This window comes from Ostrinia nubilalis, chromosome 21 (genome assembly GCF_963855985.1).
Source record: "Ostrinia nubilalis chromosome 21, ilOstNubi1.1, whole genome shotgun sequence".
In the NCBI taxonomy this organism is placed as follows: Eukaryota; Metazoa; Arthropoda; class Insecta; order Lepidoptera; family Crambidae; genus Ostrinia; species Ostrinia nubilalis.
This window is the reverse complement of record NC_087108.1, coordinates 13,693,903-13,817,154: the sequence shown is the minus strand read 5'-3', so window position 1 is coordinate 13,817,154 and position 123,252 is coordinate 13,693,903. Positions and strand designations below refer to the sequence as shown.

At 39.8% G+C, this 123,252-nt stretch overlaps 4 protein-coding genes and 1 long non-coding RNA gene across 9 annotated transcripts; 2 read left to right on the top strand and 3 right to left on the bottom strand.

Annotated features, from left to right (window-relative positions):
- Positions 1–24,421: 24,421 nt before the first annotated feature.
- LOC135082503 (luciferin 4-monooxygenase-like) lies at positions 24,422–44,286 on the bottom strand. Its single transcript, XM_063977301.1, has 12 exons — positions 44,096–44,286; positions 43,822–44,026; positions 43,534–43,714; positions 43,202–43,321; positions 42,484–42,658; positions 42,263–42,397; positions 41,206–41,337; positions 40,759–40,836; positions 39,932–40,078; positions 39,700–39,856; positions 39,209–39,623; positions 24,422–24,798 (listed from the first exon to the last, which is right to left on the bottom strand). The coding sequence occupies exons 1-11, from the start codon at positions 44,270–44,272 to the stop codon at positions 39,481–39,483; spliced, it is 1,650 nt and encodes a 549-aa protein (XP_063833371.1). The 5' UTR covers positions 44,273–44,286; the 3' UTR covers positions 24,422–24,798; positions 39,209–39,480.
- On the bottom strand, positions 24,917–30,160 carry LOC135082139 (luciferin 4-monooxygenase-like). The gene is made up of 11 exons (XM_063976889.1): positions 29,984–30,160; positions 29,710–29,914; positions 29,418–29,598; positions 29,085–29,204; positions 27,676–27,850; positions 27,454–27,588; positions 27,225–27,356; positions 26,865–26,942; positions 25,737–25,883; positions 25,499–25,655; positions 24,917–25,422 (listed from the first exon to the last, which is right to left on the bottom strand). The coding sequence occupies exons 1-11, from the start codon at positions 30,158–30,160 to the stop codon at positions 25,283–25,285; spliced, it is 1,647 nt and encodes a 548-aa protein (XP_063832959.1). The 3' UTR covers positions 24,917–25,282.
- Positions 44,287–54,428: 10,142 nt separating the features above from the next.
- LOC135082552 (uncharacterized) lies at positions 54,429–69,255 on the top strand. Its single transcript, XM_063977351.1, has 11 exons — positions 54,429–54,502; positions 54,572–54,776; positions 54,887–55,067; positions 55,279–55,398; positions 55,740–55,914; positions 56,002–56,136; positions 56,253–56,384; positions 67,334–67,411; positions 68,395–68,541; positions 68,623–68,779; positions 68,856–69,255. The coding sequence occupies exons 1-11, from the start codon at positions 54,473–54,475 to the stop codon at positions 68,996–68,998; spliced, it is 1,503 nt and encodes a 500-aa protein (XP_063833421.1). The 5' UTR covers positions 54,429–54,472; the 3' UTR covers positions 68,999–69,255.
- Positions 57,034–65,641, bottom strand: LOC135082549 (uncharacterized). The gene is made up of 2 exons (XR_010259412.1): positions 64,807–65,641; positions 57,034–57,624 (listed from the first exon to the last, which is right to left on the bottom strand). It is a non-coding gene; the product is annotated as an uncharacterized LOC135082549 (long non-coding RNA).
- An 869-nt stretch (positions 69,256–70,124) lies between the features above and the next one.
- LOC135082136 (uncharacterized) lies at positions 70,125–77,513 on the top strand. Of its 5 annotated transcripts, none has more exons than XM_063976887.1 (6): positions 70,125–70,369; positions 70,439–70,643; positions 70,751–70,931; positions 71,026–71,124; positions 76,899–77,076; positions 77,153–77,513. In XM_063976887.1, coding segments are annotated over exons 1-5 (516 nt in total). In that variant the 5' UTR covers positions 70,125–70,339; the 3' UTR covers positions 76,900–77,076; positions 77,153–77,513. The 5 variants fall into 5 exon arrangements, with proteins under 5 accessions (XP_063832957.1, XP_063832956.1, XP_063832958.1 ...); XM_063976886.1 differs by having other exon boundaries at positions 71,021–71,124; XM_063976888.1 differs by lacking the exon at positions 71,026–71,124.
- Positions 77,514–123,252: the final 45,739 nt, after the last annotated feature.

Here is a 123,252-nt window from a genome sequence, read left to right as displayed (position 1 = left end):
CTAACCTAACCTAACCTAACCTAACCTAACCTAACCTAACCTAACCTAACCTAACCTAACCTAACCTAACCTAACCTAACCTAACCTAACCTAACCTAACCTAACCTAACCTAACCTAACCTAACCTAACCTAACCTAACCTAACCTAACCTAACCTAACCTAACCTAACCTAACCTAACCTAACCTAACCTAACCTAACCTAACCTAACCTAACCTAACCTAACCTAACCTAACCTAACCTAACCTAACCTAACCTAACCTAACCTAACCTAACCTAACCTAACCTAACCTAACCCAACTCAAATTTCTAGAAAATAATAGCCTACCTATAGGTTATATACATCATTTTGAGCGCCATATTTTTGCCTACACCCCCGTAACATTTTGAGACCCCTAGCACCCTTCCCGGCGATTTTATTCAATTTTTTAGATTTTTAATATTGACTTAGAATTTTTTCATACAAAATTTTTTAACTTGGTAATTTTTGGTCGGATTTTCAAAATTTTTTCGCTTTAATAGGTTCACCCTTTTCGGTTTAGCACTCCCGTGACGTTCGATTGACATCGTTTCATACTAAATTCCGCTTTTTTGGTGGTCTTTAGTGTTTCTTTTGGGATCTGAGACGGTTTTTGGGCGTCATTTTCAAAATTTTCTAGGGCCACCCCCGGCGTTTTTCAGCTTTTTGGATTCGTCTCGGCGAGCCCTATCCATAGACACCTCATTTGTTGCGATCGGAGGTCAAAAACTTTAAAAAACAGCCCGCCCACCCACCCTTTTCTCTTTTACTAGGTTAACTTTTTAGTTTGGGCCAAAAATTATTATTTCGGTTTTCGGTTGTTTTGAGTAGGGTCGACACTTAGAAACATTTTGACGCTATTTGAGTATAGTTTGTAAGTATATTTAGGTCTTTTTGACAAATAATTCAATTTTATACATTTTTAAACACTCATTGTGACCGCTCCTGACTGCGAAGTTGTAGCTCCCGGTATCTGAAAAGTAAATTAACGTATAGTATATAATAGGAAGACAACTTAGTAACTTACCGGGTGCTGCGACGGCTGCATACTGTGCTCGGGAACCTGAAACAAAAAAAGGACATTTTAATAAATATTTATTATTTTACATTTTATATACAACTTTTACAAACTTTTATTTTAACTTGTGTTTTACTCCACGCGGTCATATAGACCTAAATTATTTTATTTTTATATTTTATTGTAACTGACACGTACCTCTGACCATAATATGTTTGGGTTTAGAACTCCAGCAAAAAGGGTCAGTGACGCAAACCAGCAAAAGTCTCCGGATTCCCCGCCTATCAGAAGACCGGGGAAAGTGAGACGCAGCGTCGGGGAGTGGGAGGCGGGGAAAGCTGGGCTTTCCTCCGCTTCTGACTCGACACCGCCGCGGGCCGAACTTCCGAAAGCCCCCAAGAAACCCGCGCCAGTGCGCCGGGCTTCAGTGGAGGCGGCTTCGGCGAGCTCACCCAAAGTTCCCACTGCCACTAAGGATCGGACAGCCGATGCCAGAGCCTCCCTTCAGAAGGCGAAGATGAGCCTTAATACCGCACGTAATCTGAGGGGCGACATTAAGACCACCGTAATTGAGGCTCTGGATCGGCTGTACCAACTCGTCAAGGAGTCTGAGATTGATCGGAAGGGGAAGGCTCCCAGCAAGAGCATGGTTGAGCCTGAACCCGAGATAGAGAAGGAAAAGGATAGGGGAGAGGAAAGGAGACTCGACGAGGATGGGATAGTGGCAGAAATCCGGGAAAACCGGAGACTTTTGCTGGAAAATAGCATGAAAATGGACAATCTGAAGGAGGAGATGGAAAAACAGCGGAGTTCCTTGGAGAAGACGACCTACGCCAGCGTGGCGGCTTCCGTGCCCAACCAGCAGCGTCAACAGATCCGGTCGGCCCTCCACTCCGTCGTCGTCTCATCGAAGGATGGGACGGAGACTGGGGAGGAGGTGCTGCGGAAGGTCAGGGAAGCCGTCAACGCCAAGGAGGGCTGGGTGCGTGTTGAACGCATACGGAAAGCGAAACACGCGAAAATTATTATGGGATGTGGAAGTGAAGAGGAGAGGAGAAAAGTGAAGGAGAGGATCGAGGGTACGGGTGGCCTTCTCATCGCGGAGGACATGAAAAACAAAGACCCGCTCCTGGTGCTGAAGGACGTCTTATTGCTAAATAGTGATGAGGACGTCCTGAAGGCACTGAGGAAGCAGAACGGGAGTGTCTTTCGTGACCTCCGCGAGGGGGAGGACCGGATCCAGATCCGTTACAAAAAGAAAGCCAGGAACCCGCATACACAACATATAGTGATGAGCGTTTCCCCGACCATCTGGCAGCGAGCGACTGAAGCGGGAACCGTGCACATCGACCTGCAGAGCATCAGAGTGGCCGACCAGTCACCTCTCGTGCAGTGCACCAGGTGTCTGGGCTACGGCCACAGCAAGAGATTCTGCACGGAGTCCGCGGATGTCTGCAGCCACTGTGGGGGGGCACACGTCAGCACCGACTGCGCCGAGAAGCTCGCTGGCGGGGCACCGTCGTGCCGGAACTGCCAGCGGGCCAAAGCGGAGCATGTCCAGCACAATGCTTTTAGCAGTGACTGCCCAGTGCGCAGGCGGTGGGACGCGTTGGCCAGGTCCACAGTGGCCTATTGCTAAGGTGGTCATGGGGAGTAAGATCCAGCTCACGAAAAATGAGTCTCACATACTCCTTGTCATCGGTGTTAGGCGGTTAGGAATTTTAATGACGTCACATCAAAATTTTGAGTTTCAAAACTCCATTCTTACTTTTTTGGCAGACAAAAACAAAATTCAAAATTTAATTTCGAAATTAAAACTAAAATTGCAAAATGGAGTCAATTTGATGTTCAAATTGAACCTTTTGAAAACCATAGCAGACAACCACGGCAAAAACTCCCAAGAACTAAGTAAAATGTTGACACAGTATTATGAAAATACAGTAGAACAACATTTTAGGCAATAAAAAGTCTGAATTTGGAAATAACAATTTTAATCTCGAAAAATAACATTCGGCACAAATTTCAAGAAAAATTTAATACAAATGTAAACAAAATTAAGAACATCATTTTTAGATAAAGTAGAACAAAAAATTTAGAGTTAAAATAAAAAAGCAAATTGGCACAAAACATGAAAAATGAAAATAGTAAATATAACATAGAAATTTGGTAAATGTTTCAAAAGTTAACAACAAACAGTAAAATAAAACAAGCAAAAACTCAAAAACAACTAACTTTAAAACCCTAAAACCCATAGCAAATAAATGAACAAAATTAATACGAAAGGCTCTGATATGAAATCGTCAGAGGTATAAAAAAAAAAAAAAAAAAAAAAAAAAAAAAAAAAAAAAAAAAAAAACCTAACCTAACCTAACCTAACCTAACCTAACCTAACCTAACCTAACCTAACCTAACCTAACCTAACCTAACCTAACCTAACCTAACCTAACCTAACCTAACCTAACCTAACCTAACCTAACCTAACCTAACCTAACCTAACCTTTTTTTTTTTTTTGCGCAGGAAAATACTTTGCGTATACCCGCCGCCTCGAGGGAAGCGACGGGTTATGTGGGACTCCCTTGTCGGATGGCAGCAATAGCGGCTGCCACCCGACAAGTATACCCACTAAAAACCTGCGGTGCACCCTCTGCGTTTTATTGGCACGACATGGGGCGCTTATCGATTCCACCACGCCGTGCCAACGCATCGCCCAGCCTTGCCGGGCCTCCGCGCTAAAGAGGGGGTCTACCGGTACACTGGTAGACCCCCCCAGACAGGGTGAGACCGTGCAATGTGGGTGATGGGCCCCCCGGCCTAACACCCACTGGTCTCACCTAGGGAGGCGGAAGGAGGCGAGCGAATCTCCTCCTTCTTCCTCCCGGCCGTCTGCGCCGGAGCGCGTGGGCTTCGGGATCCTCTTCCCGAGCCCGTTCCGCGGTCTCCTTCTGCGTCATCACCTCTTCGCAGAAGGAGACCATGGCGTCCCACGCGCTCTCGCCCAGGAGCATCGCAACTACGACGCTGGGGAGCGCGAGGTCCGGACCGATCATCGCAGTCAGAATGCGGCGCTGCGGGACCCAAGCCGGGCACGCCTCAAGGGTGTGCTGGGCCGTGTCCTCCGCAGCGCCGCACTCGTGACATACGGGGCTGGGCTCCCTACCTATCAGATGCAGGTACCAACCGAAACATCCGTGTCCGGTCAGCACCTGCACCAGGCGATAAGTAAGGGAGCCGTGCCTCCGATGAACCCACTGATCCAGGACTGGGCGGATCGCCTCTATGGTTCTTACGCCATAGCGGGGACCCACCAGCTCCAGCTCCCAGCGCCGCAGAAGCTCCTCCCGAGCAAGATCACGGACGCGCTCCACCTCTTCGAAGGCCGGACGCTCCCCCGCTTGCCGCCTTGACGTTCGGTACCTATAGACCGCGTCAAGAACCTCGGCCTCAAGCTCCCAGGGGGGGAGTCCGGCCAGCACACAAGCCGCACCGTGTGAAACGGTGCGGTAGCCTCTAATAGCCCGCAACGCTATGGTTCGTTGCGGGCGCCGCAGGGCGGCACGGTTCTCCCGATCGAGGGAACCGACCCAGATTGGGGCTCCGTATAGGGCCATGCTTCGTATAACCCCAGCGTAAAGTTTGCGACAGCTTACGCTGGGGCCCCTTACGTTAGGCAGCAGCCTACCCAGGGCCGCTGCCGCTCCCACCAGTTTAGGAGCCAGTCCCTCAAAGTGGGAGTGGAATGTCCACCGCCCATCCAACACGATGCCCAGATATTTCATCTGGGCACCGATCGTCACCCGGACGCCCTCGATTGTGAGGTGGGCACCCGGGGGTGGCCCGCGCCGTGGCCCATGGAACATTAGGGCCTCGGTTTTCTGAGGGGCTACTTTTAGACCTAAGCCCCTGATGCGGGCCACAACCATCTCGGTGGCCGCCTCCACCCGCAAGTACAGCTCCGGCAGAGCCCTTCCTGTGGCTACGACCAGTGTATCGTCCGCATAGCAGAGCAGGCTCGTCCCTCTGAGGAGCCTGCACCGCAGCACACTGTCGTAGCCGATATTCCAGAGAGTCGGCCCGAGGGCCGATCCCTGGGGGACTCCGCAGGAGATCGCATGCCGAACCAGTTCGCCGTTCCCGTCCACGTAAGACACCTCCCGGTCCCGCAGATAGTCCGCCAGCAGCCTGATGAGATAGGCCGGCACTCCGTGGTGGTGGAGCGCCGACACTATCACATCAAAGGGCAGGCTATTAAAGGCGTTGGCGATGTCCAAAGACACCGCCACTGCCCTCTCTCCGCGGGACACGGCCTCCTCCGTTGTTGACTTCAAGGCGGACAAGGCATCGAGAGTAGAGCGTCCCGCCCTGAAGCCAAACTGTCGGTCCGATAGGTTTGGGCCAACGTCTTCGAGGTGCCTGGTGAGGCGGGAAACCAGGACCCTTTCGAGTACCTTCCCCGCCTCATCAAGCAACACGATGGGTCTGTAGGCGGACGGGGAGTCGGCTGGGCGACCCTCCTTGTGCAGCAGGCACAGGCGGCCCTCTTTCCAAGGCTTCGGGAACTGTCCGGTTCTAAGGCTTATGTCGAACAGTTCCCGAAGCTTACCCTCATTCTCCTCAACCCGCATGGCCAGGCGGAGGACTTTGCCAGGGATCCCGTCGGGGCCCGGGGCTCTCCTTTTGCCATGGAGCCGGTCCAGCGCGGCACCCACTTCCACCTCCGACACAGGTTGAAACGGAGGCTCCTGTCGACTAACCCTGGGCTCTGGGAGGGCTGGGTCAGATGAGTTCCCTTGTTCGGGGAACAGGCTCTCTATAACCTGTCGGAGAAGGGCCGGCTCCATGGTTTCCGTGACGGGCGCTGTTTGGCTGCGAAGTTTGTTACGCGCAGCACGGTATGGGCGCCCCCACGGATCCGCGTCAAGCTCCTCCAGCATGGAGTTATGAGCCTCCGCCTTGGCCTCCAAGATGGCGATCCGGAGGACTCTTCTAGACTCCTTGAACGCATCGTAGAGTCGGCCTTCTTCCTCCGGGTTGCGGGTTGCGCGGCGGCGGTGGCGAGTGTACGCCCTCCTAGCTGCATTGCTGGTGGCCCGGAGTTCCGCTATCTCTTGGGTCCACCAGTAAACTTGCTGTCGGTTCGGCACACAGCGGACTCTCGGCATAGCCGCGTCGCAGACCGCCACCAGCGCTGCGCGGAGTTCGGCGGCACCGGTGTCTGCATCCGGTGGGGGAGCTCTCCCTTTTGAGCACCAGGCCTGGACAATAGCGGCTTCCTCGGCTTTTTCCCTATCCAGCCTGGTGATGGCCCACCTGGGATAGGGCGAGCTATCGGATCGACGGGGAGCGTTGGGGCTCGAGGAGGGGGAGATTTCAAATCGGATATACAAGTGGTCCGAGAGAGTCTCCTCCTCCATTACCCGCCAATTGACTACACGGCGTGCCGTCGCAGGGGTAGCGAAAGAAACATCCACCCTTGAGTTGCCCTGCGGCCGCACGCACGTGTAATCTGTCCCCGTATTAAGGACCGACAGCCCGACCTCCGTTGCCCAGTCCTCGAGGGCCCTGCCTCGGACGTCGGTGGTGTTCCCGCCCCAAGCCTGCGATTTGGCGTTCAGGTCGCCCATAAGGACAACCTGATGCGGCGCAAGCCTTTGGACTACCGGCCCCAGGGTGTGCAGGAATGCCTCAAAGTCCGACAGAGGTCGGTTGGGCGAGAAGTACACACCGACGATTCCGTACTCCCCCCAAACAGCCGAGACAAACCCGGGGCCACGCTCCCGCGGTATGAGGGGTTTGGCAGCGGGTCCTGTGCGGCAGACGATGGCCACGTGACCCCCGGAATCTCCTGCCCAGTGGGGTTGAGGGGAAACCCAGTAGGGTTCTGCGGCAACCGCAACGTCAATGTTCCACGCTGCTAGGGATTGCAGAAAGAGATCCTGCGCCCCAGCAGCGTGGTTAAGGTTCCCCTGGAGGAAGCAGATTTGGCGACTACCCATCGAGCATGTCTGCCTCCTCGCACTGCTCATGGTGCTCCTCTACCAGGGGGGCCAGAACCCCTGCGGCTGTCTTCCCTCTTGATTGTGGGGGGTTGCAATTCCTACCCCCCATGTGATGGCTGGCATCGCGGCCGGCTTCAGCGCAAACAGCGCAGCGCGCGTCCTTTGCCGAACATTCGGCGGCCTTGTGCCCCGGATTTCCACACCGGAAGCACAGGCCACTGCGGTCAGCCGAAGAAGGGCACAGCTGTCGGGTGTGTCCAAGCCCCATGCACTTAAAACAGCGCATCGGGCGAGCCTCCAAGATTTGGACACGGGCCGAGGACCACCCAATCAGGAAGCGGCCGGCCTCCGACAGTGCCTTGGCCGCAACAACCGGGCAGCTGAGTGTGGCTATTCCCTCTCCACGGGAGCTGCGCCGGATCTCCCCCACTCTGACAGCTTCCAGAGAACAACCCGTCTTGTTGGCCACTGCTTCGGCGACCTCCTCCCTGGTGACGGACTCGTCCAGGCCAGAGATGCGCACGCCCGCGCGCTTCTCAGGTCTGGTGACAGTCACATCGCCACCAAGAACCGTCTTCAGTTTCTCCGCCAGCTTGTCGGCCTTTTCTCTGGACTCAGCGCCAGGAACCTCGATAAGACGAGCTCCGGTCGCCGAGTCAGTGACCTTTATGCTGGGGATACCCAGCTCGGACAGGTCCACTGCAGCCTTAGCTTTGGTGAGCACCTCCTTGTAGGTAGACCCCCTCTTGGCCGCCTCTGGCTGCAGCGTCACCACGATGGCCGCGCTGCGGGGAGGGGTCAGTTTCACCCGCTTGGGCTTCGGTTTCGGCGCCGTTGAAGCCGTTCTGGGCGCAGGGACCGGTTGGGAAGCGGCGGCAGTCCTGGGTTTCCCCTTCTTCCCCTTTCGCGTCACGGTGGCCCATGTTTCGGCTGGAGGAGCCGATGAGGGCGCCGTCTGTACCTCTTGGCTGGAAGCCACTGGTTCCGGCTGGGAAGGGGGTTGCGGCCTTGTCGGGCGCGTCTTCTTTGGCCCGGGGGCTGGCCTTGGCGCTGGAGTTGGGCCCTCCGTAGAGGCCGGGGGAGTTCTTCTATCGGCCGCGAGCGGGGGGCGGAGGGTCTTCTGGGGCGGCAGACGGCTCTCCAGATCCCCCAGTCTGGCGTCGATGAGTTTAGCCGCCGAGTCGACGGCCCTCTGGCATGCCATTTGCAGCAGCTCCTCAATTGACTGGGCGCATAGTGCGCCCTGTGGAAGGGGGTCCCTCACTGGAGCTTGCGGCTTCATCTCCTCCTCGCCAGCTGACGGGGCCGCCGGCGGGGGTGTCGCCCGTTTGTTGGCATTCTTGCCTACGTTGGCAGTGAGTTCCGCCATATCACGCCTAAGGGCGCGGATCTCTCCATGGAGGCCCTCGACCTCTCGCCTCAGGTTGGCGTTGTCGACTCTCAGCCGGCGGTTTTCCTCGGTCTCTGAGCGGGCTGCGAGCTGGTCGAGAATGCCCGCTAAGTTGTCCGCCGACCTGTTGAGGGCTCCTTTCAGGGGGCCCTGTAGCCGTCCAGAGATCTGGGAGACGCGGGCGATCTCGGAGACAAACAGTCCCCCGCGGGCCCTCAGCTGTTCCAGATCCAGCCGCTCGTAATCGACCCTGGACTTGGGGTCTTCGAGGTCCGGCGAGGTTGAGCCACCCGCCCGGCTTCCTTCGCGGCGGATCAGGCTGGCCTTGGCCCTCTTGTCCAGGTCGACATTGAAATCGAGCTCCTCCAGCTCTTCTACTCTCCGGTAGTAGTCCTGGGCCCGCTGGGCACTGCCGGCTTTCTTGCCACGGCGTGCAGTGCTAAATTTGGGGGCCGGGGCCGTCTCCTCTTCTGACAGGGAAGAGTTATCGGTGCTAGTTCGAGCACTCCCCTGCCGACGCCGGCGCTTCCGCGCCGATTTCTCCCTCTCCTTCTCCTTCTCAGAGTCCGTCTGGGATTTGCCTTGGTCGTTGGTTTCGGCGTGTGCCAACGGGGCACAGGCCTCCACCTCCTTTTCGTCAGTATCCGTTCCGTTATGCGAGTTCGAGTCCGTGTTGTGGTTGCTTGAGTCGTCGTGACGCGGCCGAGACCGCGGAATAGTGTTGGCCCCCCCGTATACACAGGGCCGACCGCCTTGTGAGCGGCCACGGGATTCCCCAGCATGGCTGGGACCCGCCCGGGTAGTTTTTACCGTTTTACCACTATTCATTTTTTCCACTGCTTGCGGGCGCAGCTGCCCCACCTTACTCCCGGGAGGGGTAACGGCCGATGATACTCCACCGACCGTGTCGAGCTGTTAACACCCGACACTGCTCCTCGGCCCCCCCCAGACCTTGGCATTTGAGGGTTTTATAGACTTTTCCTTGTCTTGACCCCGACTTCCGTAGCCGGGGCCCCCGGCCCCCCTCCGTTGGGGGGTTACGGGTTGCCCGACAGGTCCGCCGAGTTGACGCAACCTGCCGCGCCGGTGAGAAGTCAGCCGCCCGCGTGACAGAACACGCGGCCGTTGCCCGGGGTGCACCACGGGGAGGTCCCTCACCACCGCACCCCAACCTAACCTAACCTAACCTAACCTAACCTAACCTAACCTAACCTAACAAAAACCGGTTAGGTTTCAAAAAACCGGTAACTGAAAATTCCTGAAAAATTACGGTTAGGTTCCTGAGGACATTCTGAAAACCGGTTAGGTTCGTTTCAGAACCTAACTTGATGAAACCTAACAAAAACCGGTTAGGTTTCAAAAAACCGGTAACTGAAAATTCCTGAAAAATTACGGTTAGGTTCCTGAGGACATTCTGAAAACCGGTTAGGTTCGTTTCAGAACCTAACTTGATGAAACCTAACAAAAACCGGTTAGGTTTCAAAAAACCGGTAACTGAAAATTCCTGAAAAATTACGGTTAGGTTCCTGAGGACATTCTGAAAACCGGTTAGGTTCGTTTCAGAACCTAACTTGATGAAACCTAACAAAAACCGGTTAGGTTTCAAAAAACCGGTAACTGAAAATTCCTAAAAAAATTACGGTTAGGTTCCTGAGGACATTCTGAAAACCGGTTAGGTTCGTTTCAGAACCTAACTTGATGAAACCTAACAAAAACCGGTTAGGTTTCAAAAAACCGGTAACTGAAAATTCCTGAAAAATTACGGTTAGGTTCCTGAGGACATTCTGAAAACCGGTTAGGTTCGTTTCAGAACCTAACTTGATGAAACCTAACAAAAACCGGTTAGGTTTCAAAAAACCGGTAACTGAAAATTCCTGAAAAATTACGGTTAGGTTCCTGAGGACATTCTGAAAACCGGTTAGGTTCGTTTCAGAACCTAACTTGATGAAACCTAACAAAAACCGGTTAGGTTTCAAAAAACCGGTAACTGAAAATTCCTGAAAAATTACGGTTAGGTTCCTGAGGACATTCTGAAAACCGGTTAGGTTCGTTTCAGAACCTAACTTGATGAAACCTAACAAAAACCGGTTAGGTTTCAAAAAACCGGTAACTGAAAATTCCTGAAAAATTACGGTTAGGTTCCTGAGGACATTCTGAAAACCGGTTAGGTTCGTTTCAGAACCTAACTTGATGAAACCTAACAAAAACCGGTTAGGTTTCAAAAAACCGGTAACTGAAAATTCCTGAAAAATTACGGTTAGGTTCCTGAGGACATTCTGAAAACCGGTTAGGTTCGTTTCAGAACCTAACTTGATGAAACCTAACAAAAACCGGTTAGGTTTCAAAAAACCGGTAACTGAAAATTCCTAAAAAAATTACGGTTAGGTTCCTGAGGACATTCTGAAAACCGGTTAGGTTCGTTTCAGAACCTAACTTGATGAAACCTAACAAAAACCGGTTAGGTTTCAAAAAACCGGTAACTGAAAATTCCTGAAAAATTACGGTTAGGTTCCTGAGGACATTCTGAAAACCGGTTAGGTTCGTTTCAGAACCTAACTTGATGAAACCTAACAAAAACCGGTTAGGTTTCAAAAAACCGGTAACTGAAAATTCCTGAAAAATTACGGTTAGGTTCCTGAGGACATTCTGAAAACCGGTTGGGTTCGTTTCAGAACCTAACTTGATGAAACCTAACAAAAACCGGTTAGGTTTCAAAAAACCGGTAACTGAAAATTCCTGAAAAATTACGGTTAGGTTCCTGAGGACATTCTGAAAACCGGTTAGGTTCGTTTCAGAACCTAACTTGATGAAACCTAACAAAAACCGGTTAGGTTTCAAAAAACCGGTAACTGAAAATTCCTAAAAAAATTACGGTTAGGTTCCTGAGGACATTCTGAAAACCGGTTAGGTTCGTTTCAGAACCTAACTTGATGAAACCTAACAAAAACCGGTTAGGTTTCAAAAAACCGGTAACTGAAAATTCCTGAAAAATTACGGTTAGGTTCCTGAGGACATTCTGAAAACCGGTTAGGTTCGTTTCAGAACCTAACTTGATGAAACCTAACAAAAACCGGTTAGGTTTCAAAAAACCGGTAACTGAAAATTCCTGAAAAATTACGGTTAGGTTCCTGAGGACATTCTGAAAACCGGTTGGGTTCGTTTCAGAACCTAACTTGATGAAACCTAACAAAAACCGGTTAGGTTTCAAAAAACCGGTAACTGAAAATTCCTGAAAAATTACGGTTAGGTTCCTGAGGACATTCTGAAAACCGGTTAGGTTCGTTTCAGAACCTAACTTGATGAAACCTAACAAAAACCGGTTAGGTTTCAAAAAACCGGTAACTGAAAATTCCTAAAAAAATTACGGTTAGGTTCCTGAGGACATTCTGAAAACCGGTTAGGTTCGTTTCAGAACCTAACTTGATGAAACCTAACAAAAACCGGTTAGGTTTCAAAAAACCGGTAACTGAAAATTCCTGAAAAATTACGGTTAGGTTCCTGAGGACATTCTGAAAACCGGTTAGGTTCGTTTCAGAACCTAACTTGATGAAACCTAACAAAAACCGGTTAGGTTTCAAAAAACCGGTAACTGAAAATTCCTGAAAAATTACGGTTAGGTTCCTGAGGACATTCTGAAAACCGGTTAGGTTCGTTTCAGAACCTAACTTGATGAAACCTAACAAAAACCGGTTAGGTTTCAAAAAACCGGTAACTGAAAATTCCTAAAAAAATTACGGTTAGGTTCCTGAGGACATTCTGAAAACCGGTTAGGTTCGTTTCAGAACCTAACTTGATGAAACCTAACAAAAACCGGTTAGGTTTCAAAAAACCGGTAACTGAAAATTCCTGAAAAATTACGGTTAGGTTCCTGAGGACATTCTGAAAACCGGTTAGGTTCGTTTCAGAACCTAACTTGATGAAACCTAACAAAAACCGGTTAGGTTTCAAAAAACCGGTAACTGAAAATTCCTGAAAAATTACGGTTAGGTTCCTGAGGACATTCTGAAAACCGGTTAGGTTCGTTTCAGAACCTAACTTGATGAAACCTAACAAAAACCGGTTAGGTTTCAAAAAACCGGTAACTGAAAATTCCTGAAAAATTACGGTTAGGTTCCTGAGGACATTCTGAAAACCGGTTAGGTTCGTTTCAGAACCTAACTTGATGAAACCTAACAAAAACCGGTTAGGTTTCAAAAAACCGGTAACTGAAAATTCCTGAAAAATTACGGTTAGGTTCCTGAGGACATTCTGAAAACCGGTTAGGTTCGTTTCAGAACCTAACTTGATGAAACCTAACAAAAACCGGTTAGGTTTCAAAAAACCGGTAACTGAAAATTCCTGAAAAATTACGGTTAGGTTCCTGAGGACATTCTGAAAACCGGTTAGGTTCGTTTCAGAACCTAACTTGATGAAACCTAACAAAAACCGGTTAGGTTTCAAAAAACCGGTAACTGAAAATTCCTAAAAAAATTACGGTTAGGTTCCTGAGGACATTCTGAAAACCGGTTAGGTTCGTTTCAGAACCTAACTTGATGAAACCTAACAAAAACCGGTTAGGTTTCAAAAAACCGGTAACTGAAAATTCCTGAAAAATTACGGTTAGGTTCCTGAGGACATTCTGAAAACCGGTTAGGTTCGTTTCAGAACCTAACTTGATGAAACCTAACAAAAACCGGTTAGGTTTCAAAAAACCGGTAACTGAAAATTCCTGAAAAATTACGGTTAGGTTCCTGAGGACATTCTGAAAACCGGTTGGGTTCGTTTCAGAACCTAACTTGATGAAACCTAACAAAAACCGGTTAGGTTTCAAAAAACCGGTAACTGAAAATTCCTGAAAAATTACGGTTAGGTTCCTGAGGACATTCTGAAAACCGGTTAGGTTCGTTTCAGAACCTAACTTGATGAAACCTAACAAAAACCGGTTAGGTTTCAAAAAACCGGTAACTGAAAATTCCTAAAAAAATTACGGTTAGGTTCCTGAGGACATTCTGAAAACCGGTTAGGTTCGTTTCAGAACCTAACTTGATGAAACCTAACAAAAACCGGTTAGGTTTCAAAAAACCGGTAACTGAAAATTCCTGAAAAATTACGGTTAGGTTCCTGAGGACATTCTGAAAACCGGTTAGGTTCGTTTCAGAACCTAACTTGATGAAACCTAACAAAAACCGGTTAGGTTTCAAAAAACCGGTAACTGAAAATTCCTGAAAAATTACGGTTAGGTTCCTGAGGACATTCTGAAAACCGGTTGGGTTCGTTTCAGAACCTAACTTGATGAAACCTAACAAAAACCGGTTAGGTTTCAAAAAACCGGTAACTGAAAATTCCTGAAAAATTACGGTTAGGTTCCTGAGGACATTCTGAAAACCGGTTAGGTTCGTTTCAGAACCTAACTTGATGAAACCTAACAAAAACCGGTTAGGTTTCAAAAAACCGGTAACTGAAAATTCCTAAAAAAATTACGGTTAGGTTCCTGAGGACATTCTGAAAACCGGTTAGGTTCGTTTCAGAACCTAACTTGATGAAACCTAACAAAAACCGGTTAGGTTTCAAAAAACCGGTAACTGAAAATTCCTGAAAAATTACGGTTAGGTTCCTGAGGACATTCTGAAAACCGGTTAGGTTCGTTTCAGAACCTAACTTGATGAAACCTAACAAAAACCGGTTAGGTTTCAAAAAACCGGTAACTGAAAATTCCTAAAAAAATTACGGTTAGGTTCCTGAGGACATTCTGAAAACCGGTTAGGTTCGTTTCAGAACCTAACTTGATGAAACCTAACAAAAACCGGTTAGGTTTCAAAAAACCGGTAACTGAAAATTCCTGAAAAATTACGGTTAGGTTCCTGAGGACATTCTGAAAACCGGTTAGGTTCGTTTCAGAACCTAACTTGATGAAACCTAACAAAAACCGGTTAGGTTTCAAAAAACCGGTAACTGAAAATTCCTGAAAAATTACGGTTAGGTTCCTGAGGACATTCTGAAAACCGGTTAGGTTCGTTTCAGAACCTAACTTGATGAAACCTAACAAAAACCGGTTAGGTTTCAAAAAACCGGTAACTGAAAATTCCTGAAAAATTACGGTTAGGTTCCTGAGGACATTCTGAAAACCGGTTAGGTTCGTTTCAGAACCTAACTTGATGAAACCTAACAAAAACCGGTTAGGTTTCAAAAAACCGGTAACTGAAAATTCCTAAAAAAATTACGGTTAGGTTCCTGAGGACATTCTGAAAACCGGTTAGGTTCGTTTCAGAACCTAACTTGATGAAACCTAACAAAAACCGGTTAGGTTTCAAAAAACCGGTAACTGAAAATTCCTGAAAAATTACGGTTAGGTTCCTGAGGACATTCTGAAAACCGGTTAGGTTCGTTTCAGAACCTAACTTGATGAAACCTAACAAAAACCGGTTAGGTTTCAAAAAACCGGTAACTGAAAATTCCTGAAAAATTACGGTTAGGTTCCTGAGGACATTCTGAAAACCGGTTAGGTTCGTTTCAGAACCTAACTTGATGAAACCTAACAAAAACCGGTTAGGTTTCAAAAAACCGGTAACTGAAAATTCCTGAAAAATTACGGTTAGGTTCCTGAGGACATTCTGAAAACCGGTTAGGTTCGTTTCAGAACCTAACTTGATGAAACCTAACAAAAACCGGTTAGGTTTCAAAAAACCGGTAACTGAAAATTCCTAAAAAAATTACGGTTAGGTTCCTGAGGACATTCTGAAAACCGGTTAGGTTCGTTTCAGAACCTAACTTGATGAAACCTAACAAAAACCGGTTAGGTTTCAAAAAACCGGTAACTGAAAATTCCTGAAAAATTACGGTTAGGTTCCTGAGGACATTCTGAAAACCGGTTAGGTTCGTTTCAGAACCTAACTTGATGAAACCTAACAAAAACCGGTTAGGTTTCAAAAAACCGGTAACTGAAAATTCCTGAAAAATTACGGTTAGGTTCCTGAGGACATTCTGAAAACCGGTTAGGTTCGTTTCAGAACCTAACTTGATGAAACCTAACAAAAACCGGTTAGGTTTCAAAAAACCGGTAACTGAAAATTCCTGAAAAATTACGGTTAGGTTCCTGAGGACATTCTGAAAACCGGTTAGGTTCGTTTCAGAACCTAACTTGATGAAACCTAACAAAAACCGGTTAGGTTTCAAAAAACCGGTAACTGAAAATTCCTGAAAAATTACGGTTAGGTTCCTGAGGACATTCTGAAAACCGGTTAGGTTCGTTTCAGAACCTAACTTGATGAAACCTAACAAAAACCGGTTAGGTTTCAAAAAACCGGTAACTGAAAATTCCTAAAAAAATTACGGTTAGGTTCCTGAGGACATTCTGAAAACCGGTTAGGTTCGTTTCAGAACCTAACTTGATGAAACCTAACAAAAACCGGTTAGGTTTCAAAAAACCGGTAACTGAAAATTCCTGAAAAATTACGGTTAGGTTCCTGAGGACATTCTGAAAACCGGTTAGGTTCGTTTCAGAACCTAACTTGATGAAACCTAACAAAAACCGGTTAGGTTTCAAAAAACCGGTAACTGAAAATTCCTGAAAAATTACGGTTAGGTTCCTGAGGACATTCTGAAAACCGGTTGGGTTCGTTTCAGAACCTAACTTGATGAAACCTAACAAAAACCGGTTAGGTTTCAAAAAACCGGTAACTGAAAATTCCTGAAAAATTACGGTTAGGTTCCTGAGGACATTCTGAAAACCGGTTAGGTTCGTTTCAGAACCTAACTTGATGAAACCTAACAAAAACCGGTTAGGTTTCAAAAAACCGGTAACTGAAAATTCCTGAAAAATTACGGTTAGGTTCCTGAGGACATTCTGAAAACCGGTTAGGTTCGTTTCAGAACCTAACTTGATGAAACCTAACAAAAACCGGTTAGGTTTCAAAAAACCGGTAACTGAAAATTCCTGAAAAATTACGGTTAGGTTCCTGAGGACATTCTGAAAACCGGTTAGGTTCGTTTCAGAACCTAACTTGATGAAACCTAACAAAAACCGGTTAGGTTTCAAAAAACCGGTAACTGAAAATTCCTGAAAAATTACGGTTAGGTTCCTGAGGACATTCTGAAAACCGGTTAGGTTCGTTTCAGAACCTAACTTGATGAAACCTAACAAAAACCGGTTAGGTTTCAAAAAACCGGTAACTGAAAATTCCTGAAAAATTACGGTTAGGTTCCTGAGGACATTCTGAAAACCGGTTAGGTTCGTTTCAGAACCTAACTTGATGAAACCTAACAAAAACCGGTTAGGTTTCAAAAAACCGGTAACTGAAAATTCCTGAAAAATTACGGTTAGGTTCCTGAGGACATTCTGAAAACCGGTTAGGTTCGTTTCAGAACCTAACTTGATGAAACCTAACAAAAACCGGTTAGGTTTCAAAAAACCGGTAACTGAAAATTCCTAAAAAAATTACGGTTAGGTTCCTGAGGACATTCTGAAAACCGGTTAGGTTCGTTTCAGAACCTAACTTGATGAAACCTAACAAAAACCGGTTAGGTTTCAAAAAACCGGTAACTGAAAATTCCTGAAAAATTACGGTTAGGTTCCTGAGGACATTCTGAAAACCGGTTAGGTTCGTTTCAGAACCTAACTTGATGAAACCTAACAAAAACCGGTTAGGTTTCAAAAAACCGGTAACTGAAAATTCCTGAAAAATTACGGTTAGGTTCCTGAGGACATTCTGAAAACCGGTTAGGTTCGTTTCAGAACCTAACTTGATGAAACCTAACAAAAACCGGTTAGGTTTCAAAAAACCGGTAACTGAAAATTCCTGAAAAATTACGGTTAGGTTCCTGAGGACATTCTGAAAACCGGTTAGGTTCGTTTCAGAACCTAACTTGATGAAACCTAACAAAAACCGGTTAGGTTTCAAAAAACCGGTAACTGAAAATTCCTGAAAAATTACGGTTAGGTTCCTGAGGACATTCTGAAAACCGGTTAGGTTCGTTTCAGAACCTAACTTGATGAAACCTAACAAAAACCGGTTAGGTTTCAAAAAACCGGTAACTGAAAATTCCTGAAAAATTACGGTTAGGTTCCTGAGGACATTCTGAAAACCGGTTAGGTTCGTTTCAGAACCTAACTTAAAAATATTTAAAAATATTTTTGGAATCGGTTTTTGGGCGTTAACTTCAAAATTTTCTATGGTCACCCCCAATGTTTACCGGCTTATTTTTTTTTATTTTTTTATAGAATTTTTTTTCTTCTAATTACTTATTGTAAAGAAAACGTAATAACTTTTAACCTAAGCGGTATATCCTGATAAAATAAAAACAGTAATAATGCTAAATAACAGGCGATACTGAAAAAATACATAAAATACCCAGAAAATGCCAATAAATAATAAAAAAGGAGACTTTTTGAAAAAAAAACTGCTTAAAAATTCGTATTTTTTTGGTTATTTGATAAATTTCTCAAAAAAATGCCCCTACAACAGGTGGTTTTTATTACTTTGTATTATTCTCTATCGTATTATCTTTGTAAAACCAAAAATCGCATGTCTCTATCCCTATCACAACATTTGCTATGATCGTTTGAACAAAGGCCTGCCACAACATTATTCTCCGCTACAGGTAGAGACAATTTTAATTTTAACTAAAATGCTTATTTTACTTCGAAAACTTTTGTTTTTATTTGAAATGTAACTTGTCTTTATCAAAATTACAAATCTAGAGCCATTTTCAGTTTCGTTGTTAACGAAGTGTTGAATGGCGCGCCCGGAGAGGCTTAGTTCAAACAATCATTGCAAACGTTGTGATAGGGATAGAGACATGCAATTTTTAGTTTTACGAAGGTAATACGATAGAGAATAATACAAAGTAATAAAAACCACCAGTTATAGGGGCATTTTTTGGAGAAATATATCAAATAACCAAAAAAACACGAATTTTTATGCAGATTTTTTTCAAAAAGTATAATTTTTTATTATTTTTTGGCTTTTTTTGTGTATTTTATGTAATTTTTTAGAATCTCCTGTTATTTAGCATTATTAATGTTTTTATTTTATCAGGATATACCGCTTAGTTTAAAAGTTATTACGTTTTCTTTACAATAAGTAATTGGAAGAAAAAAAATTCGATAAAAAATTAAAAAAAAAATTCAAAAATTTTTTGACCTCTTTTTTGTCGATAAAAATAGGTCTAGTTTCATCTATTTTCATATGTACAGTTTAACGTGACTCACACTGTATAAAAACTACCAACGTAAATTGTTTTGAACGCGATCTAGTAGGTAGTTTTTTTTTAATACCTCGTAAATCGTAAACCATTCATCGGCAATATTTGATAGAGTCGCGGCCAAATAAACGGAAAGGTTGCGCATTCCGTAGCAAAGATAAAGGTAACAAGTGAACAGTAATTGACTTCGAACAAAGAGCCGTTGTCAGTAAAAGCTTTCAGTGCTGAATAGAGCCGTCGCGACGAACCCCTGGCGGCCAACGGCCGGGCTTAGTCCCGCTCGGCCTACCAGAATACTCTGGAAAACTCTCATTCAGCTAAGATAACAATAATTTTCATTTTAATTTCACCATGAATTTTAACAAAAAGACACAATGTTTACTATATTTAATAAATAGTTACACCCTTCGTACAAGCGTGATAAATAAAGAGGTTATCTCAGAGTGGGTCGAGCATAATTAATTATGATTATGTATAGTTTGCCTCGTGCGTGCTAGTGAGCCTGCTGCGTTCCTCTTCGCGCGATGAGGTAGCTTGCGAGATGGGGAGTGCAACAGACAACAATAAACCTCCATTCCGTGGCACCGAGAATAGCTTTTTCATCTGTTCTTGTGTAGTCTGAAAAACATATCGATTCCTAAGAGATGTAAGAAGTCTTAGCTAAGCCCCAGAAACAAATTAAAAAAAAACGTTTCATGCACATTGCACATAAAAGCGTCGCTGTTATTTATTATCGCTTACGAGTATCGTGCGTGATAAAGTGTAACTGAAACTACGATCTAGAGCTTTCTTTACGATATCTAATAGTACTTAACACTTTACCCTCAAATGTAAGTTATTTACATAAATTATAATGTGTAAATGCTTCTTCTTCTTCTTCTCAGTCGGTACACTCTTGTCAGAGTGGTCGTGGTCATCATTTTGAATCACGATTCAGAGTGATGTTCCTCGTAATACGGCGCCATTCCTCGCGGACTGCAGCTTTCCGGGTACTTTCGCTAACCGAGCACTTAGTTGCGGCCTTGATCTGGTCCGTCCATCTCATTGGTGATCTACCACGTGGTCTGGTGCCCTCAACTTTTGGGTGCGTGACAGTTTATATAAGTTTATATGATATAAATTCATGTCAATAACGTTCATATTGTATAATAAACGTATGTTATAATAACACTTGATATAATTTTTTAACATATAATGTTTACTTCAAAATCATTTCTAATAATATCATTTCAGATACTAATCACAACGCATAAAGACATTTGATATAAAACCTTACTTAATCTAAGACTCATTTGATGTAATTTTGTTTAATATAAATATTATTTCACATAACCATTACTTGTAATAAATATTATTTGTTATACTCTTTACTTGATATAATTTCTGATAGATATAACTTTAAGTATGTTCTTTTTTAGCTTGACTTATAAATGACTTTAGTGACAAAAACGAATCGCCGTAAAACCGACTCCACGTAGTCTTGTCTGCCCTACCCCTAGAGTGTAATTTAGAAGCGCGAAGGCACGGAGGGGCGAGGCGGCCCGCTGGCTGAGGAGCAGGTGGCTGGAAGCGAGGCGCCGCGGCGAAGACGCGGTGTCGAGCGAAAGCCATCTGCGACGATTAGCACGCGAGGGATCGCCAGAGCCCCGCAGTGCCGGAGCCGTGACAGAAGTCTCAAGTTTTTAGTCAAATTTGCATGCTGCATGCCTGCTTGCTTGTTTGCTTGCTTGCTTGCTTGCTTGCCTGCCTGCTTGCTTGCTTGCTTGCTAGCTTGCTTGCCTGCTTGCTTGCCTGCATGCTAGCTTGCTTGCTAGCTTGCTTGCTTGCTCGCTTGCTTGCTTGCTGCATGCAATGCTTATTATAATAAATTAACTTTATATAAAATTATTATTGTTATATGATTTAAGTTTTATAGGAAAAGAATTTTATCTCATTTGATTGTTCGACATTTTATTTTTATATGATTTGAATGTTATTTGTTTTAAATAGTATACATTGTAAGTTTTATAGAAAATATTCATTATATCAAACCATTTTATATCAGTTAATAGTTATTTGTCTTAAAATTATTCGTTTTAAAAATATATTATTCGTTTATTATAGTAAATAATTATTATATTAAACGATTGTATATAATTTGATGTTATATCCTTTAAGTATCTATATTATATAAAGCTCGATTACCACTGACTGACTCACTGACTGATCAGGGGTATTTTTGGGGTATTTAAAGGGGAGATGGGTAAAATTTTTGGTGTTTGTTTTAAACTAGATTTTTCGACTGCCAGCTTTACTAGATTTTTTGAACCAAAAAACAAAATGGCGGCACTTTTTGAAACACCAACTTTTTTGTTTTCAGTCCTGAATTTTTTCTTTTTTGGGAGTTTGTTGGGGTTGCCAAGATGTGTTAAAAAATTTGAGAAAAAAACGGAAAAACAAAATGGCCGCGCCGCCATCTTGGATTGAAAATGCGATTTCGAGGTGTTTTTAGGGAGGTGTCACTCCGAGATGCGCAATTGTTTTTGAAAATTTCTTTTGGGTGTTTGTGACATGTATAGTCTTCTTTAGAGCCACATGCACAGATTATCAAAAAACAAGATGGCGGCTGAGCTGTCGGCCATTTTGTTGCGATCAAAAAATTCCCAAAGTTTGACACGAATTTTCCGGTAGATGGCGACATCGGAGTGGGGTACAATGTTCCGGGCGATTGTTGGTCTGTTATTCGAGTGTTGCCATGAATCGGAAAAAACTACCATTTTGGAAGAAAATTTTCCACCATGGCCCCGGATAGTAGAAAATGGAAATTTCCAGAAATTCCATAAACTTGGAATGCAGTCTGGTGACATTTGGGGACCCGAATGACATTTCACCATTTTTATCAAAAAAGTCTGGCAACACTGAAAGTTATGGGGAAAAGTTTTTTTTGCGACATGGGTGTCTTTAAAGTTAGTGACAGACAGAAAGAATTATGGCAGAAAAAAAATAAAAATGACGTTTGGTCGGATATACGACCCAGATTATGGGACAAATCCGAAATGTCAGAAAATCAAGATGGCGGCGGCGTGGGCGGCCATTTTGTAAAAAGTTGAAAATTTCGAAATTTTGGAATCCATTTTTCGAGAACTTGGCAACATTTTTGAAAGTCGAGTTGTATGAGGCGGTTGTGTATCCTGTCGAGAGTTTTCGCTTGGGTGAAGAAATTTCTCCAGTGTTGCCATACCTTAGGAGATTTGGTCCAAAAATGTCGAAAGTAGAAATAACGATTTCCGGTCAAAAAGTTGGACGACGCCTCCTGCAAAGGGGTCGTGCAAATGACATTTGACCATTTTCATCTCGATCACCTGGCAACACTGGGAGCTACGCGGAAAAGTATTTTTTTCGACATGGGTGTCTTTAAAGTTAAGGACGGACAGAAGGAGATATGGGAGGAAAAGTCTAAAAATGGGGTTTGGTCGGTTATACGATCCAGACTATGGGAAAAATCCGAAATGTCAGAAAATCAAGATGGCGACCGAGTGAGTGGCCATTTTGTAAAAAGTTTCAGACTTTCGATTTTTCAAATGCATTTTTCGGGCAGTTGGCAACATTTGGGAAAGTCGAGTTGTATCGGGCGATTACGTAGTTTGTCAAGGAGTATCGTTTGGGAAAACAAAAATTTCCAGTGTTGCCATACTTTGGAAGATTTGGTCAAAAAATTTAAAAAATGGAAATAACGACTTCCGGTCAGAAATTTGGATGACGCCTCCTGCAAATAGGTCAAACTAATGACATTTGACTATTTTTATCTCGATCACCTGGCAACACTGGGAGTTAGGGGAACTCAAAATTTTGGGACTTGGGTGGTTTTAAGGAATTGTTTCACGGGACTGGGTGAGGATAGAAAAAAATGAAAAATAGGGTTCGGCGCGGAAAATCGTCCAGATTAAGGGAAAAATGCAAAATTTTGGAAATCCAAGATGGCCGCTAAGCAGTTACCCATTTTCCAAATGGAACTGAGTTTTCCATACAAATTGTATGCAGGGGGGCTTGGTTAACGTAGAAAAAGGCGAGGCCGAAGGCCGAGCGATAGTTTAAAGCCTGTGAGTCGCCATAGATTTATTTTTAATGCGTCAAAAAAGGACTAGAGCCCAGTGACAGACAGAAAGGCGAGGCCGAAGGCCGAGCGATGGTTCAAATCCCCACAGTCGCCATAGATTTACTTGTGTTGCGTCAAAAAAGCACAAGAGCACCGTGACAAACGACAACGCCCCCCTGCAATTTTTGCGAGGCCGAAGGCCGAGCTCCGAATGCGAGGCCGCAGGCCGAGCGCCGCGTAGGGCGAAGCCCGGAGCGGCCAGCATCGCAGATCTAGCTTTTGTAGCCCGCGTAGCGGGCGACCAAAGCTAGTTATATGATATGTAGTTATATCATACATTACACACCCTCAACTTTTCCCTGCACTACGAGACGCTCTATGGAGTCATTACTGCGCCGAGATACATGGCCGAAGAAGGTTAAAATGCGTGACTGAACCGTGGTTGATAGGCGCTGTCTGATGCCGTGTAAATGCTAGTCAACTTTATTCGATTGCAAGATCTCCAATCTCCTCGCGCCTGCTCGAGTTGGCTGCACTACGCCGCCTGAGAGCCCGCGCAATTCAATCACAGTTTTTATGGACGCGCTGTGCCCGCGACTTTCATCGTCGCTCTCGCCGCGCCGATATTTTATTGATAGCCTGATTGAGTTTTGTCCACCCACCGCTAAGTTAATAAGATATCGAAAGATCGTACTTCCACTCTCTGCTTTATTACCAGGCTACTTTAGTCGGCTTGTACGTACATCCTGATCCATGCATGTGTACTGTGAACAGCTAAATTGAAAACAGCTGTCGATATTTTATACCCACGATGTTAAAAAAATAGTTACCAATCTACTAAAGCCAGTTTCACCAGTTCCTAGTAAAACTTCGGAGAGTTATACACATGTGACATAATTAACGCCATCCAACAAAAAAGACAGCATTATTAGTTTTAAAAAGCCAACAATCAATCTTTAGCGGCAAGTGGTAAAACAGGTCAGATGACGGAGTCTAAATAAAATTATGAATAAGATAAAATAATGAGTATTAGATCTGGCACTTATAAGTTTGAAACGGTGACGTTTCATCCAAAGCTAAATATTCTGCGGATGATTCGACACCTAACAATTAGATAGGGAGACAATAATCCGAGGATGAATATCCTCGAAGCGTCACCTAAGTCGATGATGCGACGCACGCGGAAACGCGCGACACGCCATGTTTAATCGCTTGAGAAACAAATTACTCGCACGCGTTGTTCCGTCAATATAATTAATTTACCTTTAAAATTATGGCCTCATTAAAGCCTGCCCAAATTCTAATGCACAAAAAACCAAAACAAGTTCTTGACATTAAATAATATCATACTTATTAAAACAAAACGAAGTTGAGTCACTATGTCACTAAACGCGTTTTGCTAAATATTTCTTTTATTTTAACTATTACATACTCTACAGACCCAAACTCTTATGGTAGAGTACGTATAATGGTAGAGCAAGTTATAGGTAAGTACATTAATATAGGTCGTATATGGGGCGTGTGTAAGTGCCCTGAATAACATAGACATTATTACAGTCATAGAATTTAAATATTAATATCTGTTCCTGTATGTATGTACTACATATATGTGTAGAGGTAATTAAAATACTTAGGTATTGTTTAAATAAAACATTTATTTAGTTTTAAGTAAGTAGTATTATTTTAGTCTATTTAATTTAATTATAGTGTTTAAATAAAATTCACGGCTTTGCTTGTCCATAGAAACTTTTTAAATACGAAAGTATTTATTTATTTTATTTTGTTCGGAAAACATCTGTGAAATAATAACAGACTAATAACCACTGCTTATCCCATCCCAACTAATATTATAAATGCGAAAGTAACTCTGTCTGTCTGTCTGTCTGTTACGCTTTCCCGCTTAAACCTCGCAACCGATTTTGATGAAATTTGGCATAGAGATAGTTTGAGTCCCGGGAAAGAACATAGGATAAAGTTTTTCTGTGACAGACAAAATTCCACGCGGGCGAAGCCGCGGGCGGAAAGCTAGTGTTAAATAAACTACAACAAACGCACTGCTGCCCCAGGTGGGACCCACGACTTTGCTTGCGGGGAACTAAGCTACAGAGTAAATTAGCAAACCTGTCGAATTTTTAAACTGTAGGTATTTTAATACTGACAATAAGAATAAGAATAGAATAAGAATAAGAATATTTTTATTGATGTAATACACTGTAACATTTTATATTTTATATTAAAACAATGGAGGAACACATTTATTTTCTAGACAACAATCGTGCTTAATGTTACATCATTTCGTAGGTATTGCACCTAAATTATGTAGGTACCTGCTTTAAATGTCCTTTATTACTAAGAATATCTTAAGTAACAAGTGAAATTTTTGAAACAAAATTTTTTTTGTGTCTTGCCTCCTGCTATAATATTAATTGCAATAAACATCTACAGTAAAACAAATTGTAGTTCCTTGAATTCTAGCTCTTCCATTCATCAATCAACTGCTTGTTGCCTAATTTCCTGTACTTTGTCCTTGACCGCAAATTTAACAATAATAATAATTTTCTTATCATTGAATTTGGCTTCTTACAATTCGTAAATAGTGTAATAATTAGTAACAGCTGCCCTCCTCTATGAGGCGCTGGATGAGGTCCTTGGCTTGTTTGCGGTGCGCCTTGCCGGTGTGCGTGCGCGGGATGGCGGCCACGAACGCGACGCCCCCGCGCAGCCGCTTGTGGTCGCTCAGCGTCGCTGCGGGCAAGCAGAGCGGGTCAGCGAGGCCTGGCGCGTGCTAGCCGCCTCCCGCGAGGCTCGCGCGTGTACTCACTCTCGACGACGCGGTGGATGGCGCGGCGCGCGTCGGGCTCGCTGGCGCCGGCGCGCAGCACCACGGCGGCCGCGGGCCCGCGCGCGCTGTCGCTCACCACGCACTCCGCCACGCCCGGCAGCTGCCCCACCACGCGCTCCAGCTCCTCGGGCGACACCTGCGTCGGCACGACAGTGACCCTCGCTTCACTTATTAAACTCAATTAATGCATTGCAGTAGGTATACGTGTCCGACTCACCAGCAAGTTCTCGTAAATGAAGCAGAACTTGATGCGGCGGCAGTAGTAGAGACGGCGCGCGCGGTCCTGGCGGAAGATGTCACCCGTACGGAACCAGCCGTCCGCCGTCATGCTCTCCGCCAGCTCTGACTCGTTCTTATAGTAGCCCTGGAGGAGACAAACGATGTTTCAGAGAGACGAGACGGAGAAACACGCAAAACTGCACTCAAATCATAACCATTCAAGCAAGTTCATGAAAATTAAATGAGTCCACTCAGTAACACTTCTTAGTAGGTATGTTAAATAACCCTCCTTAAATACAAATACAAAATCATTTATTGTGAATCATAGGTAAAATGGTGACGTTACATTAGGTAGTATCACTATGTTTATGTTCCTTCTGGTGCAGTCGGGTAAATATTATAACAAGGTAGCGCAGCGTATTACGTTTATTACTTTGGCGTCTGATAAAATATAACACTATTAACTTCCTATAGTGTCGTCTCATCGACATAATTTTAGTCTGATTTAATAAAATATTAGAATTTGAATAATTATGGCTCCGAAACGTGGGCTCTCACTATAGGCCTCATAAATAAGCTCAAAGTTGCACAGCGTGTTATGGAAAGGGCTATGCTCGGTGTCTTTACATGATCCAATCGGAAATGAGGAGATCCGTAAACGAACTAAAGTCGCTGACATAGCCCGCCAGATTAGCAAGCTGAAGTGGCAATAGACAGGGCACAATGTACACAGAACTGACGGCCGATAAGGGCAGCAAACTTCTGAAGTGGGGGTCACGTAGGTATCGAAAAACGCAGCGTGAGACGTCCACCCACAAGCTGGACCGACGACCTCATAAAGATAGCACGAAAGCGCTGGATGCAGACCGCTACCAACCACGCGATATGGAAATCATTGGGGGTTGCTTATGTTCAGCAGTCGACATCTTATGGCTGAAATTTAATGATGACTGTCGTCTATAGAAAACTTTGAAGACTTAGTAAATTGTGTAATTTAGTACATTTTGATAAAGTAAGAAGAAGAAATTAAGAAGAAAGTAAGTAATCTACAAGTCTAAGCATATTGGTCTAGTGATTTTCAGGCCCGAACTTTAAAAAAATTAAGACTTTTTAGAAACGAGCTTACCTTAATAATAGTAGAGCCCTTAACGATAAGTTCTCCTTCTTCGTCAGTGGCAGCATCTTCATCCTCGCTTTTAACGAGCTGCAAAACAATAGTAGATATTCACTTATTAGTGATTAACCATTCAAATATAAGGAAAAAATCCCAATCCCAACCCAGTCCCCCCACTCCCCCCAATTAGGATGGGATTGTAAGTGTGATGTAATCGTCATCTAGACCAGGCTCTAGCTAGATTATATAAATCTAGACAATTCAAATTGAAGACTCAGTACCCACGCGTTAGGAGCATTATATTCATCTAAACTATTTCAGGTAAACACCATACGCGTCGCTCAACGTCAAGTGAGTGTGCCGGCGCCTCACCCGGTAGTGGAAGATGTTGGCGCAGCGACCGTTGCAGCCCGGCGCGGCGTCCCGCTCGGCCACGGTGACGAAGCCGTGCACCTCCGTCATGCCATAACCTTCGCACACGTTGCTGTCCGGAGCCATTTTTTCCTGTAAACGCTCAAACCATTTCAATTCATTTTTGTATGTATGACATTTAAGTTTAAAAATCTATGTGTTAGATAAAACATAACTAAAATGTTGTTACCTTTAGAAGGGTCATGATGTTGGGCGACACCTGCGAGCCGAGCGTCATCACGGTCTCCAGCGACGAGAAGTGGTCCGGCGTCGCCGCCTTGGCCAGCTGCTTGGCGAACGGCGGTCCGAAGAACGTCCAAGTTGGCTGCCAACATAACACAATCCACTCGTTATGTAACGACCTCAACGACACTAGCAATGCCACCTTCAGAGTTATTCATTCATGTCATACCCTGCATCTTTGCATCATGTCGAGTACATTTTCCACGGTAGCCTCTTTTGGAGACATGACCAGTGTGACGTTGTACACACAGCACGTGGTAACGGTGATGGTGAAGGTACCCCACTGCGGGGTCGAGAGCAACATCACGCGCTCCGTTGGCGTGGGGAACTTCTCGTAGTGCATCCTAGTGTCCGACCGAAACTAGTTTTACGACCGAAACCGAAACCGAAAACGAATTTCGGCAACGGTGTCTATTTCGGCCGAAACCGAAACCGAAACCGAAACTTCCTTACAAGGCTCATATTTTGAGGGAAAAATAAAGAAATGCCAAAATGCACTGCCTGAAAGAATCGCACAACCTACTCCGACTACATGACTAGCCGCGCTATAGAACCGGCTGGGAAGGGGTATCTTTGTTCAACAATAGCTTCGAAAGTAATAGACGTAGACTAATAAATTTACATTCGTTTTGTAGAATAGCTCAAATACTAATAATACAATGCAAATAAGACATACTTTAACGACCAGTAGGCCTAAGATGCGCGCCGTGATAGGCGGTTATCACGCCATTTTATCGATTTTGCCCATACAAATTGACGTCGATAAAAGTTATCACGGCGCGCATCTTAGGCCTACTGGTTTTTCTTGTGTTGGAAAATAACTGAAAATAGTCATGTTTTTTTCTACTTAAATCCATTCCTACTTCCTTAAAATGTATGAAACTTGTTTCTGTTTTCTACTTTACTAATAGAACATTTTATCAGCTATCGCATGACATAAAAATGAAAAACTTAAAGCCTTGTATTTTTTTGAGAAATGGGTCAAGCCCCAAATTTGAAGTATTTTCATCGATAAAATTGTCCATAGATAACGCCCTTAAAGTTTGATCACTACATGCCCGGACACATTGTATAATACTATAAATTAAGTATAAACTATGATCGTAATGCACATTCGGTTTCGGTCGTAGTTTCGGCAAGTTTGCCGCCGAAAACGAAACTAAACCGAAACTCGTGTTTTTACCGAAACTCAACCGAAAACGAAACCGAAACCGAACATTCGGTCGGACACTAGCATCCTGTGGACGTAACTTTTTTTTAACCAGGAATTTGCAAAGTATAAAACTTTGCAAAGGAAAAGTCCCCAAGCTACCCATCCTTATCGCTCGCGCGTAATTATGTTGCTGTCGCGCTCGCACACTCACTGCGGGCGCCCGTCGCACAGTCGCGACAGCAATATAATTACGCGCGAGCAATAAGGATGGGTAACTTGGGGTCATTGGACAAAATTCTACGTGCTCACAGACCAGGCTTTAGTCTAAAAATAATATGAAACATGACAATATGCAGTTTAAAAAAAATTAAAATTCGAAAAGGATTTGGTTATTAATGAATAATGATTAACAATGTGCAACCGACCAGACGGTGGGCAGCTGCGCCACCAGCGCGCGCTGGTTGTACTGCGCCGCCTTGGGCAGCCCCGTGGAGCCGCTCGTGGGCAGCAGCAGGCTCGCCGCGCCCTCCTCGCTGTCCTCCGCTCTGCACACGACCACGCGGGTGCCACATGCGAGACAACGAGAATGGAAGTAAGAGACACAGTAGCTTCGGGCACCAGGATTAGGATACAAAGAAGTTAAGTACCTACTTTTTATTCAAAGCTAATCTTATTTTGGGGCTTCGTGCATTTGAAGAATAATAATCACTGTCAATATTAGTCATTCATTGTACTCCACCGTTATGTTTAGTACGCACTCGAAAGAGTCAAGGTCGTCGGTGTGTCCCTGGATGTAGTCGAGCAGCGCGTCGTCGTGTATGGGCAGCACGTGCGCGGGCGCGGGCGCGTCGGCCGTCGCGACGCGCACCGCCGCCTGCGTCGCCTCGTCGCAGAACACCAGCGCGGGCTCCACGAGCCGCAAGTAGTGCTGCAACTCATCTGGAACAAGAACAGTTTTAATATGCAAAACGATACAAACACAAAAAATAACTTGAATACTCAGTGATCTCTGTTAGCACTGACGTGAATCTAGGAAGTTCGTCGACATACATTTAGTGGCACCAGGATCAGCGAGAGACGCGAAGACGCCCGCCAGCAGCAGGCCCAGGTACACCGCCACGGTGCGCTCGTGGTCGCGCGCCACCAGCATCACGGTCTTCCCCTTCAGGCCCTGGGCGAGCAGCTTGCGCGCGAAAGGGATGGCCAGCTCCAGCATCTCGCGGTTCGTGGTCTGCTCGCCGGTGGCGCCGTTGATCTGGCGCAAGAACAGACGGGTAACAGCGAGGTCCCAGCGGCGGCGGCGGGCTCGCGCGGCCGCACTCACCATGCAGACGAAGTCGGGCGCCTGGCGCATGCAGTGCAGCAGCAGCTGCGCCGCGGACACGCGCGCGCGCGCCTCGCGGGAGGGCTCCCGGCCGCGCGCGCGCAGCCACGCGTCCAGCGCGCCGTCCGCGTACCGCTGCGCCGCCGTCGGCGCGCCGCGCACCACCGCGTGCGACATGCCTGGGGGATGCCTCTCAATTAGCTAAGTATAAGATGGTGATGGTGAGAGTTTAGATTTTCATCAGATAATATTATGCGAGTGCAGTGTTTAATTTATTTTATTAGGATGAAAAACTAAGGGTTGTAATTAAACCGGCTTCTTTTTATTACCATTTTTCATCTCTAAAAATCCACATTTTCCTATGAATTACTTAGTCAACCGCTATCTATGAGCGTCTAAAAATATTATCTCAGCCACTATGTATGTATGTATCTTCGTTGTAAGCTACTGTTATACAACTTAGCATGGTAGTTATTTTTAGCATCTAAACTTGTAACTTGAATTCAAGCAGTAAAATCTAAAATATTCGTATATGGCAAGAATTCAGTAATCGCGTCGCCATCTACTTTTATAACTCAGCATCTTTAAAAACTATTGAAACATGAAAATTAATAACTCGTCCTATATTCTTTGATCATCAGAATGTACCAAAAATTGTCATCAAATATTATTATTTATTATGGAATGGTCATCAAAATTTACCTTTTTGCTCTAATAGTAAATAATGGCCCTTGGATTTGATAGCGCCTTTGATGCTCTGCTACTTTTGTGCTTGAGGTTGATGAGGAATAGCCGTCAAAGACCAGTCCTTCCGTGGCCCTTGTTGCCTTGTCTCGTCGCAGATTGTTAATATTTTGACACCTTTTCAAGTAATAAAAATGGCAATATTACTTTAAGGAGGAGGCCCCCGTCATATACGATGTTTAGTTTAGATGTGCGACACAATACATCATCTTTGAATAGCAGTAGTTGGTACATACATTATTGATTCAGGAACAGATCTTTGAATTTACCACGCATTCATGGTGTATCTCAAAAGAATGGGTATACAAAATTTTGTAGTAAGTAGGTATAATAAACAAGGTAGTGACGTAGTACTGATATCTAGACTTACAGATTAGACCCTACCCTACAAAGGTAATGAAATGCATAATAACTTGGATTGAAGTCCTCGAAAGCAACGCCTGTTTATCTGCAAAATAATGTTATTCCGGATTGTTTGGAAGTTAGTCATATAATAAATCAAAATAAAAGAAAGAAAAAAAGAAAAAAAAGGATTGAGCTCTGCTATAAAAGTACATATGTTGGACTGTTAACTTGTCAAGAAACCGGCCAAGTGCGTGTCGGACTCACGCACAAAGGCTTCCGTACCATTGATTTATGATTTTTTTTTTTTTTAATTTAAGTTTAGGTTTACGATTTACGAGGTATTAAAAAAAACTACTAACTAGATCTCGTTCAAAACAATTTTCATTGGTAGTTTTTATAGTAATGTACATCATAAAATTAAATATGTTTTTTTTAGATTTTTCATTTTCTTATTTTAGAAGTTAGAGGGGGGGGGGGGGGACCAACTTTTTTCCAATTTGGAAGCGTCTGTCACGCAAACTATTCGGTTTGGAAGAAAAATATTTTCGAAACCTCGATATCATTTTTGAAGACCTATCCATAGATACCCCACACGTATGTGTATGATGAAAAAAATTTTTTTGAGTTTCAGTTCTAAGTATGGGGAGCTCCCAATATTTATTATTATTTTTTTATTTTTGCATCAAAATCTTAATGCGGTTCACAGAATACATCTACCTACCAAGTTTCACCAGTATAGCTCTTATAGTTTCGGAAAAAAATGGCTGTGACATACGGACGGACAGACGGACGGACGGACGGACAGACGGACAGACAGACAGAGATGACGAATCTATAAGGGTTCCGTTTTTTGCCATATGGCTACGGAACCCTAAAAAATTGAGTATGGTAGCAAAAGCCACTGGTTTATTTATATTAATTATTGTACTCCCAACAACCCAGTCCAAGTTCCGTACTCCGTAGATAGGTCCGTACACTTTTGTAGTCGTAAAACCGTAGGGCTCACACAGATCCATTGTTATTTCTAATTTATGTAAATTATAGTCACTTGAAACGATTGGTTCCATTACAAACTCTTAGAAATAACCGCTCTCAAGACATTTCACATTATTTACACGGCGAAATACCTACCTACTCGTAGATGTAGGTACTTCTTTATTAAACATTTAACTTGAAATGCATAATAATGTACCTGCAAAATATTAAAAAAAACTGTCTTCCCTATTCCCTTATAGGTGCCTTGTATGTATACAATATTGCACACTACCTACCTACGAATGCGTGGAACACAATTTTTGACTTCCTAACTTTGTTAGTTAACTCAGAATACAGATTAACTTGGATGTTCATGTAAAAAATTTACATCGTCCATAAATCTTTGAGTAATCGCTGTACACCGATTAATTAAAGATTCTGGTCAGATTTGAGCAATTGCGTTTTGTTCGATAAAAGATACTTGCTATTTGGTTCCATAAAACTTAATTTAGTGTAACTTAGTAGAATAGTATAAATAAATAACGTAGTCAGACAATTCTGCCGTGCTAGCAATATCAGCAGTAACTCCATTTTTTGGAAAAACTATAATGAGCTATAAATATTTCAGATGAGCTGACAGGAGTTTTTTTAACAGCAAAATATTGGAATTAGGTACTGCTGATATCGCTAGCACGGCAGAATTACCTACCTATAAATATTCCGGTGTTCCAGTCAAGTGAAAGATCCATCGTCGCGTAATCATAAGGGATGCGCTGAACAGCCAATGGAGGTAGAGCATCCGCCGCAGATGCAACTCCGAAGCTGATCGCGGCTCTCAGACAAGCAGAGTGAGTTCCGGAGGACATGGGGACTATATTTATAATTCATTCAGACATACATGCATTTTAATGGTAGGTGCCCTGTCACATAAAAAAAAACTTAATTAAGTTAGCATGTTCAAATTTATTTGGCATTAAAGTTTTAAATAAATAATAACCTCGGAAGGGCAGAAGATCCTCAGTGTATCAAAAGACGAGCTACCTTTTGAGTGCACTCAGCGATGGATCTTATAAATGGCAACAGATTTGGCGTGGCCAAAAGAAGTTTTTTCATTCGAAAACATAATAATAATAAGGGAGAGTCGGGTAATTTGGACCAGATTTTTTCAATCCCATTTTACACATAGTTTTGTTCTGTTTTTGCTAATGTACCTACATGGTGTACAATAAAAGAGAAATTATTTAACTTACTATTTCATAGGCATTAATTAAGAATCAAACGAACTTACCTGTGATGTTTGATATCTAATTATACGAGTGTCTTGACCGAAGATGATTATGTTTTACATGCAGCAGTACCTGGGATGATGCCGTCCTTATCACACTTTTAGAGAATATTTATTTAAAAATATAAGTTTTAAATATAATAAAGTACGTGTTTTGACTCCTCAGCACCGTAGTACATTCCGCGGTCCGCCATATTTCTTGTCATTATTTTAGAGCAAATTTTTTCGATCGGTTAAGGGTAATTATTCTCGGGTGAGGTGGGACTGTAATCATCTTCGGTCAAGACACTCGTATAATTAGATATCAAACATCACAGGTAAGTTCGTTTGATTCTTAATTATACTTCGTATCTCTCCCGAAGATGATTATGTTTTACATGCAGATGTTTAGAGCATCGAAAAAATTACAGCCGTAGAAACTATTAACTTGTTCAAGGTATTTTAGTAAATAAACAAAACATTGTTTACTTTCGTAATAATTAATGATGGTTTTGAAACGAACAGTTAACAAAATCACAATCACACAAAAAGTTAAATTAAGTAAGTTTCTAGTCTAATATTTAAGAAATGCCTACTTGACAAGATTCGGTCCACCAGCTTGCAAGCCTTACGAATGACTTACAAATTTAAAATTATTATTAATAAATTAAAATTTTTTAATAACGCCAGCCCGGTGGACGCAGACGTGGCCCGTATTATGAGCGCTATAAAAATCGATATTATCAAATTTGAAGTTCCACTGAGTTACCACTTTTTAAGTGGTTTTTGGTAACTGACAAAAAGATTATCATCTGTGCGTATACCAATAGTCCTGTCAATGTAAGATTTAAGTGTTGAGGCTGGGCATAGTACAAGGTTGTCCATAATGTACGGTAATATATAGGTACAATAATAAATGGTTGATAAAATTAATCAAGTCCGGTTTTAATGTTTTCATCAATTTCATCTACCTACTTTAATTTATATTTAGTTTGGATACAATAAAATATTATTAGTAATATTATTAGATAAACTCGGAGTATTCATTATCTGTGCAGAAACCAGAACTAGAAGAGGTATACACTTAACTGTAATTTTTTTCAGGGAAATGATAATTTAATACCAAGTAGTGTCATATTTAGGCGGTCTGAGGCGAAACACGCTTTTGAGAAAACGTTTGATACAGTCATTAGTAGTAATATCCTGATATAACAGTATAGGTAAAGTCAAACGGTAACCATTGAGAGTACTGTACTGTAACTAACACGAATAATTTAATTTGTCCGTTGAGTATTCCAATAAATGAGCTGAATTGGAATTACAACCATGATTTTAGACCTGAAGTATATTGTATAATATTAGTATGTACTATGTGAGAAAGATGTCATTAACATATCCAGAGAATTAGTAGGTGCGCCTCGCCTCAACTGCGATTGCCTGATAAGTTGCCGACCATCAGGGTTAAATCCGCATGGAGAGGATGATCAACTCTGAAGGGCGAACACAACAGATTTTTGTTAGGTTCGAAACGTATTACTTTTGAAACGAGGAGCGCCTTTTTTTTTTTTTTTTATTTTTTTTTTTTGTATAAAATTTTAGAGAGTTACATTAAATGTGAAAGTATCAATAACTTCGGAAATATGGTCTAACTCCCAAGATGCATTCGTAGAACATTGGTGATTTTGAATAGTAAATGTACGGTCAACAGCACGTCAACGTAAACACTGTGGTATCTTACGTAGTTGCGATACGGGCGACTTTGCAACGAAAATGTATAGCTTGATGTGATGTCTGTACTTGCAAATAAGACGAATTCTGGAATACCAAAAGGTAATGTAATTTCTGTAAATGCGTAGTCTGCTAAATTCATAGTACGTGTCTATATTTGATTGACGAGATTCGAAATCTGTGACCACGTTTTCACACCCAACCACACCAATTCCATAACTCTCGAACAATATTATTTAAATTTGTGTGCTGTATACTACCCCTTTTTTTTATTAGGCAATAACCGTTGTATTGTCTATTCTTAATAAGTAGGTGAGATGCAAATGTTTCAAGATCATAGAGTGCAGCGAGCAATTCCAGGGTATTTAAATGTAAAAGTAACTGTAACTGGGACCAATTTCCGATGGCTGTTACACGATGCGCGATTGCGGTTGAGGTTGACCAGTGGTTGAGGCATCGAAACAAATCATTTGATTACAGGGTACATGATGTGCTGTGTCAATGTAATCTCTCCAGTCTCCACTATGCTAAAATATGTTTAAAATACTTGGCAGATGCATTATAATGTTTATTGTAGTTATTTGAGTAATTGAGTTCCAAGATGTTTTTCCCGGTAACTTCGTGTACCTACCTACGATATCCAGCCGTAATTTTAACGGCGGGGCACGCTGAGGTCAATAACCCCAAGAATGAAGCAAATTACTCGAATGATATTTTTCGTAGTTTTTAGCATTACTAGTGTCTTGCACTTTTGTTAAGTTAAATTAATTTTTGTCGTATTGAATGTAAATTTTAGAAATGTAGGTAACATTATTATTTTGATTAGATAAAAAATCTTTTGTCCTCCTACCCTAGTTGCTCTTATAAATCTCCCGTTGTTTGAATATTATTCCAGCATTCTGACCGTTCCAATACATAAAAATTGGTACAGGTATTGGTACAGATAGATGGCCGTGTGATTGCAAAAGGTGTAAAACTGCTTTTAATAATTTTGTAAAGACAAAAGGCACCGTGCGGATGTAAGACAAAAACGATCGATCACGAAGAAATTCAAACAACTGAATATTAAAGTGCATGGAGTTCCATGACAAACGAAGCCAAATTCATCCATTTTCAGCAATTGGTAATAAAAGATAGGAGTCTTTCAAATCTAAGGTTTTCACATAATTTATCTAATTAATAATGTAAAGTCAGTGGTAGTATTGCATTTTAAAATAGTTCATATTAATGGATTTTAAAAAGGAATTAAATTCCTTTAAATTTTAGAATAAATCTATGTCTACAATTTGGCTTTTGTACAGTTGTCGTATATACCTACTACTCCCCTCAGGTGTAGTATGTGACCTACATTGGGGTACTCCAACTTGGCATGGTTAAGTTTAAAATGGAATTTTATAACTCTGATCCAGGACAAAATAGTAGTATCATTTAATTTTGTTATGTTAGGTAAGCCATTTATTTTAGTAGTATTTAAGTCTACCAGCTACTAGCACCTTGGTGCCTATCTGCTGAATAAAATTATCATCTCCGATTCGGTTGATGATAGTTGGGTCTCGGGTTAACCGGAGACGGCCCCGCGGCGCAGGCGGCGGCGGCGGAGCCGGCGGCTGCTGGGCTGGCCGGGGTTCACTCGCTGCTCAGCGGCTGCCGCTCACAATGCCCCCCTTGCGTTTAAAGTCTGATGAGTTGTAGACGTGCTGGGCTGGTATTACTGAATTATATTAGTCATAGATGTTTTCGAGTGGTCTGATAAATCTGAACCAAACAAGAGATTCGTTTTGATTTCTTTTATGATATCTCTTTTTTTGCTTGCTAATGGAATTTGTGATAGCGTATCTTCTTGACAGTGATTCTCTAATGAGTGTCACAAAGTAACCGCCAGCATCGCTCAAGGTTTTCATAATTCCTTACGGAATATTATTCCATTTGTGACATTGCTAGGTCATCAAATCATATTGAAGGCTCGGTGAAATCAGTTGCAATAAGGGTGCGTACAGCAAACAGAAGCAGAATCAGATGTTCAGTAGTATTGCTGCCTTTGTTGAAGTAATTATTATGCGCAATTTTTAGCAGGTAAATAATGTTTCATCAAGTCTTTTTTATTTGTAGGTAGGTTATCCTTGTGAAAGTCTTTGAAAGGCTTTGTCTTGAAAAATACCCGGTATTTTCGTCTGATGTAGGTAATTATTGTATGCTATTTTAGTAATACTTCACAATAAAGATTTTTGTATTTGATAGGGTAACAAATTATAAATACCCCACGTATATTGTATATTATTATATTTACAATTATGTTATACTATTTTACGACGTGTTCATACGTCTACCCACGTTATAAGATAATACGTTAGGAAAATAATCAAAGCAAAATGCAATCAGTTTAAAAATGTCTTATCCACACACGATATATGCCGGGATAATTAATACTCTCAAAGGCAATAAAGCATCCACACACGATATACGTCGGGATGTTTATGTATTTTGTATAACACGATTTTTGTACATGTAGTTTAGTATCCACTCACGATATACGCCGGGATAAGCAATAAATCATCCACACACGATTTACGTCGGGATGTTTATGTATTTTATATAACACGATTTTTGTACGTGTAGTTTAGTATCCACACACGATATACGCCGGGATAAGCAATAAATCCTCCACACACGATTTACGTCGGGATGTTTATGTATTTTGTATAACACGATTTTTGTACGTGTAGTTTAGTATCCACACACGATATACGCCGGGATAAGCAATAAAGCATCCACACACGATTTACGTCGGGATGTTTATGTATTTTATATAACACGATTTTTGTACGTGTAGTTTAGTATCCACACACGATTAAGTCGGGACACAAAGTATTACCACGGAGTGTAGTTGAAAATATTCATTTTTAATACAAAAAATAGAAATTATTCACATTATTTCATAACAATTTCAAAATACACGATTCACAACTTACCAGAATGTTTTAAATATGTATGTATGTATGTCTGCAAATCTGCAGTGACTGCACGATGGAGACAACGATGTTTTTTCTGGTTCATCATCATCAGATAAAACTATAATTTCTCGTTGTCTATGTACATACGAGGTTTCTTAACAAAACTTTTCACCATATCACTATTATCACCATTACTTGATCGTTTCCTTTTACCCATTTTTACGCTAAGTTATTTTTATTGAAAAAGTACGTGTGAGTCGGACGAACACCAACACAAGTAATGACAAGAAATATGGCGGACCGCGGAATGTACTACGGTGCTGAGGAGTCAAAACACGTACTTTATTATATTTAAAACTTATATTTTTAAATAAATATTCTCTAAAAGTGTGATAAGGACGGCATCATCCCAGGTACTGCTGCATGTAAAACATAATCATCTTCGGGAGAGATACGAAGTATAATCCACATGATTGTCGTATATTCAGCACAAATCAACAAAATTTTAATACGAGTTCAGAGCTTTGGTCCAATATTAGCCAACCGGTTTGTACCACAGGGTTACTCAATTGGATTTCAACAAGTGTCAAACCTATAAAAAACTATAGCAAAATATTATGCGATACATACTTACAACTTAGGTAAGATAATAATTATGAATAGGAACACTACCTTGTTTAGGCATTATACGCTTATCATTCACGTGTAACAAATAACTAACTCGCTTGATGTTTACGTCGTGAGGCACGGCCCGCACGGCGCGGCGACGGCCCGCCGATACGGGGATGCGATTTTATTTCACTTTTTAAACTAGTATTACGTGTGGATAGTGGTAGAGCTAGTAATACATAAGGATACCTACATTTTTGATCTTAACCGCCTCATCTATTAATAATGCATATATGCTGTTTGTTTTCCATAAAATAAATAAATAAATAAATAAATAAATATCGGAAGTGCCCTGAAATGTATTGTTATTAAATAGAATTTAAATATTTATAGGTACATACAGGAACAGGTACGTTGGTAGACGTAATACAAATATTATTGTTTAAATAAAACATTCAGTTTTATGTAAATATACAGTCTAATTTATTTAATTACAGTTTTGAAATTTAAAAATTCACAATATTTTTCAATGAGGATATGGTAACTATACAACAAAGGTAATGTAAAACAAAGGTATGGGACCCATCACTTTGCAGTAATTTAGCAAACCTGTCGAAATTTTCAACTGTAGGTATTTTAAGCTGTAATAATAAGCCACACCGCGTCATGGAGGAAAAACATTTTTTCTAGAGAAAAATCGTATTTAATGTACATCATTTGGTAGGGTATAACACCTAAATTATGCACCTGCTTTAAATGTTCCATATTACTAAGAAACTCTCAAGTAACTAGATAAATTTTCCAACAAAATGATTTTATTCTGATGAGTTGCTGACTGCTATAAAACAAATTGTAATAACACTCATCATCAATTTATGTACTCAATAGCAGCAAGCCCCTTCCTCTATGAGGCGCTGGATGAGGTCCTTGGCTCGTTGGCGGTGCGCCTTGCCGGTGTGCGTGCGTGGGATGGCGGCCACGAACGCGACGCCCCCGCGCAGCCGCTTGTGGTCGCTCAGCGTCGCTGCGGGCAAGCAGAGCGGGTCAGCGAGGCCTGGCGCGTGCTAGCCGCCTCCCGCGAGGCTCGCGCGTGTACTCACTCTCGACGACGCGGTGGATGGCGCGGCGCGCGTCGGGCTCGCTGGCGCCGGCGCGCAGCACCACGGCGGCCGCGGGCCCGCGCGCGCTGTCGCTCACCACGCACTCCGCCACGCCCGGCAGCTGCCCCACCACGCGCTCCAGCTCCTCGGGCGACACCTGCGTCGGCACCACAGTGACCCTCGCTACACTTATTAAACTCAATTAATTCTTTACAGTACATATCCGACTCACCAGCAGGTTGTCGTACTTGAAGCAGAACTTGATGCGGCGGCAGTAGTGCAGGCGGCGCGCGCGGTCCTGGCGGAAGGCGTCGCCCGTGCGGAGCCAGCCGTCCGCCGTCATGTTCGCCGCCAGCTCCGACTCATTCTTGTAGTAGCTCTGGGGGAGAAATGATGTCATCAAAGAGAGAAACACTTAAAATTTTTGCAAAAAAAAATGTATACCTAGGCCAATGTATGGCAAAGAATAGCATGGTATTTTATGATAATGTAGTATGCGCGTCACTACGCACACACTCACATCCCTTACATAGTATATAAGGCAATGCACGTCAATAAACGCACGCTTAATAGCTCTTAATACGCAGTCAGTCTACTTATTTAATCGTCCCAACGCCCAACGTTGCATGGCGACCCTGCCAGTGCTGCTCACGCAGCATTGCGCAGATGGTTTAGTAGAAAATATTAAAATTAATTAAAATAATGTTGAAAATGTAGTGAAAAGTGGACTCGTAAAAATGGACTAAAATTGGACTTAATTAATAAATCTTCAATAAAATTATCGAACTAAAAATAAATGCGTACGTGAAATAGAAATAACAGTGCCAAAAATCAAGAATTTCCTGATCCTGATCAAGATGCAAGAAAACGGACCAAAGCAATGTTTGCTCTGTTTCGTTTACTTTCATTATTACTTATTCACTGTCTACGATGGGAATTAGTAAATTGTGAACTGAATTCCAAAAGCCTAAACTTGGCAATGACTTATGATCGGTCAAAAGGTCACCTCTATACTCTAGTGTCTATAGAACACACGTCAGAGACTATAATTAAACTTACCTTGATAATAGTAGAGCCCTTAATGTACAGTTCTCCTTCTTCGTCAGTGGCAGCATCTTCATCATCGTTTTTGACGAGCTGTAACATGCGAGCAGTTTATAACGTAACCCTAATCTTATTCATGGCATGTAACTTAGGCTCATTCACAAATAAATATCTGCATTGTGAATCATAGCCGCTCAAACGGCCTTGGGTACCGCTAGAATTGTCTGGCCCAGCACTGTTCGCTTCTAGCGTAGGTGCTTCTATTAATTAGATCATCAGTCCACCGAGTGACAGGTCTACTTAAACTACGTCTTTTCTGCTTAAAAATATGAGCCACGTGCCCCGCCTACTGTTACTTCAGCGCTACGTTGGTTCCCCTATACTGTAGATCTTCTAATTTCGAAAACATAATTTTGCACTTTAGTATTTGTTGAGGCATGTGCATACATGAGTTGTCCTTACCCTGTAGTGGAATATGTTGGCGCAGCGGCCCTGGCAGCCGGGCGCGGCGCCGCGCGGCGCCACGGCCAGGAAGCCGTGCGCCTCCGTCATGCCGAACCCGTCGCACAGGTTGCTGCCCGGTGCCATTTTTTCCTAAAAATAGTGAAACTATTAACGGAATTTCACCAAACGTCAAATTAGTTGGCTTCAGTTGTTGTTATCGAGTAGAATCAGGCCTGGCTCACTCCGCGCGGTACATCCGATAATTACCTACAGCGAAGCGCCCCGCCGGCGGGTATTATATCAGGCGAGTGTCACGCGCGCGCCCGTCAGGACGCTGGCGTGCGTTGTAGTATGATTATAATTCTATGATCGAAGTATTATTTAAAAATGGACATAAAGAGAAAGAAATATAAGCGGCGTTCGGGTGTTTAAATTCGAAAAGAAATCTACCGGATTTATCTTTTTTTTTTCGCTTCCCAAAGATGCTGAAAGGTATGTTGGCCATGTAGGTAATCAATAATTCTTAGGATAGTATAGGAACCTAACCTACTATGACTACTGCTCAGAATGCGTTCGTTCGTTTCAGCCAAATGACGTCCACTGCTGGACAAAGGCCTCTCCCAAGGTTTTCCATAATGAATGCACACTTACCTACATACGTACCTCATTACAAATAAGTAGATTAATTATTTTTTTACTAGACAGCAACCCTAACAGCGTAAGAAGAGTTCAGAGGCACGCGATAGAAAGAGACAAAACTTGTAGTCGAATAAAATTGTAGGTACGTAGTGCTGTGCGAGCTGAATTCCACTGTATCGCGTCGTAGCAAGACTCGCATTTATTTAAATCGTCTTGCGGAGTAATCCTTCTGTACCTGTACTATTACTTATTCTGTGGTAGAATATGAGATCTTATTGCTATATTATAATGTATGTAATATTGATGATGATGATAATCACAACAATGTTGAATGAATATGACTCTATTGAGAATAATTAAAGCTACACATATAGACAGATTTAGTTTCCGTAATTTTGTTAGTTGAGTTGCACATTTCAGTCTTCAAAACTCTCACTTTAAGAGCGGCCATGATGTCGGGCGACACCTGCGAGCCGAGCGTCATCACGGTCTCCAGCGACGAGAAGTGGTCCGGCGTCGCCGCCTTGGCCAGCTGCTTGGCGAACGGCGGCCCGAAGAACGTCCAAGTTGGCTGCCAACATAACACAATCCACTCGTTATGAGGTCGTCACCTCAACGACACTAGCAACGCCACCTTCAGAGTTATTCATGTCATACCCTGCATCTTTGCATCATGTCGAGTACATTTTCCACGGTAGCCTCTTTGGGAGACATGACCAGTGTGACGTTGTATAAACAACACGTGGCAACGGTGATGGTGAAGGTACTCCATTGCGGCGTTGTGAGCAACATCACACGCTCCGTAGGCGTGGGAAACTTCTCATAGTGCATCCTGTGGGCGTAATATTTAGAAGCTAGTTAAGGACTCTACAACTATGATAATCAGCTGGACGTGAAAACAAAAAAATATAACAAAATTAGTAGGTACATTAATCCGAAGTATTAACTTAATAAATCTTAAGGATGAATCACTTATCACGGTTTTGAATTTTAGGAAACAATTATAGTCTGTTTTAATAATGTTCGGATACTTCATCAAAAATTGGAACTGCAGAATGTTGGAGTATGTCACCCGGAGTTAAAGTCAACATTTTAATGAAATAAGTAATCATTAATTATTGAAAATGAAATTATTTAAGTTAAAAACAAATCTCAAGAAACGTTCTTTTGTATAGTAAAAAAATAACCCAATAAATTGGTTTTTATAACATTTTGTTTTAGATTTGAAGAAAGTACTCCAAATGAATCACCCATTAGAATAGTTCTAGAAAGGTTTATTAACCGATCGAACTACGAGAATATTCCAGACACCATTCAGAAGACTATGCAATCAGGTTTTATATTAGTTGTTAAGATAATAGAGTGTGCGACCGACCAGACGGTGGGCAGCTGCGCCACCAGCGCGCGCTGGTTGTACTGCGCCGCCTTGGGCAGCCCCGTGGAGCCGCTCGTGGGCAGCAGCAGGCTCGCCGCGCCCTCCTCGCTGTCCTCCGCTCTGCACACGACCACGCGGGTGCCACATGCGAGACAACGAGAATGGAAGTAAGAGACACAGTACCATAAAGCAAATGGATTAGGATATAAAGTAGCTTGAGACCTACTTTTTATTCGAAGCTAATCTTATTTTGGGGCTTCGTGCATTTGAAGAATAATAATCACTGTCAAATTAGTCATTCATTGTACTCTACCATAATGTTTAGTACGCACTCGAAAGAGTCAAGGTCGTCGGTGTGTCCCTGGATGTAGTCGAGCAGCGCGTCGTCGTGTATGGGCAGCACGTGCGCGGGCGCGGGCGCGTCGGCCGTCGCGACGCGCACCGCCGCCTGCGTCGCCTCGTCGCAGAACACCAGCGCGGGCTCCACGAGCCGCAAGTAGTGCTGCAACTCATCTGGAACAAGAACAGTTTAATGTGCAAAACGACGAAGACACAATGGACTCCTTGAATACTCAGTGATCTCTGCAGCTCAGACATGAATCTCGGAGGTTCGTACATACACTTAGTGGCCCCAGGATCAGTGAGGTACGCGAGCACGCCCGCCAGCAGCAGGCCCAGGAACACCGCCACGGTGCGCTCGTGGTCGCGCGCCACCAGCATCACGGTCTTCCCCTTCAGGCCCTGGGCGAGCAGCTTGCGCGCGAAAGGGATGGCCAGCTCCAGCATCTCGCGGTTCGTGGTCTGCTCGCCGGTGGCGCCGTTGATCTGGCGCAAGAACAGACGGGTAACAGCGAGGTCCCAGCGGCGGCGGCGGGCTCGCGCGGCCGCACTCACCATGCAGACGAAGTCGGGCGCCTGGCGCATGCAGTGCAGCAGCAGCTGCGCCGCGGACACGCGCGCGCGCGCCTCGCGGGAGGGCTCCCGGCCGCGCGCGCGCAGCCACGCGTCCAGCGCGCCGTCCGCGTACCGCTGCGCCGCCGTCGGCGCGCCGCGCACCACCGCGTGCGACATGCCTGATGCCTGGGGGATGCCTGAATTAATTTATTGGACGCGACTGTAATCCAACACGAAAAACATACGCCAGTATGTTGTGTTGTTTAGTTAAATAGTGCGTCAGTGGTTTAAGGTTCTAAAAAAATAATTGCGTAGCTTCCACCATTTGAATGAACTATTGTTTTTTTCAAGTGTTCAATGCCTCTATGAAAAATATAACATTTGAAAGAGCATAGATCCTGTGATTTTATGAAGATGAAAATATGATTTACATCATTTTAATGAATACTTGATGAACGCTCTTTTATTTACCGCTTTATTTTCAGATTAGTGTACCTACTAATTCAATTACTTCAATAGTGTCAAATTCACGAGCACAATATCTTGCTTGCGATGCGTTAATAAGATAATCCGTCCTATAATGTGTAGGTATGTGAAGCGAGAAGCGCCGGCGCCCACTGCAGACGCGCCCGCCGCGGCCGCCTTATAACCCGCACGTCGTCTGCCATCACTGGTAAACCAGATCATCATTATTTTTAATCTTAATTTATTAAAGATATTAAGATATTATAATACATAATTATTCATTCATCTAATTATAATTATAACCGCCGTATTGGGCCACAGAAAGGAAGGTTACAAGATTGTGTTTATTGTTGTGTTACGCAGGTATGTTTTTATAATATTATAGACCTAGAGACTAAAGAGACTTACGCCCGTATTCACAAACATTACTATGAGGTCTCACAGTGCGCATGGACGCACAGGGTCACACACGAATCAATCACCTAGCTCTATTTAACGCTGTGCGTTCTGTGTATTACTGTGTTTTTGGCAAATAAACGTTTTGAATTTGAATTTGAATTTCGATTTGCTGCGTCACTTAAGCAAGCATAGTTTGTGAATACGGAGTGTAAAAGTCGTAAGGGCACTTACTTAAGATGTCCCGACATTGGTTTTCAGTGGAAAGGAAAGTAACAAAACGTGACCGATATAATTTCAAAAACCCTCATCTCTAGCGTTTTTTTGTGTATTTAGTTACTTTCGAATTTACAAAATGTCACATTATTTTGCCACTAAACTTGTCTAGGGCCTCCCGTGCCTGCAGGTCCTGTTGCTGCCCTTGGTTCATCAGTCACACTAAAATTCACTGTAACTAGTGTAAAGTAAATATTGTAAAGATTAGTTAAAAAAAGTCAGCATCATTATATCTAACGCCAAACTAAAACTACTTTTAAGTACTACGTTAACTAGAAAACGAGATGATAAATAAGTACCTACATAGTAATATATTATGAGCGAGCATAATTATTATCTAAGCCTACATTAATATTTTTTTCTTAAAAACCTGTCTCTACAAATTTATCGGCACCGACTCCAAAGATATTAATCATAGTAAGTAGGTACAATATTATACAGATAAAGGAATGACGTAATAATATTCTACCTTTTAGAACACACTTTTTGGAGTCATTTATTTTATTTTTTTGCCGTTTAGGCTGGCACTTAATTACAATATATTATTATAACCCTATTATGGGTTATTCCGTATTCGACCCATGACAACTCAACCCATTTCTTCACTCATCCCAAATTAGTATTCCTAGCTCTACCCATTACAGAATTTCGTTATTCTACCCAAATGCATTCCTCACTCAACCCAAAGTAAATATACCAAAAACAAGTATGGATAGCAAAACAACGTTTACTATTTGTCCAGAAATTTAACCTTTAACTATGGACGTGAAAAAATAATCACACTCCCATGGACGTCGGGTCTCACAGGCCCCTATCTAAAATTCTTCTCATTTTCATATCTGAACCAATTTGAATTTATTAAAGAGTTGCGATATATCTAATAACTATTAATAAAGAATTTAGTAGTAAATATAATCAACTTTTAACATTATTTAATTATTTTTTTGTAAATTTAAATAACCTAAACATTTTTCAGTGTTAATTGACTTGCCATCACATGTAGGCTCCTTGATTACAGTCGATTAATAATAATTCAAACTTAAATTGTTTTCCCTGCTAATTAATATTCGTGTAACATAAAAACATGAACAAAATTTCTGAAAGACATAAAATAAAATTTTTGACAAGGGTTAAACTTGCTAAAATTATACACAGTTGCCTAGAACACTTTAGACCAATTATCTCTACAGGCATGTATCATCTTTCTTTGAGAGTCAAAATAGGCAAAATGGACACCATTCAGAATCGGAATCTGCAGCAATGTAGCCTTCTAAGACATCTCTCTCAACAGAAGAATCGTTTACAAGTAATACCTTACTCCTGAAATGTTCTTTAGATAATTGGGCTAATTAAATAGCTGATGTACTCAGAAACTTTCTGCCATTATGTATTCTTAAACTAGAACAATTTACATAAGATTATAATAATATAATATAAAAAAATTATAGTTGACAAGTCACATCCATACAAATATGTTTGTATGGAAAATATAGTCATCGGGTCTCCCAGACCCCGATAGAATTTTGGATGGTAATTACTCACGTAATGAGTGCCAGAAGACGCTATTTTATGCCTCATCGGTCAAGATACAGTTAAAACTGAAGCTACTGAGATGGTCGAGAGCGGCACGTGGGTGGAAGGTGTTGAAACCGAGAAATTGAAAAGGGGGGTGGGCCTCTGAGACCCGACGTCCATAGTTAAAGGTTAATTATGATAAATACATACTAGTACATTTATTTTTATTTAAAAAAAAAAACATCACCTACATGTTTGATAAAATATAGAAACATACAATTATGGGAAAACTTGCACTTTCAACAAACCGTTGTTAAAGGTAAAAGTGTGAGTTATTATCTTATTAACTGTTATCTATGCAAATGAGTAACCGATACCGCTTGCCAAGCGGCTTGTCCATCCATTGTTCACCCTTAAACCGGTTTTAATTGTTTTGACAATGTTGCGAATCGGCCCTTATCAGTTTACCCCTAACTGACGTACGAAGTGCACCTATCTCGTGTTTAAAATGCATAACAATCGTGATGGTGACTTGTGTTATGTGGATACGCAACGAGGCCGTAAATTGTTGTTATATAACGGTATTCAATTTTATAAAAAACTACAAAACAAGGATGGTAGCATAATGTGGCGTTGCATAAAAGCACCAAATTGCTATGGCAGTGTAAGAGTGTTCGACGACGTTGTTATTAAAGAAAGTTCTCACAGTTGTGAGCCTAGTGAAACTAAAAATATTGTGAAAGAATCTTTGCACAATCTAAAGAATAAAGTGAAATCAGTAAAATGTGAACCAATACCGACATTGTATCAAGAAACTTTATTGTCACTACATGATCAGGGGCTCAATCTAGTAACAGAGCTGCCGGACTTCAAGAATATTAAGACAGGTCTCTACAATGCTCGCAATAAGAGCCATGGAGTGAAAAAAACAACATTTAAAACTGGTGCCGAAGTAGAAGTTCCTAAGGCATATGATGATTTTTTACTCTTCGACTATGAACAAAATGAAACTCGTATAATAGGTTTTGCAACACAGGAAGGGCGTCAAAGAATGGCAACGTTTCGCGTCTTCTATGCTGACGGTACGTTCAAATGCTGCATCAAGCCATTTTACCAGCTTTATGTTATACACGGTGATATGGATGATGACAGTAGAAATACTAATATTATCCCGTTAGTTTATGTTCTCCTTATGTCAAAAACTGAAAAGACCTATGCTACAATGTTCCGTTTGATCAAAGCTCAAATACCGAATTGGAATCCGAACAAAATTTTCATTGATTTTGAAAGGGCTGTGATAAATTCGATCCAAACTGTACTACCAAACACAGAAATTAAAGGCTGCTATTTCCATTTTACTCAAGCCCTTGTTAAGAAAGCAAAAAAACTAAATCTTACCAAAAAAAGGAATCAGCTCAAACATCTTGCTTTATGCTTGGCTTTGCCGTTGTTACCAGAAAATTTGATTGACGACGCTTATCTCTACATTATGGAGGACTGTCCCAGAGGAAACGATATGACGAAGTTTAATGACTATTTGGTGATGACATGGCTCGAAGAGGGCAAATTTCCACGGCATATTTGGAATGTCTGCGGACAAAAAAAGAGAACGACTAACGCAGTCGAAAGCTGGCATGCGACATTAAATAGATTTATTCCCAACAAAAAAGTAAATATGCCGCAAATACTACATATATTAAAGAGGGATGCACTTTTACAAAACGCAAGAATTCTGCAACAACAAAATGGTGCGTCGACCTCTTCGTCAGTAAATGAAATGGAAAATGACGAAAGAATCAACAGTGCTATTCAAGAGTTACTTGATCGAAAAATAGTGGTGAGCCACTGCCTAGAAAATTGGCTCCATTTCTTTATTTTAAAGTGTAAATGTAACTTAAAAATTAAGTGTGTTATATAATGTAATGATTCCACTCAATCTGTGAATATGTTATAAGTAAGATTTTAAATGTACCTATATTTTGTCTTGTAAAAGTTTATAAATGATAGCTATTATATTGATGATTAAGTACCTATAGTAAAGATTTTATTTTTATTTTAATGTAAATTAACAAATTAATAGTCTACAATGATTCCTTATTCGAAGTTGTTACATAAAGTCCATGTTGTTATAATAATATACAGCTGGAGTTAATGGTTCCTCTTTAATCTGTGATTTTTATTATAAGATTTTTAAAATGTGCCTATATTTTGTTTTGTTAGAAAATGTTTAAAAATGTTGATTAACTTAAATATATCGAAGATTTTATTCTATTTTAAGGTAATTAAGAAACTTTGGTCAAATCATACCGCTCAAAACTTATATCGCGGGATTAGTTGTCCGTCCACATGAATACTTTTATTAAGATTTATAGTGGATTTATAGTAGATTTAAATTAGATTCAAATTATGTAAGTTAATGGTTCCTCTTTAATCTGTGATTTTTATTATAAGATTTTTAAAAAATGTATCTACTTTTTGTTTTGTTATGAAAAGTTATAGTTCTAATTGCATGTAGTCATTATTTTATTTGTGTCCTTTTGTGAAAAACGTTTTCAAATATATTATTGTATCAGAACTCCTGTAGTTTTATTTAATAGCACGATCTTAACACAAAAATTAACTGAGCTTAAATTTCTAAAAAATATATTTTTATTCTGACCGTACATAAAAATCTTATATTTTTTAAGTGGTTTTAAAATGGGTTGAGCTAGGAATGTTTTTGGGGTGAATAAGGAACATAAAATTAAAAATTAGTTGTGGGTAGAGTAAGGAACAAAATTGGGTTGAGTAAGGAAAATAATGAGTGGGTTGAGTTTGTCGTGGGTCGAATACGGAATAACCCAATTATTTAATGTTCAATGTTGGTTGCTCTTATAGACAATATTTATGACTTTAAATGTTATAAATAATTACATTATGTTTATCGTATTTTATTAAAAACAAACTTTAGGAATATAAAAATTATGTTTTTTACATTTATGATTATTTAAATTATGCTATTGAAAATTAGAGAAAGTTATTATTATGCCTATGAAACCATTATGCATTTAGAAAACTATGCATATCAAAGTTTATTCGAAAAAACTTTATGCAAATACTGTTATACCAAACTAAATTATGATGAAAAATGTTATGCGTCTGAGAGGGCACCCGACGTTAGTTGGATTACAATCAAATTTTTTTTTTTTGGGGAAAAATGCTTTGAATTGCATACCTACCCTACGGGGACAGGGTAGGTTATGTGGGGCTCACCAAGTCAGAAGGACAAGGCATAGCCACTAAAAGACCCCGGTGCTCTATCCTAACACCCTGTATAGAATTGAAGTTCTTGTCAATACAAAACGAACGAGCCCAAACTCGATGGAGTTAAGTCGTTTTATTATGGAGTTCCTATGGCCACCTTCCAGCTCCATCATCAGATCAGCTCCATGTCATCATAATATTGCATGGTCATCCAAATTACATTAGTACGCGAAATTTCAGCTTAATCTGTTGTCCGGAAGTGGGTCTTAATTCAGCTTGCAAGATTCCACCCATACAAATTTGAGCCAGTCACTGTATTATGACGTCACGCGCATAAAATGGCGGACCGCCGCCCGCACCTTTAAAATTCAATATCTTGAAAATTAATTGACGTATCGAAATAATTCTTTCACGTGTATTTTTTATTTTTAACAGAGAAAACAGAAACCTGAAATACAAAATTTGTGAACATTCTTCATTACATGCTGTTGACCGACAGCATGTAATGAAGAATGTTCACTAATTTTGTTACATGTTAATTTTGTGACACACGTTTAATGAGGATCATTTCGATTTTTAGCTGTGAATGCAGATTTATAGGACTAAGAAATCCTTAATATACATTCCAAAAATTATCGTTCTACGACAAAAATTGACGAAATGGCCAAAATACTAAAAAAGTTCACTGACCGCCCGGCGCGGGAACGATGACGTCACTATATCCGATCCGAACGCTGCCGGCGTACTGCGTGGATAGAAAATATTTTTTCTAGCCAAACTGTCAGTTTTAGAGAAAAACTTGTAATGACATTTTATTCATTAGAATAAAGTAAGCTATCAATAGGTAATTTTTAAAAATAAAAATTGTGAAAAATATCGCAAAAATCCATACGCTCATACGATTCAATGGAACACGGAGACGCGATTGGGGTGTCCGCGGTGGTATATTTGGCGATTTATTCAAATAAAGTGTTCATAAGTGTTGTTAGTCATAAAATATCTTCTTCCAAGTAAAATATAAAAATGTATAAGTATTAATTTATTTACTTCTAACAATAAGGTATAGCTGAGGCAGATACACTCTGCCTAGGCTACAAGCAGGACATTGCTATGAAGATCATTTCGATGTACACGCAATACCTACCTGTTATTTAGTTTTTCTGAGTTTAACCTACGTACCTACCTATTTATTCGCCGTTCCCATGGGCGGGCCAGCTGCTGCAGGAAAGGACAGCTGCTCCCTCCTGGAAATTATATAATCTTAGCCTAGAAGCTGGGTATGACTCCCCCGCCCCCCTCCTCTCCCCAGGTCATAAACTGGGCATGACTTCCCCCTCGGCCAGAAGTTGGGTATGATTTATAACCATAATTATAACTTCTTTTTCTGACCTGTCAATTATGACTAAAAAACTTACTTTTTCAGCTTTGCGTTTGTTTGGGCACAGCAGCGCTAGCGCCCCAATGTTACTCTACCTCTACCGAGAATACCATAGACTATACAAAAGCAGTAGGTAATATGTAACATAATTTGTACGATTGTATGTCAATGAAAGAGAGTTAGTAATCTATCTACCATAATTTATTACAATTTACTGCTGTACATTTTCTTACATACCAACGTAAATACTTACTTAGTGAACTAATACTACTAGATTTAATTAGAGCTATCCTAATGGGAAGTAGCGAGTTATTCCCAATACAAGTGTCTCTGACTACTTACCGGGAAGACTCGGTAATAACTAGAGATGAAACGGATATCCGGTAACTATCCGGTAGGCCGGATATCCGGCCTAAATTTACTATTCGGCCGGATACCGGATAGTAACTCACTATCCGGCCGGATACCGGATATTAAAAAACTACGACAATTTCCTATTAATGAAATGAAATACATTAATCTTTGAGGTAAAAACTTTAATAAAATGGCTTGTTATAATGACGGCTTTTATTTAAAGTCCAAAAGTTACAAAAAGCCATATTAAGGCCTTTAAAAAAACTAATTTATTTTTCTGGGCTATTCACTCTAATGACGAATACATAAATAGTAAATATCTGTTAAGTCGAAATATTGCCAAATAAAATGGGCGATCTTTTTTTCACTGGTCTAATGTCATGATGCAGTTCAGTCAGATTATGCAGCAAGTAAACTAATTTAGTTTTTGCTATTCAATTACACACTCACGATGGCACCGAAATCGCCTGAATTGATCTGCTCCCTAGACAAGTGGCAAAATCTGACATTCTATTCGGACTGATTCGATTTTCGAAAAGTTTGACTAGTCTAGTCTACTAATAGACCCACTGATCGCGTTCGAAGCACCTGTACGGCGCTAAACTCGTCACGACATGCAACGAGACAATGGGCCAACTATCCGGCCGCCGGATATCCGGCTATCCGGCCTAGCAGCTGGCCGGATATCCGGTGTCCGGTATCCGGCCAAACAACTATCCGTTTCATCTCTAGTAATAACTCTGTATACAAGTATTTTTGGAAATAAATGAATTTTTATTTATTTATTTATTTTATAAATCACCTATTACAGTGCTGTCATTTTAGCCGTAACACAAAAATGATTTCCCGATTACAGCGAGTAGATAAGGCCCGGCTATAAGGCCGCGCGGCGCGCTCGCGCTCCCAGTCGGCCGGCGCTCGCGCTTCACACAAATTGTTTGTGGAAATATTGTTTCAATAACACATCGCAAGTAAGTTATGAAAAAATAATTAAAAATAATAATTGATCAATCCAGTAATTAGCAGTGATTGAAGTGCGATTGTTGATGTCACCACCCTTATGCTGTCATATTTTTTCATTTTAAGCTATGCCATATAACTTTAAATCGACAATTTAATTAATGGCTGATTTTTCAATCGTCAGATATCTTTTAACTGAAGAATAAACTTTTCATTTTGACATATTTCCCATATTGAAACTGTCAATTTGCCAAACTTATAACAGTTAAAAGTTATCCGACAATTGAAATATCAGCCCTAAAATAAAATTTGATTTAGTTTTCAAGCAATCTGTCGTTCGAATTGACGATCGTTTACAATAAAATCAAAACAATAATAATTATTGTCTTGCAGAGATACCGATCAAGAAAATGAAGTTACATACATCTTACGTAAATGTGCTTATCTTAAATATTACTAACACTCATGAAGTACATTTGTTTTGTCGTATTATCACTCTCTGTTTTTAACTTGTTACAGTTTACGGAAGATTTTATATTAAAATAAATGAAGCCGTAAAATAATATTGCGTTATCAGATATACGATGCGATGATTACAGTAATGATGACCTAATTGAGATAATTTTAGGATTCGTTGTCAAGGCCGCGGTCGTGAACCCATGACACGCGATCCCCATCCTGTTTCGCATCAGTCAGGGTCACTAATTATTGTAATTGCAGTAATTTATTGAAAACAAAAACAGCACGTTCTATTAATTAAATTACTCTTAATTATTTTGAAGTCTTATGGTCGCCGGCCGCACACGGGCTTTACGCCACAGTTACAAACGCCGCCGCAAGAAGCTAGAAGCGGCTACAAATGTAGCTGAAGCGCGCGATAGCTACTTGTGGCTGCTAGTCGTCACTTGTGGTCGGGTCGGTGGCCGCAACTTTTTTTTTTTTTCTATTTACCTCGAGCATGGTCACCAGAGCTTTTCTTAATATATATTTTCAATTTTCTACTATGGTGTTTAAAGTTTAAGGTTTAGTTGTTTGGGTTATTTTCTTTTGTTTAGTTTTCTTATGTTTTATTCGCTTTAAAAAGTTTCTCCAATTTGCTATTTTGACATTTTCTTGTTAATTTACATGTTTATCTAATTTTTGTCTACTTTACGATCTTTTACTATTCTAATGTTAATTTTCCGAGTTGTGCTGGGTTTTCTAAAAATTTTGTTCAAGTGAGATTTGTGAGCAGGTTACATTACACTTAAAAGGTTTACTGAGGTAGAGAGAGAGGGCGCGCGAGTAGACAGTGGCCCGTTTTCGGCGACCCTAAGTTTGGGATATTTTTTTCAATATTCATTTTTAGAATTGATTTATGAAACATGGGCGACGGTAATCATCAGGTGATCCGTCTGCTCGTTATTAGCCTCCTGTCCCATAAAAAAAAAAACAATCCTACCAAGCTTTATCTATTAACACCATTGTACTCCCTACATAATAATTATGGGCTCCCTACATAATAATTACGTAGTTTAACTAAATGTTTGTTTTCCATCCATATAAAAAAGTAGTAAGCATCCGATCTGATGAAAATCCAAAATCACCCTCTTTACATACTTGACAAATTGAGCTGAGCATCCCCCAGGCATCAGGCATCAGGCATGTCGCACGCGGTGGTGCGCGGCGCGCCGACGGCGGCGCAGCGGCACGCGGACGGCGCGCTGGACGCGTGGCTGCGCGCGCGCGGCCGGGAGCCCTCCCGCGAGGCGCGCTCGCGCGTGTCCGCGGCGCAGCTGCTGCTGCACTGCATGCGCCAGGCGCCCGACTTCGTCTGCATGGTGAGTGCGGCCGCGCGAGCCCGCCGCCGCCGCTGGGACCTCGCTGTTACCCGTCTGTTCTTGCGCCAGATCAACGGCGCCACCGGCGAGCAGACCACGAACCGCGAGATGCTGGAGCTGGCCATCCCTTTCGCGCGCAAGCTGCTCGCCCAGGGCCTGAAGGGGAAGACCGTGATGCTGGTGGCGCGCGACCACGAGCGCACCGTGGCGGTGTTCCTGGGCCTGCTGCTGGCGGGCGTCTTCGCGTCCTTCGCTGATCCTGGTGCCACTAAATGTATGTCGACGAACTTTCTAGATTCACGTCAGTGCTACAGAGATCACTGAGTATTCAAGTTATTTTTTGTGTTTGTGTCGTTTTGCATATTAAAACTGTTCTTGTTCCAGATGAGTTGCAGCACTACTTGCGGCTCGTGGAGCCCGCGCTGGTGTTCTGCGACGAGGCGACGCAGGCGGCGGTGCGCGTCGCGACGGCCGACGCGCCCGCGCCCGCGCACGTGCTGCCCATACACGACGACGCGCTGCTCGACTACATCCAGGGACACACCGACGACCTCGACTCTTTCGAGTGCGTACTAAACATAACGGTTGGAGTACAATGAAGTTAATACTGACAGTGATTATTATTCTTCAAATGCACGAAGCCCCAAAATAAGATAAGCTTTGAATAAAAAGTAGGTCCTTAACTTCTTTGTATCCTAATCCTGGTACCCTAAGCTACTGTGTCTCTACTTCCATTCTCGTTGTCTCGCATGTGGCACCCGCGTGGTCGTGCGCAGAGCGGAGGACAGCGAGGAGGGCGCGGCGAGCCTGCTGCTGCCCACGAGCGGCTCCACGGGGCTGCCCAAGGCGGCGCAGTACAACCAGCGCGCGCTGGTGGCGCAGCTGCCCACCGTCTGGTCGGTTGCACATTGTTAATCATTATTCATTAATAACCAAATCCTTTTCGAATTTATTTTTTTTAAACTGCATATTATCATGTTTCATATTATTTTTAGACTAAAGCCTGGTCTGTGAGCACGTAGAATTTTGTCCAATGACCCCAAGCTACCCATCCTTATCGCTCGCGCGTAATTAATATATTGCTGTCGCGACTGTGCGACGGGCGCCCGCAGTGAGTGTGCGAGCGCGACAGCAACATAATTACGCGCGAGCGATAAGGATGGGTAGCTTGGGGACTTTTCCTTTGCAAAGTTTTATACTTTACAAATTCCTGGTTAAAAAAAAGTTACGTCCACAGGATGCACTACGAGAAGTTCCCCACGCCAACGGAGCGCGTGATGTTGCTCTCGACCCCGCAGTGGTGCACCTTCACTCTCACCGTTACCACGTGCTGTGTGTACAACGTCACACTGGTCATGTCTCCAAAAGAGGCTACCGTGGAAAATGTACTCGACATGATGCAAAGATGCAGGGTATGACATTAATGAATAACTCTGAAGGTGGCATTGCTAGTGTCGTTGAGATCGTTACATAACGAGTGGATTGTGTTATGTTGGCAGCCAACTTGGACGTTCTTCGGGCCGCCGTTCGCCAAGCAGCTGGCCAAGGCGGCGACGCCGGACCACTTCTCGTCTCTGGAGACCGTGATGACGCTCGGCTCGCGTTTGTCGCCCAACATCATGACCCTTCTAAAGGTAACAACATTTTAGTTATGTTTTATGTAACACTTTCACCTTTATAAAGATTTTTTAAATTAAATGTAAAATTTGCAACATACAAAACTGAGTTGAAATGGTTTGAGCGTTTACAGGAAAAAATGGCTCCGGACAGCAACGTGTGCGAAGGTTACGGCATGACGGAGGTGCACGGCTTCGTCACCGTGGCCGAGCGGGACGCCGCGCCGGGCTGCAACGGCTGCTGCGCCAACATCTTCCACTACCGGGTGAGGCGCCGGCACACTCACTTCATGTTGAGCGACGCGTATGGTGTTTACCTGAAATAGTTTAGCTGAATTGTCGTCGTATTATTTGCCGATGACACATCTTTGATTTTTAATATTAATAGAAACAAGGCTAACTTTGACGATGTAAATGATGCACTATCAAGAGTTCTAAGTTGGTTCACCGCAAACAATCTGCAGCTCAATGCTAAAAAAACAAAATGTATTAAACTTGTGGATACGACGGTATTCTTGGGACTTACACTGGACTCTAAACTTCAGTGGGGACCCCATATTATTATAACAGCTCTAGCAAGTAGGCTTAGCTCAGCTGCTTTTGCAATTAAGAAAATAAGATCTCTAACTGATATTCCAACTGCTCGCTTAGTTTACTTTAGTTACTTTCATAGCCTGCTATCATATGGAATCTTACTATGGGGAAAGGCAGCTGATTTTGAAACTATATTCATCCTACAAAAAAAAAATATTAGGTCCATTTATAAATTGAAACCAAGAGCATCCCTTAGGGAGATGTTTAAAGAAATTGGTATTCTCACGGCCGCCTCACAATACATCTTAAATTGTATTATATTTGTTCACCAAAATATAAATAAATACTTGTGTATATATAGGAGCTATTGAAACGCCCAAATTCTTCAAGATAGTTTATATTACAAAAATGGCTCTTTACATTGCAAAGGTCGGTAGCGGAATGAGACTGACAGTTGGTTTTAATATGAAATATGCAAACTACTTATACTAATTTACAGTTGATGTTACACGGAGGAAGAATTGTGGTAAAAGTTTGCGTAGGCGTTACGCGCCGAAACATCCTCCCGGCCGTTGAAAGATCACTTTCAACCTTGAAGATCTTCAGTCGTAGGGAGTGGACAGAGGCGAGTTAGGGGCCGCCGCACGCAGCCACGGGTCGTGTTGACATCCGCCACTCTCGAGATGCCGTCGGGTCCCGGGAAGAGCCGCAACACGCGTCCCAGGCGCCAGTTCAAGGGCGGCGCGTGGTCTTCAGCAAGGAGCACCATATCTCCAATATTGAGCTGGGCTGTATTGATACGCCATTTAGTCCTCTGTTGTAGCTCTGATAGATACTCCTTGTTCCACCTCCGCCAGAAGTGCTGCCTTATGCTTTCTAGCCGTAGATAGCGGTTCCGTGGATGGTCATTGTGGTGGTCTTCAATAGGTGGCGTGGGTAGTGCAGTCAGCGGCCTGCCGATGATGAAGTGCCCTGGGGATAAGGAGAGGAGGTCGTTAGGACAGGAGGACATGGGACACAAGGGACGGCTATTAAGAAGTGCCTCCACTTGTGCAAATAAAGTAGTAATTTCTTCAAAAGTTAAATTAGAATTTCCCATGACACGCTTTAAGTGGTGTTTTGCCGATTTTACCCCAGCTTCCCAAATACCACCGAAATGAGGAGCGTAAGTAGGTATGAATTTAAATGTGATGCCTTGTTGACTTGCAAAATCACCTACATATAGGTTCTTGGTTTTGTTTTAGAAAAGTTCCTATATCCTTAGCCGCCGCCACAAAGTTGCGACCGTTATCGCAAAATATTTCCGTTGGCTTGCCTCTGCGGGAAATAAAACGCCGAAGGGTCATAACAAACGCATCCTTTGTCAAATCGCTCACGGCCTCGAGATGAATACATTTGTACCGCATGCATACAAAAAGACATAAATAACATTTGATTAAGCGACTTCCGCGGCCCCGGCGATTGAGAATCAAAAACGGTCCAGCAAAGTCTAAGCCAACCGACAAAAATGGATAGTCTGGATTTATGCGCTGGCTAGGTAAGTTGCCCATCTTCGGACATAATGTTTTGCCACACAGACGCCTGCAGATGACGCAGTTATTGACGGTGCGTCGTGCTAGATAACGTCCATTGACTGGCCAGACTGTTTCTCTTATATTTGCTAACAACAACTGCGGGCCCGCGTGTAAACCACTTACGTGCTCTCTTTCAAAATACAATTTAGTTAATTTATGATTTGCGTGTAATAATATTGGATGCCGTTTTTCGTAGGCACAGGCAGATGCATCTATGCGCCCGCCAACTCTAATTAAATTATCATTATCAAAAAATGGCGAAAGTGACAAAATTTTACTCTTATTGGGAAGCGATTTACATTTTAATAACAACTCGTATTCAACTGGGAATGACTCACGCTGCGCGATAACGCACAATGCATGGAATGCGTCACGAAGTTCCTCGACGGACGGACAGTAGTCCGGTACGTTTATTTTTAATATTCTTAAGGTTAAATATGAACCTTAACACGTAGGCAAAAGATCGTTGCAGTCTATTTAGTGATGAATATTTATCAAAATTAATAAAAGGTTCTTTAATTATTGTTGTGTGTACTTTAGTTTCAGGTAACGTACCTATCTCGTTTGATTTTAAGCTAGGCCAGTTTAATTCACATTCTTTTAGGTAATTAGGGCCGTGCCACCACAGACTTGAGTTAATTAGATCTTTTGCGTTTACGCCTCTCGATATCAAGTCAGCGGGGTTTTGAGCCGTAGTAGGTACATATCGCCACGACGATGACTTGGTTAAAATTCCTGTATTTCGCCGATGCGATTAGCGACAAATGTTTTTAATTTGTTTAGATCACTATTTATCCAAGAGAGTACGACACTAGAATCGCACCAATGTACTATTTTGCCAGGTTTATATCTAAGAGACTCTAATACAGACTTACAAAGTTTGGCAGAAAGTAGTGCTGCGCATAATTCGAGTCGCGGCATTGTAGTTGGTTTTAGAGGTGCGACCTTTGATTTAGCACACAGTAGGGTGACCATGCTTTCGCCCTTAGAATTTATGGACTTTCAATAAATACATGCGCCATATGCACATTGCGACGCATCACTAAATGAATGCAACTCAATGAATTTATAGTCCTCGCATAAAACCCATCTAGGTATTTGCAATTTCTGAAGGTAACTCAAGTTATCAGTGAATTTTAGCCAATCAACTTTTATCTCCCGAGTCACTGGTTGATCCCAATCTAATTTTAATTGCCAAAGTCGTTGTAGTATGATTTTGGGTTGAATTACAACGGGACTTAAGATACCTAGCGGATCAAATATTTTAAATGAATTCGACATAATAAATCTTTTAGTTATTTCAACATCTTGGTTATCTATAAAGTTTTTTATTGGAAAATGTAGCATGTCACTAGATGGTGTCCACCCTAGCCCGAGTGTACTTGTGGATTCGCTTATAGTCAAGTTATCTTGCTCGTTTATGTCTATGTTTTGAAATATGATTGGAATGTTGCTCTTATATTTTCTTAATTTAAAACAACCAGATTCAAGCGCTTTAGATAATGATTTTTGGATATAAGATAATTCTAGCTCACTGTTAGCTCCAGTGATGACGTCATCAACATAAAAGTCCCTTTGGATGATGGTCTTTAAGAGCTCATCATCCTGCTCCTCCCCCAGCTGCCAGAGGCAGCGTGTACTTAAATAGCTGGCACTTGCGGTACCGTAAGTGAGAGTATTTAGTTTAAACACTTGGATGGGTCGGGACTCGTCTTCTCTCCATAAAATGCGCTGCAAATCCCTATCCTCCTCAGCGACAAGAACTTGGCGATACATTTTTTCAATATCGCCAGTTAAGAGGAATTTATACTGCCTGGCACGTATTAAAATGGTAAAGAGAGAGTCCTGAATAGTTGGACCCACCATGAGCACATCGTTTAGGGCATAACCTGATGAGGAAGGAGCAGAACCATCAAATACCACTCGCAGTTTAGTTGATTCGCTTTCCTGCTTAACCCTTAACTGGTATCGTGGGGGCCGCGCGGCCCCCACGCATGACGTTTTCTTTGATTTCTAAGAAGCTACGCATCGTGGGCACCCAAAATTTTTTGTATTCTCATTTCGGCGCTACTCGCGTCTGATGCAGGCGTTTCAGCACTGCATCATTCACCAGGACGAAGATATGCACGTGTTGGGGTCCGCGCGGCCCCCACAATACCAGTTACGTTAGTTTTTTTTTCATGGCAATTTTTATTTGTTTTTTATTTTTTTGCAGTATTGGTGGTTTATAAGTGATAAAACAATAGAATATACCTAGAACGAAGTTTTTGATTCCAAATTAGTGATTAGTAGCATGTCAGAAGAAGGATATATTGATAATAAAATTATAGGTCATTGTAAAGACCCAATAACCAATATTCGGTCGATAATGAGGATATTGATTGTGATTTTCAAGTTTTTTCTTCAGAGAGTGAAAATGAAGATGTTGTAGGACCTAGTCAATCCGGCTACTATGAAAAAATAAATACAAGTGGTCTGAAAATCCACCAGCACCTGCTAATGTTTGTCAACATAATATTTATGTTTTTATTTTTATAAAATACTTATTATTTTTATTTAATATTACATTAAAACGTTATTTATTATTAAGTTCACATTATTATGGATTAATTAAAATAATAATATTTTTGGTTATAACTATCTAAACGGTAGGTTTCATAGATATTTGTAACGTTAAAAAAATATTAGGTAAAAATTTGTTACTATTATGTAATGTCTTGAAGTATATAAGTACGAAGATTTAATACAATAAAAACTAAATTATTACATAGAACAAGCCTGATATATTATTATATCATTTATGAGCATTTATTCAAGTATATAGGTAAAAAATGCTTGCTAGAAGCAAACATAATATGGGGGCCGCGCGGCCCCCACGATACCAGTTACGTATGTCCAATTTACGATACCAGTTAAGGGTTAAATACTGCATGATGACATAAATAATAACATGTGTCTGGTTGATTAGTTGCAAGAGATAAATGACCTAATTCTGCGTATTCTTTAATAAATTTGCTATATTCAATTTTGAGCAATGGATTTTTTCTAAATCTTTTTTCTAAATAATGTAAACGTTTTTTTGCTAATTTATATGTATCTCCTAGACAGTCAGGTGTATCGATTAATGGTAATTTAACACAAAATCTACCATTATCGTCCCTACGTGTGTTAGTAATGAAGTGTTTTTCGCATTCTTTTTCTTTGGTACTTAATAGAGATTTTGTGGGTACTTCTACTACAATGAATGTTTTTGCTGACCAATTGTGTATTAAAGGAACCGGTAATTATCCAGCCCAAATGAGAATTTATTAATTTTGGATTTTGGGGACCAAGAGATCGTTGCTCGCTCCTTATGATGTCCCAGAATAAATCAGCCCCTATCAATAGATCTATAGGAGCTGGCTCATAGAATTTAGGATCAGCTAGCAATATATTTTTTGGTAATTTAATTGACTGAATATTGACGGGGTACTTTGGTATACGCCCTGTCAATTCTTGTAGAACAAGACATGAAAAAGAGACATTGAAATTGCTATTTAGAGATTTCATTTGTATATTGCAACTTTCAGAAATGTTTATACAGTGTGAGTCACGTTAAAGTGTACATATGAAAATAGATGAAACTAGACCTATTTTTATCGACAAAAAAGAGGTCAAAAAATTTTTGAGACTTTTTTTAAATTTTTTATAGAATTTTTTTTCTTCCAATTACTTATTGTAAAGAAAACGTAATAACTTTTAAACTAAGCGGTATATCCTGATAAAATAAAAACAGTAATAATGCTAAATAACAGGCAATACTAAAAAAATACATAAAATATACAAAAAAGGCCAACAAATAATAAAAAATGGGACTTTTTGAAAAAAATCTGCTTTTAAATTCGTGTTTTTTTGGTTATTTGATAAATTTCTCCCAAAAATGCCCCTATAACCGGTGGTTTTTATTACTTTGTATTATTCTCTATCGTATTACCTTCGTAAAACCAAAAATCACATGTCTCTATCCCTATCACAACGTTTGCAATGATCGTTTGAACTAAGCCTCTCCGGGCGCGCCATTCAACGCTTCGTTAACAACGAAACTGAAAATGGCTCTAGATTTGTAAGTTTGGTAAAGACAAGTTAGATTTCAAATAAAAACAAAAGATTTCGAAGTAAAATAAGCATTTTAGTTAAAATTAAAATTGTCTCTACCTGTAGCGGAGAATAATGTTGTGGCAGGCCTTTGTTCAAACGATCATAGCAAATGTTGTGATGGGGATAGAGACATGCGATTTTTGGTTTTACAAAGATAATATGATGGAGAATAATACAAAGTCATAAAAACCACCTGTTATAGGGGCATTTTTTGGAGAAATTTATCAAATAACCAAAAAAAACACGAATTTAAAAGCAGATTTTTTTCAAAAAGTATCATTTTGTATTATTTGTTGGCATTTTTTGTGTATTTTATGTATTTTTTTAGTATCGCCTGTTATTTAGCATTATTACTGTTTTTATTTTATCAGGATATACCGCTAAGTTTAAAAGTTATTACGTTTTCTTTACAATAAGTAATTGGAAGAAAAAAAATTCTATAAAAAATTAAAAAAAAAAAATTTAAAAAAATTTGACCACTTTTTTGTCGATAAAAATAGGTAAATTGTTAGAATTATTGCCTATTCCTATGACCTTTAGTGAGTCAATGGGAATTGATTTTAGTGAAAGTTTATCTTTTAGTGACTTGGAAACAAAAGATGATTGGCTACCACAGTCTAATAGTACACGAACATTAACCTTTTGCTGGTTAATTGGATTCGAGACCTCAACTACAGCGGTAGATAAGAGTACTTGCTTGGTACTTTCTTTAGAAAAGTATGCACCCGATTCGCTGGGCTCATACGTATCTGAATTAGGCTCGTCTACGCTCACATGATGATTGACTAAGGAAGCTGAATTGTGAAGCAAACTATTGTGCCTAGCGTTACACTCGCGGCATGGACCCATTCGGCACTCGTTGACCGGGTGACCTTGCCTGAGACAGTTTTCACACAGCCTATGTTTCAGAACATCCTTCATCCTTTCATCAACATCCTTGGCCTTGAACGTAGGGCATTCATAAATTTTGTGGTTATTATTGCAAATTACACATGTATAAGTGCTAGATTTATTAAATTGTCTTTGAGGCTTATTATTAGAACTCGCAAATGATTTTATGTATGAATTATTATTACTATTGCCCTGTTTATTATTTTGCCATGAATTATTACGCACATTGACCACTGGGGCTTTGACAACAGTACTTTGCGTGTCTTGTGCCCTGTTATTTCGATTAAGTGACTCTAATACATTCGCACGGTCAATAATGAAGTTAAAAAATTGTTCTAAAGTTGCGGTATCACCACTTAAACCACTACGGTGCTCTTCCCATTTGCCTAAAGTGTTACTATCCAACTTGGAAGAGAGCATAATATCCCAACTAATATTATAAATGCGAAAGTAACTCTGTCTGTCTGTCTGTCTGTCTGTCTGTCTGTCTGTCTGTCTGTCTGTTACGCTTTCCCGCTTAAACCTCGCAACCGATTTTGATGAAATTTGGCATAGAGATAGTTTGAGTCCCGGGAAAGAACATAGGATAGTTTTTATCCCGGTTTTTGAAACAGGGACGCGCGCGATAAAGTTTTTCTGTGACAGACAAAATTCCACGCGGGCGAAGCCGTGGGCGGAAAGCTAGTTAAATATAATTAAGACATCCCACTTGTCAGTGGGCTGTCCCAAAGTGGCAAGGGCACGCAAGTTTTTAGTAACGTGGTCGACTAAAAATCTGAGAGATCTCTCCGACTCGCGCGGAAGTGGCTTAATGCTGAATAATGCATTCAAATGGTGATTTATTAAAGTGCGCTTGTTATTATACCTATTGCATAACAATTTCCAGGCCTCATCATAGTTCGCTGATGACACCTCGAGATTGGAAATTACTCTGGCGGCATCACCCTCCAGATATGAAATTAAGTAATGGAACTTGTGAATAGGCAAAATACGCAAATTGTTGTGAATTAAGTTTTCAAATGTGTCGCGAAACTCAAGCCAACGGAAATATGCGCCATCAAATTTTGATATTTGTATCTGAGGTAGTTTTAAATTATAATTGTCCTGATTATCCATGCAAAAAGATTCATACATTGATGCACGCCTATTTTCTGACTCTAATTTTCTTGTAAATTTCTCTAAAATAGTTTTGGCAGTGGCAATATTAATAATGATGTCGCGATCGATTTTGTCACGTTCATCAATTTCATTTTCTATATTATCTGAATTTAAAACCTCTATGTCATTTTGCAAGTCATCAACCTTAACTGATAACGCTTCGAATTTTGCAAGTTTTAGACTTAACTCTGTTAATTGAATGTTAGTTAAATCTTCGCTATTAGAAATACTATTTATATAATTCTTAAATTTTGTGATCTGTCCTTTGGCGGACGATCGCCTTGTTAATAAATCCTTCAAACGAGATTTATCTTCCGCGTTAGGCATAGTTATCTAAGAAAATGAACAACTACAATGAAAAATATGAAATAATAAATAAATATGAAAGGCTCACGCTCCTCGTCTCGGTGGTACTTGCCGCAGGAACCGGTCAGCTGGCCGCCGCCGTTATCGGGTAGCCGTAGGTATTAACGCAGCTGTTTGATTGCGCAGCGCAAGCGTTAATTACACCCTGAAATTGTCGGCAATATGCTTTAATACCTATCTTAGATCGAGACGAGTTGACTGTGATGACTAATCTATGAAAATAATCTCAAAAACACCTAGTAAATTGCAAAATCTATGAAAAGTTAATTTGTATTTCAATATTTATTAAATATAATTATGTATTCATTACTGTATTTATTAGGTAATTGATGTTTAATGCAAAACTATCTTGAAATTTGTTTTTATTTTGTAACGACGGTAGATTCGAATGATGATGCAATCTCGTTAACGAATTACTTGTTACGAAATTCCACAATTATTTAACACAAATGGATGCAGATTCTTAATAGGAGATTTAGGACATGGATTTGGTAAAGGAAGTGTAAGGAAGGGCACTTATCTTTTAGCAGAACCGCCGCGCACGATGTGGAACTTAGCTGCACCACTGCTCGCACCATCCGGCGTATTTTCGCGTAATTCTTCAATTCTTCATTTGTTGTTTGGATTCCCCTCATGGGCCACCATCATGTATATTTAGATATACAGATAGGAGCTATTGAAACGCCCAAATTCTTCAAGATAGTTTATATTACAAAAATGGCTCTTTACATTGCAAAGGTCGGTAGCGGAATGAGACTGACAGTTGGTTTTAATATGAAATATGCAAACTACTTATACTAATTTACAGTTGATGTTACACGGAGGAAGAATTGTGGTAAAAGTTTGCGTAGGCGTTACGCGCCGAAACAACTTGAAAAATAGCGACGTTCACAACTTTAATACGAGAAACAAAAATAAATTAGCTATACATAATCTTAGACTTCAAAAAGTATATGGTACTTTTATGGGACAGAGTATTCACTATTATAACAAAGTTCCTGAAGACTGTAAAAAACTACCCATTAATAAATTTAAAAGTATAGTTAAAGAACACTTACTGAAAAAAGCTTATTACACTACAAATGATTACCTTAATGATAAATTACCTTGGAAATAAGTCTCTCAGGCTCTCACAATGTACCTAATTAATTGTATAGATACATTAGTTGCCATCTCTCTCTCTATTATATTATGGTGTCTTGCTTTTCTGTCTGGAGTTTTCATACCTTGTCTACTAAATAGTTTTATATCTGGCACTTAGTCAGAAGGATATCTTGGACTTGTCATGCTCACTAAAATGTCTTTGGGGTAGTGGCGTGTGAGGCGGGTCGCTACATTCCCTACAATATGGTCGAGTGAAGCGATGGCTGGTTCACACGTCATGTCTGTGAACAGACGCTGCCTTCGGGGACTGGTCAAGGAAAGATATACCTGACATAAAATATATATTATGTATCAAAACGCAACAATTAACCTAGAAATTAGCACGGCACTAAATAAATATATTCAAAACTGCCACGCGGTCTCGTGCTAGATGGGCGTCTTAAAGGCCACCTTCTATCAACGGGAGCGCGTGGTAAGTAACTTGCTTCTGAATGTATTGTAACTTCCTACTTTTTTATATTTTTAAACCGGCAGACAGTGGTGACTGAGTTTGTTGCGGCGCTTCTTCTCAGCACTTGCCAAATGTTTGTCTCGAAGCGCTGGTAGGGCAAAAAAAAAGAATGAGACATGTATAGGCTCCTTAAGAGCATTTGACGATTTGCAAGAACTAATTTAATTAGTCTAAACAAATAAAGAAAATTTTGATTTTGATTTGATTTTGAATACAGTGTGAGTCACGTTAAAGTGTACATATGAAATTAGGTAGGTAGTTTTTAATCCGGCTCGAAGGACCATTTAAATGTTCGGTTACTGTCCGCTCATTTAAAGAAGATGGTAGATAGATGAATGAAAGTCACTGGTAGAAAATATAACTATATTGCGAATAGTTAATATAACGCTAAAATGGTCGAATGGTAATGAGCACGCGCGATTGGTATGGTGATTCGACGTGTACTGAATATAAAACTAAAATTATGGTTAAAATGAAAAAGTGGGCCAATGCGCGAAAATGCTGACGGCGCGCCGAGGCGCCGTGTTTGTGCAATGTACGTAGACCGTACACTTTGTATTATTGTCTATCGTTATATTATGTTTGTAAAACCAAAAATTGCATGTCTCTATCCCTCAGACTCAAAAATAAAAAAACTCAAAAAAATTTTGACCTCTTTTTTGTCGATAAAAATAGGTCTAGTTTCATCTATGTATTTTCATATGTACACTTTAACGTGACTCACACTGTATAATGCTCCTAACGCGTGGGTACTGAGTCTTCAATTTGAATTGTCTAGATTTATATAATCTAGCTAGAGCCTGGTCTAGATGACGATTACATCACACTTACAATCCCATCCTAATTGGGGGGAGTGGGGGGACTGGGTTGGGATTGGGATTTTTTCCTTATATTTGAATGGTTAATCACTAATAAGTGAATATCTACTATTGTTTTGCAGCTCGTTAAAAGCGAGGATGAAGATGCTGCCACTGACGAAGAAGGAGAACTTATCGTTAAGGGCTCGACTATTATTAAGGTAAGCTCGTTTCTAAAAAGTCTTAATTTTTTTAAAGTTCGGGCCTGAAAATCACTAGACCAATATGCTTAGACTTGTAGATTACTTACTTTCTTCTTAATTTCTTCTTCTTACTTTATCAAAAAGTACTAAATTACACAATTTACTAAGTCTTCAAAGTTTTCTATAGACGACAGTCATCATTAAATTTCAGCCATAAGATGTCGACTGCTGAACATAAGCATCCCCCAATGATTTCCATATCGCGTGGTTGGTAGCGGTCTGCATCCAGCGCTTTCGTGCTATCTTTATGAGGTCGTCGGTCCAGCTTGTGGGTGGACGTCTCACGCTGCGTTTTCCGATACCTACGTGACCCCCACTTCAGAAGTTTGCTGCCCTTATCGGCCGTCAGTTCTGTGTACATTGTGCCCTGTCTATTGCCACTTCAGCTTGCTAATCTGGCGGGCTATGTCAGCGACTTTAGTTCGTTTACGGATCTCCTCATTTCCGATTGGATCATGTAAAGACACCGAGCATAGCCCTTTCCATAACACGCTGTGCAACTTTGAGCTTATTTATGAGGCCTATAGTGAGAGCCCACGTTTCGGAGCCATAATTATTCAAATTCTAATATTTTATTAAATCAGACTAAAATTATGTCGATGAGACGACACTATAGGAAGTTAATAGTGTTATATTTTATCAGACGCCAAAGTAATAAACGTAATACGCTGCGCTACCTTGTTATAATATTTACCCGACTGCACCAGAAGGAACATAAACATAGTGATACTACCTAAAATGTAACGTCACCATTTTACCTATGATTCACAATAAATGATTTTGTATTTGTATTTAAGGAGGGTTATTTAACATACCTACTAAGAAGTGTTACTGAGTGGACTCATTTAATTTTCATGAACTTGCTTGAATGGTTATGATTTGAGTGCAGTTTTGCGTGTTTCTCCGTCTCGTCTCTCTGAAACATCGTTTGTCTCCTCCAGGGCTACTATAAGAACGAGTCAGAGCTGGCGGAGAGCATGACGGCGGACGGCTGGTTCCGTACGGGTGACATCTTCCGCCAGGACCGCGCGCGCCGTCTCTACTACTGCCGCCGCATCAAGTTCTGCTTCATTTACGAGAACTTGCTGGTGAGTCGGACACGTATACCTACTGCAATGCATTAATTGAGTTGAATAAGTGAAGCGAGGGTCACTGTCGTGCCGACGCAGGTGTCGCCCGAGGAGCTGGAGCGCGTGGTGGGGCAGCTGCCGGGCGTGGCGGAGTGCGTGGTGAGCGACAGCGCGCGCGGGCCCGCGGCCGCCGTGGTGCTGCGCGCCGGCGCCAGCGAGCCCGACGCGCGCCGCGCCATCCACCGCGTCGTCGAGAGTGAGTACACGCGCGAGCCTCGCGGGAGGCGGCTAGCACGCGCCAGGCCTCGCTGACCCGCTCTGCTTGCCCGCAGCGACGCTGAGCGACCACAAGCGGCTGCGCGGGGGCGTCGCGTTCGTGGCCGCCATCCCGCGCACGCACACCGGCAAGGCGCACCGCAAACGAGCCAAGGACCTCATCCAGCGCCTCATAGAGGAAGGCAGTTGTTACTATTAATTACATTATTTACGAATTGTAAGAAGCCAAATTCAATGTTAAGTATATTGTTGACTTTGCCGTCAAGTATAGGGACAGGGAATTAGGCAACAAGCAGTTGATTAACTGTACGGGCTATGGATGGAAGAGCTAGCATTCGGGGAACTATGTCGCTTTCTTTGGACAGCGATTTAAGACATATTTTATGTTTATTGATTTGTAAAAAGTTGTAAATGGGTTATTTAAATTTATGTTAAATAAAAAATATATTAGTATTATGTATTCAGTTATTATTTAACCCATAACCCATTTTAGGCGAGAAGAGCCTGGTACGGATAGTGCAGGACCGGTCGTTATCGAAATCCTTGGAGGAGGCCTTTGTCCGAACGAATGAAGACCCATTTTATGTGAGTCTAGGACATAATTGTTATAGGGAAACAAACCGTTGGTCGCTGAAAAATAACTGAAAGAATAGCTACAATAACTCATTCAGGTAAACAATATTGAAAAGGTTCGATGAATTGCCAACGTTCAGTGAACTTTCCAGCGATTAACCACCAAATTGTAATACGATTTGTTGTTTTTCTCGATGAAAATAATCCTTAAATTGAATAGTAGGTTAGTTTAGTTAATTTATCTCTGTATTATGCATTTGATTAAAAAGTAAAACAATGTTGAGGTCGGCGAGCCAGCTTTATCACCGTTTCAGACGATTGTTCTCATTATCTTATAAAAAATAAAACTTTATATTCTGTTCTCCTCTTGAGATTCAGATAATTTGGGAGCTACTTTTTTCTTATCAAACCCTGTTATTATTGAGCATCGCACTTTTTGTTGGTACGAAGTAATAAGAAAGTTAAATATTTTTGATAAGTCGGTAGGTAGGTAGTGAGTGGGTGACACGAAATACCTACTTTACGTTGCATCTCGCATGTGCTAGATCAAAATATAAGATGACGCTATATTCACTGGTGTGTAAGTAATACAGATGAATATTAATTATTATTAACTTGCATAAGAGTATTAAAAAAATCAAATTTCATAATTTTTTGAATTTTTGATAACCTTCCGTTAGCGACGTCGACCAAGAAAATATGTTAATCTATTAATTAGAATTGATTAGCAACGTTAACAGTCAGAAAATGGTCTAAAATAAATCAATTAGTCGATTAAAGATAAATAACATTCCATCTCTTTCTCACATTATTTGTCATCTCGTTTGCACATCAATTACTCTTCCACACACTTCTGGAATATTCGAGAGAAAAAGAAACAGGACGGCAACATCGGACCTCTCGTTTCGAACATTACAGAACCGCGAGGCGCGCGCGCGTGTCCGCGGCGCAGCTGCTGCTGCACTGCATGCGCCAGGCGCCCGACTTCGTCTGCATGGTGAGTGCGGCCGCGCGAGCCCGCCGCCGCCGCTGGGACCTCGCTGTTACCCGTCTGTTCTTGCGCCAGATCAACGGCGCCACCGGCGAGCAGACCACGAACCGCGAGATGCTGGAGCTGGCCATCCCTTTCGCGCGCAAGCTGCTCGCCCAGGGCCTGAAGGGGAAGACCGTGATGCTGGTGGCGCGCGACCACGAGCGCACCGTGGCGGTGTTCCTGGGCCTGCTGCTGGCGGGCGTGCTCGCGTACCTCACTGATCCTGGGGCCACTAAGTGTATGTACGAACCTCCGAGATTCATGTCTGAGCTGCAGAGATCACTGAGTATTCAAGGAGTCTATTGTGTCTTCGTCGTTTTGCACATTAAACTGTTCTTGTTCCAGATGAGTTGCAGCACTACTTGCGGCTCGTGGAGCCCGCGCTGGTGTTCTGCGACGAGGCGACGCAGGCGGCGGTGCGCGTCGCGACGGCCGACGCGCCCGCGCCCGCGCACGTGCTGCCCATACACGACGACGCGCTGCTCGACTACATCCAGGGACACACCGACGACCTTGACTCATTCGAGTACGTGGCAGATTAAGATATCTGGATTCCGGAGCAATTTGAGACATACAATGTGAAGTGTCGAAACAAACCCGTTTAATTGTGTGCAGAGCAGTGGACGTCGATATGCACACGGCGGCGGCGCTACTGCTGCCGACGAGCGGCTCCACGGGGCTGCCCAAGGTGGCCTCGTGTCGCAGCTCGCCACCCCGTGGTCAGTGCACAATGTTCTGCTCTTTAATAGCATTGCGTATTTGTACAGTTTAATATAGCATATTCTTGATTGAGCTGATGGATTTATTGCTTTTCCGTTTTGCTTAATATTAAAAATCAAAGATGTGTCGTCGGCAATGATTAAGCGATGAGTACCAAAGTGGTGGTCCAAGCTTAGGGTTAAAGCTGTTTTGGGACGTTTAAAAGCGCATTTAATAGAGTATTGGCAGAAAATGAATGACGTTTTTGAGTTTTCGTTTGGCTCTCAACTCACGCCCGAAATCATGGCCGCTTTAAAAGTAAGCGATAAAACTTGCATGTTTTTGTGATACTGATTATATCTAGCAGTCTATCGTAAACACTTAAAGTAAGATTAAATCTGGTTTGCAGCAATGCAAGTAAAATATCGTCCATTTGCGACGACACTGTGATATATCAAAAACAGTGGTTTTCCAGAAAACGACTTTTTAACTTTTGAATGACCATAACTCTTAAAAGAAGGTTAGGATTGCCTAATTGTGTATGAAACGTTTAAAGATTAACTATTAATTAATTTAAATATTTATAGTAAGACAAAAATTTGCGTCTAAATTGATGAAATTATAGCGATTGAAAAAAAAAGAGACAACTTATCACGTTGTTCTAGTAAAAAAATAATATTTTGAAGATGGTAAGTTCAGTTGTCACGTTGAAGATGATGTAAAAAAATATATTTATATAAGTCATTATTTAGATAAAACGTTGATCTTGAAATTTTTTTTTATTTTAATTACATTACAATCAGTAAAAATGAGGTAATTATTGGAACAGGCGAATATTTCGCTTTGCTATGTTAAATTGCACTTATAAAAATATTATCTAAGTAGACAGATAGTTGTATACATACAATATTTAAGCTCACATTAAGTTTTCTTATTCTAAAAACTAATGCTTATCAAAATAAACGAAAAACTCTCAAAAGTAAAATCTCGTAAACTACAAAAAAAAACACAGTAAGAGAAACTGTACTAAGTAGGTATGTATGTATGCAGAAGAAAAAACTGTAGGTACCTACTAGGTCAGTAAATAGATATTTTATAACAAACTAGTTATGACAATCTAATCCTAAAATTATCAACGCAAAAATCGCCATCCCCGGCGAATAAAATGGCAAAAAAGCGACATTTTGGTACCTTTTAGGGTGTTTTAATATTTTATACTTATTTAAAATTAAATTTATAAAAGATAAAATTATTTAAATAATAGAGAAAAATAACAACCACTATTTATAAATAATGTAGCCATTTTATTGGTGTAGTTTTTCTGAAATAGTTATATTTCAATATTATTATACAAAACAATGTTGCGCCCGCCATAGTATATTTGGGAAATAAGCGATAAAATTCAGTCAATTGCTGATGATCTGTAATTATATTAAAACATTAAAATACCTTTTTTGCAGAAAGCAAAACATAGCCAATACAGCTAAGTAACATTGAATGATTACATAATAATAAATAAATAAATATCTGGGGTCATCCAACGCATTGCTATTCTAGCATACTTCTACTAATAGATAATTTTGTTAGCTATCGTCTTAGATTAAGCTAATCTAAGGCTATCGTATGATAATATAAAATATTTTGCTTGTTGTGTCTGTAAAAACAGACAGTCGTATAAGTATGTTTTATTTGCACTCTATTACTAGTATTTGAACTATTCTTCAAAACTAATGTAGGTTTATCAGTCTACATCTACTCGTATTAGTTCCGACGTTATTGTAGCTCAAAGAGACCCTTTCACAGCGCTCGCATAGCGTTATTCATGTTGTCGGATTAGGTTGTGGAATTCCTTCAGGCAGTGCATCGCCACAAATGTTAACCTTTGCTTTTTTGCATTGCTAGTCCCCATCTGTAATGATATCTGGAGTTTAGTATTACTGTTTAGCGTATACAACGTGACAAGTAGATCCCATCAAAAACAATACTTGTCAAAAAAACCAAGTCTCGCAACTCAGTTGTTCTACGGTAAAAAGTTGTGAGATCCATGTAATACCAAGTCCAGGCCAGGAAATCTTTAACGTTTTACATAAATATATTGACTTGGCCATCGCATGAAAACACGTGTAAATTAAATTATTTAGTGCGATGGCCAAGTCAATAATTTATGTAAAACGTTAAAGATTTCCTGGCCTGGACTTGGTATTACATGGATCTCACAACTTTTTACCGTAGAACAACTGAGTTGCGAGACTTGGTTTTTTTGACAAGTATTGTTTTTGATGGGATCTCATTTCTTTTTGTATTTTGTAGACAGCAGTTATGTATCTAGAAAACTGGACCGAAATTGAAAAATTTTACTCGACTTGGCGGTTGCACTACCGTGCCCCCAAATCTCATTTCTTTTTGTATTTTGTAGACAGCAGTTATGTATCTAGAAAACTGGACCGAAATTGAAAAATTTTACTCGACTTGGCGGTTTCACTACCGTGCCCCCAAATATTTTAGTTTTTCCTTGATTCATACACCAAACACTACTTATATTCCAAATTTGAAGCTTCTAGGTCTGCTAGAAGTGCCTTAGAATTTTGATGATCGGTGAGTCAGTCAGTGAGTGACAAAATTAAGTAACTTTGACCCGTTATAATTCTTAAACTACTGGTTCAAATTGAATGAAATTTTAAATATACCGTGTCTTTACAATGCCTGCATAGCTAATGAAAATTCAGCCTTCTAGTTTTCTCCACAACGAAGTTACAGGCGGTCGAAAATGGCCTGAATTGCTTCGAGAAAAGGATGGTACGGCCGTGCCGCTTTTTTGCTCGACTTGGTGGGGGCACTGCCGTGCCCCCAGATATACCATTCAATTTCAATAACATGCATTCTGCAATAACAGAACATCAACAAATGACCTACAACATATTTCCAATATAGGAAAAATTTTCATCATCTACAACGTTACTAGTTAAGATGTCCCGATGATACTTCGATTTTCTTACAAGAATAACGTGACATATAAATAATTTATCTTTTACTTTGCTTTTTGTTTTAGAAGAACATTGTGATAAGTATGACGTGCCACATTGTCGAATAAAATAAAAATATTTTAAAAATTTACCTTTGTCATCAATACCGCGGTATCCTCGAGATGTCACGTTTTTCTTAAAAACGAAGAGCACCTCACATCTCAAAGCGCAGGTGGCAACTGAACTGTCACAGTGTCGAAGCCAACTAGATCGCCGAACGAGCCAGCGCTATAACGTAATATTTTGTCTCTTTCTGTCATAGTATTGTTGTTTTTGGAGTAACAAATACCCTGTTTTTGGAGATAAAAGAACTAGTGTCCGACCGAAACTAGTTTTACGACCGAAACCGAAACCGAAAACGAATTTCGGCAACGGTGTCTATTTCGGCCGAAACCGAAACCGAAACCGAAACTTCCTTACAAGGCTCATATTTTGAGGGAAAAATAAAGAAATGCCAAAATGCACTGCCTGAAAGAATCGCACAACCTACTCCGACTACATGACTAGCCGCGCTATAGAACCGGCTGGGAAGGGGTATCTTTGTTCAACAATAGCTTCGAAAGTAATAGACGTAGACTAATAAATTTACATTCGTTTTGTAGAATAGCTCAAATACTAATAATACAATGCAAATAAGACATACTTTAACGACCAGTAGGCCTAAGATGCGCGCCGTGATAGGCGGTTATCACGCCATTTTATCGATTTTGCCCATACAAATTGACGTCGATAAAAGTTATCACGGCGCGCATCTTAGGCCTACTGGTTTTTCTTGTGTTGGAAAATAACTGAAAATAGTCATGTTTTTTTCTACTTAAATCCATTCCTACTTCCTTAAAATGTATGAAACTTGTTTCTGTTTTCTACTTTACTAATAGAACATTTTATCAGCTATCGCATGACATAAAAATGAAAAACTTAAAGCCTTGTATTTTTTTGAGAAATGGGTCAAGCCCCAAATTTGAAGTATTTTCATCGATAAAATTGTCCATAGATAACGCCCTTAAAGTTTGATCACTACATGCCCGGACACATTGTATAATACTATAAATTAAGTATAAACTATGATCGTAATGCACATTCGGTTTCGGTCGTAGTTTCGGCAAGTTTGCCGCCGAAAACGAAACTAAACCGAAACTCGTGTTTTTACCGAAACTCAACCGAAAACGAAACCGAAACCGAACATTCGGTCGGACACTAAAAAGAACGCAAGATCGCGGTTCAGAATTTCGGTAAAACAAAAAATCGTATATCTCGAGATGTCACAGTGTCGTCGCAAATGGGCGATATGTGATAAAATAGCTAGATTATTACGTAAGTATATTATGCAATATTAGGTACTAATCTTGAAATGGCATAATTTTTTTATTGATTTATAATTTTTGTGATTATAAACAAGAGACGTTTGTAGTAAAATATGATAAGAAATACCAGTTGTATTTCGATCATAAATGCCTCCTTAACAATAATAATAAATTTCAAACTTTAATATCAATGAGGTATTAGCTTGCGAACGAAATCGCCAACATGAAATTTTCCTAGTAGCTATTTACTCGTAGATGTACTGGAGTAAGTCTCTGTACTTTTATCTTCTTTGCGTTGTGCCGTAATTTGCCTGGCAAGGCTAAATTACAAGCTTGAATTATTAAAAACACGTCGTGTTTAACTATATTAATGTCATTGAGGAACGTGTTTGGTTCGTAACAATCAATTAAAGACAAAATGCATGAATTAAAGATTGTGTAGTTAGTTTTGTAGTAAGCGCATAAGTTATAACTGGTGCTGTTCAGATTGTTTCATAAGGTAAGTGTTAAGTTTTTGGCGCTAAGTTTAGCTCGCAATGCATCAGCAAGGCGCCTCCACGAACGAGGAGGGAGTAGCGAATTTTGTGCATCGTGATATAGAGACCAGTTTTGTGCACTCGGCAATGTCAAATAGCATAAAGTATTAATACGGCGGAAGTTTGTCCTGCGTAACTTGAATCTCCTTTTAGTGTTTGCTTTATGAACACGTATACTATGTAGGTACTCGTATTTGTAAAGTGGATGTACTGATTTAGTAACAGATTTTCTTGAACGTTTTAAATCACTTAGGAATTTACGTATACGAGTTCAAGCTCATTTTGGCATATACTTGAGCGCTAACTGTAATTTCTCTGTTCCGTTGAGTAAAATCCCATCAAAAACAATACTTGTCAAAAAAACCAACACAGAACAACTGAGTTACTCGACTTGGCGGGGACACTACCGTGTGCCTTTATATTTAATTTTATATGATACTACAAACTTATTTAGGTAAGTAGTTAAATATTTATAAAACTGGACCGAAATTGAAAAATTATGCTAGACTTAGCGGTTGCACTACCGTGCCCCCAAATATTTTAGTTTTTCCTTGATTCATACACCAAACTACTTATATTCCAAATTTGAAGCTTCTAGGTCTGCTAGAAGTGCCTTAGAATTTTGATGATCGGTGAGTCAGTCAGTCAGTGAGTGACAAAATTAAGAAACTTTGACCCGTTATAATTCTTAAACTACTGGTTCAAATTGAATGAAATTTGAAATATACAGTGTCTTTACAATGCCTGCATGGATACTGAAAATTCAGTCTTCTAGTTTTATCCACAACGATGATACAGGGGGTCGAAAATGGCCTGAATTGCTTCGAGAAAAGGATGGTATGGCCGTGCCGCTTTTTTGCTCGACTTGGTGGGGGCACTGCCGTGCCCCCAGATATAAATATACAACATAATTTGGGAATTGCACTTACAGATGCAATCAATCCAGATAGAGGTATCTCCTGAGGAGTTAGAGAAGGGGATCGGGCAAGTGCCGGGCGTGGCGGAGTGCGTGGTGAGCGACAGCGCGCGCGGGCCCGCGGCCGCCGTGGTGCTGCGCGCCGGCGCCAGCGAGCCCGACGCGCGCCGCGCCATCCACCGCGTCGTCGAGAGTGAGTACACGCGCGAGCCTCGCGGGAGGCGGCTAGCACGCGCCAGGCCTCGCTGACCCGCTCTGCTTGCCCGCAGCGACGCTGAGCGACCACAAGCGGCTGCGCGGGGGCGTCGCGTTCGTGGCCGCCATCCCGCGCACGCACACCGGCAAGGCGCACCGCCAACGAGCCAAGGACCTCATCCAGCGACTCGTGGAAGAAGGCAGTTGCTACTTTTAGAAATATTTCAAACGTCATCATCATTTCAGTCTGAAAGTGAAATTTTTATGCAGCTATTTTATTACAGATCTGACATATGAAATGAGTCAATCACATGGAAGTAACAGTTCATTAATAAATATATTTTTCTCGGTATCTCATAAGAATAGAGTAGGCCTACTGTAATTATAGCATCCTCTGTGAATGTCGTGTCAATAAATTATGGTCTTGTCATTAAATCTTGTTTGTTTTCATGTACACATACGTTTAGGTTCCCTAAACTAACAGCATAATATTTACACGCATTTTTGGTATATGTACAAAACGATAAGATATACCTATGTACACCGCACCAGTAAAGGTTATTTAATGAGTAAATGAAATTGTTTTATTATTTTTTATTAATTTAATACCTACTTCAAGGATGCAATATCTTATCGTATCGTAGTCGTAGTGCTAATGGTAACAAACTAAAAATAAAATACACAATTATAATTATCATGATTAACCTTAGACGCTTCATTATTAAGGCATAAGTAGCCTGTGGAAATAAGATCGCAGCCGGCAAGGATCTACTCGTAATTTGATGAATGAATCCTTGCTGCGAGTACTCCCCGACTGGCTGGCCTGCGTAATCTGATTAGCCGCCTCGAGCAGGAACGCCGAACTTCCCCGAATTGTGTTTTATAAGTCTCTTTCAGTGTCTAAAAACACTACTTACCTACAGTATTAAGAAAACATTGTTAAGTATGTTTGTCTATTACTAGCGTCCCGTTCCGATTTCGCTTGGATTAATAAACTGGATTATTTCTGGAATAATACGGTCGTGCCATAGTCGTGGACAGTGCTGAAGCATTATGTTCAGGTCTTAGAGTAGGTAACGGCCGAGCCACTCATTTTCACAAGTGTAGGGTTTGTAGATAACTAAGACTAGTATTCAAGCAGAATTCTTGGCGCTCTTTAAGATCTGAAATTTTTTACAGTGCAAGCAATTTGTACTGGCTTGGCAACACTTTACATGAAAATGTTTTTACGGAAAGTTGACGGACGTATCCTCCACGCGAGCCCCCGGGCTCGTGGGCGCTGACGACGCTAAGGAGGCGAGCTCCTCATGGAATCTCGACACTTACTTAAGTATTGGTTTCGTATTTCATGTCGCCAAAATCTATGAAACTTTTAAATTATATTAGAGTATGCGTTTACGAACCGCGTTGTTCAGTTGTAATATTTTGAAGATTAATAATTTCAGTTTTACAACAACGCACTTGTGTGGAAATTTTGCATAATTATGATAAGATATAAATACTGATTACCTACACGTTTTTATAAGCCGTAAATAAATGGAACTAGAACGAAGTCACTCTCGTGTAGGTGGCTTTATAGTCTTTCGCGATATCTTAAATTAAATCCTACGAAAAGGGTCATAACTGAATGAAAATGTCAACAGGATAAAACAGCGGTCTCGGTCGGAATATCCCGATGGAACGAGCAAGACTGCAATTTGCTTCGAATAAAATGGATTGTTCATTTTCTTCTATCAGCGAACTTGCTTGCTACGTCCTTGTTAAGGCTAACAATACCTTGTAGCTTCTTCAATTTTGACTAAGAATTGAAACAAAGTATAATAATATGTGTCAGTTTCAATAACTTATAGTGTTTTAAAAATCATGGGAACAAGTGAATAAGAATAAAAGTTTCCTTACATTTAACAAGAAAATTAACCAGATATGTTACGGATAAAGCTATTAACTCAAAAATAATTGTGTGTCTGAATTTTTATAAAAATATAATTATCTAATCATGGTGACTTATATCCACGTGTTGGTGAAGATGATAATGAACACAAAGTATAAAATAATTTAAGTATATTAGTAAACATTATTTCAGTTATTGTATGCGAAAACATATAATTGGTGTAAAGCTTTATATTCAGATAGTTAATAAGTCAATTAACACTGTTTGTTTTCCGAATAAAGTAAAATAAAAATAAAACAAAGTGCCTAGATTTACCGAACCGCAATGTATTGATTCGACGACGTCATAAAGGTAGCAGGAAGGCGCTGGACGCAGGCCGCTACCAACCGGGCAACATGGAAAGCATTGGGGGAGGCCTATGTTCAGCAGTGGACGTCCTATGGCTGAGATGATGATGATGATGAATGTATTGATTCTTAATTTTCTAAGACAATGGAAATGTTTGAAGTTTATTAATATTGTTCGTAGCCAACCGTGGAACAGAGAGCGCGAAATTCAATACTTTGGCACAGGAAAGGCCTTTTCTTTCGCCGCGCGAGTATCAACCAAGTGTTACGACACGTGATGGATGCCGGATCATCTGCGACCAGTGCCTCCGCACTTCGAAGACATCGTCGCATCAATCATCCGCGTTATTGATACTGGTGATGCCGAGTGACTGACTGACTGAAATGTAGAGGCACTCTATTTTTATGTAATTTTATGACTCCTTTCCCTTTTCTTAGAATATTATTTTATTCTATAGGTATTTTAGTTCAAAGCTAAGCGTTTTCGAGAATCTGATGTCACTGTTATTCTACAAAGGAACCGTTTGTAGGAAATTCGTGGAATCGTTCTGTTAATAATATTAAATGTACCTACCTTATTGAGATCAAAATGTTTGGAATTAGGTACTTATTTTGTGCAATGTACCTTTTTGTTATTGAGTTTTCAATTTATATGAAGAGTCTATCGTGCTCCATGACTTAGCAATATGCCTAAGAAACAAATAGTACTTACACTACACCATGGCCATGTAACTATATCTAAGGTTATTGTAATGTATCTAAGCAAAGGCCTATGTCCATATCTTACTACTGCTAATGAAATGACATCAAAGGTCCAAACCCTTTATCTGTTATTGCGTAGTTGAGTAAAGCATTTCTACTCAATAGAAAGCAAGGAAGTGTTATTACAAAGCCAGAGCCGGCCGCAGCACAGCGACAGCCGGTCGATACGTGCCGCCTTCGGTTTGAGTATAGCAGATAAACTGTCACACAAACAAGTAGGTAAGGTATTTAGCTGCAACTCGGTGCGCGTGGGTTTCAGTTCATCAAAAAATTTGTCAGTTAGCGTTTTAGGTCTGAGTTGCACCACCTAACTTTACCGTAACTATAACGATAACCGGTGTTTTTTGTATGAAGTTTGACAGATTTTTGACGTTTGTCAAAGATAAAGTAAGATGGTACAACCCAGCCTTAAACTTTATCTTGGCTTGAAGTACATAAACATAGCACAACAACGCAGAATAGGCTTTTACAGAAAATGTAAATACTACACTATTAATTTACCTGATAAATCTGATTCTCACATCAAAACATGCAAAACAATGAGATTGCAGGGTAACAACCTCCAGGCGCTCTACGCACGTCTAAGTACTTCACAACCTTCGCAATTGTGTTTCAGATAAACTAAGCAGATGTTGGAGTTCAAGCGGGTCGAATCCGGCGCTCCACGAACATAAAGCTGGTTGTAGTTCCATTAACAACATGTAGATGTTATTCATGGGAGAGAAACTCACAGTAATCACACACAAGCGCCTGATAACTCGTCAAAGGCGATCGTCTGCCCACCCAAGCTGGCTACTGCTGTCACAGCTTAAGTAGTTAAGCCAGTGCACATCTAATTAACAGGCTTAATCAGGTATTCACTGTGGCTCAAAACATAAATCAAGCTGATAAGGCCACCAGTTACCTAACTTTCTTGACCATTACAACTTTCATCATCTAAGAACCATTTTATTTGTAGAGCGTTCAGTCTACTGTCACACATTAATTTTAACCGTTAGCCTTCCATTTTATCAAAAACTTCATAATTTCTTGTGCTATTTAGTACCATTATTGATCATGTACCTAACAAACAATTTTGAACTGTGGTATCTAACTACAACGCGACGACACGAGCACAACACAGTGACGTCGGCCGGCGAAGTTTGCAGGAGCCATTATGAAGGCGCCGACCGCGGGCAGCTTCTACACACGCCAGTGAAAACTTTCAACCTGGCCGTTTAACATAAATACACCTTACCTAAGTGCTCTTGGAATTTCTGGACTTAAATCTACGGGGAATAAAAAAAGAAACGAGAATGAAAAATCGATGCAATAGCTACCTAAGAGCTAAAAGCATGCAAAGAAACTTTAAGGATGTAACTTAAGATTTCCGATGGGCCAGTTTACCTAACCCACTTCACTGATATACTATAAAAAATTTTCACATCAAGAACACACGCACCGACTTGAATTTTGAATGCTTTAACCATATTTATAAAAGCCAAGTACTTATCTATACATATAATATAAATCGGGTATAAAAATTACAAGAGCAATCACGGTTTAATGAAATGTTAACTGCGCGCTGTAACGAAGGGCGGCTCATTACGGCGCACGTCAAAGCAAAAAATAAAGCTAATTGTTCATTAGCGCGTGTCGCGTCACGGGAGATGTCGTTAGCGAACAAATTGTATCTCACATTCAGCTAAATATTACTAAATATAAGCGAATAGTGCCGTCTTTTCGTAAAATATATTACATTATTTAGCAGTTTTGAAGCTGCCTTTGAGCTTTTCTTACGATTTTAATCGACTTTAAAAAGGAGGACGTTCTCAATTCGGTTAAATATCTTTTTAAAACGCCTAGACCGATTTGAAAAATGATATGTCTTGTTGTTCTTCTTCTTCTTCTATATATATAAAAATGAAACCCGTTTTCCGTTGTCACGACATAACCTGAAAACGGCCTGACCTATTTGGCTGATTTTTTTTTGTAGTTTTCTAATACTCTGTACAAGGTTTTTACGGAAAAAAATATCAAGAAAATCTCTACGCTAAGGCGGTACGAAGTTCGCCGGGTCAGCTAGTCTGAAATAAAACGACAGAGTTACGGAAACCTTATTAGTACTTTGTGTTTTGGGCTACAAAATGAGTTGTAAATGTGTCTTAAGCATTAAAATTAATATTTACACATTAAACCTGCAGCGAAAATACATTTGCATTTTCAACTGCGACTCTACGACTGCGAATTATGGGATAATGTTATTCCGTTCTTAATTAAAAAAACTTTGTAAATGTGGACAGTGTAAATACTCAAATTACGACACACATCAAAATGTGGATTAATATTCATTGCTTCTAAAGTGGTCAAATGAGAACTAAATTGAACGTTTAAATTATACTGAAATATTTATTCAGTATTTCGTTAAAACACTTATAGTAGGCGCACACAGTTGATTTTTAGTTGGCCGATAGTTGTGCCCGATTTTAAATTGTATGAAGAATCGGTCAAATCGAATCGGCGTAGTGTGCGCACTCCCATACATGCCCATACTGATCAACTGCCCGACTAAACTATCGGCCGACGAAAAATCAACGGTGTGCGCCTACACTTACACGTCAGGATTTTGTTGTGGACGTCATGAAACAGTTTGAATTAATTTAATCGCGATGCGATGTGCATTTCAACGAGCTGGATGCTCGCGGCTCGCGGCGTAGGAGTGGCATTACACTCGTTATTTCAATAACGTGCGCTGCGAATGCGAGTAATGGCGGCATTATGGGCATTACGCGTTTATTTACTGACATTATGTAGCAAGCAGCTAGTTCCGCTGTTAATGATCGGGGCCATTGTACATATTTTCTGTTTTCAATGATTTAATAAGCTCGTAACCCAATTTTCTTTTGTTTTGTTAAACATGATAATTTATAATTATGTCGGCATACGAGCAAACAAACCATGAGTAGTGCAACCATTTCAGTTAAGGGAAAGGGAAAATGAACATGTAGAGCTCTTCCCAGGTTGTGTGAATTTGACATGGATCACTTATCGCCTAGCTATAAGACCACGTAACTTAGGTATGCCATAAGATTTTTTCTAATATATGCAGTTCTCAGTTCAGTTTTTTTTTAACTTATTTAAGTAAGCACACAATATAAGATCAACTCTTCCTACCGGCTACCATTGCAAACTTGTAAGAAAGCGCCAAAAAGTTTATGTTTTCGCAGCTGCATCACGTATCGACGTGATTTCTCCCGGGGAGCTCCTGCGCTGATCAGCCGGGCCGAGGAGCGCGCCGCGGCACTGAGGGCGCTGCATTGATAATTCATTTTAAATTATATGGTAATTAATCGGACTTACTTCTTTAATGTTCAAACTTTACGATAATTTCAAAATGCAAACCATAAAAGAGTTTCTTTTCTGTTTTATTTAAAAAAATACACAAATTACATTGAACACAATTAATATATCGACCGCTTAAGTTTAAAACAGCGGCTGCAACTGCAGCAGGCCACAAAAATGATAACACGTCTGCCCGTGACGGCAGCAGTGCGGGCAATCGGATGGAAACCGCCGAATTGGTTATTTGGGATGTCGATCAACATTCACATGCAAACGAATCTTTATCAATATGCTCATTCACTCTCGATGCGCCGCGGTGTTTTTCTCTCGTTATTTGTATGTTTTCCTCCGAGTGCACCAGCGTAACCCATTTTCTAAGTAAACAAGTTTGTTGACCACGCTGTTTTACGACGGCGAAATGGAAAACCAGTAAAAAATGTCTCATACTCGTAGGAGTTAATTTTGTGCATGATGAGAAGTAGTGATTAGAAAGAAAATTTGACTATGTATAATGTTATTTATTGCTTACTTTCGTAAAAAAAAATATTTATGCTATTTACACACTAGTCACAAAATGACAGCGAGTAACTACCTCTAATATAATTTGACAAATTAATGATTTTTACAAGTACCTACAAAAAGTGAAGCTAATGTGAAAAAAATGTATTGTTGACTCGTATTTGTAAAGTGATACTGTCACCTGAAATACAGAAGCATAGATCGTACGGGTGATCGAATGTCTTCATCCTCTCTGAGAGCTTTCTTATCGATGTTTTTGGCACACCTAAGTACCTAGCTGAGGTTGTTTTAGTGAAAGAAAGAAATAATTTTAATTAACCATTTCAATATTTACAAAAAGTACCTACGTACTTAGTACACTCATACCAAGTTATTGATAATGATAATTTTGTATACTCGTCTATAAAATACGCAATAATTTATCCGCTAAAATAAAAAAGCTCATGAAACTGCAAAATTAAAAATTATTTGGGGTGAAATAAATAACTGCATAATATTTTGTTCACTGCATCATAGTATTAAAGCAGTGTGGTTTGTCGCGTGTTGGAGTGGTGAGATGATTTATGTTTTATTATGGTGAAGGGTGCGTAAAATTATGTACGCAACGTTTGTGCCAACTTTGTAAACAGCTTCAATTCGTCGAATTGCCCGGACTTGCTTAATGATGAAATTCATAAATTAACTAATTTCATACAAACAGCTCATCAAAGTTTGACCTATTTTGAATGTTTACTTAACCCCAATCGAGCGCAAAACCGTCTCAAAGTTTTCCGTGGATTGATACAAGTCTTGTGCGCATTTTTTATGTGAAAGTAAAATATTATTGCTATAAAAACAAGAGAAAAATCGATATTAATAAAAGTGAATGACTGTCGTTGAAAACATCAATTTGTAAATTGCTTTTTTGGGACATGCTCACGTTCCCAGCACTTCAGCTGCGCGGCTCGAACTAACAGCAGCGGGCGCCGAACAAACGCTGCCAATGAAATGTTTTTACGCAACTTTTTATGTCGAAAGTCACATAATACGTCATTTACGCAGCGCTATTGGATTTTCATGTATTATTATGGGGGCTATAACAAGGTCCGATTTAAAGCACACGAATCTCATTTAATACAATAGATACCTTGACTGTGCTTTGATTACCATTTTATTATTGTTACTTGATCGCCCAACGTATTTCCTCGTTGCTATGACTGAGCGAGTTAATATTTCACTCTTTCGTTAACGGATTAAGTCCGTGAACTTTGACAAAGGGCTCGTAAACTCGTAATTGATTCCGAACACCCGTCATTGTGTCCAAAAGAGACGACGCTCTCATTTCCGGACCCAGTTCAGAGAGGTGCAGAAGCACAGACATGAACGTAAAAAACACTGTATGGAATTGAAACGCGTGACGTCTAGTAATAGTCTATAGGTCATAGCAGACATACGATTATCAACTCGGAAATGGATCAACACCGTATCGCCTTTTGCGAGCTATCATCGCCTTTCGTGCGATCTCAATCGCGAGGCGAGGCGTTTACGTTACGGCGCGGTTAAGTGTGCGTTGAAGTGTGGAGTTTCATACAATCAGATTACAATGAATACTGCCCGCCTCGAGCTGATACGGTTACGATCCCTTTCCGGGTTGATAAATGCGAGACGTCCATTAAACTTGTAACTTTTTTTTTCTTTAAATTTTGTGCGGAGTGTTTTGTAGTGTAAAAATCAATTTAAGCTCGACATCGTATGCAAATCGTCCTGACTGCACAGGAATAACAAACCTGAGGTGGAATTGTGTAAAGCAATCGTTATCATTTTACAGTTCGTAACATACGATTATTCTGTCAAACGCTTCGTTTAAAAACTGACTTTATCGTACGTTATGAACCGTCAAATGATTACATTTGCTTTACACAATTAGACCTATGTTCTCTATGGCACAATCTATTTTGTGTCTATGGTTATGAGTGCAGATAATGTGTTGTTTAAACTTTAAAGTGTCTTTCCACTTCCACTACCATGAAGGGCTTAACTTAACAATCACACTTATTATCTGTTTTCAAAAGTATAGTAGACCTTCGGAAGCTTCCTGCGTTGTGCGCGGGTCGAAGCTTCCATTCAAATTGTTGTATCTCCAATATTTCATGCAGCCATTTTTTACGCCTCTCCCCCCGGGTGCTATAAATAAATTGTACAATATTGTTTTCCAAAAGTAATAGCTTATAGGTATGTTGTAAGTGATGTTTATTATTTCCTTGTAATGATAGTTGCTATTCATATTCGATATTAAAAAAGCATAATAATAAACTTTCTTTAACAATTAAAATCGCAGTCATCTTTAATATTTACTGCATAAAATTGAACTGATTAATATTTGTAATGTATTTTTTGTTACCTTAGATATTACTACATAGTATAAAACACTAGGTGGACCGACGATTTGGTGAAGGTCGCGGGAGGTGCTTGGATGCGAGCGGAGCAGGACCGGTCTTTGTGGAAATCCTTGGGGGAGGCCTTTATCCTGCAGTAGACGTTTTTCAGCTAAAACCTGCTTAGATCTTTAAAACTACGCAACGGATTTTGATGCTGTTTTTTTAATAGATAGAGTGATTCAAAAGAAAGGTTTATAGGTATCTATACTCAGCACCCGTGCGAAGGCAGGGCGGGTCGCTAGTGTTAATATAAAATGAAACCTCAGTTAATATTATTCAGTGCATCCCTCCACAGCTTAGTAAAATGAAAGCATCTCAGTCAACACGTGGAGTTATTGCAGGCAGTATTGTCAGCAAGTTCGGCATTCCTCGCGGCTGCGGCGCTCCGGCGCAAATAACCAACCGACGGCCGCATTCAAGTTCATAATCCCGTTAACCGTTTTAATTACAGACAGGAACGCAACACACCCTCCAACACTTCGGTCGATATGACCTCGCGGGTTAGTACTTGTAGTGTCTAAGAGATTTGAAACCTTACGATTCCAGTAATTCATTTATATTCAATTACATTTATATTAAATTGCAGTAGCTTTACTAATTACATTGTTAAACTGTTGCTTCACATTCCAATGTTGGGTACAAAGTAAGTAGTCCAAAATGTTAATTACCTACTGCATAAAGCAAGCTATGGAGATTATCTGGGGGCACGGCAGTGCCCCCACCAAGTCGAGCAAAAAAGCGGCACGGCCGTACCATCCTTTTCTCGAAGCAATTCAGGCCATTTTCGACCGCCTGTAACTTCGTTGTGGATAAAACTAGAAGGCTGAATTTTCATTAGCTATGCAGGCATTGTAAAGACACGGTATATTTCAAATTTCATTCAATTTGAACCAGTAGTTTAAGAATTATAACGGGTCAAAGTTACTTAATTTTGTCACTCACTGACTGACTCACTGACTCACCGATCATCAAAATTCTAAGGCACTTCTAGCAGACCTAGAAGCTTCATATTTGGAATATAAGTAGTGTTTGGTGTATGAATCAAGGAAAAACTAAAATATTTGGGGGCACGGTAGTGCAACCGCCAAGTCGAGTAAAATTTTTCAATTTCGGTCCAGTTTTCTAGATACATAACTGCTGTCTACAAAATACAAAAAGAAATGAGATCCCATCAAAAACAATACTTGTCAAAAAAACCAAGTCTCGCAACTCAGTTGTTCTACGGTAAAAAGTTGTGAGATCCATGTAATACCAAGTCCAGGCCAGGAAAACTTTAACGTTTTACATAAATATATTGACTTGGCCATCGCATGAAAACACGTGTAAATTAAATTATTTAGTGCGATGGCCAAGTCAATAATTTATGTAAAACGTTAAAGATTTCCTGGCCTGGACTTGGTATTACATGGATCTCACAACTTTTTACCGTAGAACAACTGAGTTGCGAGACTTGGTTTTTTTGACAAGTATTGTTTTTGATGGGATTCACTTATTACCGAAATAAAGAATTTAAAAAATAGTAATACAATATACGTTTTTTTAATAATATTAAATTCAGATTTTGTCATCAGTTAATTCATCGATAAAAATTGGCCTGAATGAGGTTGCGCCCTAATCAGACCGCCTAAATTGTAATTTCTATTTTGTATTTCACATCCAGGTGATATCACATGTGTATCAAATCCAGAGAAGTAAACTCATACCTAACCTCAATAAAAAGCCACCAGCTGCGGTAGACTAGACCTCGTCGGGTGCTGACAGGTTGAAAAGGATTTGGAGAGATGAAGTAAACTGGAGCGGCGGACAAAGACTTGCATAATGCGTTTAAGAAGCGGCGGCGAGCGGGCGCCGGTGCCGGGACACGCCCGCCTTTCAACCGAATAGTTGGCTTGTTAGTTGTTTGGTGTAAAAACGTAAAAAGAACTGGTAGTTGATTGATTAGCCTTGACGGTTTGAGAGTTATCGGCTTACACCCGTATTCACAAACGATGCTTGCTTACGTAAAGCGGCAACGCTGTGCGACGTCGAACAGAGTGCATTGAATAGAGTTCTGTGATTGCTTCGTGTGTGTCACTCCGCCACTCAAGTATTGTCTATATGAATAGGTTTTTGGGACCTTATGCATCAACGTGCACTGTGAGAACTCACGGTAATATGTGTGCGGGCGTTAGTTTATTATGTCTCCTACAAAAAGTTAAGAGTAAATTGTAATGTACAATAATTATTGTATACGCTGTCTACTCTTGATAAGAAATTTCCTTTGTTTGAAAGATTTAAACCCGTTTTGGTCATTTCCCCTCGCCATTTATTCTGAGCTGAATATTTGTAACTCCGACGAGGCGCGTGTGCCATTAGCCGGCAGACAGCTTAGTTCAGAAATCATTCAGTCTAACAAGTTTTAATAGTTTTTTAAAAAGATATCATTTCTTCAATATTTTTCTAAGAATAGGATCATCCGATTCAAACGCACATGTATAGCAGTGTAGAGAGAAACTTTAATTACTTACAGCTCGCCTTTCTTAAACATTGTATAAAAAATACAATGGCAGTTTTTTAGATGATTGTGTAGTTTCGTATCTTGAGCCGATCCTGCGATTGTTTCCTCAAAAGTAACGCCAAGCCGACGTTGATTCCACGAACAGCGCGAGAGCCGCCCGGGCCCCGCGACAGGTGGACCCCGAATATTTGCGCAACTATAAATAGATTCCACATTCCTTATGGAGGATTTACTTTATCCGGGGAACAGGAACATAATTTAAGCGAAAATTCGTGCTGCCTTAACAGCTGTTTTAAATTAATTTTGTCTGTCAGCGAAGAAGGTACTCGTAATGGCATTTCAGAAGGAATAAATCGTGATTTGATGGAGCGGCTTATTCATTTATATTCCCCGGAAGATGAATTCTGGTAGGCTATTCTTAGGCTGAGTTGCACCACCTAACTTTGACCGTAACTTTAACGATAACCTGTGTTTTTTGTATGGAGTTTGACAGATTTTTGACGTTTGTCAAAGTTAAAGTAAGATGCTGCAACCCAGCCTTAGCAGTGGAATGTTAAATAATAAATTTTATATTGCTAACCTACTCTCTAGTAGGTAGAGTTGCTTACTACTCTGAAGCATGTTGCCACTCCAGCTACATCCGGTACCGTAGGCCGCCCGCCCTGAGACGGCGGTGGAATACAAATCGGCGCACGAGTGGAGGCAGTCGTGCCTGCCTGACGCGCAAACAGTACGCCTCGTGCAAACTCGGTGCGCATGACTTGCGTGTAACGGGCTGACTGTAGTTTACAGATTTGTCCTTTTATTCTTAGTTCTTCTTATCATGTGGAATGTTGACGTTGTTGCCCTTGATATGCACAGTTCCACCCTCTTTCCAGTTTCAGTGTTTAGAATACTTCTCCTCCGTATGAATCAAGGACCCAATTTTCGGAGTGGGACTGTGTATGGTCACGAAAACTAGTACTAATATTAAGATATAATAATATAACTATGAAACAAAAGTCACCAAAATATTCTGTAGCCCTGTTTAGGAGATCGTCATGTCTAGTCGGATATGGCCATGAAGAAAAAATGGTTTTGCAGAAATATGAAAAAGATACCTTTATCTAATAAACAGTTTGCTAAGAACATTGTAAGAAATTTTGAATTTTTCACACTATCCGGAATTTCAAAATCCTGGTAAATTATTGCCTTTATTAGAGGAAAGCTTGAAACAATTTGGAACGCGTTCGGAATTTTTGGCACGAATAACCAATCTCGCTAGAAATTTTCCTTTAAAAATCCCGGTGGTACATACCAACACCTACCTATTTTATATTTTTGTAGCATGAAAGTGTACAAATGGACTCTCATTTATTTGGTAGTAGTCATTTCACGTAAATAAATTCGAATGTCAATAGTATTCTTGCAATTATGAAAATAAACAGGAAACGGGAAAACCCAGAAAACGTTTTGTAACGTGACACAGCTGTTAAAGAACAATTAAAACGTGGGAAATGTTATAAATACATTTATGGCGAATTACCTTTAGCTTATAATCAAATATAAAAGAGCGATCACAACTGAAATGAAATGAAAAAGTACAGTTTGATCGCTCAATCAAGGCTTTTTATTGAGTGAAGTTTGGAGTTCTTTCAAGTTGAGGACGTCATCAATTTTACGGTAGCTCGTAACTCGTGAATTCGGCGATGAAGCGGGTTCATTCGTTCATCATTCAGAATGAATGAAATCGCCCCACTGACCGATTAGGGTAAAATTGACAATACATGTACTAAAGAATCGAAAATTGATATCCTGATTAACAAGTAAGAATGTTTGGAGGCGGCCCGGGCGGAGCCGCCTTGTATGGCGTGTCGCGCCGAAATAATGCACTATTTACAGTATTTACAAGAGTTTATTTACAAGGCACGCACCCATACGAAAGTAGAGAAGAAGGAGAATTAAAATATTTACAAAGCAAGGAATATAACACAAGACGCACTATAAATTCAACAGCTTAAGTATGTACAAGAAAATTCGGACTGTCTCCTTGACGTTCTGTCAGCGCGGTTTTCTTTTTCCGCGGCTGCTGAAATGAAATGAGGTTGAATATGAAATGCGTGCCGATGATGATGATGATCAATGGAGACGGCACCTACAAATGTACAGTTTTGCAGTAAAAATAAAATATTTTAATAAAAACAATATAATCTTCTTCGGAGCTTGCTCGTCCGAAAACAACCAGGTTCTTATCTGGACAAATGTAATTATTCAAAGGCCATCTCAAAAACACTCAAAGGTTAACAGGTGGTAACTTCATTTGACTTTCATAAAAGCTTTTAAAAGCTTGCGTATTTATACATGGGGCCTTTGATGATAAAGACAAAGGAACGAGCGAGTAAGTTTGATAATAAAACAGGGACTAGCAGTGAAACAACATTTTGATATTTTAAAACGACAACAGAGTCGTAATACAAAATTTACATGAGATTGGCGCAGCTAACTAACGTAAATACAACATTTCTAGTATCTAATTGGAGTGGACAAGAAGGCCATAGATGTCCGTAGCGTAAAGCTTTGACAATGCACTTTCAAGTAACAAAATATATTGTATAGTCTTAGTGCCACCCTGGTTTTGCTGTATATTTTTTGAATAAGCAGCCACACACTATTTTTCAAGGATTATTAATTTAAGAATTGTATAAATCTGAATACGGTAATTTATAAATTATATCGTAAGTTTTGTTATACGTATTTTATTTAGGTAAATATGTATCTTAATAATTATACAGTACACCTACCTCTTAGATGAACGGGTCATTCCTTTGGCTTGGGCACTCCTTTGTAGCGGTAGTGGCGGCGAGCACGTGAGGCTCTCGATAACATAATGTACGACCTGGGGGTCTACTCCGTCGTCACGTATTTGAAGCGTAACGACAGTGGCAAACCTTATTACAAACATGAAGAGGGTTTGAAAATTGTAATGGCATTCAAATGATTTTATGCATTTGCGCATGTTCAAAGAAATAAGAAAACAATTATTATTGACTTTTTTTATGCATGCCTTCTGAAATTTTGAGAACCATCATGTTAAAACATAAAATTAAATAAATAAATAAATTATTTATTGAATAACTTATTGACAGTTTTTAACAATAGGCTAATATTAAACTATAGGTAAAAATACATACGTGCCTGAACTAAGAATTATAATTCCTGTATCTCAGGCAAAAAAAGGCTTACATTACTTTATTAATTAGTAGTCTTGGGTTATTTATTTGAAGACCATTATCTTTTTTCAGAGTAGACCCCTACAGTCGAACCACTACGAGCGATATGGGCTACGAACATCTACGAGCTACGGCGCTACGGTGCTACGGGCGGGCAGATGTAACGTAATTCCGCTCCTTTTAAGCATTTATCCGGCACCGGAAGTGAGCCCGTCGCCATGACAACGGCGCCCACTCTTCGGAAGCCTTTATCTACGTATGCACGCGAGGGTAATGGCTTCTAGGTGAAAATGGAATTTCTATTTGTGTGAAGGTATTACGTAAGGCAGGCTTTTAATGCCGTTAAGTACACGTGAAAGGATGCGACATTTATTCAATAAGCATATTGACCTCGATTCTTGACTGAATCAATTCTAAATGTGCTTAAGATTGCATAAATGGGTTTACTTTTAACAAACAATTTAGAAAGATCATTTATTTTATCGCGACCATAAATTAGAAACTGAACTAGCTGTTTGATATTAATTCGTGTGGTTGGCTCTAGGGGGGTAAGAAAGAAGATAAATATTTAAACAAGAATATTTTAGAAGCTCTTGTTTTAAAGTGGATTAAAGCAATAAGATGAAAGTATTATAGCACCAGTCGGAAGTGGTTATACGAGGGTCGGCTGAAAATTTTTGAGCCTAGGGTATTAAAAATGCCGATAGAAAAGTATAAAAAATACATTTTTCTATTTAATCTCCCTTTACTACAACGCACTTCTTACATTTGTGTAAAAGAGCTTTTAACCCACTGAAAAAAAATTCGCAATCTTTGCCTCCGAAATGAGCCTTTAACGCCGCCTTCATTTCTTTGTCACTCAAAAATCTTCGTTCCTGGAGGTCATTTTTCCAATTTGAGAATTAGAAAAAAAAGCTAAGGATCCGGACTAAACTGTGTGGTAGGCGATTAATTTCTTGAAATCCAGTTTTACCCGGGGCAAGCCTTGCAACATGCGCGGTGTTCACAGGCGAATTGTCTGGCAATAACAGATTTCCTTTCGCCAGTTTGCCTCTTATTATTTCGACAACCACTTGACGCACTCTTATCAACAGTACAGCAAAATAATCCCCGTTTATTGTAGTTTTTTTAAGTAGGTAAGTCAATAAATAAAATTCCTCCACAATCCCAAAAATAGTGGCTATGAGCTTGGGTGTCGATCGCTCCGCTTTGAATTTCCGCGGCGGCGTTTTCCCTTTTCAATTCATTGCATTGACTCTTGTTTTGACTCTGAATCGTACTGCCGGATCTATTATTTATCAATAGTGACAATGAGAGAAAAAAATTTGCTAGGATTATGGCCAAAGATGTTCTAAAACTCCTGCGAAGTTGTGACTCGATGCTGGTTGTCGAGTGGCGTGAGCATTTTTGACTCCCATCGCGCACACCCCTTTTTCATGTGCAAATGAGTATGAAAAATATCGCCGATACGTTCCTTGCTAATGCCTATGGCTTTAGCTATCTGTCACAGCTTAATTCGCGGATCTCTAGAGCAAGATTCTTTAACTTTTCATTATTTTATTCGTTAATGGCGAAATCTGGCCGCCCTGACTTGCGGTCATCTTTTAGCGACTCCCTGCCATGCTTAAATTATCGGATCCAATCTTTCATGGTGGCAAATGAAGGCCCAGACTCCCCATAAACTGTCGACATCTCTCCAAATATTACCGTCAGCGTTTTGTTCTTCTTTGTGAGGCATGTTATGACAACTGTGTACTTCAATTTCGTACATTACGCGGATGACTGAGACATGATGATGTTTACGGATTAATTACTAAAAACGTGATGACGCTAATGAAATGAAACTTTGTACATATACTAAGGAGGTTATTGGCAAATTAATTAAATTTAGTGAGAGTCAATAATAACACTTGAAGATACTTAGGCTCAAAACTTTTCAGCCGCCCCTCGTAACTCAAACGCCAGTGCTCTAGCCTGCACAAATCAAATCAAACCTCCTTAGCATTCCGGTTTCCCATTAGCCCGATGGCGGGTGACGGCTGGCCGCGCGCCAACTCTCGCGCACGCCGTTATAGATGACCCACACTGAACTGTCCCACCAAACTCAATGACAAGGGGGCGCTACCATCGTTCAACTAAATGGTTTCCAACATGGCAAAAATCGGAACCAGCGATCCGGTATTGACGGTGGCGCCCCACTGTCAATGTCATGCATAGGACAGTTCAGTATTTTGGAACTATACCGCTAGCTGATGACAATCAAGCGGCGCGTGACGTGTTATGGCACCGCAGTGTCAATGACATGATTGGAACTCTTAGGCTGAGTTGCACTAGGTACCTAACTTTAACGGTAACTATAACGATAACCGGTGCTTTCTGTATGGAGTTTGATAGATTTTAGACGTTTGTCAAAGTTAAATTAGAATGGTGCAACCCAACCTTATTGCTTTGGTAATCATGACAAATGCACAACATTACTACTTTACTCTAGCGCTTAAGACAGTGCCTGACGTATGGGAGCGTGTTTGAGGCGTCAGACGTCAGCGAGACTTCCTTCAGATATTATGCTTCAGATTTGGCTCTGTCACGTCATAATAATTTATCAATATCTTGTCTTGCGAAATAAAATCACCCCTCCTGTGCCGCTCCCATACCCCAGGCACTGATTGAGTCAAGTCGTAGGCCTTTAGATATCAATTTTCTTGACCCAACGCAGTATTTAGTAGTAAGTTTATAAAATTAGAATAATTATTATTAACGGGATTGCTACCATGTACCTTTTTATTTACGAGCCTCCGATATTGCGGCACTATTACAAGCGCCATGGTCACGGAGGAGATATCATTGGCAGACATATCGGTCTACCCTCTTTACATGGTAGCAATCCCGTAAATAATAATAATTTTAATGTTAGTAACCATTAAAGTTATAGTTATGTAACATAACGTATAATCTTGTTTAGTTTTTATTTTATTTTGTGGCACTTTTAAAGATTAGTGATCATACTGTACTGATTCTGCGGGTGTCTATGGGCGACGGTAATCACTTACAATCAGGTGATCCGTTTGCTCATTTGCCTCCTGTCACATAAAAAAAAACTGTCCTGCAGGACTACCCCATGTATGGCATCTTAGAATATATGTGGCATCTGCCTGAATAACGTCCGCCGGGCCGTGTTCTGCTGGCGGGCGGCCAGCCGCGGCTCGCGCACTGAAATATGCTTTTTAATTATCGGACGCAAATTAGTTTCTTTCTGCAAACAACTCGCCGGTTCTTTATTCCACCAATTCCCCGTCGAGCGCCACTCGGAAGTGTAATTATAGTTTTCAATTTACTAACATTAAGGTAACGGCTTATTTCGTTTACATTTTGTAATTCAATTTAAAATGCTCCCGGCCTTAATTCAGCACGAGCGCGAGGTTTGATTATATTTCCAGCTGCAAAAGGCGCAGCGTAGTGTTCGTCATGGATTACGAATAAGTAGCAAAGGGTTTGTTAATTTTAAAAGTGAGTGGTTTTAGAGCTAAAAGTAGGTACCTGCTAGTATCTTTCAGCAATGAAGTGACGGTAAAAAAGTTAGATTGGTGTAATTAAATAATTAAGAGAGTTAATTTGAAATATCATCTTGAAAAGCAAAATTGTTCTTTCAAACAAAATGCTTTGTATCTTAACAAGATAAAAAAGTATTTATTTTCTCAAAACATTGTATGGGCAGGCGCCCATGTATATTATCAAATGTAAAAGGCCCTCTAAAGGCAGCCTCCCCCGATGTTTCCTCACACGTCCTCATCGTTCCATTTGTCCGCATAATGGCCCTCATTTTAAACCGTTATGTACTGGCCAACATAAAATACGTCAAGCGCGCGACGAACAGCCCATAATGTGGTTCGTACACCAATGCCTCCGTTGTCCAGTGTTATAATACTTGGAAATACTCGGCTTGACTCCCAGATCGGCACAAATAATGTGTTAAATCTAAGTAAGTATTTTATTTCCCAGCTAGTTATATGTTATACTCGTAGAAGTTAAACAGTACTTCTTTTTATACTTGTTTCCAATTTTAAAGATAAATCAATTTTTTTGTTATTAAACAAATATCGTTGTCATAACGAGTTTAAAACGCATTTATCCAGCTGCAGAATCCCAAAAAGAGTAATTAACCGCCAGGTGACGGACGGCACCTGAGGGACGCCCCCTCCCCTCCCCCGGGGCCGTCGTGATATATCACCGTTCGACACAACTTCTGTAATGAAATTTTGTTCGGACTGCGGACCAACACTTTTGAACTGCGCCGCCGATATGGGATATGGAATTAAAATAGATACTTTTTCCGAATTTTGTTACTAACTTTTATCAAATTAAATGAAAAAGCAGCAAGGATGCAATGGAAAATTGAGATTGACAAAATATAGAAGTTATAATTGTCACGGTTTCAGTTCAGAAAACAAAAATTGAAAAACATATTTTATCTGCAATACAAATATTTTGTACAAGTACATTGGTCTGCAGTAACAAACGTTTGTGCACTTGTAATAGACGCGTAAATAAGTCAATTTATATGATTCCTCCCACAAAAGTGTGTTTATCTAAACGTTTCAGCAGATAGAGCCCGCGGCGCCGTTAGAGCGCATTACGCCGCGGGCGCCCCCTGACGGCGGCGATAAGGCGCTACTTTCTAGCTCCAGGCAAGTGGCCATGTTCACTTGCATGCGATAATAAATTACCTATGGCCGTCGAAGACAAAGCAGAGATTCGAGATCTATAGTATTACATTCTTGATTCAACTAAACTATCATGTTCTCAATTAATACTCTAATCTCTGTTATGCATTAACTATGTATACTTAATACTTAATAAATATTATAAATGCGAAAGTAACTCTGTCTGTCTGTCCGTCTGTCTGTCTGTCTGTCTGTCTGTCTGTCTGTCTGCCCGTCTGTCTGTATGTCTGTCACCCTTTTACACGCCTAAACCACTGAGGCGATTTTGATGAAATTTGGCATAGAGATAGCTTGAGTCCCGGGAAGGACATAGGATAGTTTTTATCCCGGTTTTTGAAACAGGGACGCAGGCGATAAGGTTTTTCTGTGACAGACAAAATTCTACGCGGGCGAAGCCGCGGGCGGAAAGCTAGTTTTGTATATGTGCTATGCTCGGTGTGTAAAGTCGCTGACATAGCCCGACGGATTAGCAAGCTGAAGTGGCAGTGGGCAGGGCACATAGTACGCAGAACTGACGGCCGATGGGGCAGCAAGGTTCTGGAGTGGAGGCCGCGTACCGGAAAACGCAGCGTGGGACGTCCACCCACAAGGTGGACCGACGACATCATAAAGGTAGCAGGAAGGCGCTGGACGCAGGCCGCTACCAACCGGGCAACATGGAAAGCATTTATGGCTATGGCTGAGATGATGATGATGATGATGATTAACTATTTTGAAACAAATCAACTTAAAAAAGGTTTGATGTGACATTTTCATATTTTGTTTTCTATATCCCTGTAAACTCAAAGTAGTTAACAGATATAATCCGTTTTGTAGTTGTGTTTAATTGTTGGAAGATTTGAAGGTTCATAGTTAGTGAAGTAGTTAAACACAAATTGCAAGTTCTAATTAAAGCTTTTGCAATTAAAAGGTGATTTCCATTTCAAATTAGAGACTTCAATTAAAAATTAAGCTACGGCCCCTTATTCCGCGCGGAATTAACTAGTTCGTGTTCATCCAGGTAAGAGCCGCTTCCAATAATCCACTCAGTTAACCTTTTCCACTTTCCACCAGGAGAGTATGCTAACTACCCACTATTAGTGTTATTGAAAACTCAACCTTAATTACATTTATGTTAGGGCGCTTTTAAAAGTAGTGGTAGGTTGAAGTGTATACCCGGGCCTGGTGCCGTCTACCTGGTACCTACAGTGTGACCACAGTAAAAGAGAATAGCAAAACATAGTCATACTAGCGTTTAACGTCAGTACGAAAATATAATGTTTGTTTTAGATGAAAGTATACATTTATGGGAATTAGAATTTAAACATTTCCTACACTTTTTACCTGAGTATTTATTTTGTTCATAACAAAGCAAAGTAGCGCTAGTATACAGGCGTTTTACTGTTTCTCTGTGGTCTCATTAATTCTTAGGATAGGTACCTACATAAACGATGCATCTAAAAATTTGAATACGGAAAATATGTTGTGTGTGTGCTTTCCTAGCCAGTCCAAATCCTGAATCTGCCTTTTCTAAATTTTTTTTATTTCTTTTATTTTTTTAAGATTATTAGCAATTTGTATTGCCCAAATTACTAATAGTCCCATTAGCCCCTCGTGTTAAATTAGAGAGGGTCTCCTTCTACAGTAGAGTACAAATGACTTATGTAATAATAATATGTACTAGTATGTTCCTCCTGCTATGCCCCACGCATAAGTGACCCATCAGCAGTGCACAGCAGCCAAACTGCGAACAACAACAAAGTCGCGCTCCGTCGTTATTTTTAAAAAATAAACACTAAAAATGTATTTTTTTAATATTTTTAGTGTTTATTTTTTCTTTTATTTCAGTTGGCAGGAGATTAACCAGTCTCGGAATTATAATAATGTATTCGACTACGTTTGCTCTCGTTACGAAGACTATGTACACAGCGAAATAACGGGAATGTAGAACGGCGTTTGAGAACTGCTTCTACTTTACTAATTAGTACTGGGGTATCTAGAAAGGTATACCAACGCTTACAATTTAATTATGCCGTTGTTGTTAAAGCCTTAAGAGAAAATGTAACAACAACACAAAAAAATTATGTGTTTCAGTCGCGTTCCCTCAGTTTTCAAAGCTTTTACAAGAAATACTCACGTACGTCACTCACATAAAAAAGGTACGATATGTAGTTAATTATTTGCCATACACAACATAAATCAAATATAATTGAACAGGAATCAAAATTATCCGTGTGCGTTAACCTTTTGGGAGTCAATTAATAAATGGGCAAAAGGTTGGCAGCCCTGGGCGGGTTGTTTGCCCGCAAATTGGCACAGGCGGCTAATCAACACCTGCGGGCCGCTGTGCGCCGCCTTTGTGCCGCCGCGCGTGCCTTTGTGCCACGCACAACACACGCGAGCCTGTGAAAGGAAATCTTATCAACAAGTTTTGTGGCGCACCATGTTACTTTGTTATTTGCCAGTTACCTATGTTAACTGTATTTTCATACCCATGAATTTCTTCGCGATATCGTATTCATGTTATTTTATAACACCAATATACATACTCGTTTAATTGGAATAAAATTACCCCTGATATCAAAGCAACTATTAGAAGCAAAATATATCTACTTTAATCTACCTAGGTATATACAGGGTGGAATTTTGTAATGCCACCTGGAGGGAAAGTACTCTTAATATTGTAGATAGAAAAAAAATCTCAAAGAAAACATTCCTTTATTTTTGAAAAGAAATAAAACTGCATTAAAAGATTTCCAAAAATTTGCTTGCCACACCCGGGAATCGAACCAACTAAAATTTGTTAAGAATTACATTCTGTATTTTTATAGCATCCATCGTTAGGGTTAAGTAAAGTATAAGGATGAAATCTCTCTAACAAACTTGATAAATCAAATGTAAGGAAAACCATGAAATCTTAAAATATTTGAATTATGTACAGAAAATTGTATGGTATGGTAGTGAATTTTCGAAAAAAATTCGAAAATCTTTGAATGCAGTTCTCTTTCTTTTCAAAAATAAAGGAATGTTTTCTTTGAGATTTTTTTTCTATCTACAGTATTAAGAGTACTTTCCCTCCAGGTGGCATTACAAAATTCCACCCTGTATAGCTATTGGGTTAAAGTTTTTACACTCCACGCTAATCCTAATTGAAGTGGTATTTGCTCAAGCCACCCGCGGGATGCGGCGAAGTCTTAAATAGCGATTACACCGTCACTTGCGCGTAGTTGGAGCAGCGAACAACTCAAATCCTTTCGGAGCCAACTTGGAACTACCACCTAAATTGCGGGGCCTAGTGATATCGACTGTGAAAATAACCGAGTTTGGGCAGTTCAAGCTTTACTAATTTACTATACAAACAGTTTAACTTTAAGCCACGCAAAAGCGAAGTTGGAATAATTATGAGATCGCTAACAAAAGTTTAAGCAACAGTTAACTACTTTAAAATGTTGGATCGCGATATTTTATTTTATTTATTTAATAGGACAACCAACAAGACATACACTGGAAGACAATCAATATTTACAACGTATTTAACTTAATCTAAGTGCTGCCTTAATTAAAGGTAGCCACGGCATGCAATAGTGGACTTATACATAAACAGTGTCTACATAATTATATATCGAGTATATCGCTTAGTTTACGGAAGCACTCAGATTAAAGTAATTTGTTTATTGGTCTATTCTTTTCTCAAACATGTCCAGCAGGGAATTCATTCGAAAAAGCTTAACATTTCACGTTTCTCTTTTATAATTTATATCTCATTACAAAATAAATATCTAAAACAAAATTACCGTCATTTTTAAGAAAGAAACTTTATGGCAACAGACACTGGAACGTTAGGAGAGTTCATTAATATATTTCATTTCAATTAGCTTCACCCAAGAAACAGCCAAACAATTGAACAACAGACATCAAAACTTCGAGCGTACAATTTCGGTGCGACCCCCAAATTGGCAGGTCCCTAACACCAGCAAAGTTTTTAATATCGCAAAAACACGCATCGAGTTCAAAAACACGGCTTCAAACTCTCGGTGCAATTAAGTCCAGGACGTACAGGCGGCAACATTATACGTGCACAATAGACTTTAAGGAAATGTATTAAGCTCTAAAGTTGAGCATGCCTTCGTTGTTGGGTGTACCACCTAAACTTTGGGCCTGGCAGCCTCGTTAAAATATTAAAAAGTAATACTAACTCCGCTCTAGCCAGGACAATGTCTTTAATGTGTAAAGTTAAGCGCTTTTTGCATTACATTCGTAATGGAGAGCAGAGCGGTGGCTCGCAGGCGACAGTTATCTTAAGTGGTGTCTCTAAATGAAAGTCTAGCGTTAGTTTCAAAGCAAGTGTCAGGCTATGGATAAACTATTGTTATTGTATTTTTTTAAAGAGTATTATGGTAATTTATACTTCAATCTCCAGTTGAGATGAAGGAAACTCTTCAATAGTTGGTCCGTTTCATGAAGTTCTTCTTAGGCTGGATTGCACCATCTAAAAACACCGGTTATCGTCATAGTTACGGTCAAAGTTAGGTGGTGCAACTCAGCCTTATGTCTTCAAACACAACACTGTCTTAAAATTCGATATGATTTCATCATAAGGTAGAGATAAACAAATAACGTTAATATTTGTATATATTTTCTATTCATAAATCTTTCTCAATGGAACAAGCGCTACGAGGAACTGAAGGTTGTGCCAATTTTCTTTTCAGGATTTCCTACACGTAATGATAAAGTACAACTTCTTTGAACCTTTCTCATCCATCAGGGAGTTTCCAGCACAAAGAACACACCGACTCTACAAATATATTACAGATTGGGCGACGTAAGGAAATAGGCTAAATTGTTACCCGGATGGTGTCCGGCGTCATCGGAAGTGACGTCACGCGGTTGATACGAGCGCGCGTGGCGGCCGCGCGTGCCTCGCATCGCAAGTGGTATAAGTAACAACAGCAGTTGGTTGAAACTTTGGACTATCATTGACTTCGCTCGGGTCATTAACAAAACTTTATTGTGTGTAATAAACTAGCTACAACAGATTATTTGGTGACAAATAAACTTTCAGCATTTTACCTCTGCTCTATAAAACACGCCTCTATTGATCACATAAAAAAGTTTATTGCTTACGAATAAATTTTTAAATAAAAATTAGAATGGTCTCCGATTGGATTTACCTATTTGTTTATAAATGAAGCTTTGATCACTTTTTAATGCCAAAATAAAAGTACAGTTTTCCAAAAACATGAAAAAAACACATTTCGTTTTAAAAAAGTAGATTATTTCTAAAGCTCTTTATTTATATTGATACGATTTAGCGATCGCGTAATTTTTTTGGTTTTGGCTTTTTGTATTTCTTGTGAATAACCTATTTATTACCCAATGGATGAGTTTCTAAAAGTACTATATAAAAGTAATATTATGTTCACAGAGTGGTCACAGAGTAATCGCTGCGGGGCTTACATTCACGTCTCACTGGCCGAGGCTCTCGTGCGTGAGATCTAAGTTGCGTTATTAAACCGATTTCACTTTTAAAAGAGATTTGAAAGCAAAATCCATGTGAATAAACGGCTCTGGAGCGAACATTTTAATAATACGTTAACAGGGATTTCACCACGGCTTTGTCCGAGCTAGAATCGATAATGTTCGTAGGACATCTACTATTATTTTTCTAATAATACAATAATAATAATCGCGAATGTTAGTTGTGAAATACTAAAATTCATAACTTCCTATTAGAGTATAACGCAACGTGGTAGGAATTTAAGGTTTTTGGTGTCAAAATCAACTTTTCACACAGTTTTACGTAGATGACGTCTTCTGAAATATTATTCTTTATCATTTTAATACTATCCTGTTATTTTAATAAATGTTAACGTTTCAAAGACTCAGACAGGTTAATTCGGTAAACTCGCATGAAATTGGAAACACTAATTTCTTGGCAACGTCAGGTTTTCTGTAAATCCTCGGATCACTGCGCGAGGCCTTTTTGTGAGACGTCACCCTTTAAAGGGTTAAAGTAAATTAAGTTAGGATTTTCTGAAAATTTATGTACTTGGTATTAAAATTGTCTAGTACCTAGGTACTTAGTAGATTGTTTTGCTTTACATCAATTTTTCTACAAAGTCCTTAAAATTAAGACGAGAATGTTAATTACAATTTAAGCCGGTAGTACTATGTTTAATACACTTATGTATTTTGGGTATTTACGTGTAATATCTAATTTTCAACCGACTTCAAAAAAAGAGGAGGTTCTCAATTCGACCCGTATGTTTTTTTTTTTTTTCTATGTTTGTTACGCGATAACTCCGCCAATTATGAACCGATTTGAACAAATCTTTTTTCTGCGTATAGGTAATACCTCAAGGGTGGTCCCATTTAAATTTAATAATAGAAAAAACAACCCCCAAGGGTGGAAAATTGGGGATGAACTTTTTTATACGCAATATCTCCGCCGATTATAAATCAATTTGAACGATTATTTTTTTGTTGAATAGGTATTATCAAAAGGGTAGTTTCATGCGAATTTGAAGAAAATATTTCACCCCCAAGGGTGGAAAATTGGGGATGAACTTTTTTATACGCAATATTTTAAATTTTTAGTTTTTTTTGTGTTCACGCATTTGAAGTCGGTTTTATTTTTTTTAAAAGTTATATTATTAGATATTACATTCAACATTCTAAAGCCAGACATAATTTGTGGCTGTCGGCCTCCAGAGACACTCGATGTTTTGAAGTTGTAAATCATATTTTATGTTGAACATTAATTTCCCGTCTATGTTAGCACTTTGTATCGCTGTATGAATTCAAATTACTACTATTGCGTTTCTTTAATACAGTCTCTCTTTATTAACAACTGTGTAGATACATACATAGGTACTCGGTACTATTAACCGTGACAGTGTCGCGAGGTGGACTGTCAACGCCAGGCAGATCCGATCAGAGATCCATTGAGGGACGAGCTGTCACTCGCACGCGCTCACGGCGCCCTGACTTGTGACGTCGCCTCGCTACGTCACACACTGTAATTAGATTAATACCGATATAAACACTATTCAATGCTTTCAAGACAATAAAGACTTCAATACCTAAAAAAATGGACATTAAATTGATTTTATTCACAATGAGGAAGCTCGTGCGTGCCTTGCATCTCGCCGAAAAGGTGTCGGGTTCAGCGTATTTGATATGGCTTTTAAAATAAGTAGGTTAAAATTATTAATGTAATCCAATACTTTTAACGCTTTTTATCGCTAAGAAAAGTAAAAAGGTTTTGTAGAAGCAAGCACCGTTCCAACGTAAATGACTTTCATATCAGATCCCTCGCGCCATCGCGCCAGTCCGTCAAAAGGTAATTTATTCAAAGCGCTTGTAACACACGTTATAATCACACGTTGGCTGAAATTCTTTCGGCGATCGCGCCCGATCCTGATCCCCGGCGGCGGGAGATTTATTACTGTTTGATGCTGAACACTAGGTAGAGTTGCTAGGTGAAACAAAATATAATCCAAGTATAAGCTTGCTAGGCCAATATTGCCTCTGAGAAGAGAGCATAGAAATGCTATGACTTCAATTAGATAGCTTCATTTCAGCGAAATCAGTTATTCAGTTTACTGCAATATTTGACAACATTTCCCAAAAGTATTACTCTACATAGATAGAGAGACCTTAGCCTTATTATTCGTCTCTTAGTCGAATAATAATGTGATATTGTGAAGATTTTTGTTCGGACGTTATTTTTCATGGCCATACAAATATTTTTATTCGCTTCGCAATAAAAAAACTTCTTATAAAAAGAGTTTTCCTTAAAAACTCCGGAAAAGCGGAACTACCGCAGGCCGCGTGTGCCCGGGCCTTTTGCCGACTCATGCAAAAATTTTAATTTCCTTCGCGTCCCCCTCCCCTCCGCTCAGAATGTGGACTTCTCGGTCCAGCGACTACAAAGTAAAGTATGTAACAATACCCGCTACCAGAATGGCTGATCCTTGCCAAGTTGAAAAAGGAAAATAAATCCAAAAGAAACAATACATCGGTTCACTTTATCGATTTGGGTTTTGATGGTGCTTATTTCATATTATAAATGCGTCTTTAGATAAAGTGTAATGTTTATTATTGTTATAATCTACTGACCTAAATTTTCTTTAACTAAATCAAAAAGGAAGTTAATGTTATCTTAAATAGAGCATGTTGATTAAGTTAGAATCGGGCTAAAATCATTGAATTAAAGATGGGTAACAAATAAATTAAATTACATTAAATACTCGAAAAAATTGAAAAAATGTATATCTTGTTCAAAAAGACGTTCTAACATAAAATTCATTTGCAAAAGTAAAAACAAATGTAAAGCGTCATGGACGATAGTAAAAAATGAAATAAACACCGTTCCCATTAGAAATGACATAGAAAAAATTAAATCGAATGAATCAATCTTAACTGACGCTACAAAAATAGCTTCGAGATTCAACGACTTTTATACCAATTTGACCAATAAAACCAGAACTGACAACCCAGAAACAATGACCAATAAGAAATATATATCTCAAACTATATTCTTAAAACCCGTTTCAGAAGTAGAAGTCAAAAATGAAGTCGTGTCATTAAATAATACTAAATCAGAAGGATATGATGAAATAAATACTAAAATTATTAAGGAATGTATTTGTGAAATTCTACCTGTTCTAACCTATCTAATAAATGCCTCGTTTTCTTCTGGCACCTTTCCTGATCTTCTCAAACGAACCATTATAAAACCTTTATATAAAAAAGGTGATAGTGATAGTGTTAACAGTTATCGACCAATTGCCCTGATACCGATATTTTCAAAAATCTTTGAAAAATGTATGCATAAAAGACTGACCGAATTTTTCGAACGATTTGACATAATCAATCATGATCAATATGGCTTTCAAAAAAACAAATCCACAACACTGGCTATATATAAGCTAATAAATACTGTTCTATCTAGTATTAATAATAAGAACTTTACAACTACTTTATTCATTGATCTCTCAAAAGCGTTCGATCACGTTTCACATTCATTATTGCTAGAAAAAATGGAAACAGTTGGAATTAGAGGACCTGCTTTGGAATGGATAAGAACTTATCTTTGTGGCAGACAACAGTGCGTCGTTATAAATAAACTAAACCAGAATAACGAAGTTACACCTCACTTTTCTGAATATAGGATTAGTGAGTGTGGCGTACCACAGGGAAGCGTTTTAGGCCCTGTATTGTTCCTTATTTATGTAAATGACATTACCAATGTAACGGACCACAAATACATTATGTTTGCTGATGACATTTCCATCATAGTGACATCAAACAAATTAATAAATACTATTCTTGACCACGAAAATGACATAATCGATACAATTAATAAACTGATTAAATGGCTTGACATGAACAATTTAAAAATAAATTTAAGTAAGTCTAATTATATACATTTTAACAACTATCAAAATACGGAATCTAATAAAATGAACATCCACTACAAAGACACAATAATTGAAGAAGTTAATAATGTAAAATTTTTGGGTGTAACTATCGATAAACATATTAATTGGAAAACACATATAGATAATATCTGTAGTAGAACCAATAAATTTGTTTTTGCATTAAGGCAGGTTAGAAATGTAACTAATGTAAAAACAGCCATTACAGCATATCATGCTTACATAGGCTCTATACTACGCTATGGCCTTATAGTGTGGGGCAATGGTACAGGTGTACAAAGAGCATTTATTGCACAAAAAAAATGCTTGAGAGCAATATGTGGACTTCCTCCACGCACATCATGCCGGCCATGGTTTGCAAAGCATGGTATACTGACTTTAACATCTCTGTATGTTTATGAAATTTGTGTATTTGTACAGCTTAACAAAACCTTATTTACACGGGCATCCAATGTGTATCCAAGAAATACTAGAAACTCCAATAGACTGGTTTTTAACGATATGCCTAAAACAGCGCAGTTTAGTAAGAGCTGTATAGCCATGTGCATAAAAGTTTACAACAATATACCAGATAACTTTAAAACTCTAAACAATAAATCGTTTAAGACAGCCTTGCTGAGGTGGTTACTGACTAAAACATTTTATGACTTAAAGGAATTTTTTGATGATAATAAAGGTATTCATTAAATAAGTACTAATACGAAATGGGTGCTCTGCGGAGACGATATAAATTTGCATGTCTATTTTATTCGACTAAACATGTTGTGTACTCGCTTATGAATTTTGTAATAACTATTTTCTACCATGTTTTATGCAAATAAAGATATTTATTATTATTATTATTATTATAACCAAGCCTTCAAAAGTTACTATGGATTTTAACCTTAGCCCTTTCTAATTCATCAGAAGTTTCAAGAATAAACTGTTATTATTTTAATCATCGTTCGTCTGTTTACCACAAACTTCCATAACAAGAACTACTTCTTCTTGCGAGTATTTAAATGTGATCATGAAAGCTAAAAATGTAATAATCTCGAGTTTAATGATTGAAAACCTTGATTGATTAATTTCAAGAACAAACTGTTTACATACTTTTTTAGTTTGAAAACTAATTGAAATCTTTTGCTGTTGTTTACTAAAAAAGAAATCATTGTTAATGTTTAACATTTACCATTTTCAGTCCATAAACATAGTTATTTTACCGACAGTCTGATCTGCTCGAGCTACCACGAGGTGTAACAAGGCTCCTCATTATCAAGTATAATATCTGTAAGCCGCCCATACACGGGTCGGGAAATTGCAGCCTTTTACCGACATGCACCTCGTGTTCAACGCGCAGGGAGCACCATCTTCTATTTGTCGCACTCAGCTTATATGAATCACGTTAAGCTTTCCTTGAAGATAGAAATGTGGAACGTTTAACGCCTGATTTTAGAACTTCTTGAAGATGATTACTCGAAGTTTTTAAATTAGTAAGTACTAAATTCATGTGATGGGTATGGCAATTACTTTAATTACATCAATAAAGGAGTGGCACGAGAATGATAATGACTTTACGTGTATAATATCAAACTCGCCGAGTGAACAAGAGACGCATAAAATTTGACGTGAAATTATACGTTTTCGCGAAACTTTGCCATTTATACCCTTCGTCATTATTTTACTTGATTACACCAAGATTAATTTAATGATTTATGTATACGGATGAAGATCACTTTTTGTTTGTTCAAATTGTTAAAGTTTTCTTTTCTGCAACTGTTTGTATAGTGTGCAACGAAAACAGTTCAAAGCAAAGCTTATTCAAGACTAAGTCTGAGTAATACCCGCATCCAGGTGTCGCCACTGGCAACCTCCGTCAAGCTGCAGACATCTGTGATCCATATCGCTCAAATCTGTATCTCAATCTGCGTTTAAGCTCTACGGCTAAACCGTTATCGGTATATTTGCTCCTGCCATCTCTCTCGAGCACGTTTAGCAGGTGGCAGGAGAGAGGAAGTCGGACGTAGTCGTTAGGTGGCTCAAGTCCGGCTCCGCTGGCCGCATGATTGAGTTGCCAAACAGCGGCCGACCGCGTCTTAGCATTCAAATCGGATTACATCAATGTTGTAGGGACTTAGGCACTGGACCACATAACATGCTGAATGCTGATCGATCCGCCAAAGATTTGAAATGCAATAGGTGAATAGAGGACAGCAATTCATAAGACAATCTAAAAGTCAGACAGTAAACACTACATAAGCAGAAGACCAATAAAACCAGTATAATAAACAGATTTTCACTTGGTTTTTCATGAGTGAGAGCAAAAAACAATCAAAAATGTAAAAGCTCTCAATCCTTGAATTCCTTTCCTTGACACGTAAAGTAAGATTGATGAGAAAGTTCTCTAAACAAATAGTTAAGTCCAAGGCATTTTCTAGTTTCCGTATTTTCCTTTGTTTAGATAATTTATTTTAGGAAAATAATTTTACCATTATTTACCGCGTATCCCTGACTCTCCTGAATTTTGCAGAAAATTGGCACTATTTTTAAACAGTTTTATTCAATAATTTTATTACAAACACTACTTAGAATATTATCCATCCACTTTTGGTTAGACACTTTAATAAATTATAAAGTTGACCGCCACATAAGACCGTGAAGGTTCCCCAGTTCAAAGGCCGCGGCGAGGCCACAACAAATCAGAGACCGTTTGCGTAAGAGCAGATCTCATAATTAATTTCTCTTTAATCTGCCGTAATGAGCCCGAGTCATTTAATTAGACCGCCAACCAACAAAAAGACAAAGAGAATAATTTAACGTTAATTCATTCCAATTGGGGAAATCACTACACAAGTGGTGGAATGAATTAAGAAATCAAGAATTAAATCATTTTAAGATTGCATTCAGCACGATATAGCTGCGTGTTTGCATGTTTGATTTGAAACCGTTTTAAAACTCGTATGATATTCTCTAGTTGCACAGTGCAATACAGTATTATAATTTAATTTTTCACCGTTAATCGTAGAGTTATTGTCAGAAGCTTACGTCCCAAGCTCATATGGCCGACATCCCTACTTTTTGAAGCAAGCGCTTTGTTCATCATCATTTATCACGCTGACGGCTAAGGAGTGGCATTCCTTGAATATGTCATTGTTCCCGAACTCGTACAACGTTGAGGCGTTCAAGCCACGAGTGAATAGGCCCGTGTTATCTTTGGGACAGGCTTTGCAATATACAACGCATTCTTTGGGTACGATTAAAATAATCCATGTAATATACAAATTGAAAGCTATTATGGAACTGGCATGTTTAGATTATTGGGCCAGAACACCAAAATAAATAAGGTAAATAAACATGTTTTTAAATAATAGATTTGATTTGAAGGTTTTGCTCGCCCGCTGTGCCTGAGGACTAGCCCTCCTCCTCCCGGTGACTAAAACAAGCAAAATCTGCGTAATTAATAGCCCACCGTTGGCCGCGTTCCCAGGAATTTAGGTTTTTTGTCGCATCATACAGGGTGAATGTCTCTTTTTCAACCGACTTCAAAAAAGGAGGAGGTTCTCAATTCGACCCGTATGTTTTTTTTTTTCTATGTTTGTTACGCGATAACTCCGCCAATTATGAACCGATTTGAACAAATCTTTTTTCGGCGTATAGGTAATACCTCAAGGGTGGTCCCATTTAAATTTAATAATAGAAAAAACAACCCCCAAGGGTGGAAAATTGGGGATGAACTTTTTTATACGCAATATCTCCGCCGATTATAAATCAATTTGAACGATTATTTTTTTGTTGAATAGGTATTATCAAAAGGGTGGTTTCATCCGAATTTGAAGAAAATATTTCACCCCCAAGGGTGGAAAATTGGGGATGAACTTTTTTATACGCAATATTTTTAATTTTTAGTTTTTTTTTGTGTTCACGCATTTGAAGTCGGATTTTTTTTTTTAAAAGTTAATTATGTGATAACAAAATTTTGGGATTGGTATAACTTATCCCACCAAAAACATTCTGTAAAAATCTAGCCAAGTCTCGATGGACTGCTGCTTGTTTATCTCTAAAAAGTAATGAAATCTAGACAAAGTCGTGCCAAGTCTATGGTTCCTTACTGCAATTTCTTTATTATTATAGTTAATGTTGTGTGACTTGGCCGTTGAAGGGTACAAAACCAGGTGCTCCATGACACTATTGCACCAATCTGTCGCAAGAACCGCTACCCATTGACGATGGAAAATTGCTACTTGGAAAACGTTGATTCAATAACCAGTCAAGTAGGCTTGATAAAGCTGCGTATTTCAATAATACATGTATGATTATCTTATAAAGATTGTTCAACGGCCAAGTCACAAAACAATAACTATAATAATAAAGAAATTGCAGTAAGGAACCATAGACTTGGCACGACTTTGTCTAGATTTCATTACTTTTTAGAGATAAACAAGCAGCAGTCCATCGAGACTTGGCTAGATTTTTACAGAATGTTTTTGGTGGGATTTCACTTCTTTTTGTATAAAGTGGCATAATTATTTAACGTCGTCGTCTTTTCTTTTAATATTAATCGACATTTTTTTACGATATTAAACACAAATAAACTCAACGACCTGTAAAATGCACAACGAATCAGAAATTATTTTAATAACTTAGCGAACCTCACGATATAATAAACGAAATCAACGAAATGCAATTAATTACACAACATTCAACTTAATCGACGGGGGGGTCTAGAAAGGAAAAAAAATCTGGACACCGCGGTGCAGAAAATCGACGCTCAAAGTGCTAGCGCCATCTAGCGGTGAGCGGTACAGGCGAACACCACGGTGCCGGTGTGGCGCTAGTAGTATTGATTATGTATGTGGTGTTACTCCAGATCTTCGATTTTCCTAGTTTTTATAGTTTTCCCTTTATGTAGTCATTAAACCCTAACTCTGTACCAAATTTCAGCTCTCTGAGTTTATGGGAAGTACTAGTTCTATTTTGATGATCATCAGTGAGTGAGTGAGTGAGTGAGTGTCATAAATGCGAAACTTTGCTTTCGCTTAACTTCGGAACTAAATGACCTACAGACTTGAAATTGTGGATTTTAAGTATGTGATTATAGCTTATTAGATGACGAAAGTTTCTGCGTTCTGGTCTTATCCAGAGGTTCTCAAATAGAGGCCTGAAAATGCGGCGAAATTGTTCCAGTAAAGGATGGTACGGCAGTGTTTGCTTCGCGCTCGACTTGGCGGGGGCACTGCCGTGCCCCCAGATTAGGCTAGTTTTGACTGTGTTTATAAAAAAAAAGATGTCTCCTGCTTATCTGTATTACAAGGTTACTAATATTTTAGTGACAAATAATAAATCAAAGTCACACATACTAAGGCTGGGTTGCTCTATCTTACCTTAACTTTGACAAACGTCAAAAATCTATCAAACTCCATACAAAAAGCACCGGTAATCGTTATAGTTACGGTCAATGTTATCCCATCAAAAACAATACTTGTCAAAAAAACCAAGTCTCGCAACTCAGTTGTTCTACGGTAAAAAGTTGTGAGATCCATGTAATACCAAGTCCAGGCCAGGAAATCTTTAACGTTTTATATAAATTATTGACTTGGCCATCGCACTAAATAATTTAATTTACACGTGTTTTCATGCGATGGCCAAGTCAATATATTTATGTAAAACGTTAAAGATTTCCTGGCCTGGACTTGGTATTACATGGATCTCACAACTTTTTACCGTAGAACAACTGAGTTGCGAGACTTGGTTTTTTTGACAAGTATTGTTTTTGATGGGATCTCATTTCTTTTTGTATTTTGTAGACAGCAGTTATGTATCTAGAAAACTGGACCGAAATTGAAAAATTTTACTCGACTTGGCGGTTGCACTACCGTGCCCCCAAATCTCATTCCTTTTTGTATTTTGTAGACAGCAGTTATGTATCTAGAAAACTGGACCGAAATTGAAAAATTTTACTCGACTTGGCGGTTGCACTACCGTGCCCCCAAATATTTTAGTTTTTCCTTGATTCATACACCAAACACTACTTATATTCCAAATTTGAAGGTTCTAGGTCTGCTAGAAGTGCCTTAGAATTTTGATGATCGGTGAGTTAGTCAGTGAGTCAGTGAGTCAGTGAGTCAGTGAGTCAGTGAGTCAGTGAGTCAGTGAGTGACAAAATTAAGTAACTTTGACCCGTTATAATTCTTAAACTACTGGTTTAAATTGAATGAAATTTTAAATATACCGTGTCTTTACAATGCCTGCATAGCTAATGAAAATTCAGCCTTCTAGTTTTATCCACAACGAAGTTACAGGCGGTCGAAAATGGCCTGAATTGCTTCGAGAAAAGGATGGTACGGCCGTGCCGCTTTTTTGCTCGACTTGGTGGGGGCACTGCCGTGCCCCCAGATTATTAAGCATATTATACTCGTAATCCCAAAATAATAGCAGATCATGTACTCTTAAGGGTTGTAGAGCCGTATCGCCCTGTATTCGGTGTCTGGGCTAAGGGATTATCTTTTAATGTAAGCCGAACAGAGTCAGGCCCGAAGGGATGTTAATAAGAATTCCGCGGAATTCGGCGAACACACGCCACGCCGGGTTTCAGCGGATTAGTGCTTTTTTGCAAAAACTTATTTTAAAATATTAAATTGCGTTAGGTGAAAATTTAACACTCCAGCATTTTCAGAATGTACTTTAACCTTTAACTATGGACGTCGGGTCTCAGAGGCCCACCCCCCTTTTCAATTTCTCGGTTTAAATACCTTCCCGCCACGTGCTGCTCTTGACCATCTCAGTAGCTTCAGTTTTAACTGTGTTTAGACCGAGGAGGCATAAAATCGCGTCTTCCGGCACTTATTACGTGAGTAATAACCATCCAAAATTGTATCGGGGTCTGGGAGACCCGATGACTATAATTTCCATACAAACATACTTGTATGGATGTGACTTGTCAACTATAATTTTTTTATAGTATATCATTATAACATGTTGTAAATTGTTTTAGTTTAAGAATACATAATGGTAGAAAGTATCTGAGTACATCAGCTATATTAATAGCCCAACTCTCTAAGTAACATTCCAGAAGTAAGGTTTTACTTGTAGACGATCCTTCTTTTGAGTTTAGATGTCTTAGAAGGTACCATTGCTGCAGATTCCGATTCTGAATGGTGTATATTTTGCCTATCAAAGCTCTCAAAGAAAGATGACACATGCCTGTAGAGATAATTTGTCTTTAGTGTTCTAGGCCACTGTTTATAATTTTAGTAAGTTTAACCCTTGTCAAAATCATTATTTTATGTCTTTCAGAAATTCTGTTAATGTTTTTATGTTACACGGTTATTAATTAGCAAGGAAAAAAATATTACTTTGATTTATTATTAATCGACTGTAATTAAGGAGCCTATATCTGATGCCAAGTCAATTAACACTGAAAAATGTCTATGTTTTTTAAATTTGCCAAAAAATAATTAAATAATGATTAAAAATTTATTACATTTACTACTAGATCCTTTATTAATAGTTATTAGATAGATACCAACTCTTTGATAAATACAAATTGGTTCAGATATGAAATTATGAAGAATTTTAGATAGGGGTCTGTGAGACCCGACGTCCATGGGAGTGTGATTATTTTTTCACAACTATAGTTAAAGGTTAAAATTACGTACAAAAATACACCAACACCAATAAAATTCATATTAAGCGGAGGTAATATACATTGAGATAAATGTAGGTAACCTCTCGTATCCTTCATAAAAAATAACAACTAGAGTAAAGCATTTTATTAAATTCTCTAACAAATTACATAATTAATTGATAGCAACCCGTCACCGCACTTTCGTAGCAATGAAAATGATTTTATTAATAAATCATATTTAATTTTAGGAATGAAAAACGTATTTTTTTTAACCTTATCTTGTCTATTTTAAGACAAAAATCAACCAATAGTTATCCATTGCACATTGCTTAGTATTCAGCGCGCGGTGGTAACGACGCGGGCGACAAATTGCGGCGGACACTACGGCGTGTTATTCTAGCGCTTCACTGTAGTCCCAACTAACTATCTGTTTAAAACCCAAGCCAGAGAACACTAATTGGTTAAAGAGCTGGCTCTGACAATGGCCCGAAATAATTTAGAGCTACTTTGCGACATTGTCATTAACGCTTTAAAATCTTGTTTTAATTTTTTCGTGACATATAAGACAATGAATTAGAGTATTATCAGGCCTGTTCATCTCCGCGAGTTTACATCGAAAACAAAACACGCACGATGGCCCACCTACAGGATACTATTCGACAAGGCCTCACATACGAGCGAACATTGACTCACGCACGCGTATTCTTGTGTATGATGGAAGAAAATAAAGAAAATGGTGTACTAAATACTGTGCAGTATTTAACTGCCTAAATAATAATAAAAACACAGAATGTACTTTTTTAAGTTTCCTCAAGACACTGAGAGGTAAATAAGTAGTTAATATTATTCATGATAATTCATGCTAAATCATGTATTTCCTCCGCCATTTTCCGCAGTTTGGCACCTCACGTCACATCATTTTACCGAAGTCAGCACTAAAGCTTCGGCGCAGTGCCGATCACTGACGTTTGTCAACAAAATGGTGCTTGACTCTTGAGACAGGCTAAATTACACCATATTGTTAATGACATTGAGCATACATTTTTTTAAATACCTTCGCGAAGTAAAACTTCTGTAGGTACGTAGTACTTATTATTATTCTGTGGTATTATTACGAGTATGTTAAAGCATACCATCAAACAGCACTTCCACCCCCATCACTTAGATGGTTGGCAGTCCACAACAGTACGTTTCTCTAGAAACTTTCTGCCCCGTACAACCAAACTGTGGAATGGACTGTCGTCTGCGGTGTTTCCGGACGGATACGACCTGCAAGCTTTCAAGAGGAGAGCGTATCTTTACCTTAAAGGCCGGCAACGCACCTGTAACGCCCCTGGGTCTGCGGGTGTCTATGGGCGACGGTAATCACTTACCATCAGGTGATCCGTTTGCTCGTTTGCCTCCTATCACATAAAAACAAAAAAAAAAAAAAAAACATTGCAACCCATATAGCTACTATGATGGTATGTAGAAATGTGCATTAGAATTATAATGGTGACCAGAATGGTAATTCATAATGATGGATAAAGCCGCGACTCTAGTGAGATTAAGAGCTTCACAAGCTACCATCGTCATTCCATCTTTGGCATTTACACCAGGCTTGGGAACACAGTTGGTAATACGTAATACTCGAAACTCCACGGCACAGAAAGTGCACATGCTCGATTCAAGAGTAATGACCGGGCTTGACACGGCCCATACGATTAATTGCAAACTTTTTTAGAGATTGCATAAAGTCACAAATTAACTTATTTGGTTTGCAAAGCGAGAGTAGTTTGGAAGTGAATAAATCGCCCACACTTACAACTCCAACAAGTTATAAAACTCCAGAGGCGACCGTAATGTGCACTAATTAATCCGTGCTTGTTCTGAGAATTTGTATTTTCCAACTTTCACAATCGTTTTACATGAATATTAGCTCCAAAGGCAGAATTAATATAAGTTTCATGTAACTGGTGCAGGAAACTGGCGACTGTGAGATGATCCAGTATTTTCCAAGTCGTTTCCTAAACACATATTTTTCATGTTTTTTCCTGTTTTTCCTGAACACTATAATCCGGTGAATAAAAGAATATAATAAGGCGAAAGTAAATAGGTACTTACCGGGCAGATATGTACCATCCTAGACTGCATCTCACTAACACCAGTTGCGATTGCGGTCAAATACCTGCCTTGTCATGCATAAAAAAATTATAGATAGATAAAACTTTAATGCGCGCAATAAAAAGACTCGTCGTTCTAATTGCATAGCTTACCAGTCTTCATGACGCCGAAGCGGTTGTTCAGAGGAGTGCTGAAAAAGCTCTACAAAAAGCTCACTCCTCATCCTCAAATACAATACAAATTGAAAATGAAATTAATTTGTTCCACACAAAGGCTAAAACTAGAGTAACACTCGAGTAAGCAATTACTCCACACAATGATCCCCAGAAGAGTTTACGCATCCATTGTTTAATTTAAATTACTGCCAAAAATGTAATTTAACTCTCGTTACTATGTTTACTTACGTAGAGCAATTTAATTTCAAGTTACAGTAATTAAAAGTTGGCATTAAGTTGAATGTAAGTGTGTAATTTTTAAAACTTGACGTGTGTGTATAAAATAAAAAAAACTTTATAAAGTTCAAATGGTTTAAATGAACATGGCAGGCCTCCTACTAGGTGGACCGACGATCTGGTGAAGGTCGCGGGAAGAGCCTGGATGCGGGCAGCGCAGGACCGTTCATTGTGGAAGACCTTGGAGGAGGCCTTTGTCCAGCAGTGGACGTCATTTGGCTGAAACGAACGAACGAAATGAAAATTAAAATGTATTTACATAAAGCGATGTTCAACAGACGAGTAGACCAATAAATTGCTATGTACCCGTGAGTGATATTTAACCAAGAACAATACTTTTAACAAAAAATAACAATATTGTTTGGAGTAGGACAAACATTATTTAGAAGATAGTTCTTTTGTCTCGCTATTTCATCATTAAAAGTTTCGTCGTCGTGTCTGGAAGCCATAGACGAGCGTCCCAGCGCCGGGGGAGCCTTTACAAGGAGACAATATTACCCACACGCAAGACTTTTGTGGCTTTGGCGGAGAAACGCGGCCTTCGAGACTCATTTACTTAGGTTTTTTTGTCGTTTGTCACTTACGCACAATTTACACGACCGAAAATGACGATTAAACTTTTCAGAGCTATGAAAAATATTTATTAACGATTCATAAAAAAAATTACTATGAACTGAAAAAGATTAACGTAAACGCCAAAATACGTCCACGATCAAAAAGTTGACTGCTACTTTTATATTGTAGACGTATGGCTTACGTTAACGACAGCTAGACCCTACCAGTCGAATCAATCAATGTAACTCTGATGTGGATAAATGTCTCCAGTAGTAAAAACTTCCGGGTTCGTAAGTTATGTCGCGGGAGGTCCCGAGTCCCGACGACTGTGTCCTCCCGTGTAAATCAGGCTCAGTCTGTCCGGGAGACAGCGTCCGGTCGTGTCCGCTGTCCGGGGGCTCGTTCGGGACGTCGCTACATCTCGCAACACAGCTAAAGATGTCACGTTTATTCGCCAGCGTGATATTTATAGCGTTTCAATGCTCGATACAATTTCATTAATATACACTGTAGCTCAAAAATCATTTCACTCTTAAACAATATGATTGGGATTTGGTTTGATGAAAGCTTGAATTTGACGACAGCGAAAAGTTGCTTTTTATTGTCATAACTACTTTTACTGGTTTTTATATGGTATGCATGTAAAGAAAATGATCAGATGTGCATTTTAAGTACAGTTTTGTGCATTTTAAGTACAAAAAAGTGCAATTAAATAATGTGTATGAATTATCAACATCTAGCGTCAATTTCATGTCTACTGCTGAATTTAGATTTGCTTCTAGCGGGTATCACAGTCCTCAGTGACTGCCGCAAACTTCATTGCGTTGCACGACTATTTATGTGACCCTTGTACACTGCGCTATATTGCGTTTGGTTGTGCGCACTTTGGCAGTCGGTTCTGCACATTCATTACTGCCCACTTCTGCTGACTCTTACAAATACTCTGTTGTTACATACTAATGTAAGTAAATGATGACCAAAGAGCGGCAACTGCAGTCAAGTTATATTCCTGGAAAGTATAATTTTCTAGAGAAACGTACTACCTACATTGACATCATAATAATGATATAAAATAATAATTCACACTTTGTATACGAAGCTTACTTTATGTCTTAAAGTCGGTAGTTTAAGACATAAAGTAAGCTTCGTATACAAAGTGTGAATTATTATCTTATACTGTGAAAAATTTTTGTAAAATGTGGATGGCTTCTATTCGTAACACAGCAAAGTCCGGCCGCGCAGCGGGTAAGCGTTTAGGGATGCGCTTGAGGCTACCAAAGTTTGATCCTTAAGCACACGCTCCGCGGCATCAAAATTCTAAGTGCAGTTTGGTAGTCGCCACAGCATTTTGCATGCAGTCGCGCGAAGTTAGCTTTGTATTATAGCACACACAGGGTTTCTGCTTGCAGTGAATATGCGCTTGTACACACTTTTGATTTATGCATGCATAACTTTTTATATCGTGTCTCGTGTGAGGTCTACAGCCAGAAATCAGACTGGCAACAGGTCACTGTTGAACTTTCTTAACGCTGCTCTCTATGCGCTCTCTATGTTTTTCTTTCCTGATTCACTCTTACATAGTACTTACGACGAGTATTAGGCTTTAGATTTTTTACATTTTAGAGTGCCTTTGAAGTGAATTGTGGAAACCTGAGAGGAAAGACAATGGGCTCAAATAAGAAAAATATTATGTGTTCCAAGGTAGCCAAAGAGAAACGTCTCAAATCGTGGGAGTTTCCGATAAAGTTAGTTAGTTATTGTGAATTTTCGGTAATCGAAATCATATAAATCGTACATTTTCACCTGCAGGTGTTAATTATTATTTTATGTCACACTGAATATGTGTTATCCCGCACTTCCTCCACTGTAACTAAACGATCAAAGCCACCTCGTCCGGGGCCGTTATTTGTCGTGCGCCCAGTATGTGTCGCGGGCGTCGCCGCTGTCGATAAATATTTATGAAGAAACTTATTTAATTTAGACCCTTCTCCCTCCCCCCCACTACGAATAACTAGCAGTTTAGAATAATGCCCGCTCTTTGTCGGCTGTCTTGAGTAACTCCACCGTGACATAGTAAAATTGAAAGAGTAGAACATCTTCAAAGTTTTAATGAAATTTATAGGTTCGATGTACTGGGCTGCCAGGGTTTTTACAACTACAACTTAAAACCATGATTTTACTGTGGTTTGAAAATATCACTGCGTAAAATCTACAATGTGTACAAGTCTTATATTTTGTACAGGCGGGCTTTGTGGTGTAAAAGTGGAGCTCTAGGTTAAAATATTTACCTATTCTCTTTTACTATGGCCGTACCTATACCGCAGGGTTTTTCTCGGGAAAAGTTTAAAATTCACAATTTAAATGATACCCTCATTTGCATGGTGGACGAATATTGCTTTAGCGTGAAATGTTTTCATAAAACGTCCATTTGAAAATAAATTGTCATTTTGCTAACATACTTGAGGGTTTTGTTTCGTAAGTTTCAAAGTGGACTACTTTAAAACACGTTTTTTAAATTAAAGTAATTATGTATTTACAAGCTTGTTAAAATGATGAAATTGTTTTGCACTAGAGTGCCAAATCCAAAGACAAAATTATTTTTTACAATCAGAAGAAAAATGCTAAGGTTTTTTTTTTAAACTCATATTATAGTAGTTTTGAAAATATTTAAAACTTTTGTAACTTCAAATAAAGGCTCTTTTAAATACATTTGACAAGATTTCCTATTCCAAGGGCTTACATTGTACCCACAAGCATTGGAAAATGGTACCTGGCACATTATTATTTATTTTTGGTACTTATAAATTATACACTATGATTCCATACTGTAGTCCGCGAACCGTACTAACGCAAGGTGCAGTATACGGCTAGGGGAAAATTTTAGTGTGATGAGCATAATTCACGAGATCGGGATCTTCATTTAGCGTTCTAACTCAAGTAATGGAGCTCAAGCACGCGAGATATTCCCTCCTCGTGCTTATGCCTCGCACTAACAGATTGGGCTTATTCAAGCCCTTCATAAATTGCGGAATCAACGCGCAACGCTTTTTATAAGCCAATAAGTAAGATATGAAATATTTTCCTCATGCAATAATAATATGGCGTTACGCCAATGGCTCCTTCCTTTGTTTTTGTTCTAACTTCCGACATAAATCGCGATTATACACTCGCGTCCGATTCGATAAAAAGGAAGTCTATACCGATCCTTAATCCGATGTTTACTTGTAGTTTAATCGATGTTTTCAGCTTAATTACGATTATGACGGTGAGTGATACGAGTGTAAGTGGCGGAGTGCCAACTAGGTGCTTGAGATGCTAATAACGACTCATTAAGTCCAAATAGGGTTGTCTAAATTTACGCGTGTGGCTTAGTACCAATAAATAGATGCTTCGAAAGCTCCATTATCTTATGTAATTACATAGTAAGTCATGATACAACGAACTACCAAAAACTTATAGCTAGTCCTGCGACAGTTAGAAATAGCTATATCTAGACAAACTGCTTAAACAACTGAAGGTAGATAGTAGTGAAGTTGGCGCCTCGCTGTTTTCGTTCGAGACGATAATACCCTTGTAGGTATGTTATTGACATAGAAGAAACAGTCAAACTCATTTCAAAAGCAAGTTAAGCTACAATAGTTAGCTACCAAAACCAAATTAAACTTGCTTGAACTCATTACAGGTATTTCCAGGCAGGCTGTAGGCACAACGTGTTCCAAAGCGAGTGCGAACCACTAACCCAGCGACAATTGGCTGCTAATCTCGCCGCTCGAAGCGCGGCACGTCTCGGCACGTCGCGCCTCGCTCGCGGCTCGCGGGTTTACGAACCGCGCCGCGCGGAATTCTGATCGAGCGTAATCACCCAACCAGCGAACGGATTAAAAGCCTTAAGGGTTGCCGTATTTAAATATTAAAACAGGTATTTTAATATAAATAAGGACGAATAAATTTTTGCGTTGTCATGGTGTGAAAAATTATTTTGGGAAAATCTGCTGCTAGTACGAGACAACGGAAGCGCCTGGCTGTACCAGCTTTATTCGAAGCGGTACACAGTAAACAGAGATGTTTATATAGCCAAGTAGGTAAGCACTAAAATTCTACTATTAATTTTACTTTAATTAATTCTACTATTAATTTTACTTTTATTTATTTACACTTTTGCACATACAACTGTACAGTGGCGGACTTAAAATGCCAGGTTAATTAACTTAATTAATATGTGTGATTTAGAGAGTACGATATATATTTTTTCTTTTGGCAGCCCTGCTTTACGAAAGCGGTTGCTTTAACAATGCATATTTCCATTCTGCCACATTTGTGTGAGCTGTGTTTAGTTAAGGTTAAATGATTTACACGAGGGTGAGGGAATTAAGTGAATTAATTTAGTTTTAGTGCTGTTACGTGCGGTCTGAGGCAGGTTCGGGGAATGTACTCGCGCTAAGTGTAGAAACACATCAAGCACCAATTCAAGCGTTCATTTATTTAAAACACTGTATTTAACACGACCCTAAAATGTTTACTTCATTGAGACTTACAAAACGGTGATTATAAAGCCGTGAGAACGACTAATATTAACATTGAAAAGTATCTGTATAATAATACTAATATCCATAGATCTAAAGAATCCTAAGTGATAATGTTGAGATAACTGCGACAGTTCAATCTCTGATTCAAATCATGTCACGGCCCGTGGGATCGGGGATCGGAATGAAGTAAATCAAGATAGCATGTTCGAAAATGCCCAATATATGATAGCAAAATGAGCGTCTCCCAGGGTGCATCTTGAGAACATCTGTGCTTGGAAACGCAAAGCCTCGTGTGGCCACGTGCCAATATTTCCACTACAATGGCACATTTATCTAAATATTGTCGGGCAGGTTTGGTGCCGAGCAACAAATCACCCCCAAGAGGTGAACCACTAGAATCTTTATTTTATACAATTCCGCTAGGTATTCCACTCGATACATTACTTTGTGCAATATCATTTAGAATTCTTGGTTTGCCCGAGTGCAGTCAATTGATATAAATGGAATTTTAAATGTTTCTTAGTGCTTTCAATCGATTTTGCGTTTGTAGACGGCATTGAAACCCAAGTAGAACCTTAGAGCAGTGTGTGAAAACATAAATGAAACTATTTTATTCCCAGAAGGCCAATGAATGTTGAGTGTTTCAATTATTTGATCAACACAACGTAAATACTTTTTCAAAGCAAGAAGTCATTGCATTTTAGTCCTGGCATTACGTAATATGCCATAATTTCGGAGACAGCCCCATGTTGATTGAAAACACTTGATAAGACCTGACAACTCTTCTAAGACTAAGGAGGATACATTCTATTTACAAAGGCAGTAGTAGGTATTCATCAACAAATACTCCGTCATGGCGCGTCTACAGCACTCAACACTGAACGCAAGCCGTATAACGCTAAGCGGGATTAAGCTGAGAGGTTGACGCAGAACAGTGTAAAGCCGCGAGATTGATAGCGCGATAAGGGCTCTAATACACAAATTGTTTAACAACACGGAGCTGTCTCTATAACTACTGGATATTTTATTAATGCTGAATATTATACGAGCAAATTGTATTCGATAATACATTTTCGCACAAGCTATTCATCATCAAAATGTCTATAAGCATAGTAATTAGTATCAATTTGATTCCTTTTGTAAAACTTATCGCACGTAGGTATATTACCATCTAAGTAGATATTTTCTAAAATTGTTTTCTACAGTGTGAGTCACGTTAAAGTGTACATATGAAAATAGATGAAACTAGACCTATTTTTATCGACAAAAAAGAGGTCAAAAAATTTTTGAGATTTTTTTTAAATTTTTTATAGATTTTTTTTTCATCCAATTACTTATTGTAAAGAAAACGTAATAACTTTTAAACTAAGCGGTATATCCTGATAAAATAAAAACAGTAATAATGCTAAATAACAGGCAATACTAAAAAAATACATAAAATACACAAAAAAGGCCAACTAATAATAAAAAATGATACTTTTTGAAAAAAATCTGCTTTTAAATTCGTGTTTTTTTGGTTATTTGATAAATTTCTCAAAAAATTGCCCCTATAACCGGTGGTTTTTAGGGTTCCGTACCTCAAAAGGAAAAAACGGAACCCTTATAGGATCACTTTATTGTCCGTCCGTCCGTCTGTCAAGACCCTTTATCTCAAGAACGCGTGAACGTATCAAGCTGAAATTCACATGAAATACTCAGGTCTATTGTCCCTTTAAGCTGTGAAAATATCAAACTTCTAAGCCAAGCCAATCAAAAGATACAGCCGATTATGTCGATATTTTCAACAAATTTTCGACACTCGCAAAGGAATCAAAACCTACAGGATACTT

What these genes read in the sequence shown, in the direction of transcription:
- LOC135082503 (XM_063977301.1), bottom strand. Translation starts at nt 44,272, where the DNA reads ATGTCGCACGCGGTGGTGCGCGGCGCGCCGACGGCGGCGCAGCGGTAC. An exon ending in GCGCAGCTGCCCACCGTCTG is followed by an intron (nt 42,659 to 43,201) that starts GTCGGTCGCACA and finishes TTACGCCCACAG; the next exon opens with GATGCACTATGAGAAGTTTC. An exon ending in AGGGCTCTACTATTATCAAG is followed by an intron (nt 40,079 to 40,758) that starts GTAAGTTTAATT and finishes TTTCTCCCCCAG; the next exon opens with AGCTACTACAAGAATGAGTC.
- LOC135082136 (XM_063976885.1), top strand. Translation starts at nt 70,340, where the DNA reads ATGCGCCAGGCGCCCGACTTCGTCTGCATG. An exon ending in CGCCCGACTTCGTCTGCATG is followed by an intron (nt 70,370 to 70,438) that starts GTGAGTGCGGCC and finishes TTCTTGCGCCAG; the next exon opens with ATCAACGGCGCCACCGGCGA. An exon ending in TGATCCTGGGGCCACTAAGT is followed by an intron (nt 70,644 to 70,750) that starts GTATGTACGAAC and finishes TTCTTGTTCCAG; the next exon opens with ATGAGTTGCAGCACTACTTG.
- LOC135082139 (XM_063976889.1), bottom strand. Translation starts at nt 30,160, where the DNA reads ATGTCGCACGCGGTGGTGCGCGGCGCGCCGACGGCGGCGCAGCGGTAC. An exon ending in AGGGCTCTACTATTATTAAG is followed by an intron (nt 25,884 to 26,864) that starts GTAAGCTCGTTT and finishes TGTCTCCTCCAG; the next exon opens with GGCTACTATAAGAACGAGTC. An exon ending in CATCCACCGCGTCGTCGAGA is followed by an intron (nt 25,423 to 25,498) that starts GTGAGTACACGC and finishes GCTTGCCCGCAG; the next exon opens with CGACGCTGAGCGACCACAAG.
- LOC135082552 (XM_063977351.1), top strand. Translation starts at nt 54,473, where the DNA reads ATGCGCCAGGCGCCCGACTTCGTCTGCATG. An exon ending in CGCCCGACTTCGTCTGCATG is followed by an intron (nt 54,503 to 54,571) that starts GTGAGTGCGGCC and finishes TTCTTGCGCCAG; the next exon opens with ATCAACGGCGCCACCGGCGA. An exon ending in CATCCACCGCGTCGTCGAGA is followed by an intron (nt 68,780 to 68,855) that starts GTGAGTACACGC and finishes GCTTGCCCGCAG; the next exon opens with CGACGCTGAGCGACCACAAG.